Consider the following 122,130-nt stretch of genomic DNA (forward strand, 5'->3'; position numbering starts at 1 on the left):
AGTTTCATTCTTGTCTTTCTGCTGCCCTGTCCCCCATTTCTCTGCTCAGACAAGCCTACCACACTGGGCTGGCCATGAGAGGCTTCTGGAAGAGTACGTCCAAGCCTTATGAATGTGTTTCTTTGTGCTGGGCAGGACCAGGATCGGGTTTTTGATATGCTTTCTCTCTACCCTCAGCCCAGGAGGCAGAACAGGCCTCCCTGTCCACAAGTTGGCTTTGACGCAACATGAACAACACAGGGCAGCGTGCTGAGTGACCACTGTGCAGCGGCGAGCCTCATCAGAGGGAGTTTGCTCAAGACGTGAGGTGTGAGGATGAACCAGGGCTTACGTCACATCACAGCTTCAAAGCCTCAGCCTATTCTCAGAGTACCCTTCGGCGGCCTTCACGCCCCCAGGGGACCTCTCTGGCCATTACATTCCTGCCAGCTGCTGTCATCTTGCTGCCTTCCCTCTCCTGCTTCCCTCCTTTTGCTCCTCCATCCTGTGGACTGCAACAGAAACCCCTGAATCTTCTCTTCCCGTTATAATAACAATTGGTTTGTTCCCAGTTTTGATAGGCCAGTTGGGGGCGTGGTGTTGGATGCCCCCAGGCTGTGCTGTGCTTTGCTTAGTCACTCAGTCATGGCCGACTCTGCGACCTCATGAACTGTCGCCCACCAAGCTCCTCTGTTCATGGGGATTCTCCAGGCAAAAATACTAGAGTGGGTTGCCATGCCCTCCTCCAGGGGATCTTCCCAATCCAGGGATTGAACCCACCTCTCTTGCATTGCAGGCAGATTCTTTACTGTCTGAGTCACCAGAGAAGCCCATGAATACCGGAGTGGGTAGCCTATCCCTTCTCCAGGGGATCTTGCTGACCCAGGAATAGAACCAGGGTCTCCTGCACTGCAGGCGGATTCTTTACCAGCTGAGCTATAGGGAAGCCCGGATGCCCCATAATCTCCATTGATTCCCACAAATCATCCCAAATAGACAAGGTCACCCTCAAAAAAATCTTAGGGATATTTTGTGCTTTATAAACACAGTCTTAAAATAAGCCCCTTGCCTCCCCTAAGCCTCTCTTTGCCAACCTTCTGCTCTTAAGTTTGTCCACCCGAGCTCATCAAAGGGCTCAGTAGGGCAAAGGGTCTTCCACTGAAAAGTATTTCCTTCCATGAAAGGCTGCTGGGAATATAAAAGGCACATTTCCCCATGTTACTTGTGTATTTTAATTACTCTTCACCATAACTGCTGTTTGAGAAGTATGGGTTCGATTTTGCAGAAGAGGAACCTGGCGGACTGGAAGGCCTGTCTGGCCTGACAGCAGCAGGCTCAGGGCTGTCAGATGTCTTTCTTCTCTGCACCCCCCACGCCAGGTAGGTCCCTGCTGCTGGACTCAGTGTGGCCCCACCCCCACATCCAGGACACAGAGGCTCCCTCTGCCCCTGCACAGGTGACCACAGCCGCCTGGTGACACCCCAAACAGAGGCCTGAGGCGGTCCTTGGTGTCATTCTCCATGTTATTTCCCAGGCTCTGCCCTCCAGGCACGGGGGAGATGGCACTTCCTGCCTCCTTGTGATCAAGTGGGGTCATCTGTCTAGCCCTGGTCAATGAGGTACATGCAAGCAGAAGCAATTGCCAGGTGAAGACGCTCTTCCTCCATTGTGGCTTCTGCTAGCCTTTGAGGTGGTGGCTGCTCTGTCGCCTGGGCCCTGGGGGAGGTGACCAGAGAGCCCCACCGGCTTTCGATGGACGTGTCAGTGCCACTAAGACTTGAATGGTTTGTTATGCAGCACATGTGACCTCTCCTCCCTTGACTAGTACATTTCTCCATAAAGCAGAACCATGGTGGAGCTGAGAAATGGGGTGGAGGATTTCAGTCTCTGGAGACCTGTCTTGTGTTCTTTCATGAGATGGTTCATCAGGTGTGGCCACGGAGCAGGCAGAGGAGAGGCTCAGGGAAACAAAGGTTCTATGCATGCACAAGTCTAGAGGCAGGAAACATACGTGCCATGCGTGGCAAAAACACAGGGTGGTCAGGAGGGGGAGGGGAGAATGCTTAAGTCACAGCCTTTATTGGGGTTTCTAAGAAAAAGGCAAGGTAGGCCAAGGTGAACAGTTTGGGAAGGACTGGTGCCAATAATTTCAGTGGGCTCTGGGCTATAGGGGAATTTCCAGTTGCCTAATACCTGGCCCTGGGGTGATTAGGCAGAGGGATTTCGCCTATCAGATAGATATCTGGCTCTGGATGTATGATGTCAAATGGCCAGGCTGGATACCTGTGGTGTCTTGGGCCCAGCGGGGACCGACTGAAGCTGAGTTGGCCCTTTGCTGGATCTTAGCACATCTTGACATGAGGGGCAGAGACTCCTTGTTGTCTACCCAGTACGCATGCTCCCCTTTTCCTTTGTAACAGAACTCCAATATTATCTTGTAATGTGCCCAGCCTTGCATGCAACTGTGTGGCCATGTGATTAAATCCTTGCTACCTAAGTACCTAAGTAAGTTGAAGTCTGTCTGGACTTCTTGGTGGGCTTCCTATAGGGGGTCACTCAGCTGGAGGTCCTTCTGCCCTCTCCTTCCTGCTGTCGCAGCTGCAGCCCCATCCGCTGTTCTGAGTGGTGCAAGTGGTACACAGTGAGTGTGAAAATTGCAAAGACTGGGAAGATGTTTCAATATCTACTGAAGATCATAACACCTCCTATAAAAATCCACTGCCTGGGAAGATGGGCCACAATTCCCATGTGTTTTGTACTCGGCTAGCAAAGCCCTACTGTAAGGGGCTGGAAGAGATATCTCTGGGTGGGCTGAAAAGACTGGGGACATTTTTCCGGCCCTGGAGGAGAAGCAATTGTTTAGCTAAGCAACTCAAGCAATTGGAGAAGTGGGGCTTTGAACCTACATTCTAGGGCTCTCTTTGCCTTCCTTCTCCTCCTCAAGTTGCACTAGGGCCCATGCACCTCTACCCACAGCCTTCCCCAGAATCTGGCTCTCTGCCAGGCAAAGGCAGGGAAAAGGGGTGTTCCCAACTGGCTCTCCAAGCTCTCTTAGAAGGGAAGCCTGGCTTCCCCAGGAAATGGAGCAGAGAATTAGTAAGAGAAGACCAGTGCAGGGAGACCCCAGACCTCTCATGGCTGCTCTCTGAGCCAGACAGATCCCTCCACTGACTTGGGTTCCCACCTATAAGATGGGATAATAATACCCTGCCTGCCTCCCTCCCAGGAATGTTGAGGGACCGTCCTGCAGAGCTCAGAGGCATGCAGAAGGCAGGGGAATTACAAGTGTGCAATCTGGAGGTGTGGGGTTGTTCCCCTCACAGGAAGCAAAAAGCAGTGACCTACGTCCTGGTGGTGGTCACCAGCCCTGGCTCAGGTCTGATGGACCCAGATCAACAGCGCTCATGCCTCCTGTGATCCTGGACCTGAGCTTTCTCATCAGTAAACTGGCCTTATTTCTGTAGACAAGGGTGGAAGCTGACAGATGTGAGCCATCTGGCGCAGCACCTGGTTCATGGCAGCCCTCAGAACTGGTTGGGTCTTCGACCACCCACCCCTGGTCTTAGTGGACATGTGCATTCTTACCGGATGCCCTGTTTTCAAGCCGCCTTTGTGTCTGGTGAATGCCCCACCTAATGACACTAATGAGGGTGAAGGACAGGGAAGCCTGGCGTGCTGCATGCAGCCCACAGGGACGCAAAGAGTTGGACATGACTGAGCAACTGAACAACGATACTTCCAACAGAGCACCCTTAATTTACCAGATGCTTTCCAGTGAGGGCTGGGCACACAACTAAGGCTCCCCCAGTCACGTGCCCCCAGTGCAAAACTTTGGAGGATCCATGACCCAAGGAGACAGGGGCACACAGACCCACTTTGGCTGTGCCTACATCCAGTGTCTGGAGTCACCAGGTACAGAGGTTCTGCAGGGACTGGCCAGGTCTGGGAGTCAATGAGACGGGTTGCCATGTCAGTGTCTGGTGATTAGGGGCTGAGAGGTGATCTGGGGCATAAGACTTCCACGCTGGACTCTCTGACTGACTTAGAGGTGGTGGGCTCCCCAGTAACCTTTAGTAAGTTCCTTTCTTGCTTAAGTAACCTACAGCCAGTTTCTGTTGATGGGCGATCACAAACCCTGGCTGACTCCCCTCCTCAAGCCCAAATGCCGACACTTCCCCTACCCCCAAGTTGCCTGTGTGTGTTTAGATGCTCCTCCTGTGCCTCTGGTCAAGAAGCTTGGCTGCTGTGACCAACTTTCATCAGCAAATTACCAAGTTAGACCCAGGGCCAGGCTAATGAGGGTGGCACAGCTGCCATAACCTGCAAGCGGAAAAGCAGACAGATTCTAGGTTCAAATCCCAGTTCCACGGCTTACCATGTGTGATCATGGGCCCTTATCATACCTGTCTGAGTCTCAGTTTACTTCTCACAACACCCCAGTGGTCATGTTTTAGGGGTTTCAAGGAGGTAAGGGATGGAAAGCCCCTTGTCCCATGCTTAGCACACTGTAGGCACTGGATCTGAGAAGAAACTGGGTAGGGAAGGAGCAAGACATTAGCTCTCATGTTATAGACTGTGTCCCGGTCACCTGGAGAGGTGAGTCAAAGGCAGAGTAGGGTGCAGCAAGCCTGGTTGTGCCCTGAGATCTGTCTTTTTAACAAGTGTTCTCTACCCAGAGGTCTCTGTTGCAGGTGGCTGGGGTCAGTGCCTTTGGAGAAATACAGGATTCAAGGGGAAGATTAGAGGAAGCGAGGGTCCAGATGGCAGGGCCGCCACAGTAGTGGGCCATCTGGGGACCTCAGCTTCCCACTTGCTGGAAGCTTATCCTGGGAGAAGCTCCAACCTGGATGGATGGTCCAGAAAGGATGCAAGTAATTTGTTTATTTGATCTCTGATCACATTTAAAACAGTAATGGATACACTTTTTCTCACCTAGATAAAACAAAAATTCAATAACGTGGATATTATAATAATTCAAATTTAGCTGGCTCTTCCCATGGGCCCCGTGTCATTTCATACTTTGTGCTAATAAATACGAAGTGAAATCATTCTCACAGGTAAGGAAACTGTGGCTCAGAGAGGTGGAGTGACCTGCCCAAGCTCACGTGGCCTACGCATAGAGATTTTAGCCCAGGCAGGCTGGGATTCCACAGCCATACAACATGCTGTGCCCCCTTTAGGATATCACTTCCCGGTATTTTCTGAGGGGGTGATATTGTAAGAGGTCTCTGGCAGGGGCCTGTGCTTCCAAGCAAGGGGCTCAGTAGAACTAAATGGGGTGAAGCATGAGGGAATCAGCCCTCTGGCTCTCAGCTCCCACCTGAGAAAGCCATGACTCAGCTATGTGGGGATGGGGAAGACTTCCGGAGCCCTGATGGTTCCATTCAGTTCACAGTCATGGCCTGTTCACACCCTTGGGCTGTGTGGCCTTAGGCAAAGTGCTCCACCCTCCCCATCTGGGGGCTGCTGGGAACAATGTGAGACTGGGCTCTACCCCATGCTCAGCAGAGCGTCCCACATGCAGATGGAGCACTTCCTGTTATCATTTAGCGGTGCTGATGCAGCTGTGGTGACGTAACCCGGGTTTTCTACACCATCCCGGCTCTAGGCAGAGGGTAGAAGTGTGCAGTAGGCACTTCTCTCTGCCCAGCAGACATTCCCCCTTCTTCCAGGAAAAACACCCCTGTTTTCACTTGAACCAGTTGACTTTTGTTTCAGTAACTTGTAGCTGGACTCCTTCCAAGAGGAAGTTGGAAACACGTTTATGGAGTGTCAGCTATGTCCTAAGCACTGCATATGATTCATTTAATTCTCACGACAAGCTGGTAAAGCAGGTACCACTACTCCATTTTTAGACGTGGAGACTGAAGCTCAGAGAGGTTTAGTAACTTGTGCAACGTCATAGATCTGAGACAGAGATCTGATGCCCCAGCCCAGCCCATCTTTTAAATGAGTTAGTCATTACATTTATATCTGTGACTGACTTTTCTAGGAGGGCATTCATTCACTCAGTAGATACTTACTGAGAACCTATTATATGCCAGGTAGGGTGTTGGCCCTATGGATGAGAATCCCACAGACAAGTCCCTGCTCTCAAGGAGTGCCTATTCCAGATAGCACAGAGGTTTCATCTCACAGGCCAAATCCAGGTGGTATTAGCTACCTGCCACATTATTCTGGGAGAATTCTGAGCTCCCTCTGGGCTCAGCAGAAAGGGGTGTTAATGGCTGATTACTCAGGTCTGTGAAGGGTGCTGTTACAGAGATTCTGAGTGTGTGGTGCATATTGGATACCAATGGTTTAGATTTTTGAAGGTGATTATGCAAGTATAACAAAGCAGAAACATATCCTGGTTGGAGCAGGGTTCCAGTTTTCATTTTGAAAATAGCCACTGTAGATCTAATAACTAGGCCCTACCCTCAAGGAACTTAGGCTCTAATTGGTGGCTAGCCACCCTGGTGGCTCAGATGGTAAAGAATCCACCTGCAATGTGGGAGACCTGGGTTCAATCCCTAGGTTGGGAAGATCCCCTGGAGGAGGGCATGGCAACCCACTCCAGTATTCTTTCTGGAGGATTCCCATGGACAGAAGAGGCTGGCGGGCTACTGCCCATGGGGTCACAAAGAGTCAGACATGACTGAGCGACCAAGCGTGCACATGCTTAAAATATAAAAAAATTTAAAAAGGACACATGAACAATACAAGATGATTACTATCAAAGAACAGAACGGAACAGCACAATCTGATCCAGAGCTCAGAAGTGAGACAGGCCACACAGATGGGAGTGATCATGGAGGCTTCCTGGAAGAGGAGCTTGGAGTGGGGGCGGGGGGAAGGCATTCCAGGAGAAACAGCAGCAAAGGCAGAGGTAGGGAAGCTTGAGGTGGGAGTGGAGAGGATTTTGGCCTGGCTGAGGTAGGAGTGCTGGGGCAACAAGGTTGAAATGGTAATGATGATGAGATGGGCCATGGAGTCTCAATGTCAGGCCTGGGAATTGAGTCCTGATCCTGACCCTCCCTTTCTCCCCTCAGTTGTTGTTCAGTCACTCAGTCATGTCCGACTCTTTGTGACCCCATGGACTGCAGCACGCGAGGCTTGCCTGTCCTTCACCATCTCTCGGAGTTTACTCAAAGTCATGTCCATTGAGTTGGTGATGCCATCCAACCATCTCATCCTCTGACATCTCCTTCTCCTGCCTTCAATCTTTCCCAGCATCAGGGTCTTTTTCAATGAGTTGGCTCTTCGAATCAGGTGTCCAAAGTATTGGAGCTTCAGCTTCGGCATCAGTCCCTCTAATGAACATAGGAAGGACTATATACAGTAGGGAATCACTGAAGACTTTGAGCAAGGGCATGCTACAGAAAATTATCAATACTTCTTGGGGCCTGCAATAGGGGAGAAGTCAGAGCTGGAGGTGGCTAAAACACCAGGGCACGGAGGGAGTGCCCTGCATGTAGGTGGGGGTGAGGGGACATAGATCTTGTCCCAGATCAGTGTGGACAGACATGTTGTGTGACCACAGGCAAGTTCCTCACCCTTCTGGGCTGGTTTCTTCCTCCATCTTCTTGAAAAGCCTGCCCCTCCCCGAGTTTTTTTTTTTTTTGCAGTGCTGTGGGTTCTTAGTTTTGCACTAAGGATCGAATCCCTGCCTGCTGCAGTGGAAGTGTGGAGTTTTAACCACTGGACCACCAGGGAAGTCACGAAAAAGCCCCTTTTAGACCCTGACTGAGTGAACTGAGATATGTGTGGGGTGAGGGCAGGGGATGTCACGCGGTTCAGTTAGGGTCTCTATTTGTTCCTTTTCTTCAGACTTGAAGACCTGACCTAAGGTGGGTCCGTCACCCATGGTCTCCCACATGCTTCAGGCCCATATGGCTCAGCCCTTGGGTGTGTCCACACCTCAGCTTCAAGTGCATTTGCCTCACAGAAGGAAAAACAGGACCTTGGAGCCACTCTGCAGCTGTGTCACTCAAGAGAGGGACTTTGCTCTCACTCTGCTTTGCAGGGGTGGCAGGAGCCACTGTGAAGCACCCGTGGTGGAGTCTTATGCTCGGAATCCTTGCTGTTGTTCCTGTTTCCTGCTCTGGTTGGTCTTCAGTGTGGGGCTCTTGGCTGTAGCCCCTGAGGCTGGCAGTGTCTCCCCCATGGGCTGAACACCTTCTGGGCCCCAGCCAGGATCTGACGCCCCAGTCCCCCTCTGGCCAGGTTCCTCACAGGGACTGTGACATGGGCCTTCCCGGCCTGCTGAGCTATGCTGACATTCACCCTGCCCTGGGCGGCTGCCCTGCGTCATGCCTCCCAGGACTGCCCAGCATATGGCGGCTGGCCCTCCCCAGGCACCAGGTGACAGCCACCTCTGTACCACCCAACCCACCAGGACCTCAGCTACATTCTTCCCTCTTTCTGTTTATTTTACATGATGATTTGGGGGGATGGTCAAATATATTAAATTTTTTCAAATTTAAAAGGCACAAAAAGTGTGCTATTACAAAAAAATCCCCTCCCACCTCAATATTGAGCCCCTTAGTTCTCCTTCCTGGAGATAACCCATCTAAACTCCTTTTTAAAACAATTAACCTTAATTTGATCCCCCCTTACAAAAATGGTAAACCTTCAAAGCAAAAACTAACTTCAAAAGAAAACCCCACCACCTTGAAACAGACACACAAATACTAATCAAAGCCTATCCCCACAATCCCACCATCCGAATTTCCAGGGTTTTAGGATATGCCCACCCAGACAGTTTTCCGTGCATATTCACTTTTTAAAAAAATGGAAACAAAACACAAGATGGCTGTCATAATATTGATTTTTTTTCAATATGTTGCCAGAACATTCCTCATGGCTTAAAAAAAAAAAAGAGACCATATTTTATATTTTATTTATGAATATATATTAAAATTATCAGTTATATATTTATATAATTAAATTATATAAGTATATACTATTTATTATGCTAAAACCCGGGATACATTTGAGAGGATTACCGAATTTTTTGGCTTTGTTTTTAGTTCTTTAAGAATTTTGTCTCTTCTGAGCTTGCACAGTTTGTGGTTGTAGGTCCACAGTAAATTAAAGCTGTTTTGATTCATAAGAGAACAAACCCATGGTTACCAGAAGGGAAGAATTCGGGGAGCAGTCAGCCTGGGAGCCCCAGGATTGACATGCACACACTGCTACCTTTAAAATGGATAACCCACAAGTACCCACTGGACAGCACAGGGAACTCTGCTCACTGCCACGTGGCCTGGATAGGAGAGGAGATGGAAGGAGACTAGACGTATGTGTATGTACAGCTGAGTCGCTCTGCTGTGTACCCAAAGCCATTACAACATTGTCAATCAGCTATATTCCAATACAAAATAAAAAGTTAAAAAAATAAAAGCCTTACAAAATATAAAAAGAAAAAAGAAAGCTCATTTCATCATTCATATACATGCACCATAAGATTTGGCCACTGATTTAGATGTAGGAAGTATAAAAGAAGTAGAGATCTTGGATGTGTCTTAAGTTTTCTCATTTTGTGTTACTAGATCACAATGTTACTGATCACATTTACTAAAATAGGCAATGAAAAATGGAAGCAGTAATTTTGATGAGAAAAAAATTTAAGTTATAAAACATATGTCAAACTCCTCTAACTAAAACAATACGAATAAGAAAAACACACCTAACCCTTGTGTTTTTTCTTAATCACATCTTTTTAGAACTTTGCATTTATCTTTGTGTAGTGATGTGGTATAGCAACCAAGAATATAGACTCTGTATTACAGGATGTAATACAAGATGACTCATTGCTTCTTTAAATGACATTGATGGCTTTCTGATCTTCCAAAGACACCTTATTTAACTGACCCTGATGATGGGCATTTGGAGATTTCTAGATTTCCCTATTATAAGAAACACAGTGATGGGCCCTGAAACCTCACCCTACTTATTTTCTTACGACAAATCCCTAGAAAAGGAATTGCTAGGTCACAAGGTATGGCCATTTTAAAAACCCATCAAACTGCCTTCATGCTTAAAGGAGTAGGTGTCCTATCCAAGTCTGATTTCCTCAAAGTCAAGAAGTCTGGTTCATACCCCTCCCCACAGGAGCTGTGAGCCCCTAGCTCCATTTCTACATCCAGACTAAGGCCAAAGCCCTCCTCTGAACCTGGTGACCTCGGGCAGGTTGACCCAGCCGCAGGGACTTACCTGGGCCCATCCCAGGCCTGGGTGAGTCAGCTGACCAGGGAGCAGGAACCCAGCTGGGACAAGGGCCACCACCTTCCAGGGAGGGGACCAGAGTCTGTCAGCAGTAGCTGAAGAAGGACGAGCAGCAGCACCTGACTACAGGTAAGAGCTGGGTGCAGGGCCCCTCGGTGGGGGGCGGGGGGGAAGAGGACACAGATGAGGGACACCTGCTCTCACCTGTCTTCTTTCCCTGTTTCAACCCTTCTGGGACTTCCAGGCCTTTTCCTCTCAAGGTGCTTCTCTCTGGCAGTGAAATGTGAACTGGGGTTTCCTCTTCTGAGCCCAGCCCTGGGCCAGGTTCAAGGGTAGGTGATCTTTACCCAGACATCACTAGGGCTCCATCCAGGCTCCTTCTGACTGCCTGGGACAGTGATCACAGGAACGGGACCCACACTTTTTTCCTTGAAATGGGCCCCTGGAAAACTAAAGGGCAATCTCTGCAAGGAACTGAATGCAGGCTTCAGTTTCTGTTACTTACTTCTCTGCCTGAAGCTGTTTCCATCAACAAGCTCTCTACCAAGGAAGGAGAACCTGCTGGGGGACTGGGCCAGTGCAAGAACTGGTTTCTTCCTGTGAGGACTCCCACACAGTTGGGGAAACTGAATGAGGTCATGGATATAAGGAACATGCCTCCACACAGCTAGCCTCAGAAAATGGTGCTTAAGACGGGGCTGCTATGTGCTGGGCAGGCACTGCACTGGCTGTCGTACGTACGGTGGTCCAAACTACTAACAACTGTACCACCATCACCTCTAGTCTGGGCTCTCTGTTCACTCGTGCCCCCTCTTCTGTCTTCCAAATGAAAGTCAGACCGTCATTCTGCTGCTCAAAATTCTCCAGTGGCTGGCTCCCATCTCACAAGAGTCTATGCCAAGTCCTCAGCATGACCCACAGGCCGTAAAGGATCTAGTCTCTCTCACTACCTAAGCTTCTGTCCTACTACTTCCCCTCTGAACAACTGACTTCAGTCTCATTGGTCAGACATTCCCTAAACAGAATAGGCACTCTCACCTTAGGGTCACTGCAGTGGCTGTGTCCTAAGCCTCACTGCTTTTCCTTCCCCATTTAGGCCACTTGTGGCCCCCACCCCCAGCAGTGAGCCTCTTCTGGACTTCCAGGCTCTATCCTCCACTCCCTACCACTTCCCTAACCACCTAACTACCTAACACTGCAGATGCACTTATTTATCCAGCTAGTGAAGGAAAGTTACAAGGCTCAAAATAGCTTGGAGTTAAAACTCCCCTCCAGGTCCTCCCCACCATTCTACGCAAAACAAAGAACTCTCTCACCTGAAGAAAAAAAATGGACTTTAAGGTTGATTACGCCCAGCTCCCAGCCAGTCCCAGCCTCTGGCTGATCTCCAGAATTCCTTGCCCCAGCCATTTAAGAGAGAACTACTCCGAACAACCTTGGAGAAGAACAGGTCCCCTTAAGACAGTAGCTTTCCACATGTATGCCTATATATACTTACTCTTTTCTTGGGTTAGTGCAGCAGCTCACTAATCTAACTGCTGCCCCTTCTCGCCTCATTGAAGGTGATCTGTTCCTGTAAAGTGCCAGTCTCGTTCTTTTTCCAAACCTCACCTTCTCTAAGTCCCTTACCCTACAGCTAGGAGGGGACATTCAAAGGCAGGTTTTTCATTTGTTCCCTGCATTATTACCGGTACTTAGAACAGTACTGGGACTTAGGTGCTAAGTGAATGTACTGAATGAACAACAGCTAACGATTACTGCATGCCCTTTATTGTGGTGGTACTTTCTGTACACATCTCTTCTCAAGAATCTTTTAATCTCCACAACAACTCTGTGATGCAAATATTGTTATTCATATTACAAAGGAAGAAATGACATGCAAAAGGGACTTGGCAATCCTTGCTCTCCAGCCAGAGCATGTCAGTCTGAACCCATCCTGCCTGCCTCCAAGGTCCTTGCTCTTGTTCTGCCTCTCCTGCGCCTGGGTTCAGAAGCATCCACACTCTTTGAAAGAAGTTCACAGTTTTTCTCCAGCTGTCAGTACAGCCTGAGAGAGGGAGGGGGGTATAAACTGGTGGCCTAGCAACAGCCTCTTCTTTTCCAACTCACCACATCCCTGGGCTAATTTGGCCTTCCAGGAGCTATTCCTCTGACACTCTAACCCACGCTTCCCTCCCGCACACTGTCTTCTAAAGGATGGATGAGTTGTCCACAGGAACAAGTGGGCGTCCCGTGGTGTCAGCTCTTTGGAACAAAGTGTTCTCATTTCAAAGCCCAAAGATGGGGGCTGGCGACCCCTTTTCAGCCCTGCTGGTCTCTGAGAACCTGATTGCTGCTCGGTTGTGGGAGTTGCTATCACTCAGAATACCACAAAGTACAGAAGCTCAGGGATGGAAATCGTGGAAAATGCAGTGGGAGAGGAACATTTCTCTGGGTGAGCTAGGTTAGATGGGTTCTTTCCTTTCACAGGAGCCAATTAATTGTGGGAAATCACCAGCATCATATTGAGCAAACTCTTCCATTGTCATTGCAGGAGCCAGCCTTTTCATCTACCTCATCAGGGCACTGTTTTATCTCCCTTTCTAGGCCCAGGGTTTTTCTTCAAAGGTCTTTTTGGAACTTTTTGTCTTCCCCTTGGGTCTGCTTTTCCATTTCAAGAAACAGTAACTGGACCCCTGCTGTGTGCCAGGGAGTGGGCACAGCACTAGGGCTTCAGAAATGAGTAACATTCCCCACCAGAGAGGAAGACAGGCAAACTAATACAAAGTAGTGGAAATGCAACTCAGGAAATGCAGACCTTGCTCACAGTAGGTGCTTAAAAAACAGTAGTGGAATGAATGATGAGATTAGTAGTGGAATGAATATGAGATTCTGTGGTTTAGAAAAGGGAGACTTACTTACCTGTGTTTGGTTTGGGGGATTTTGGGGTAAAATGAGTTCACTAGATGAACAAAGTCGTGGGGGTGGGGGAAGTGTGAATGGCATTCAAGACAGCAGGAACAGCACTTGTAAAAGCACAGAGGCATGAACTAGCAGGGTGAGTTTAGTATCAACACAAGTCTGGAATGAATGAAATGCAGGGTAAGTGCACAAGAGTGAGGTTATCAGGAGATAGTGGAGAAGGTACCTGGAGTCAGGTTAGGGAGATCTGAATATCAAGTTGAAGTCGGAGATTTTACTCTGAGGGCAGAAAATGGGTAAGGCTGGAGGGCAGGAGCCAAGGCTAACTCCCAGGTTTCTGGCTCAGCATGGGGTATATTTGGTGGGGGTCATTGTAGAGGGGCATCAAAGCTGGGAAAAATGAGTTTCAACCAGTGGGAGTTAGTAAAGATCTGGAAGGCGACTGGACTCGGGTCTGGGCCTCCCATCTCTGGAGTAACATACTCCACTCTCCTCCTCTGGAACCTCCATTCTTCACAGTCCAGTCTGTGTTCCCTGGCTTCCTCCGAGAGGCCTTCCCCCTTGCCCCAGGCTTTTATTCTGCACCCCACAGACCCAACTGCCCGAATCTCTAATAACGAGCAGTGGGTCGTTTTGCTGTGGGAATTGATCTGCCAGGCCAAGCCCAAGCCCAAGCCCCTCACCCCGAGCGGCGGGCCCTCAGTCATTCTCGGGTGGGATCCCAGGGTGAATCTTCCTGGGGCGGAGCACCAGGACGGGAAGTCAGGGCGGGACAAGAAACTTGGGAAGGTGACGTCTCAATGGGTGGGAAATACCCGGGGATCCAGAGTGCTTCCGAAATCTAAGGGAGAGAGGGAGCTTCCTCTTCCTAAAGAGCAACAGGCAGCCCGGAGCGCAGGCGTGTCAACTTTGCCCTCCTCCCTCCCACAGCTGTCTCAGAACGGAATCCTATCGGTCAGGGGAGGGTTTAGCCGCACCCTCTCTCCTTCGGGAAGCCGTTAATGGACTAAGGCTCAGGGGCGTGAGGAGGTGTAGGGACACCTTCCCATTGAAAGAGCAATTTCATCCGCGTAGCTTCCACACCGGTAAAGAGGCGACGAGGAGCCCGATCGAGCCTTTCCATCCATTATTCTGCTGCTCTACCTGATTTTTTTTGTGTGTGTGGATGTGGGTGCCAGCCACGAGCGCCTGGAAAAAGCAAGAGGGCGGGGGGAACTCTAGAATCCCACACGACCAACAACCAACCAAGGAAGCTGCCATTTTCCACCCACAATCGCGGGGCACCCTGGGAACGGCGCGTAGCCGCACGCAGCCCCGGATGGGTGAGACGCATGCCCTCTAGGCGCCGCAGCGCGCCCTAGCGGCCTGGCGGGAGTCTTGGCCGTAACCCATAGTAACCAGGGGAGGTCGCTTCCCTTGTTCCCAGCAGAGTTCATAGCTACAGGAGGTTCAGAGTGGGAGTCTTTTGGAGATCTTTGATCAGCGATCGTTGGACAGATTAGGAAACAGGGCTGGTGTGAAGAACAGGCCCTAGGGACCTGTGGTGCTTTCTCCAGTCCCCCTGTTCACGGAGTTGTGTGCTTGGCTGCTTCCAAAAAGTGGGAAATTGAGGCTGAGGGAGGGGGTAGGTTTGTCCAGAGCGGTTATTCATCCTCATCTGTTTAGGAGGCATTACTGTGAACAAAGCTAGTGAAGGTGATGGAATTCCAGCTGAGCTATTTCAAATCCTAAACGGTGATGCTGTTAAAGTGCTGCAATAGATATGCCAGCCAATGTGGAAAAACTCAACAATGGCCACAGGACTGGAAAAGGTTAGTTTTCACTTCAATCCCAAAGAGGGGCAATAAAAAGAATGTTCACAGTACTGCACAATTGCACTCATTTCACATGCTAGCAAGGTAATGCTCAAAATCCTTCAAGCTAGGCTTCAACAGTATGTAAACTGAGAATTTCCAGATGCAGAAGCTGGATTAAGAAAAGGCAGAGGAATTAAAAAGCAGAGACATCACTTTGCCAACAAAGGTCCATATAATCAAAGCTATGGTTTTTCCAGTAGTCATGTACAGATGTGAGAGTTGGACCATAAAGAAGGCTGAGCACTGAAGAACTGACACTTTCGAACTGTGGTGCTGGAGAAGACTCTTGAGATTCTCTTGGACAGCCAGGAGATCAAACGAGTCAATCCTAAAGGAAATCAGTCCTGAATATTCTTTGGAAGGATTGATGCTGAAGCTGAATACTTTGGCCACCTGATGTGAAGAGCTGACTCATTGGAAAAGACTCTGATGCTGGGAAAGACTGGGGGCAGGAGGAGAAGGGGACGACAGAGGATGAGATGGTTGGATGACATCATCGACTCAATGGACATGAGTTTGAGCAAACTCTTGGAGATAGTGAAGGACAGGGACGCCTGGTATGCTGCAGTCTGTGCTGTCGCTTCGGTCATTTCCAACTCTTTGCGACCCTATGGACTGTAGCCTGCCAGGCTCCTCTGTTCATGGGCTTTCCCAGGCAAGAATACTGGAGTGGGTTGCTCTTTCTTTCTTCAGTGGGTCTACCTGACCCAGGGATCGAACCCATGTCTCTCATGCCTCCTGCATTGGCAAGCAGATTCTTTACCACTAGCGCCACCTGGGAAGCCCTATGCTACAGCCCATGGAGTTACAAAGAGTCGGATGTGACTGAGCAACTGAACAGCAACAAGTGAAAAAAAAATAGCAAAAAGCGACATGATGCCCTGTCTGCACTGTAAAGGAGAAATGAGGGCAACAAAAGTAATTTATAATAAAAGAATATGCACTTCACTGTGTAAAACCTCAGATTGGGTTATACCGGATCATGCTTGTACCTAATTTAAAATGAGAAAGTTTGGATTTGTGTGCTCAGATGCTCAGTTGTGTCCTACTCTCTGGGACCCCTTGGACTGTAGCCTGCCAGGCTCCTCTGTCCATGGGATTCCCCCAGCAAGAATACTGGAGTGGGTTGCCATTTCCTCCTCCAGGAGATCTTCCTGACCCAGGGATCCAACCAGGATCTTCTGCTTGTAGGCAGTCTCCTGCATTGGCAGGCGGATTCTTTGCCACTAGGGCCACCTTGGATTTAATAGTATTCAACTGAATTTTGCCAGAGTTTATATTTGGCATCTCGAGTCAAAGCATAAATGTATTTGTATACAGGCGTGGAGTGAGTGTGACAGCTACAAATGCAGACACACACGAGTGTGTTCTGGTGACCTACTCATGTCGTGGAGAATTGACAATGATTTTCCAAAATGGTGAACAAAACCAAGAATAACTTCCTCATATAAGCTAGTGTATGCATTTCTGGATGATATATTGTATATTAAAACCAGGGCAAGTTTCATTGTATTTGTGTGTAAAACAGGGTTTTGTTTTTTGTTTTGCCTCCATGAAGGTTTGGTGGGATATTGGAAAGTTGTGCAGGACGGTTTGTTGTGATGAGCTGTTCTGTGCATTACAAAAGGTCCTGGCCACTACTCCCTGCTTCCCAAATGCTAGTAGTGTCCCCTCAGTCTTGTGACATCCAAGAATACCCACACAAATTTCCAGTCTGTTCCTTGGAAAACCACATATCTATTCAGTCAAATAGCAATTTTTGTCGGCATCTGTGTGCTGGGTGCTGTTTCGGTGGAGAGGTGTAGGGTGATGAACAAGACAGAGTCCCTGGCGTTCTGAGTTGGAGTGCAGAATGAGGGGATACCCAGATAGTAATCGTATAATATGATAAATAACTTGACAGTAGGAGCGGTACCAGTCAGTTTGGGAACACAAGAAGACCCAGCCAACCAGCCAGGGGTCCCATGGCCTGAAAAAGCCAAGCAGAGAAATCGCATTTGAGCTGAGTCTTGAAGAATGCTATGCAGAGAAGGGTGGTGTGCCAAGCAGAGGGAGCTGCATAACAAACAGGTCCAAGGTCGCTGGCACACAATGGGCACTCAAATAGTGTGAATGAGTAGATGGATAATCGAATGAGATATGCATATTTCCTGGCAGAGAGCCATTCCCCACTATATCATGAACTGCTAAAAGGCAGGGAAACACCTGCCTCTTGATTCCACCCAGATTCCAAACCTTGGTTGAGACCCAGAGAAGGTGGCAGTGGTGAAAGTGTCCCAGACCTAGAGGACGGGTTGTGTGATCCCAGCCTGGAAAGGATCTCCAGGAAATGGATCTCAGATTCTGTTCTCCCAGACGGCAGCTGCTACAGGTATAAAAGCTCTGCTACTTCAGTGTTTGAAAAAGCAGGGCAAGGATGCCTCTTATTTTCACATCTGTAGCTCATGTGTGATCCAGGGTGTGTTTTTGATGAGTGGTACCTTCTGAGGACTGTCCCAAGATCCAAGTCTCCTGAAGTGTGTGCACAGAAGGGAAGACCACAGGCAAAGGGGCCTCTCCCCCCAGCTGGCTTAAAGCAGGTCAAAGACAGTCTCCCTCTCCCCATTGGACTATCCCTGTCTTCTTAAGATGGTCATTTCTTCCCCAAAGACCAGGCGAGGGCAACAATCTGGAACTGCCTGCCCCCAGGAACCAAGCAGGCAGTGTGAGCCCGCTGGATGGGTGCTTTGGGAAACAAGAGGTGTGTGCAGCCTCTTCTAAGGGCAGCTGTGACTCTGGCCTGGCTAAGTGTCACTTATGTATGATTCCTGCTCTTGTATTGCCAAATATTTTGATTTTTTTTCCATATAAGATAGAAGTGGAGAATTTTTTGTATTTCCAGATTTTAAAATGTTGACACCAATTCAAATGAAAACCAAAAAAACAAGCCTGTGAAAGGCAAACAAAACCTGTTTTGGGACCTCACATCCTGGTTTCCATCCTAAGAAGGTGCACGTTCATGGGACATTAGCACTTTACTTTACAAGGAGAAACGTGGAAGCCCAGGCAGAATGCATTGCTTCTGGAAATAATTGAGTTGATGTCCATGCTAGGGGCTCCACAGTAAATTAGAAGGTCCAGTTCCTGCCCATTTAGAACTCCCAATAGGCAGATCAAGAGACAGCTACAGGAGCAGTGAATGATCAGCAGAGTAAGAACATGAGTTGGGTGAGGAGGGGGGTGTGGGGGCAGGGGGAACGCAAATCCAGGCAATTTTCCTGAAAGAAGAGCCCTCTGATATGGAACCTAAAAATAATTGGAAGTTAGCCAGGTGGGGAGCAGAGGAGGTAGAAAGGTATCCCAGATAGAGGGCATAATAATACATTCAAAGGCCTGGGGACATGAGAAAATTCAATTAATTCAAGGATCTAAAAGTAGCTCATTGTGGCTGGAGCTGAGGGTGGGGGTTGGGAGAAACACATGTGGAAAGAAAGAAAGCGGGAGAATTAGGCAGGGGGTGCAAGCAAATGTCTATTGGGACTCAGGGCCAATGAGTAAATCGGTCTGGATGTAAGAGACAACAGAGGCTGAGGGCGTCTGGGGCACCCGGGAGTCGGCTATGACTCAGATGTAGCCCCTCAGCGGTGGTCCAGGGTTGCTAGAGTGTCCTGTTTTTCAGGAGCAGTGTGAAGCTAGATTATTAAATGCAGTATCTAGAGTTCTAGACATGTAGGCCGCTAATTTTAAATGTGTAAAGTCCTTGGCAAGGTCAAACAACACCTGTTTGCATTTGGCCTGTGAGCCACTGGTTCCAATCTCTGGAGGAATCGTAAAGGGCATGTGGACTGGATTCTGAAAGTGGGGGAGCCACTGGGCGGGGGGTGGGCTTTAAGCAGGGCCATGGCGTTCCAGGCTCACACAGAAAGGACCTTTTGGCTGGAGAACAGCAGTCGAGTTGACTCATTGGAGATGTTGTGGTTCCTGCAGAAGAGCGGGTAGATGGAGGAGGACAGTGTGGGGATTAGGGATAGGATGTGGGGGTGATGGGGTGTGATGGCAAACTAGAAGGGATGGCGTGTGTACAGGGTTGCTAGGGAGGCTTAAAGTTGATATATGTCAAGGCAGCAGGTGCAGAGGAAAGACAAGAAAGAGTGATGGAGAAGATGACCTTGATCCCTTGGGATCACTCAGGGGAGATGCCCAGAGATTCTGGACCTGGTCCAAGAATGTGGGCCCAGTGGAGTGAATAGGGCCCCCTTGGGTGCCAAGGAACTGCAGTTCAGGTGGGAAGGCAGACTGAAGACAACTTAAGAGTCCAGGACCAGAGGCTGGTCCAAAGTCTCTGCTGAGGGCAGGGCCCTGGGTGGGAGCAGTGGTGACCTCACTGTCTGAGGAGCCAGGACGGGATGGTGGCGTAGGGGCTTCCAGGTGGCGAGGACCGGCCCAGCAAAGGCCGGGAGATGTGATGGAGCCAGTGTGTTAGTGGGTAAATGGAGAAGAATCCAGAAAGACAAACTGTTCCTTGCTCACATTTCATCTAGGGAGGAAATAAAGCTTTTCTGTGGGTAATTTCTTTGAATTTCTTTGGGTACCTTGCTCCAAGTTCCTTCTGGTTCTCCTCCAGACAGGTAGGAAGGTTTTTAGTAAATGTTTATGGTCCCCCATCATTTCTTTCCCGCTCTGAACAATACTCTGTTGAGCGTATAAACTCTGTTACAGTTTGTGTGCATGTTTTTAAGAGTTTCCATTGGTCTTACTTCATCATGGTCAAGATCAAGAGTCACCAGTGAGGCCAGAAATGGCAGTAAGGGCTCAAATGCCCAGAGATGGAGAGGGGTGTCGGGCGGGGGTGGGGGGGGAAGGGGAGAAATTCTAAAGTGCCTGCTGCCTTTCTGTTGTAATATGAAGTCTCCACCCACTTGACACTGGGCTGAACCCCGAGTGGTTGTGGGAAGGTGCTACACAAACCCCTAATGCTGGGCGGGTATACAGCAGGTGCTCACTGTTCACCAACTGGATCGGGTTTAGGTCTTGAGTGATAAGATCTTGTAAGGCTGTCTGACCTTTGATACATGGCAGGGAAGGATATGACCCCCCAGTCCTGCTTTGCCTGGTCAGCATGTCCTGGGTGACCCCTGGGCCTAGGTTCTAAAGCCCAGAGTCGGCTGAACATGATGGGATGGGATTTTGCAGGAGTGGAGAACATGGGCTTGAGAACCAAACAGACTCTGGCTCAATCCCAGCTCCCTCCACCATCTCTAAAATGGGGATAATAACACCTATTATATAACTGTTATAATATATATTATATATTATTACACAATATATAATAATAGAATATATTATATAACAACATATAATATTATAATATAATGTTATATATAATATACAATATGTATTATATATAATAATGTAATAGTATAATAATAATGATAATATCCTTTCTGACATCTTTCTCATCCTGAGAGTGGTGAATGGCATGTCTATGCCTCCTCTAACCCCTCAGCACCCTTCTCTGTGCCCTGCAGGGTGTTCCAAAGAGCAGCTATGGCCACCCTGTACCCATCTCTGGAGGACCTGAAGGTGGACCGGGCCATGCAGGTAAACTTCCCGGCTATTAGCTTGGGTCCTCTGACGGGGCCTTCGGGATTACCCCAGGATGGCTAAGGGAGGCTTGTCTTGGATCAAGGTTGGAGGCCCCTGGGAGTTCCCTACTGGCCCCAAGGCACGCCCGTCCCCAGTGCAGGGCCTGATGGGCAGAGCAGGAGTTCAGAGGCCAAGGCAGTGGGATCACAGCAGGTGGAGGAGACGAGCAGCCGCAGACAGGCCTGTGTCTGGTGCTCGCTTGGTCCCAGTGCTTCCTCCCTCGGGGTTCGTGCAGACCCCATGCTCTGGGGCAAGCTTCCAGGGTAAACCCTGTGGCCGTGGTGTTTGGCCTGAGTAGCCCCCAGAAGCCCTTTCCTCCTTCCATCCTACATGAGGTCTTAGTGGGTTTTGAGAACTGGGGGCTTTTTGACTGACAATTACTTTGGCCGCCGCAGGTAGTAAATGAGTTGTGACATTCGGTGGGTTGCAGGCTCCTGGGAGAACCTCCCTCCTGAGGCATGGAGGCATGTGAAGCCACATTTATTGAAGAGTTGGATACCCACTCAGGCCACAATCATACCTATTGCCCGGACGCCCAGCCTCAGGGAGCCCCAAGCTCCAAGGGCTCTGGGGTTGTTACCACAGCTGACCGGCACTCCCCTTCCATCCACAGGCCCAGGCCAGAGCCCTACCCAGGATGCCTGCCCTGCCAGGATGGGGAAAAGGGGACTCCCAGCCTCCAGGTGAGTGATGGGGATGGGGTGCTTCCTGTCGAGGGTGACTTCTGCTGGCCATTTCCGAGAGCCTGCCTCTTGCCTGCCACCGAGCCATGGGCACTGTGTACATTTGTCCCCTCTACTTTGAGGGGGGACACTGGAAAGCTGTGACCTTGTGAGGGCCCCGACAGCCCTGACTTAGGGCCACCAAGGAAGGCTGTGCAAAGAGACCAGGATGTATGCGGTGGCTCTGGAGCTGCTCTGGCCATCTGGACTCTGGTCCTGCAGTAGCAAGCTTGAGCTCAGGCCCAGCTCCTCTTTTGCTCACCGTGCAGTTTCCCAGAGCTGCCTTTGGGTCTGCTGGTGCCAAATAAAGTCAACTGAGCTGAACACCAAAGTGATCCGTGAGGGACTCTGTGTCCCAGGCTGCTCCTGGGGTGAGCAGACCGCCTGAGGGGAGGACCCACATTGCCAGCAAGTGTTCCCAGGGCTGCAGAGCCATCTCAAGAATCTACTGCATTCTTGGGAGTAAACAGCATCACGGGCCCTTTTGTTTCTTAATGAAGATGAGGGACCACTTGGGAGCCAGGCAGGTGTGGCTAAGCTCATGGCCAGAGTAACATCTTTCTTTTCTCCCCCTTCCCTTCCCATCAGTTTTGTACCCTAACCTGGCAGAGTTGGAAAACTATATGGGTCTTTCCCTCTCCAGCCGAGAAGTCCAGCAGAGCCTGCCTCAGACTGCAGAAGGTGCCAGTGTAGGTATTTGTCTCTTGCCTGATGCGGGCCCTCCTTCCTTGGTCTTGCCATTTAAACAGACTTGAATCTCCTCTCTCTCTAGCATCCCTGAGGCTCTGTGTCTTGATGACACGTTTCATTTTGAACCTTCATGAGAAGTGCTGTGGGGTTTCATGGTTTCCTGCAGGCCTTGGGGCTAGAGGGCCACTACCTGCCCTTTGACCTCTGACCTGCTGGCCTGATCCAGCTGGATGAGAAGGGAAGACATTAAACCTGGCCTGAGCCCGGGTGCTTCTAGTGAGGGGCTGCCTGTGACTTGGGAGCAGCTGCATCGTAAGGCAGAGCCTGTGAGGAGGAGCTTGTCAGCCCCTAGTCCCCAAATGAAATAATAATGCTTAATTTTTGTTCTCTATGGCTTCAGGGAGGAAAAAAAATCGTAACATAGAAATATTAACTCCTGAAAATGTATTCACTTAATCAGTCCCAAACTGTCTCCCCATCAGCTTCAACATCCCTGGTTGGTCCATTGCAGTGGTCCAGTGCAAATTGATTGCAAAGTGCAAATACAAATCTTGAAAAGGCTGCAGGATTTCACGAGATTGATAGAAGTGATGATGAGAGCTGCCACACCGACAAATGAGGATTTCACAGGAGAAATCAACAAGGATGAGGACATGTGGGATTCTCAGCAAAGCTGGAGACACCCTGGGGTGTTTCTCCAAAATGACTCCCTTGACAGTCACGTAGGGAACCACACACAGGAAGCAAAGTAGGTCACGTTGTCCAATTTTAATCCATTGATTGATCTCTCTTTGGTCAATACCCCAGACAACCTAAATTTGATTTTAAAAAAATATGAGGGAGGGGGGTTCAGGATGGGGAACACATGTAAACCCATGGCTGATTCATGTCAATGGCAAAAACTACTACAATATTGTAAAGTAATTAGCCCCCAACTAAATAAATAAATTTATTAAAAAAAAAAAAGTCATGGGAATGAAAAAAAATAAATAAATAAAAATAAAATAAAATAAAGTCCTGACCTCTAGTGGCAAAATAAAAAAATAAAAAAATAAAAAAATATGACAAATAATGCACTTTCATAATTAAAGTTTTTAATTATTTTTAGTTTAAGTTTTTCTTTTTAAGTAATTGGAGATTCAGTCAGGAAGTTGCCAAAGCAGAGAAGTCCTTTGTACTCTTCACCCAGTTTTCCCAATGGTTCCATTTTATGAAACTATACTATAACGACAAAGCCAGGCATTTTACCTTGGTACAACGTGTGTCTAAGGTTCTGTGTCCTTTTATCACCTGCAGCCACCAGCACAATCAAGATGTAGAACTGCATCATCACCGCAAAAGTCTCTCTCGTGCTGCCCCTTTATAATCATGCCCAGCCTCCCCATCAGCATCCTCAGCCCCTTGGCAATCACTAGCATGTTTTTGTCCCTATAATTTTATCATTTCAGAAGGTTACATAAGTGAAATCACATAGTGTGTGACCTTTTCAGATGAGCTCTTTCCACTCAGCATTGTGCCCTGGAGATCCTTCCAGGCTGTTGCCTGTTTCGACAGTTCATTCTTTTTTATTGCAGGATTGCGTTCCATGGTGTGGCTATAGCTCAATTTGTTTAACCTCTTGAGGGACATTTTGGTTGTTTCCAGTTTTTGTCTATTATAGACTAAGATATTATGGATGCTTGTGTACAGATTTTTGTACAGACATAAGTTTTCATTTCTCTGGGATAAATGCCCAGGAGTGCAATTCCTGGGTAGTGTAATACATGTATGGCTAATTTTTTTAGAAAGAAACTGCCAAACGATTTTCAGAGCGGCTGTATTATATTTTATTTTCCTGCCAACAATGCATGAGTGTTTTGTTGGCACATCTTTGCCAGCATTTGATATTATCACTATTTTAAATTTTACTCATGATAGGTGTGTAGTGATGTCTTATCATGGTTTTCATTTGCACTATCCTAATGGCTGGTGATGTTGAACATCTTTTCATGTGCTTATTTACCAGCTGTATATTCTTTCTTATAAAATGTTTCTTCATATATTTTGCTCATTTTCTAAATGGATTAATTTTTTAAAGTCAACTTTTGAGACCTTATTCTAAAGTCCTTTGTCATTTGATTTGTAAATATTTTCTCCCACTGTGTAACTTCTCCTTTCTTTGTATTTATTGCAGAACAAAAAGTTTTCAATTTTGATGAGGTCCAATTTATTGATTTTTTCTTTGTGCCTTGATATGCCTTGGTATCCTAAGAAACTTCACTGAGCTCTAGGTTCTGAAAAATTTTCCCTTTTACTTCTAAAACTCTTATAGTTTTATGTTTAAATTTATGATTGAACTTGAGTTAATCTTTGCATAAGGCATGAGTCACGATTCATATTTTGCCTATGGATGTTCGGTTGTTCCCATGCCATTTGTTGAAAAGATTCTTCTGTCTCCACTAAATTGTTCTCACACCTCTGTTAAGAAACAGTTGCCCCTACTTGTGTGAGGCTATTCCTGGATATTCTCTCCTCTGCTCCAAAGGTCTGTCTCTCCCCAATACCACACTATCTTGATTACTGTAGCTATATAGAAAGTCTGGAAATTTGGTAGAGTGATTTCTCCTGTTTTTTTCTCTCTGTCAGAATAGTTTTAGCTATTCTAGTTCCTTTGTGTTTTCATGTAAAGTTTAGATTAACCTTGCCTCTATCTATAAAACGTAGAGACTGTGATAGGAAATGCGTTAAATATGTATATCAATTTGCAGACAGTTGACAGCTTCACCTAGTTTTTCTGATCCATCAATACAAATTATCTCTGTATTTATTTAGACCTTTGATCAGGCTTCCCTGATAGCTCAGTTGGTAAAGAATCTGCCTGCAATGCAGGAGACCCCGGTTTGATTCCTGGGTTGGGAAGATCTGCTGGAGAAGGGATAGGCTACCTACTCCAGTATTCTTGGGCTTCCCTTGTGGCTCAGTTGGTAAGGAATCTGCCTGCAATGTGGGAGACCTGGGATCAATCCCTGAGTTGGGAAGATCCTCTGGAGAAGGGAAAGGCTACCCTCTCCAGTATTCTGGCCTAGAGAATTAGGTCCATGGGGTCTCAAGGAGCCGGACATGGCTGGCTGAGCGACTTTCACTTTCACTTTCAAACTCACAATACATTAAAAACAACAGCAATGAGTACTCAAAATTTCTCTTTTTAATAACTTCACTATTTTCTACTGATATCTATCCTACTGAAGTTATTTCAGTTTATTTTATCTAAAGGTATAAATATCATATGATGATGTGATGAGAATTTGCAAAGAGTCGAACACGACTGAGAGACTTTCATGTCACTTCACTTCACTTCTTTGATCTCTTTTATCAGTGTTTTGTCATTTCCATCATACAATTCCTGTATATGTTTTATTAGATCCACACCTAAGTATTTCTCTTTTTTTTTGAGCGATTGTAAGTGGTATTGTATTTTTAATTTCAGTTTCCACATATTCATTGTCAGTATATAGAAGTACAATTGATTTTTTTTGTATGCATTGGTCTTGTGTTCTATGACATTGTTGAACTCACTTATGAGTTCTAAGAGTTTATTTGTAGATTCTTTGGAATTTTCTAGTAAAGCATCATCTCATCTGAAAATAGGGACCATTTTATGTTTTCTTTTCCAATCTATATGTCTTTTATTTCCTTTCCTTGCCTAATTGATCTGGCTAGTTCTTGCATTACTGTATTTAACAGTAGTGGTGGGATTGGACATCTTGCCTTGTTCCAGATCTTTTGTGGGTGGGGGAAGTATTCACTCATCTTGATACTTTTGCCATAATTTTTTTCAAGGCAGAAATCAGTTTGAGCTCCTTTACCCCCCTCATTGTTCACTATTTTCTGTTAATCTTTTTATTTTTAAGCGGATTTTAAAGGGTTCTTCTGACACCAAGTTGTCTTGGAAAATGAGGACCCTTTTCCTATAATACACACCTGTCCTCCCGTCTCTATTTTCCTGGCTGTGTTTTTTGGGGGTGTGGACTTTGACGCCCCCTAGTGGCTTCATGGCGCCATGTGTCCTCTCGCCCGCAGGAGGGAAGTGTGTGGTCTGCGGTGGGCTGCGGCTCAGGGTCCATCCTGTTCTCTTTACCCAATCCCTGCTCCCACGCCTGGACCCTTGAGGCACGAGGCCCCACGGCGCTGGCTGACCTCTGCTCCCCTGTGGTCTGCAGGCAGCGGTCTCGGGCCCCTCGCCGGGCCAGGTGGCGGCGCCGGTGTCCGGAAACAGCCTGGGCGCGCTGCGTGCCGAGATCAAGCCCGGGGTGCGCGAGATCCACCTATGCAAGGACGAGCGTGGCAAGACGGGGCTGCGGCTGCAGGCCATTGACAAGGTGGGGCTGGGGTCGGGCGGAAGGGGAGGAGAGGGGCCCCGCGGAAAGCAGAGGGAGAGCTCGCCCGCGGCCCGAGCTGCCGGCGCTCCCCCGCGTGCCTCCGGGGTTCTGGCCACATCGCCCACCAGAGGGAGGTGGTGGACCACAGTCAGGAAGGTGCTGCGCGGGGCGGGAGCCAAGCCCACCTGAGCTCTAGACAGGCTCGTCCTGTTCAGCCCCTCCCATAAGCCACTAGGGCTTGCTCTGGGTTGTGCCAGGGACCTTCCACTTGCCCCTCCTGGGACTTCACACCTCCTTGCTCTCCACTCACAGGGATCTGGCTTCCAGGAGGCTTTCTGCAGACAGCAGAAGGCGAGGGGTGTGGGGGTGTTGGCTCAGATGCCAGCGTGAGAGGCCTTGTAGTCTGGTGACTGGGGATGCAGCCCCTAGTTGGAATTCCTGAAAGTGTGAAAGTGTTAGTTGCTCAGTCATGTACAACTCTTTGTGACCTCATGTGCTGTAGCCCGCCAGGCTCCTCTGTCTATGGAATTCTCTAGGCAAGAATACTGGAGTGGGAAGCCATGCCCTTCTCCAGGAGATCTTCCTAACCCAAGGATTGACCGAGTCTCCTGCATTGCAGGCAGATTCTTTATCATCTGAATTACTGGGAAAACTCCTGAATTCCTGACTCCGTTGCTTCCTACCTGTGTGGCCCCTTTCCTCACCAGGAAAATGGGGTGCCCTGTATATTGATTGCTATACAGAGCTGCAGTCCCAGGGCCCAGTAGGCTCTGAGAAGATCAGGAGGCAGACAGCAGCCCAGGAGGAGGCACCTGGGCTCAGGGTGGGCTAGGGGAACTGACTGTGGGGCTCGCCTCCTCCAGGGGCTCTTCGTGCAGCTGGTCCAGGCCAACACCCCCGCATCCTTGGTGGGGCTGCGCTTTGGGGACCAGATTCTGCAGATTGATGGACGCGACTGTGCTGGGTGGAGCACGGACAAAGCCCACCAGGTGGTGAAGAAGGCATCGGCCGAGAAGATTGTCATAGTCGTTCGGGACAGGTGAGCACCCGGGTCCCAGGAGCCTGTCTGTCTGCCCTTGGTTATGCCCCAGGCCCAGCTCACTGTCCCTCCCTGCCAGGCCATTCCAGCGGACCATCACCATGCACAAGGACAGCACAGGCCACGTCGGCTTCATCCTCAAGAAGGGGAAGATCATCTCTTTGGTCAAAGGGAGTTCTGCGGCCCGTAATGGGCTCCTCACCAACCACTATGTCTGTGAGGTGAATGGGCAAAACGTCATCGGGCTGAAGGTAAGCAAGGCGGAGCGTGGCTCCATCCCAGGACCTCAGGGACTGGGAGATTGAGAGGTGGTGGGAAGGTTCGTGTCTGTGTGTGGGCTGCTGCCCTCACCCCAGCTTTAGTTCCTCATCCTAAGGCTGCTACAGGGATTCAATGAGACAAAGGTACGAGAGCTCTGTGCAGAGTGCAGACACTAAGTGCTTAGTAAATACTCACTGGTGTTACTTACGCATGAAGGCCAGAGGTGTGACCACAGGTGGTGGTGGTGATGACGTGTGTAAGGAAACAGGTGTCCGGGGTGGGGGTAAGGGGCTCCTGGCTGCATGGACTACTCTGTGTGACATTTCTGTATCCTGGATCATGTTCAGTCATAGGAATATTTTAGAAAATGGCTCTTCAGAAGCTCATTTCTTACCTCTTTCCCCCTCACCCACCCCGAGGGTGTGTGTGTGGTGAGTTTTATCTTTAAATACAAGAAGGAGCAAATGGTCTAGGGCCAGTGCTGTGACGTAGACTGGGGGATGGGGTGGGCGCCTTCGGGGAATGGACCCCAGAGGAGGATGAGTCATATGGCTTCTGGTCCCTGGACAAGTGAGAGTGGTTTATCCTGATTGATGCCACCAGGACTGAGAGTGGTTCTTAATTCCAGTCGTGATTTAGAGTGAGGGTCCCCCCTCCTCCGGCATCCAGGGCTTTGGGGCTCGCAGGCAGGTGGAGGTGGCTTGGAGGGGTGCCACCTCCAGGTCACTCTTGTCACACATCTCCCCTGTGCTTGACGGTCTAGTCCCATCTAGCACATCTTCTCCCATTGATCCTGGCACAGCTAGGAAAACACACAGCCAAGTCGGAGATCTGGGTAAAGTAAAGGTCAGGGTCTCCGAGTAAGGGCCAGAGGCTCGTCTCGTGGCCTTTGCGTTCGTCTTTGAGCTGTTTGGCACACTCGACGTAGGCGGTTTTTGTGTCTTGTTCTCCCCACCATCTGAATGGCTTCTGCAGGCCTTTCTTTTTACTGGTCAACAAGATGTAAGAGGAAGAGGTAACCCACGGCCTCGGCTCAGGCTGACAGGAGCCCAGAGAAGAGGGTGGGTGGCTGTGCCTACTGTCCCCCCTTATCCCCTCACTGCAGCATGGTTCCCTTTCTGCTTTGGGGTAAGAATCCCAGTGTGACTGGGGCCTGGGAGACGGCATACACGTGTGCTTGGTGGGATCCCGGGGCTCTTTGGGGGAAGTTATGTCTGTGAGGCCGTTCGGTGTCAGGCCCACACAGGCCCTCGACGTGAGTCCATGTTACTGAGACAGCCTCAGATGGGAGGCCCACATTCTTGCTTGAGCTGGGGCCTGAGACCCTCACTCAAGGGGCAGCCTATTCCCTACCATCAGTGTCAGCAGTGGACTCCAGCAGGGCCACGCTGACCACTTCATAGAGGTGCCTCAGAGTCGCCCCTGGCCCCCAAGGTGACCACTCACTCACCTCTTCTCCAGGACAAAGAAGTCACGGAGATCCTGGCCACTGCTGGGAACGTCATCACCCTGACCATCATCCCCACCGTCATCTACGAGCACATGGTCAAAAAGTAAGGCTGCCCCTCTCCCGATGCCCCCCTCACCTCCCCACCTCCTGGCTGCCGGCTTCCTCTCGTCTTCTGCAGAGCCTCTGATCTCCTCCCCTCGCCTCTAGTAACTTGGGGTGAGGCAAGGGGGGCACAGGTTTTTTGGGGGAGGGGGAGAAGGTGCTGCCAGTTTTGGCGACTGTCCTTGTTGCTGTATCTAGGTTGTCCCCGACTCTGCTCCACCACACCATGGACCACTCCATCCCTGACGTCTGAGGCCACGGGACAGCCGCTCAGCCCTGTCACCCTCCTGCGGGAAAGGGAATGTCCGTGCCTGCGGAGGCTGCTGCCTGGGGGCGGGGCCGTCTCAAGGGGGCGTGTTCCGGGCGGGGCGACATGGCATCCTGTGGGCCTGTCATTTACACACACTGGCCTTGGAGCCTCAGCCTCTCAACTGGGCTAAGGCCGGGACAGGGCCCACAGGCAGCCATTCTCTGTGCTGATTTAAATGCTCGGCACGTCGGCAGGCCGGCTAAACACTTCTAAAGTTGCAGCTGGGTCCCTTTCAAATTTTTGCCTCTACCAGTAAAACAGTTCCATGTTTTGAGAACACATTTTTTTTTTTGGTAAGAATTGTTTCTTTTTCCTTTACTTGTTCTTTGTCACAAACTGTATGGAGTTATAACCCTTCACTGTCTATTGAATAAAGATTTGATTTTAAATAAAATCCCTTCCTCAAAAGTAATTGAAATTCCAGAGTCCTTGGTCCCATGATGCACCAGTGTTGGTTGTCTTTTAAGCAGTGGTGAGACCGAGCCTGTGAGAACATGACTTGCCACTGTCATATGCCTCCTGTCGGTGTGAAGCAGGGATGACTGGGTGGTGTGGGGACAGTGTGGGCTCTGGAAGGAGGCACTGGCTTTAGAGCACCCCCTGCTCAGTGTCTCCAGCTGGCTTCTGCATCTGTGGGTGTGAGAATCACTTCAGGGTTACTGGAGAGGGTGGAATGGGTGCACTCTCAGGGCCCAACGGGGCTGACACCCGAGGGGTGCCAAGTGACCCCCAGGAGGGGTCAGACGCATGGTAGAGCTGAGCCAGCTTGCAGCTCTGAGATTCCCTTCACCTCAGGGAAGATCTTTGCCCACTCAGCTCTTTCCAAGGTGTGCATTTTGACTCCCATGTGGGCGGGGACAGCGTGAGTCCCCTTCATCCCCCTCGCTGCCCCAAAAGACACAATATAAAGAAAACAGGCGATGGATCTGGTTGTGTTTCCATGCTTTAATCCAGAGCTGTTCTGCTGTAGGTACAACTCTGTCAGATCAAAAGGACAAAGGAGACAAAAGTGAAGACCCCTCCCCACCTCCCACCCCCTTCCTGTATCCCCTGAATTCTCTGTCAAGGGCATGGCTGAATATAACAGTGCATTATGACTTGTTTGTACTGACCTCTAGGTCACAGAGGGGTCATGAGTTCACTGGGCAGACGCCCCTCCGTAGGCCTCTACCCCAGAACCTTGTCACTTGCCCCCTGCGCCAGCCCCCCGCAAGGTGCTGCCAGGTACCCTGGTGCTACTGGCGACTGGGAACGGTGATCATTGAAAAGCTAAGTTATCCCCTTGGGAGATATTTGGAATCAACTTCACTTGAGGCCAGCTCTCTGAGCAGAGTACTGCCCCTGACTCTGATTCCTGCTTGAGCCTGGACCAGAGGAGTAGCAGGGCCAACTCTGGCCTGGACCCCACAACTGAGGGGAAGCCACTTCTTGCAGCGGGGCTCCAAGGGACCAGCAGTTCCAGAAGGTGATTCCTGAGAACAGTGTTGCTCAGGATCTAATCAGCTCCAGCCAGGGGCTGGGGAGAGGGGAGACCCCAGAGATTTCTGCTCTAGAAGCGGAGAGCAGGAGAGAAGGTCACAGCCCAACAGGAGGAGGTATTAAGCAGGAAGGAAAAGGGGAGCCTTGGAGGATGAGCACTCAGCGGGAGGCTCCAGGGCCCTGGCCTTGCCTCCAGCCCCACATTCTGGGCCCTGCAGTCTGGGCTTGGAGCCTGAGCCAGCCGGCCGCTGCCTCTCACCGCTGGAGCCGCCCAGGCAGCTCTGCCCCTTTTGCATAGATGCGGGATCCCGAACACACACACACACAGGCACGAGCTGGAGCCTGGCCGACACAGTCCCAGCGCCTGTCCCGGGCCTGGGCCGAAGAGTCACCTCCTCCACTGACAAGAGACAAAGGCTGTTGAAGGTCCCACCAGACCCCACGAAAGAGAGGACCTGGAGTGGGCTAGGGCCCCTCTGACCAGGCAGGCAGGTCTCAGGCCAGAGCAAGAATAGAGGGCAGCATCAGCTCCTCTCACCTTGTCCACAGACCTGAGTCCACACTCTTCACGAGGGGCTTGTTCAGAATCAGAGACAGAGTGGACCACGCCCCAGCCCTGACCACATCCATCAAATCACAAGACACAGTAGGAAGGCCACAGACAGCAAGACGCAGACAGGAGCAGAGGGGCTACGCAGCTCAGCTAGATTCCAGGGGTGAAAAATATATAGATTTTATGTTGTCAAATATAGTCATACCTTTATTTTCTTGGCAAAGCTTTTGACTATTTCTATGGAGACACTGCGCAGCTCCATGAGTACACGGCACAAGGCGGGGTCCACGGCCAGTCTTGGCTTGGCTTTGGATTGGGGTTGTCCACTGCCCCTCCACGTCATGACCCCAGGGTCCTGTGGGGCAGCCCAGCCCTGCCCCCAGAGTTCAGGTTTGGTTTGGCTGGGATCGGGGGGAGCTCCACAAAGGATGGCAGGTCTGAGGCCTGGAGTGAGGACGGGGGGGCTTCGGAGGCACAAAGCATGTGGCTGAGGGGCTCTCCCCCCACCTGGTGGCTAGGCTGGCTGCCCACCCCCAGGGCATGCAGGCATCCCCCACACCAGTGGAGGGCACAGAGAGGAAGGGCAGAGTCCACGAGTCAGGTGACAGCTGCTGAAACAGTGGGAGTGGGCAAGCACCCTTGACGGAACCAGAGTGCCCCCTAGGCCAGAAGGGTGAGTAAGACACAGGGTCCCACCAATGCTCCCCACCCCTGCTCCGATGTAGGGCGTAACTCTGAAGAGTGGGTGGGTTGAGCAGACAGGTATACGCCCTGAAGGGGAAGAGGAATAGGTTTACTCTGTAAAATAAGAATGTTAATAAAGTGTCAGCAGCTATGCTGGGTGACCCAGACGTGGTCCCAGGGAAGGAGGGGGGCCAGTGAACCTTCCCAGGTTAACTAGGTTTGGGCTGGGAGCCCTACTCCACTCCCACCTAGGAAACATGCCAGGGCACCCTGCTTTGGCCTGGACGGATGTCATGGCTTCAGCACCTCATCTTGCCATTCATCCTGCTGGATATTCCCCCAGAGGCAGACAGGTGTAAGATTTAGGAACCCTCATCCTAGAAAGCAAGCAGCCACCTCATAGGAGATCCTGGGATGCATGAGAACCAAGCCCCAAAATGAACATAGTGCAAAGCAGAAGTTGGTCCTAAGGTCCCTGGAGAAACTTGGGCAAGCTCCAGGGGATGGAGTCAAACCAGCTGGGGTTGCTGAGCCCAGCCCTGCCTCCCAGGCTGCAGGGCCTCGTCTCAGAGGCTGGAGGAACCCCCTTGAGCTGCCAGCCCCATCTCCTCCTTTTGTGCTAACAAAGTCTCCAGATGGGAGCTGGGGCTCAGGCCAGTCTGGCTCTCACAGAAGAATGACCTGACACCCTCAGAAATGCCAAGAGGAAAAGAGAGGTGGGGAAGGTCTGAGATGAACAGACAGACAGGGGACCCACACTGCCCTCTGCCACCTCTTGCCCATCACCATCTTTCCTCCAGGCTGTGGCCTGACTGTGCTCCCAAATCCCAGAGCAGTCTGAAGAGGCTGGAGCTCAGCACATGCCGAGTGGTTCCAGACCTGCTCCGAGTCCCAGTACCCTGCCTGTACTTTGGGTCACAGCTGCCTCCATCTGAGGAGATAACACTGGCCCAGAAGCCTGGGCTGAGGGCAAGGGGTGGCTTGGGAGACAAGGCCTGGGCTACGCAGGGAACTGGACAGGACCTGGGGGAGGGGGATAGGGAGGCCGGGCTGACAAGTCAAGGCCGGCTTCTCCAGATCATCACACGGGAGACTTCCTGAGCAGTGGCTGCCCTGTGTGGGGGGCCGGGTGGGCAGGGGGCTGGGGTGGGGGCCTCACCGCTTTCTCTCTCTGCAGTGTGTCTGATCAGCGGGCCTCCCGGCCGTCGGTCTCTTTTCCCTTCTCTCCTGTAGCAGTTTTCGGACACCTTCCCCCAACCCTCACTCCCAGCCTCTGACACGGTTATCATTCTAAAAAAGCCCCCTCCAAACCCCAAACTAAAGAAATAAGATGATGCCCCAGGGGAAGGTGTGAGAGGGAGGGCGGCACCCCTACAATCAGTAGTTGGGCCGTGGGAGCCTCTGCCCGGGCCCGCCCTCTTCAGAGCTGGGAGCTGCCTCCTGCGGTCGTGCCAGCGGCGCTCGGGCCCTGATGGCTCAGCGAGCGGCAGCTGATCCTGCGGATGGAGTGCAAGGCCACGGTGCAGCAGCCCCGCAGCAGGGAGCTGATGTTGTAAATGGGCTGGCCCTGGCGCCGCTGGGAGCGGCAGAGCCAGGCCACCGTGGGCACGGCGGGCACCACCACGGCCAGCAGATCCACGATATAGTGGCGGCTCCAGTAGCTCTTGGGCTCCTTCTCGGCCATGGCTGCCTCCTCCTCCTCTTCCACGGGGCATGCCACGCTCACCGATGGGCTGGGGTTTGGGTGGGCACCAGGGAGATGTGGGGTGGGCCCCCAGGTGATGGGCTCCGGGGCCTCGAGCTCGTCCCCCACCATCACCACCACTGCAGAGTTGGGGTCTCTGGGCCCTGGGGGGTGGGGATCCGGCTCCGAGCGCCTGTCCCCTGACTCGGGGACCATCCCGCAGACCTGCGCCTGGGTCACTTTCTCCAGGATGGTGTCCAGGTCAGGCTGGGATGGCACTAAGTCCGTTTGGATGGCGCGCTCCTGCATGCAGCTGGCCTGCACGCCAGCCTCCATGCCACACAGCAGCTTCTCATAGGTGTTGCTGGCAGGGAAGCGGGGCCCCAGGCTGAAGGAGCTGTGTAGAGACGAGGGCTCCTCAGGGCCGCAGTCCACCCCTGACGACAGCAGGCTGCTGGCCTCCAACGCCTCCGTCCGGCTCAGGGTGTCATCGTTGGCTGCGAAGCCGCTGTCGACCCCATCCTCGGCCGAGGTGCCAGGGTGGTCCCCAGGTGGGCGGTCGCCGCAGACAGCGGGGTCGCTCAGCTTGGTGTAGGTGGAGCTGCGGGTGAGAGAGCGGGCCGGGGAGCCGCCGGCCGACTCGGCCGTGCCATCCTCCTTGGCCAAGCCATTCTGGGCCACTTCCATGCTGTGCAGCAGCGTCTCCAGCTTCTTGTTCTGGATGTTGATGTCCACGAAGTACTTCTGCAGCCCCTTGTCCTTGTCGATCAGGTTGTTCTTGACAGTGTCAATGACCTGCTTGAGCTGCTTGATCTCCTTGCGGGCCTCCTTCAGGGCCAGCTGGGCCTCCACACGGTGGCACTCCTCCTCAATCCAGTCCTCCTGCATGCGCGACAGCTGCATCTTCAGGTCATCGATCTCTGTGTCCCTGCGAGCAGACGAGACACCTGCGCTCATCACCTGGCTGGTCACTCCACTAAGGACAGGCAAGGAGGGGGTTGTCCCCAATGACAAAAAGCACTAAAAACAGAGGAACAACTCGATGTCTCCTTCCTCATCCTCTTTATTCCACTGGGGAAGCAGTGGGGGTGGGAGAGGGGTGAGGGGTCAGGACAGAGGAGCCTCCTCCTCGGGGACAAGAAGCCACCATTGCATTCCTACCCCCTAGAGCCGAAATGTGGACGACTGTCCACATTGACATCCACTACCCAAAGAAGAGAGTCCATGATGAAGACCTCAGTTTAAAAATGCAATTGCTATAAAAACTTAATACATCCATTTAAAATTCTTAACATAAAACAAAAAAATGAAACATAAAATCTCTACTCTGCCCAGAGGGATGTGACCTCCTACAAAAGCCGGTGGTGGAAATTTTCAGTGGAGAGTTATTTGGCCAGAGACTGTGGGGAGAGGGTGACAAACCACTTTGTTTTTATGAGAGAAATTACCGCCGTGAATGTAGTTGATAATGTTACATCTTCCCTCCAGGGGAGGGGTGAGAAGTGGTGGATGAGTCCGAGGAGAGTGATGAGAACAGAGTGGCTGTCTTTTATCTGTGCTAGATGTGTCCTTCTTGTAAGTACTGTCGAGAGGAGAGCCCCAGAAGATTGCTGAAAAAGGCACAGAGCTACTCCCAATAGAAGAGGCAAGAGCAGGCAACATAGACTGTCAGAAGAGTCTTGGCCAGAAACTCTTAGGCTTTTAAAATCCCTGAGGCTTAGATGAATCTGGGGGGCAGTGCAGGGGAGGGAGGTGAAGCAGGAAATGATGCCATCTAGTCCATAGGTAAAGCGAGGGTGAAACTCATCAGGATGGGCCAAAAGCAGTAAGAAAGGAGGAAAATCTTTCATGGAACTGAACTCGACCTGCATGCAGCCACTCAGCCCAAACCCTCCATTCACATAAATAAAATCCAAATGGCAGGTCCATCACTTTGGGGTTTATAAGGCCAGCAGAGTGACCAACCCAGATCCAGCATTGTGCTCTTTTTAAAGGCAGATTAGAAATTCAGGAAATGGGCCCAGGAATCTCACTCCACAAAACACTGAAAGGCTTGGGCCTGGGGGGATGCACGGGCCACAAGATCAGCAATAGCATCAACTGGAAGGGGACAGAAGGGAAGGAAGGGCTGCCCGGCAGCGCACAGCTCGGCAACAGAGGTGGGGTGGCAGTGGGGACCTGGAGGGGCTCAGAGCCCCCACAGGTGTGGGGGAGACTGTCCACTCCTCCTGCCTCAGGGTGGAGGGCTCACTCTAGGATAACCCTGCTCACTGAAGCTGAGCCATGGGAGGAAGGGTGAGTTTGGAAGAAGGGACTGGGCGTGCTCAGCTGGGCTGGGCCCTCTCCTCCTCAGAGCTGGCAGGACTTCAGAGCTGTGGCTTCCCAGCCCTGTCTTGGTCTTAGGTGGGCCGCAGGATGTTATATTTGAACTGGGTCTTGAAGGACAAGTTTGCCAAGGAAGTGAGATGGGGGGAAAGGGCGTTTTGAAAGTGGGGATACAGTGTATGAAAGCACAGCGTGGAAAGCCATCTTTGAGGAGCAGGCAGGCTACTGCAGGAATGAGAGTATCACTGTTTGCAGCGTGTGTGGAGGGCAACATTATAGCAAGTAGAGAACAGCCACCGTTGCTGAATGAGTTATGGGTAGAGAGGCCGGAGAGCCGAGGTGCAGGCACGTCCACAGCAGGGCATCCTGCCTAAACCACACAGGGCAGGTGGCCTGCTCTGAGCCACAGGGCAGTCCTGGAAAAGCGGCAGGGAAATGGGCTGTCTGCTCCCTGAGGACATCAGTGCAAATGGCCAAGCAGATCCAGGGCATCACTGAGAAGAAAATGGGAAATAGAAATTCTGGCTCTGCAGACAAGGAGGTCCACAGAATGCCACCTGTGACCTCCTCAAGTTCCAAACCACCACAAATACAGACTGAATGGGCTACTTGGCAGAGCTTTGGTCAAGAAAGACGTGGTCTTACTTACTTATAATATATATATTATACACATTCGCAGAGGGAGAAAGATTAGTGGCTGCCAAGGATGAGGTTCTTGGGGAGAAATGGGGGCATGATTGCTACTTGGAACAGGGTTTCTTTCTGGAGTGACAAAAACATCCTAGAATTAGATACTCTTGATGGCTGCACCATTCTGTGAATATACTAAAAACCACTGAATTGTTTACTTTAGATAAGTGAATTGTATAGTATGTGAATTATATCTCAATAAAATTGTTATATTAAAAAAAGAAAAGATGAAGGAAGGCGTAGTCATGGTGCCCTGACCCCCAGGGCCCTGCACGGCACCTTGTCCAGCTCACAGTTAGCTGTGTATCTGAATCCACACAGTTTTGAGAAGATGGGTAGATGATGCAGAGGTCAGAAGGCAGCCCTGAAACTTCCATCATAACGATGAAGCCTCCAGCCTGGAAAGGTGAAGGCCAAGAGGATCAGGACTGGCCCTCAGGTCTGGAGAATGAGCTCAGACAGGCTCGCGGGGTCTCCTGGGAGACCCCTGGGCTGGGTGGGCGCTCAGAGAAAGGTTTCTTACAGTGGATGAGGAAGAAGGCACCTGGGCCCGAACGGTGGGTCAGCAGCCCCTGGTGATCCCCTGGGAGGAGGCCAAGGAGGGTTACAGGTTATTTCTCCCCACCAGGGGCAGGTCAGCCAAGAAGAATGCCCTGGTTTCCTACTCCCCAGGTAGAAAGGAGCCAGGGCATGAGAAGTGGCCAAAAGGGGCTGCCAGGCTCCGACCGAGAGAGCAATGCTTTGGAGTGAGAAGGGAGGTGGGGAGGCAGGGGAAACTGATTTCAGCCTGGCCCTAAGCAGCCACCTGAAGCTTCAAGGAGCAGCTGAGAGAGGGAAGGGACGGGTGGGGTTTTGCCGAGAGAGGAGCCCCCAGCCACTCCTTCCTCCCAGAGATGCTGCGGGCCCTGGCCTCCCGCTCACCGGTCCTGGAGCCGGTCCTGCGTGTCCTTCAGCCGGGCCTTCAGGTGCCGGATGCACACCTCCTTCTGCTGCAGGGGCGTCAAGTACTGCTCCGGGGTGGGGGGCTTGATGCCATGGTTGTCACTGCACAGCGTGTACTTCATGGAGCGCCTGCCAGGGGGCGCCCATCAGCGGGGAGGGAGGAAGGGGCCTTGCGATGCGCTGTGCCTCCAGGAGCCAGGGAGCCCCGCCTGCCCATCCTGGTGCCCCGCCCAGCCACCCTGGTGCCCCGCCCACTCACCCTGGTGCCCCACTCCCCATCCTGGTGCCCGGGCCCCCTTCCCCGCCTCCAGCGCCTTGCAGGCCAGGCCTCCCCCGTGCCCCTGTGGGCACGAGAACACCCGGACCTTCTGGAAGGTGGGTTTTATTAAGGTTCTTCTGAGGGAAGAGCATAGCGTCGAGGTGGGGAGGTCAGGGCTTCTCTAGCTCGGGGTAGGGAGCTACGTCACAGAGCATGTGGACAAGCCTGGTACCACCCAGGGCAATGCCATCTCTGTCAACGCAATCCCAGCGCTGCAGCCCAGGGCTCAGTCTCCCATCCCAGAGAATGAGGCTGAGGTAGGGAGAAGCCTCCATCTCTATGTAATTATCCCGGGGCCTGCCTGGTGGGGAAGGACTTATCTGTTGTATATGTGAGTGATTCGGTGTGGAAATCTAATAACTGTACCGCAAGAACCATATGAGCTGGCTCTGTGTCATGATCGTCACCATCGACTAAGCGCTCATTCTGTGTAAGGCAGGTACCGAAGTGGTAGCCTGTCCTTTCCCTGGCATAAGGTGGGTGATAGTTAGTATAAAATTAATAGTGTGTAAGTTTTCTTACTGTTCTACGACTGTGCTTTCAGAGGATCACATTACCCTATAGTATGCCTTTCTCTTGTAATTGGAGAAACTGCATATCAGCCTGTCATCACTGTAAGTGGTTTTTAGAAAAATGTAACGATGTTTCTCATACCATATTATGAATATGACTGTAATACTATATGCCATAAAATTTTTATAATGATTCATTCATTAGATAGGCTAGGCTACTGTGAAGCAATCGTATTGCTGCTTCTTTGTTATCAATGTGTATTGTTATCAATACATGCATCATTATACCTGTAAGTAAATATGAATTTCTTTTTCACATGATCTTTTCATTTTTGATGTCTAGTCTTAGTGATATATATAATCCCTACAGCGTTTTGTGTCATATGAGACAATATTGATGTACTGACAGATGATTCATCTTAGAAACAATGTAAATATACTGTGTCAATAAATACAGTGCTGTAAACATATTTTCTTGTGCTTATAATTTTCTTAACATTTTGTTTTCTCTAGTTTACTGTATTGTAAGCATATTGTTGATAGTACATATAACACACCAACTATGTGCCAATCAACTGATTATGTTATAAAGCCTTCTGCTCAACAGTAGGCAGTTATGTTTTGGGGGAGCCAAACATTATGTGTGGATTTTCAACTGCACAAAGGGTCAGTGCCCCAACCCCCTTGTTGGACCAGGGTCAACTATTCTAGGACACCAGCTCATGAACACATTCACACAAATGCAGGTGGATCCTTCCCATCTCATGCTCTAGAGGCACATGCGAGCCCACATGTGCTATGAGCATCAACCTGTCCATAGCTGTACCCTGAGGTGGAAGCAGGCTGGACACACACCACTCCCAGCAGCCACACTCCCCCGCATGGGGTGGTGTAGATGTGCGTGTGTGGTGAGCATACCCAGGTCCCACCAGTGTCAAGGAGGAGGAATTCCCACCCAGAGGAGGTAGGAGGGCCAAGGCTTTCACCCAGGGGTGGGGAGCACCCCAATCCCTCCAGCAGACCACAGCCTGGCCTCCTCAACTCACAGCTTCCTGCCTTCTCCCTGACAGAACTCCCATTTTGTTTGGGTGGCCCTGCACTGGGAACCACTAACCCTCCCTGCAGCCAGTCAGTCACACCTGGCATCCGCCAGCACAGTGTAGGCAGAATTTACTGGGGAATGTGTCTTGTCTCAGAAAATATGAGCCTGGAGTAGGGGGGAGGGAGGGTTGGCCTTCGGCCTTCTTCTTCCCTGAACATGGACCTGATGCCTGAAGGTGTCAGAGCCAGTTGTACACCAAGGATGGTGGAGGTGGGGTCCTCGACACTTTAGGGAGCTGCCCACCTCTGGCCCCTTGTTCTGAAAGCATCACCCCTAGTTTGTCTCAGCCACTGTCTTTGGTTACGTGCAGCTGGGTATGATCATATCCATCTTACAGATGAGAAACTGAGGCTCAGAGAGAAAAGGGACCTGCTCAAGGTCATACAGCCAGGGAGTGTGCTTGAGTTGGGGATGGTTAGAACTCCCACAGCCCCCAGCCCTCAAGGCTCTCAAGTTCCCCGCCGGCTGGGAGGCAGGAGGGAGGGGCCAGTTACCTGGGCGTGGGGCTGCTGTCACTGCCCTTGCAGGAGCCGGAGTTGCTGCTGCTACTGAGAGAAGAGGTGCCATAGGCATCCCGCACACTCACGGGTGGAGAGGTGCGCCTGGAGGCAGGGAGAAGAGGCAGGTGCTCGTTCTGGCTGGTGGGCAGCTGCGGGCACTGGGCGAACACCGCCAGGCCGCTGCGGCCCAAAGGGCCCCCACTTTGGGGTCACCGCCGGGGAGAGAAGCAGAGGGGAGGGTGGGGGGACAGAACAGACAGGGGTGACAGAACAGACAGTGCAAATCAAGATGGAAAACCAGGAGGAGGCAGGTCCTCCTGGCTCCCCAGGACAGAGGCGGAGGCTGAGCAGGGCTATGGGCCAAGGGTGGGGTCCAGCTACCTCTACCGAGGGTCCTCAACGTCCAGGGTCCCCTAAGCCCAAAGGGAAAGGGCCCTGCATGAACTGAGACGGAGGTGGAGAGGAATGGGCAGGTAGGCATAGGGGCAGGAGGAGGGGCATACGGGGAGGCCGGGTGAGCCCGGGTGGAAGGCTACATGCTGTCTTTGTGAGGATGGAACAACAATATTAATGATGGGAGGAATCCAATGGTTTAAGTCTTCAGAGAACTTTTCTATCCACGGTGTCATCTGAGCCCTTAAATAGTTCCTGAGGCAAGTGTCAGCAAGCCCATTTTAAAGATGGGAAAAGTGGGGGCAATGACTTGCTCCAAGACAAGTAGGTGGTGGAGTGGAGGCAGAGACCCCCTCCCCCCACTTTCAGAGGCCAAGGCTCCAGGCAAGGGGGAGACTCACCTGCGGGATCCACCAGAGGCCCGTCTACCGCCTGGCAGGGACATGGCCATGAGGCTGCGGGTCCGGGTGAGGGGCGGGATGGGCGGTGTCCCCGGGGCTGAGGAGAGAGGGCGGGTTGGGGGGGCCGTGGGGAGGGCCGGGTCTGGCCACGTCATCCTCTCGCTGGGGCCACTGCCCGGCATGGCTTCTCCTCTCACCCTTCAGCAGGACACCCGGGACCAGGTGGGGGGCTGGCAGGCCAGGCTCTGCCCAAGGTTGCCTCCACCAGTGAATTTAGCAGGCTCCCACCACCCAACTTAAAATCACGATTGTCAGAGCCTCAGGACGGCCAGAAATCATCAGTCCAGCCTCGTGTCCTCAGATGAGTGGATGGTGCCCCAGAAGAGCGAAGGCCTCCCCCCAGGTCACACTGACATTGGGGCAGGGCCTCCTGATTGGCTCAGCCCAGCACTGAGTCCGGCTGTGAGCCAGGGCCTGATTGGCTCAGCCCAGCACTGAGTCCGGCTGTGAGCCAGGGCCCCTGGACCCCTGACTCTCAGACCCCCACCCCTGTGCTGTTCAATCCACCCTCCTCCTTGGAGGGGACTGCAGGCTGGAGGACTCCTGGAGCATCACCAGGAAGCCCAGATTAGGCTGGGCTAGTCTCGACGTCACCTTCCCAGAGTGCCTGTTGGTGCGAGGCTCGGGGCTTCCCGTCTATAGGGGAGACAAGACAGACCAACACACCACCACACGTGTAGAAAGACATATGGATACACATGAACGTGAAAAGGTACCGCATCCCTGCCATTCCAAGGCGTGCCGCACAGGGCTCAGTGAACATGCTCAGGGGGCCTGTCCACAATGCAGGACATGCAGCCCTCGCCCGCCCCGTCCCCACTGCCCACATGCTACACACCTGTGCCCAACCATGCAAATGCACATGCTCATTTTGGGATGCATGAGGAACTCAGGGCACAGGCTCAAAGCAAATGAGGAAGGAGACAGATGGGGGAAGAAGACACCCCCCACCCTTTCAGAGCATCACTGTAGGCTGGACCCAGTAGGAAGTGACCATGCCTGCGGAGATCCATCCTCGGCCCTCTTGACAAGTGGGTAGGGAGACTCAGACCTGGGCTCCTGCCTGGGGATCCCTAGGGCCCTTTCCTGGGTAGGGGCTTGGGTTCCGAGGGCAGCTCTACAGAAGTTTAAGGGAGGGAGAGGCCCCATGCTGGGCTGGTGTTGGTTGTTGTGGGAGGAGGCCTGCGCTGGGCCGGGGCAGTGGGTGGGCCTGGACTTTTTGCAGCCAACATGCTAGTTCTTTGCCAGCTCCAGAGACCCTAGTCCCCTCCTTCCACACTCAGAGCAGGGACTAAGGACAGTCGCCTGGGTTACAGGACTTGGCCAAGGACACCGTGCACTGGACCTTCCTCCATGCTGGGAGAGAAGCGGTTGCCAAGCCCTACTCCACGCCAAGACCCCGTGCCAACCACATTACGTACATTACGCCATCGACTCCTCCCAACAACCCTATGAGGAAGTGCTATGATTAGTCCCTTTATAGATGAAGAATCCGGGAGGGAAGGGACTGCCTGAGTCCCTGCCCCAGGGTGGCAGGGCCAACACTTGAGCCAGGCCAACACCAGACGCTGAGGGGCTGGATCACGAAGCCCGGATCCCCTGCCTAGGGCACCACCCCTTCCCACGTCAGGGCCTCTGAGGATCCCAGCCGCCCTGGCCAGTGGCGAGGCTGCCTCCTGAGCAGACAAAGGTGCTGCTCAGGTGGCCTGTTTCCTGGCTGGGACACAGGCACGGTCTGTTCCCTGGAGGGCCTGGACACAGCCAGCATTGTCTGCCCAGAGGTGTCAGGTGCCAGGTACAGGAGCCGCCGGCACCCCATCTGTTATCTGAGCTGCTCGACCTGGCTTGGCAATGCATCCCACCCACCACGCCCCAACCACCCAGGCAGGGCCTCCTGGAACTGCAGGGCTGGCCCTCAGAGGAAGAACCGTGGGACAGGAGCTGGGGGGACAAGGGTGCTCTTCCATACTTGCCAGGAAGGGCACCAATGTCTTAACACCTCCTAGGCACAGGAGCGCCTCAACCAGGAGCATGGAGGAGGGGCTGATTGTCCTTACTCATGGTGTGCAAGGGCTTCAAGGATCACCTGTCTTTTTTTTTTTTTTTAATTGGAGGATAGTGGCTTTACAGTATTGGGTTGGTTTTTGCCATATAGCAAAGTGAATCAGCTATACGCACACATATATCCCCTCCCTTTTGAGCCTCCCTCCCACCCCCCTACTCCCCATTCTACCCCTCTAGGTTGTCACAGAACACGGAGCTGAGCTCCTTGTGCTATACAGCAGCTTCCCACTAGCTATCTTTCTTATGGGAGTGTATATATGTCAATGCTATGCTCCAATTCATCTCACCATTGATCATCTGTCATTTACTGAACTCTTCTGCCTGCTACTAGGTGACCATGCTGAGTGTTATTACGTGCCTTGGCCCATTATTCCAAATAAAAATCCTTTGAGGCAGGATCTGTTATCACATTTGGGTCCAAGGTCGCACAGCTGTATATCCAATAGACCCTGGCCTCTAGCCCCAGTCAGCCTGGCTTCACCGGCCATCCTCCCATCATCACTTCTGGCTTTTGGGAGGATGCTGAGCCTTTAGGAGGACCTTCAGCAGAGGCAGGACTCAGAGCTGAGGCCAGGCCTCACTCTTCTAGGCCAGCTCTGGTGAGTGTTGCTAATGAGCTCGCAAAGCCTGGGTGGAGCGCTGGGCTCCAGTCCTGGGAGGCAGGCACCAGGCCTGCTTTGCCTTGGAGCTGCGTGTGGCCTTGTACAATGAAGGCTTTGTCCCCATTCCTACCTTGCTTGGCAACCAATCCCACACCTCCCTCCTCTCTTGCTCCCTCTTCCTTCCTCTCTGGCCTGGGGAAGAGGGGGGGCAAGGGGATGGCATTTGTACCTGGATGGAGCTGACAGTCTCCTGGGAGGCCAAAGCCAGCCATTCATCTGGGACAGAGGTGGAAGTGGCATTTCCCCTGCTGGGATGAGACTTTGCAGGCTGGAGTCCCTCTGGGAGGGCAGAAGATACCCAGGCCCAAAGGGAGTCACCTCCCCAGGATCCAGCCCAGAAGTGTTGGTGAGCACCCGGTGCCCTCTCAGGTCCTCCCTCCCCTCTGAGCCCCAGAGAGGAGGTAAGTTGCCATGGCGTTTGTTGCCATGCCAACTGCTTGGCCTGGAGTCCCGCAGGCCTGTCCCCAGGTGGCCACTGGAATGGAAGATGGAAAGGAAACCCCTAAATGTGGGGAGCTGGGTTGACAGTCGCCTATCACCTCCACCCCAGGATAAGCCCAGCCCCATTTCCCCATCCTGCCCACACCTTGGCAACCCTGTTGGATCCACCCCTTTCATCAGTCCCTCACACACCCAACAATGGGAGCTTGGGAGATGGAAGGAGTCGGAAACAGTCTAAGAGATCTGGGCTCAAATCCCAGCTCTGTCACACTCTAGCTGCCTGCCTTGGGCAAGTCATGCCACTTCTCTGAGCCTCAGCTTCACCATCTGTAGGTATAACAGAAAGCTCCTCATATGGTTACTGTGAGGATGAGATGGGATAATTCATGCACGGGGCTTAGCCCAGTGCCCACCATACAATGAACACACAAAAATGGGAACTGCCAGGATTTGGGTAGTAGGTAACTGCAGTGCAATGTGAGCTTTGAAAGAGAAACATTCAAGGCATAATAGTGGCTTCAGGAAGGTCAGGGAAAGTGTCTTCAAAAGGAAATGTACACTGGGCCTTAAGGGGTTAACAGGAGTTCACCAGGCAGAGAAAGTGCATAGGAGGGATGGAGAAGCCTGGACAGAGGCAGTGAGTAGTTCAATAGAATAGCCTGGCTGCTTGGGGAAACTAGGGGGCCTAGTGGAGGCAGGAAAACAGTGGGAGTGAGGCTGCAGAAGGAGGTGGGGCCAGACCACACAGTGCCACAAAAGCCAGAATCTTGTCCTGTTGGCAACAGGGAGCCATGGAAGGGCCTTAAAATGGGGATGGACACGATCAGATTTGCATTTTAGAAAGCCCTGCACAGGGGACCGTTGTGGACCATAGCTGGAAAGGAAGAAGAATAGAGGCAGAGAGACCAATTAGGAGGTTATCAAAAAATTAGAAGGGCCTGGTTCAGGGCATGGGTTTCCCAGGTGGCACTAGTGGTAAAGAACTTGCCTGTCAACGCAGGAGACATAAGAGATGTGGGTTCAATTTCTGGGTTGGGAAGACCCCCGGAGGAGGGCATGGCAACCCACTCCTGTATTCTTGCCTGGAGAATCCAACGGACAGAGGAGTCTGGCGGGTTATAGTCCACAGGGTCGCAAATAGTAGGACACGATTCAGCGCGAATTAACACAGAGCAGCCCAGGAACAATGGAGAAAAGGGCATGGGGTCTCCTGGAAATTCATCAGAGGCCCCCAATTAAGTAAAACTTAGGGCATAACTCATTTTTTTTTTCTTTTTAGGTAAGAATTGGATTTATTTAGAGAGAAACACACTCCATAGACAGAGTGGGGGCCATCTCAGAAGGAGAGAACAGCCTAGGGCAAAACTCTTGACCATGGCATTCAAGGCCCTCTCATCTCTACCCTTTCCAACCAGCTCTCAGCTGCTTGCTGACCCACAAGGAAAGCCCTGTCTATTGCTCCCATGTCTTTGCAAAGGCTTTTTGCCCAGCTGACAACACTTGCCCTGCCTTATCCTCATGCATACATTGCACTTTGTGTTAGGGTCTGCCCTATAGGCCTTTCCTCCTGGGACTTCACTGGTCACTTACTCTCTTGACCAATTAGCATGCCATGGCTTAGGTTGAAACTCAGGGAACACTACCCTCTGAGGAACTTCATAAAAATAAACACAATCAACACACAACTGCTAGTAACACAATGGGTTAAACAGGCATAAATGATAGACCAAGCGGTTGGGTTAGATGGTCTCTAAGACAGTTCTGCATCCAATATTCTCTGATTCTAGGGCTGTGAATGAAATGATAGAGTTCTAATTGATGCTTTCTTCCCTTTCAATGACTAGAACCCCTGGGTTTCAGTTTCTCCATCTATAAAATGAGGAAGCTGCATTCTTCAAAGCGAGACATGATGGCATTTTACTCAATCAGCAAGACATGGGGGAGAAACCAGGCACTTGGGTTAATTTAATATGCTAGCTAAGTGAAAGTCCCTGTATGTACTATAAATTATCCTCCCCCCCCCAAAAGAATTAGCCATCAATAAAAGAAGAAAGCTATCCAAAAATCCAAGGGAACAGAACAATCTGTGTCTGATGACTCAAGCCTCTCACAGCTGTGGAAAGCAAAGCAACACAACCTACAGACCAGAACTTGGACAAAATCCTCCCTCTGCTAAGACTACACCAGAAGGCAGAACATTCCACCTCAAGCTGCAGAGAGCCTGGTGCTCCTAGAATGCTAATGCAGAGAGAAGTGGGAGGTGGAAGACGGGCCTGGGAGTGTTCCAGCGGCCCTCTCTGGATCTCCAGGTTAGTGCTCTGAGTGCTGCTCACAGCTGAGGGGTTTGGTAAACTTCCTCTGGCTTCACAACCTCATCACCCACTACGCTTCTCCACACTGTCAGCAAAAGCCAGGACCTTTCCTCCTGGACACGGAAAGGGAGGCAGTGGCAGCACGTCTCCAGCTTGCTCCTTGTTTCCTACACAGGCTGTCCACAGAGCTGGAGCCACAGATGGAGCCACTGGACTCCTTCTCACTGTGGCGACCCCAGCACAGCACAGGGCAGACCCACAACTTGGCCACACACTGCGAGGGCTCCCAAGGGAACCAGGATGGGAGTGAGGGCAGAGGCTTTGCTATGCTGGTAGTCTCCAGTGGTTACACTCAGATTCCAGAGCTTGGAGTGCATGAAGCCCAGTGGTCTTCAAATCACCCAGAGAACTTGCCCCTGGGACTGAAAAGGGCTGTGGGCTCGGGCCTCCTTCCCCATTTCACCTGGAGACGCTCCTCTTGTATCTGTTCTACCTATGGAAGGTCCAAAGTAAGACTACATTTTCAAAAGGGTTTTGCAGGTTAAACATCTATGCAATGCACATTTTCCACAATGAGATACTCCTTCATATCCACTAGGATGGCTATAATCAAAACACAGGCAATAATAAGCAGGGGTGAGGATGCAGAGGAATTGAAACCCTTGTGTGTTGCTGGTGGGAATGTAAAACAAAATGGTACAGCTGCTGTGCAAAACAGGCTGGCAGTTCTTCTAGAAGTAAAACATTGAATTACCAAATGATCTAGCAATTCCACTGGTGGGTATTTACCCCAAAGAATAGAAGATAGATGTTCAAATGAAAACTTACACAGGAATGTCCATAGCAGCACTGTTCACAACAGCCAGAAGGAGGAAATGACCCAAATCAAATGTCCATTGAAGGATGAATGGACAAAAAGTGTGGTTTATACATTTGGTGGCATATCATTTAACCAGAAAAAGGAATGAAGTATTAATATATGCAACAACATGGATGAACCTTGACAGTATTATGCTAAATGAAAGAAGCCAGACACCAAAAGCCACATACTGTGATTCCATTTGTATGAAGTGTCCAGAACATGCAGATCCATAGAGACAGAAAGCAGATTAGCGGTTGCCAAGGGCTAGGGGAAGGAGGAGTAGGGAATGACTGTTAGTGGGCATGGAATTGATGAAAATGTTTTAGAATTAGAAAGCAGTGACAGATATACAACTTTGTGACTATGCTAAAATCCTTTATATCGTACATTTAAAAGTGTGGATTTTATGGTATGTAGCTACATATCAATAAAAAATAAATATAATCTATATAATATTTATTTCAAATGAACTAGTGTAAAATGACAGGCATGGTCCAAGAATGGGCAGGGAATGGCCCAGGATGGCTCTGTAAGCAGAGACCGGACAGGGACCAGAAGCAGCCCTCCTGTTCTACCTGACTTCAGGCCGCCGGGCCCAGGGCAGCTGCTGCCCTGGTGCCCCTGAGAGCCTGGAGGAGACAGGCGACTAAGGCTGCCCCTTTTGAAGGTTTGGAATATCCCCAACTCCATCTGATTCTCACAAATTCCCTGTGGAGGGAGGCCAGGTGGAGACTGATCCATGGACACATGGGAAATCTGAAGCTGCAGAGCTTTTGAGATCACTCAAGGTCACATCTGGATGTCTAGGTCTCAAGCGCCTGCATTTCTACTGCATCATGAAGGTCTCATAGCACAAGCGATCTGGGACATGTATTGTTATGCTGCATGAAAAGCAAAATTCTACTTTCCTGGGAGATCCTAAAATACCGTGGTGGAGATGTGGGGTTACATCCCCAAGTCCTGTGCTCCTCATGCTTCCATTAAAGGAGGACATCACAGGTGGAGAAAAGGGAAGCCTCATACACTCTTGGTGGCAGTGTAAAATGAGGCAGCCTCTGAGGAAAACAGTGTGGAAGTTCCTTAAAAAACTGAAAATAGAACTACCATATGATCTAGCAATTCCACTCCTGGGTATATATCCAGAAAAACCAGTAACTTGAAAAAACATATGCACCCTAATGTTCAATAGCAGCATTATTTACAATAGCCAAGACATGAAAACAACACAAGTGCCCATCAACAGAAGATTAGATTAAGAAGGTGTGTATATATATATATATATACACATACACACAAAACAAATATTACTCAGCTGTAAAAAGAATGAAATATTGCCATTTGCAACAATGTAGATGGACCTAGAGAATGTTATGCTTAGTGAAATGTCAGACAGAGAAGGACAAATATGTGATATCACTGATATCTGCAATCTAAATAATAATACAAATGAATCTATATACAAAACAGAAATACATTCACAGATACAGAACACAAACTTGGAGTTACCAAAGGGCAGAGGGAAAGGGAAGTGACAAATTAGAGGTTGGTGTTAACAGACACAAACTACTGTATATAAAATAGATAAGTAATAAGGATATACTGAAAAGCAGCGATCCCCAACCTTTTTGGCACCAGAGACCAGTTTCGTGGAAGGCAATTTTCCCATGGACCAGTGCGAGGAGATGGTTTTTGGGATGATTCAAGCTCATTACATTTACTGTGCACTTTGTTTCTATTATGATTACATCAGCTCTGCCTCAGATTACCAGGCATTAGATCCTAGAGGTTGGGAACCCCTGCTGTCAAGCACAGGGAATCATACCCATTATCTTGTAATAACCTAGAATGGAATATAATTTGAAAAAAATACTGAATCATTAAGCTGTACACCTGAAACTAACACAATAGTATAAATCAACTATATTTCATTAAAAAGATGATAAAATAATACACTTTCTGAGACAAAAAAGTGGGACATCACAGCAACAGGAGGTTCGCAGAGCAAGAATGATTATTCAAAAAGAAATTCTTCATATGTCTTCTCCCTAACCAGCACATCTCTCCACGTCCCTCCAAGAATCAGCCGTGTGGGCAAAGGGGAAGCCCTCATGGCGAGGACCATTGTGTTCAACTCTTCCAACAGCTGTTGGCTGCACCCTCTTAGACCAAATGCTGTGTGAGCCCAGCACTGAGAGACCCTCAGCTCCCCGAGCCATATCACAGGGTCACTGTCAGTGACTTTGGACCCTCGACATGTCTGAATCTCAGCTGCCACATGCGTTCAGTGGGAGCCACCCTCCTGACCTTGCCTGTCTCTTTAAGATCCAACCAAGGCAATGAATGCAGCAATGGAGGAGGTGCTGACAAACAGAAGACAGACTATTTCTTGCCATTACTATGAATATCACTACCTTGAAGGGGATCTTCTCTCCTTTTTCAGAAGTATTATTCTTTGTTTTATGTCAAGTCCCAGCAGGCACGGGGGTGACTCTGAAATTACTGGCACCTCTGCCCGGCCGACTGCCCTGGGCTGGCTCTCCAGGGCAATGCCTGCCATGTCTCCTATATGGGGAGGGGCAGCAGGGGCAACACTGGTTTCCATCCCTCCACCATCCAGCGTGCCAGGGCTGGCCCTCTGCAGACAGCCACGGGGAGGCCTGGGGGACAGAGGGACCCTGGTGCAACCTCCAGCTGGGCAGATGCCTGGAAAGTGGCTCCTGGCAGATGGAGGCTCTCCAGTGACCTTGGACACAGCATATGCTTCCCTGGGCTTCCTGGCTGATAGAGCTGTCAAGCCATCACCTGGTTCCTTTCCCCGCTGCCTCCTCTGCCTGAGGTTCCAGCTCTAAAGCCTCACTGGATGGGGCCTCTGACTCTATGGATTCTCTCTCTTTTTTTTTTTTTCAGATCTCTGCCTTGGTTCTCAGGATCCTTGAGTCGGTGTCCACACCTCTCCTAAATTTACCCCAAGTACCTCCAGGGGCTAACACCCTCACAGAATTCTAGAATCTTGGGTAGACTTTGTCGCAACCCTTCGTTTTACAGAGAGACACTGAAACCCAGGAAGAGCATGTAATTTGTTTAAAGTTTCCCAGCAAGTGGGGGATAGAGTCTGGGCTGGGAGCTCAACTCCTGGCTCCAGTGACAAAGCTTCTGCACTGTGGCCTCCACCCCACACCCCCATTTGAACCCAGGCAGAAGCATCCTAAAAGATGATGCTGTGAAAGTGCTGCACTCAATATGCCAGCAAATTTGGAAAACTCAACAGTGGCCACAGGATTGGAAAAGGTCAGTTTTCATTCCAAACCCAAAGAAAGGCAATGGCAAATAATGCTCAAACTATTGCACAATTGAACTCATCTCACACGCTAGCAAAGTAATGCTCAAAATTCTCCAAGCCAGCCTTCAACAGTACATGAACCGTGAACTTCCAGATGTTCAAGCTGGATTTAGAAAAGGCTGAGGAACCAGAGATCAAATTGCCAACATCTGCTGGATCATCGAAAAAGGAAGAGAGTTCCAGAAAAACATCTACTTCTGCTTTATTAACTATGCCAAAGCCTTTGACTGTGTGGATCACAACAAACTGTGGAACATTCTTCAAGAGATAGGAATACCAGAGCACCTTACTTGCCTCCTGAGAAATCTGTATGCAGGTCAAGAAGCAACAGTTAGAACTGGACATGTAACAACAGTCTGGTTCAAAATTGGGAAAGGAGTATGTCAAGGCTGTATATTGTCACCCTGCTTATTTAACTTATATGCAGAGTACATCATGAGAAACGCTGGGCTGGATGAAGCACAAGCTGGAATCAAGACTGCCGGGAGAAATACCAATAACCTCAGATATGCAGATGACACCACCCTTATGGCAGAAAGTGAAGAAGAACTAAAGAGCCTCTTGATGAAAGTGAACGAGGAGAGTGAAAGAGTTGGCTTAAAACTCAACATTCAGAAAACTAAGATCATGGCCTCCGGTCCCATCACTTCATGGCAAATGGATGGGGAAACAATGGAAACAGTGAGAGGGTTTATTTTCTTGGGTTCCAAAATCACTGCAGATGGTGACTGCAGCCATGAAATTAAAGGATGCTTGCTCCTTGGAAGAAAAGCTATGACCAACCTAGACAGCATATGAAAAAGCAAAGATACTACTTTGCCAGCAAAGGTCCACCTTGTCAAAGCTATGGTTTTTGCAGTAGTCATGTATGGATGTGAGAGTTGGGCTATAAAGAAACCTGAGCACTGAAGAATTGATGCTTTTGAACTGTGGTGTTGGAGAAGACTCTTGAGAGTCCCTTGGACTGCAAGGAGATCAAACTAGTTAATCCTAAAGAAAATCAGTCCTGAATATTCATTGGAAGGACTGATGCTGAAGCTGAAACTCCAATACTTTGGCCATCTGATGCAAAGAAGTGACTCATTGGAAAAGACCTTGATGCTGGGAAAGAATGAAGGCAGGAGGAGAACGGGACAACAGAGGAGATGGTTGGAGAGCATCACTGACTCGATGGACATGAGTTTGAGCAAGCTCTGGGAGTTGGTGATGCACAAGGAAGCCTGGCATGCTGCAGTCCATGGGGTTGCAAGGAGTCGGACATGACTGAGTGACTGAACTGAGAAGTTTGATAAAATAAGAACAAAAGCTAGCTTTTTGAGTAAAGAAGTCATGGAAGGAAATCTGAGGGTAAGACAAATCTCACCAACTTTAAGGCAGCTCACAAATGACACAGTAAAAGATACACTGAAACTGAGGCCTGAGGAAGAAGGGAATACCCCAGCCTGACCACACAGGCAAACGTGGTGGCAATAATGAGGTTCAGGGTCCACTCTGAGCTTCCTGTCCACCAAAGCAAAAAGAGAAATTATGCCCAGTTTTCTTGTTCTTATAGTTATGGGAGAGTGGGAAGCAAGCTAGTTCTTCAGGATAAATAGAGCTCTCCCTAAAATGATTGCTAAAAGAAACATTATTCCATGGCATTTGCTGTAGGGATAGAGGACTGCCCATTGTGAACCTGAAACAAGGGTCATTTGCTGTAGGGATAGAGGACTGCCCGTTGTGAACCTGCAACAAGGGTCCCAAAGTAAACGAAAGACAGTCGTTCAGAGCTCACTCAAGTTGCCCTGTGTGTGCTATGCTCTGCTGACATGAGATTGAAAGACCAGTGGAACACAAGGACCAAAGGCTAAAAGGATATACAAATATGACCTGATCTGCCCGGGACCACAGCCCCTTTCCACGGAGATAGCCCCACCCAACCTGAGATGAGAGAGCTTCTGTCTTTCTGTGTATCCAAACCAGGGAACCACAGAAACTCACACTGTGTCTTGCATTCTTTCTCCCGCCCTCTCTCCTGGCATTTCATGACAACCTAGTCCAACAGCCACATTTTCTAAAACATAAAACCAACGACTTGCCAGAGGCCACAATGTGAGCTGCAGGGCCAGGGGACAGGAGACTGAAGATGGGTCAGCTGATTCCAATCACACCAACCACTCTGGGCATGCTGCTTCTGTTGGAAGCCAAGTCTCATCTATCTTCCGGAGGCTCCTGGGGGCTCTGCGTGGAGACTCAGGCCCAGTTCACCCGATGTCAATCCTACATCAGCATTCTTCACCTCTCCTCCCAGGCCCTCCTTCTTTCTCCAGCTGCCAGCTTCCCTGCCATCCTCGGCAGCTGACTCCTATCTAGCTGATTTCCAATGGCACATCCACTCTCAAGCTGAATTCTGTTGCCCTCACCAAGATCCAAGGCTTTTGACAGCACCCAACATAGCTCACACTTTCTGGAAGAGGGTAGGTAATTATAAACCCCGGTTTCCAAAAGACTTCCTACTCTGGAGAAGCTGTGTGTGTGTGTATGTGTGTGTGTGCATGTGTGTTAGCTGTCCGGCTCTTTTGCGATCCCATGGTCTGTAGCCCACCAGACTCCTCTGTCCTTGGAATTCTCCAGGCAAGAATACTGGGGTAGGTTTCCATTTCCTTCTCCAGGGATCTTCCCAATCCAGGGATGGAAGCCACATCTCTTATGTCTTCTGTATTGGCAGGCAGATTCTTTACCATCTGAGCCCCCTAGAATTCTTTTATCCAAATTGATGAATCCTTGGGATTCTTCAATAAGTATTGGCTTTCAAGTAGCCAATATCTTTTGACTCAAGTTGGAGCACAATTCTGGCTCTGTCTGAGCCACCAGGGAAGCCCCAGAGAAGCTGCTCTACCCCTTAATTTAGCTAAAGTGAGCATTTTAAAATGTTTTAAAGGGGAGATTCTATAAACATCTGCATCTGTATTAAAATCCCTTTGTCTCAGAATGAGTTTTTCCCCTTTGCTAAGAGACTAATTTAACAGAAAGACATGGCTTTGGGCTCAGATACTAAATAAGTCTAGATCTGAATTCCAAACTGAACCATCCACTATCTTCATGACAGTGAGAATCCCATTTTATTTCTCTAAGCATCAGTCTCCTTATCTGTAAAATGGAGCTAGTTACAGTTGTCGTGCACGAGTACAGTCATGATTAGCAATTATATGTGTGTAATTAGCTATTATATATGTGAAATGCCTAGCGAGGAAAGCACTCCATATGCAGTATTTATTTATTCACCTAACTAGTCTTATTCTTGGGCTTCCCTGTGGTCAAGTGGTTAAGAATCTGCTTTGCAATGCAGGGGACACATGTTCAACCCCTGATCCAGGAAGATACCACATGCCAGGGAGCCTAAGCCTGTGTGCCACAACTACTGAGCCGGTGCTCTAGACCCCACGAGGTGCAACTACTGAGCCCATGAGCCAGACTTACTAAAGCCTGTGCACCTAGAGCCTGTGCCCTGAACAAGAGAAGCCACTGCAGAGAGAAGTCCATGCACCACGACAAAGAGTAGCCCCCACTCTCGGCAACTAGAGAAAGCGCAGGTGCAGCAACAAAGATCCCCACAACCAAAAAATAAAATAAATAAATCTTAAGAAGTCTTATTCTTAATGTTATTCATATGTGTTACATTTTAACCCACCTTAAAATCTTCCTCTGAAATATTATCATATTTTCTTTGTTTATTCTTGTGTTTTGTTTTCCCCATAGTCCTTAGCCACAGCTCATATATTTACATATTTTGTTTATTGTCTCTAGCACACAAGCTCTGGGAAGGTAAGAATATTTGCCCATTTTGTTCTTAATTTAGTTCCCAGCACCTAGACCAGTGCCTGGCATCCTGCATGCCCTCAAATATTTTCTGAATGAATTAGTGGTTCTGCACTCACTTGGATTGATGTCACTACCCAGGTAAAAGCAGGCTTCTAAGCAAGTCAAAATGGGGCAGACAACAAAAAGTTTAGCAGTACATAGTTTGTTACTCTAGTCCTTTTCACACACAGTGTCCTATTTAGGTGGGCTTGTCTCTCCTGCTAGATTTGTAAGCCAGGGTTTTTAATTAATTTATTTTTTAACTGAAGGATAATTGCTTTGTAAGCCAGGGTTTTATCCATCTTCAAATCTTTAGTATCTAGCAGGGTTTTGAGTGCTAAATTCTTAAAACCTGTATCTTAAAGGAAAGCATGAAAGCAGCACAGTTTGAAAGCTGCCATTTAACCAGTCTCTTGCCAGGTACTGTCCTGCGTGCTCCACATTTATCCTGTCAATTCACCCTATATTGCGGGGTGTACTCTCTGTTTTACCACCAAGGAAGCTCAGGCTCCAGAAACCAGGGAACTTGTGTGAGGGCAGGTGGCAAGTAGGTGATAATGCTGAGAGTAGAACTCAAACCATTCCAGCTGCCCCTCCAAATTATTGGGCTGGCCAAAAAGTTCATTCAGGTCTTTCCAGAACATCTGCTATAAAAACCCGAACAACCTTTTTGGCCAATCTGATACATCTCCCCACTTAGAAAATCCAATTTGCCGTGTCAACAACCCCAAATCCTAATAGCATCCCCCAGAGAAAAGTGAAAGATACATTACAGTGGATCCTCACTGTTTGGGGAGACCATAGTTGTGAATTCACTTACTTGCTAAGCATTTATTTACAAGCCCTGTCAGTTGCCTGATGCCCACATTCCCAGCTCAGGTGGAACAAGGCAACCTTCTTATTTCTTTTCTTTCTTTCAAAATAAAACTTGATAAAAAATTATCCAGCTTCAAACTGGAGTCACCAGAAGTCACCACAAGTACACAGTTATTGAAAATATACATCACTTGGCTTGTTTTATTTCTTAAAAACAAATGTCTTTTTGTGGTCTATTTAGAGCCATGTTTTAACAGTTTTGTGTTTTTTTTTGCAGGGTGACTTTGCTATTTAAAATGTCCTGCAAGTATAGAGCTGAAGTGCTGTCCAGTGTTCTAAGCTCAGGAAGGCTGTTAGGTGCCTTACAGAGAAGATAAGTGTCGGATAAGCTTCACTGAGGTGTGAGTTACAGGGTTGCTGACACAAAGTCAATGTGAATGTATCAACAATGTATATTAAAGGCACTGTCTTAAAACAGAAACACAAATAAATAAAGCAAGGTTTTATTGATCAGTTGATGAAAACGTGACAAGGAACCTAACTCTGTTTTCCCTCGGGAGCAATGGTTTCGCACTAATTCAGGGTTCCCAGTTGGTTTATAGTGTTAGAACATGACTACTGCAAACAAGAATTGACTGTAAGCATAGATGCCAAGGACACAGATTTGCACAAAACAGGTCAAGTTGTATTCATGCGCACACTAGTACACACATATAACTATGCTCATCTGTGTGTGTGCAGTCCATGTACTCAACACTACCATCAGCACCGGCATAAACCGAGCATTCTGAGGGGCTGAGGAATGAAGGCAGGAACTCAGAGGGTAGAGCCAGACGCCCCTGGATTCAAATCCCAGCTCAGAGGGGAGCTGTGTGCCTGCAGGCCAGTCATCATCAGGGCCAGTTTCCTTATGTGCACATGAGGTTAATCACTATCACACAGTGAAGTGGGCCTGTGCATGTTAAGGTACCAAACACAAGCCACAGAGGGGACAGGGTTTGGAGCAAGCAACAGGACAGGGCCTCTTAAGGCCCTTGTTATCTACTCCAGTAGTCATGTACAGATGTGACAGCTGGTGCATAAAGAAGGCTGAGTGCTGAGGAATTGATGCTTTCAAACTGTGATGCTGGAGAAGACTCTTGAGAGTCGCTTGCCAGCAAGGAGATCAAACTAGTCAATCCTAAAGGAAATCAACCCTGAATATTCATTGGAAGGACTGATGCTGAAGCTGAAGCTCTGATACTTTGGCCACCTGATGTGACGAGCCAACTCATTGGAAAACACCCTGATGCTGGGAAAGGTTGAAGCCAAAAGGACAAAAGGGTGGCAGAGGATGAGATGGTTAGATAGCATCACCAATTCAGTGGACATGAATTTAAGCAAACTCCAGGAGATAGTGAAGGACAGGGGAGCCTGGCATGCTACAGTCCATGGAGTCACAAAGAGTTGAACACGACTTAGTGACTGAATGGCAACAATAACAATCTATACAGGGCATGTGTGAGGGCCCAGGAGTCAAACTTAGGGCCGCCTCCTTAGCACACTGGCCTCCTTGCTCTCACAGACCTGGGCTTCACTCTGCCCACTGTTACTTCTAGGAACACCTGAGGCTAGGAGTCCAGGAACCAGAGGCTTGAGAAATGGAATATTTCCTGTCGTATCAGTAAACAAGGGTGTCACAGTCATCAGCAATGGTAGGTAGCCTTCCAAGCCACTGAGCCCTAAGGAAACTCAGGAAGGTGGAGAATACCTGCCACCTAGCAGCCACCAGACTGCATCCACTCTCTACCGTGAGCCCTGAGGAACTCAAGGTGTGAAAACAGAATATTGGCCCCAGATAGCTGAAGTGCATATCAAAAGAATGATGACTTCAGCACAGCCAAAAATAAAGAAATAAAAAGATATATATATATGAACGATTTCAGTGAGCCCAGACTCTTGCATCTTCCCCAAAATAGAAAAGCACTAAATTCCTTAACTTGGGATATTCAACTTTCTTTAATTAACAATAATCTTTTGATGTTCAGACTGTCTGTCTCTTGTTGCAGAACTTCTGTATAATCTGGCTCCTTCCCTTGCCTCCTCAGAGCTGTTGTCTCAGGGTTACTTGAGATGCTGTCTCTTGGGCTTGAAGTCCTAAAAATTCCCACCAAATAAAACATAACTCTCAACTTTTAGGTTGTGAACACTTTCTAAGTTGACAGGGTCAAAGCCAGAGGGTGCTCAGAGGCAGGCAAGTCCAGAGGTCCCAAACTGGCAGCCCACAGGCTGTATCATGCCAGTAGACCAATTTGCTTTGGCCAGCATGTGTGTGTATTTTATTTTCAGTCAGCATTTATAACTTGAAAGATTTCATACTTAAAAAAACTAGAGATTTCTAGCCTGTCTTAACCCCAAAGATCCTGTGGTTCTGTGCCCGCATCACTGCAGGGCAGTGATGGACTGAGGCTGAAAAGTGGCTCCTTTTGGCCAATTCTCACCTGCACTCTTGCTCTTTACCTGGGTTTTTTTTTTTTATGGTTAGCTGTCTGGTGTTGGAGTTTGGAATCTCTAGTCTAGTCTGATCCCATTTTATAGGTAGAGGATCTGAGGTCGGGGGAAGAGGTGGCCCTTGCCCAAAGCCCCAGGATGAACTGGTGGAGCTGAGACTCGAACCCTTGCGGGGCATTGGACATACAGGGAACACAGAATGAGGGACTTGGGCCGAAAGGCAAATTCTGCTTAGGAGAAGTCTGCTGGGGCAGAAAGGTAAAGTAGAGACTAACAGCTCTGGCTGCAGTTAGCACAAAGTAATCTCCTCCCCACCTGCTGGCAAGCACTGCCTCCTGACTATATAAGCTAAACTACTCTTGGCTGTGTTGACACAAGGCTCTCAGGTGTCCCTCTTTCTGACTTTTCTCCAGAGCAAACAAATGTCTTCATAATCACAGGGGCCCTTGAGGAGGCGTGCAGAGCAGGGGCTTTTCCTAGGGCAGAATCCATCTGGAAAACTTAATTCTCAGCAGAGGACTGACGATGGGCTTTAGCTTCCTCATCTGCAACATGGAGTTTCCACTGGGAATTTTAATTAGATAATGCTTGTGAAGAGCCCTGGCACATACTACCCAATGAGCAATAATTCTCTTTCCTTATTTTATAAACCAAGACCCAGAGACATAACTCATCCCAAGAAGGTCACAAATTAGCTACAACTGGATAATTTTTAAATGTTAAATATAGCTCTATTTATGAATATTGTTACTACAGCTATAGGTCTTTGCTGGTGGCTCAGATGATAAAGAATCTGCCTGCAATGCAAGAGACTCTGGTTTGATCCCTGAGTCAAGAAGATCCCCAGAGAAGGGCATGGCAACCCACTCCAGTATTCTTGCCTGGAGAATTCCATGGACAGAGGAGCCTGGTTGGCTACAGTCCGTGCGGTTGCAAAGAGCTGGAGATGACTTAGCAACTAACACAATACAACTATAAAAGTAGCATACACCTTAAAAAAAAAACCCCTCCAGTTTTGCTACTCAAAGATAAACCACTGATTAATTTTATTGTTGCTCCTTCTAGTTTTTTCTAAGCATAAAAGAAAAACTGTATTGGTTGGGGGGGTGTTATTTTTACATAGTTATAGCCATAGTAGAGAAGCACCTTTGTATCTTTCAAAAATTTAACACAGTTTATGAATTGCCCATGATATGGCATTTTCTTTATAAAAGTATTTTATGGGCTGTATAATAGTCCATCTCATGGCTCCATCATGGTTACCCTTAGCATTCCCTTTTGCTGAACATTTAGACTTTTTCACTCTCAAAAAGGATGCCACAGTAGGCATCTTTATGCATAAATGTTTTTCTGTATTTAGAATTATTTCCTCAGGATGAATCCCCAGGAGAGATTTGTAGGGTTAAAAAGTATGAATATGCTGCCAACTTCTTTGCTAAAGGGTTGAGTTGCCAGTTGATTCTCCCCCCATAACATATGCACAGCAGCTGTGTTCCCCTCGATAAAACCACAGGCACTTAGTTTTGCCTCCTAAAAGGCAAGGAGTTCCAGTTCAAACACAAGAATTACCCAAGATAGTCTTTCTGCATCTCTTTGGCTAGTGACAAGTGTCCTCACCCCCATGTGGCAAAGAGGAAAACTGAGGCCTCCTGGAGAGCCTGAGCTCGAAAGTGGCCTACCTCCATGCCCCCTCAAGCTTTCTCCCTCTCCTACTCAGCCCTTCTTGTCTGTGTGGCAGCTCTGGCCAGGCCATTTTGGTCAATGTTTACCAAGTGTCTATGTGCACTGGGTTCTCCCCAGTGGTCCAAGTAATCAGAGTGTGTGTCAGGGAGGGGCTGGGCAGAGGATGGAAAGTCTCTGCAGAGCTCAGGAGCAGGTTTCTGCAGACAGATGCAGAGCTGTCTGTGGGGATCATTCCAGATTGAGCACAGGGGGCGGGAGTCAACACTCCAGAGGCCTGCGGGAGTAGGGCAGAAACAAGGGGCTGGGCACACCAGGTCAGACAGGGTAGGGCCCAAAGGGGAGCAGAGGGGAGACTGGGTGCTGTGGGAGCACCTTTTGAGGCTACAGTAAAAAGTTCTGAGCAGAGGAAGGACAAGGTCAGGTTTAGAGTATAGAAGGCAACCCTGTACCAGCTCTGCTGAGAATAGACTGGAAGAGATGAGGAGAGGCACCGGGAGACAGAAGATGGGAGAAAAGGAGAGGAAGTGAGAGAAGTAAAGATGGCTTTGAGAGAAATTTATGGAGAAGACAGGGCCTGGATGAGATGGGCGAACCAAGGAGAGGGCAGAACCGTGATGACGCCCAGGCCTCTGCGTAGGTGGGGATGATGGGCACTCATCACTGCCCATCCAATGTTCCTCTCCCCTCTTCCCTTAATAACAGAACCCTATTTTTGTTTAAGGGGAGCTATACACCCAGTTTAAAACCTACAAGTGTCCAGAGTGGCGGTGGCAGTTCTGGCCTGTGCACTGTGAGCAGTAACATCCTGGCTCGAGAGTCAGGCTAGCTGTCGTTTAGCCTGTGAGGGCCAAAGGAGAAGTGGGCATCACGCCTTCAGCGGCTCAGAGTCTCCCAGGTGCCAGGAACAGGATTGTATTCAGAATCAAGGCCTAGCGAACACCAGCTGAAGGAAGTCAGGCAGCCAGCCAGGTGATCAGGGCCTGAGAACCCCACACAGTCAATTCAGGCACCCGGGAATGGGCCCTGAGGGAGTGTCACCATCCATCTGTCCTGGGATACAGCCCAGCACAGGAGAGAGAACATGGAACTGGGAACCTGGACACTCAGCTCTGCCGCTGCTGACTCACAGACCTGAGGGCACCCCTCTCTTGAGCTGGTACCTCAGTGTCCCCATCTATAAATGGAAGAAACACCCCAATCTCATGGAGCTGTGTGACCACTTGGCTTCTGCCTTCCTTGTCAGCCTCGCCTCCCATCACACCTTCCCCACCATCTTCACTCTCACTGATTCATTCTGTGGATTCACCATGCTCTGACATGTGCAGCACCCTCCACCTAGAGTGCCCTTCCAAGCTTCTTCCACCTGCTTATCTTCCAAGTTGAATTCAAGCATAGATGCTTGTGTGTGGCTCCACAGAAGACAGAGTTCACAGCTCAGCCATGGTGGCCAAACTGTACCTCTGACTTTTGGCGCACTTGTTACACCAATAAGACATGGGCTGTTTACACACATCAGCTATGGATCACTATCTTCCATCTTTTGAGGGTTTCTAAGCCTACACAGACACACACAGACACAAACACACACACACACACACACAATGCAGCACATGTCTGCTGGAGAGCTGCAAAAGGACCCTGGCAGAAGAGATAAGTATGTTCCAATCCAGGCTCCACATGCCCAGAGCAAAGCAGAGAAATTTGCCCTGCACTGTTCTAGCCCGTGCATCTCAAACCTGGCCTTCCTTAATGAATTCATGGCGCCTCCTCCTCTGTCTCTCGAAGGACTTTTGTGGCAACAGGTGGTGCTGACACACTCCTTGTCCTTGGAGTTGGGATGGTCAGGGAGAGAGCTCTGCACCAGCCTCTCACCCACAGGAAGGCACAGCTGTGCCCATAGAACGGACAAGGTGAGGGAGGCGCAGAGAGGTAACCTGCCTCTCTGGGATCACAGGAATCAAAGACATCAAGACCTCCAGCCTGGGCCCTCTTCCTCTAGAGATCAGAGGTCTGTGTGGGCTCTGACCCCACACCCCATGGTCTCAGGGACTCAGGCCCCCTGTTTGCAAAACGAAGCTGTTGAAGTGTGTGAACTTGAAGTACTTCTAGGTCTGTCCTGTGATTCCACATGTTAGTAGAGAAGAATTGAATTCAGAGGCTAGAGTCTCCCAGGAAGCTAGTTTTTCTCTCTTACACACACATATACACACACACACACTGAGTCTGAAACTCCCACAGGGCCCTCTGGGGCAAGACAGAGATTGGGAGAAAGTAGTTGCAAAATATATATTTGACGAGGAACTTGTATCAAGAATGCATAAAGAACTCTTACAACTCAATAATAGTAAGACGGCCAAACAGTTAAATATTTAAAAGTCGGAAAAATTTTTGAACAAATAATTCACCTAAGAAGATATATGGATGGCAAATAAGCACACAAAAAGATGCTCAACATCATCAGTCATTGCTGCTGCTGCTGCTGCTAAGTCGCTTCAGTTGTGTTCGACTCTGTGCGACCCCATAGACAGCCGCCCACCAGGCTCTGCTGTCCCTGGGATTCTCCAGGCAAGAGCACTGGAGTGGGTTGCCATTTCCCTCCCCAATGCATGAAAGTGAAAAGTGAAAGTGAAGTCGCTCAGTCGTGTCCAACTCTTCGCGACCCCATGGACCGCAGCCTACCAGGCTCCTCCGTCCATGGCATTTTCCAGGCAAGAGTACTTGGAGTGGGTTGCCATTGCCTTCTCCGTCATCAGTCATTAGGAGAATGCAAATTAAAGCCATAAGGAGACTCCGCTATACACCTATTGGATGATTAATGATAAAAAGACTGATCACACCCAGTGATTTCAGAACGTGGAGAAACCAGAACTCTCATACACGCTGCTGGGAATGTAAAATGACACAACCACTTTGGAAACACTTGGACAATTATAACTTAAATATGTATTTACTAAGGGACCTAGCCATTCCACTTCACTCCTAGGTATTTACTCCAGAGAATAAGAAGGTATATCCACACAAAGACTTATATACAAATGTTCACAGTAGCTTTATTTGTAATAGCAAGAAACTAGAAAAAAACAAAATGTCTGTCAACAAATAAAGGGAAAAGCAAATCATGGTTTACCCTTACACACAATGGAGTACTACTCAGACGTAAAAAGGAATATGCTATTGATAAACGCAACAACTTGAATCTCTAAATAATCATGCCAGGTGAAAGAAGCCAGACCCTCTCCCCCAACCAAAAATAGTGTATGCTGTATGGTTCCATTGATATAAAGTTATAAAAAATGCGAAGTAATTGATAGTGACAGAAAGCAGATCAGCAGTTGCCTGGGGAGAGGAATGGAGCGGGAGGCATGAGAGGAAGGAATTAGTACAAAGGGACAAGAGCAAACTTTGGGGGTTGATGGATGTGTTAATTATCTTCATGGTGGTGATGGTTTCATGGGTCACATACCATGTCAAAAGTTACACTTCTAAGTAGGTATAGCTTGATGCATACATCAAGAGCTGGAAGGAGGGGAAAGGGCCAGAGAAAGAGAAGGCAGGGCAGCAGCAAGTAGGAGGGGTCTTTCTTGGAAGTCTGGCACATGAACAGACATGGACACAGATGCACAGACGTACATGCACTGAGTAGGAAACCACCACATGGCCTCTAGGGAAGTTCTAAGAGTCTCTTAACTCAAGAGATTCCATCTGCAAAAAACATCAAGGCTATTTGCCATTCGCTCATTACTTGTCCAGAGTACTTACTTCCTGTATGCTTGGCTTGCACTAGGCACTGAGGATTCAGAGACAAATCAAACACAGGCCTTGCTCTGGGCAGTTCATGCTATTGATCATGGTGTAGCCTTCCCAAAATTCAGCCTACACATTTAGCCTCATACCCTAAACATCCCAGCCAGGTTCCCTTCACAGAATGTATGGGAACTCTTCTTCTTAGACCTGACTTTGTTTCTAGCCTCGTCATCTCTTGGGAGAAAGCCTTCAATGAGCTCATAATGCCAGCAGATTTTTGTCTTTTATCTGTGCTAAGCAGACATCCAAGCCAAACCCCAACTGTTTCTCATAATTGACTAATGAGATCTGAGTCAAAGTCTTCACAGAATCACAGAACTTAAGGGCAGGAAAGAACGTGAAGATTTCAAAGCCCAACATCCAGTGATGCTGATTGAAGCATCATTTCTCTGAATAACATTCCTGTTCTGCAGTCACCTAGACTCAGTTTGAATACCTCCAGTGAGAGGGCGCTCACTACCAATTGAAGATGTATCAGATCTTTGGAAAACTAGAGAAGTTATAAAGTTCTTTCCTTCTAACTGGGTGGAAGGGTACTAGCATTTATTCAGCACCTATTGTGTGCTAAACCCTGTGCTGCAGGCTTTACACACATGGGATTTCTAATCTAGTTTAATTCTCTACCCAGCTTTGCTCCTATGAGGCTGGAATTATGACTATGAAGCCCAGTTTTACTACTGAGGAACCAAAACGGTCAGAGAAATCAAGTGACTTGCCCATAATCACAAAGTAAGTCCATGTTCAAGACCAAGGTGGCAGTCCAAGCTTGTCCAGCTCCAAAGTCCGTGCTCTCAGCTGACCACTCAGAGAGCAGAGTGAGCTATCTGATGCTGTCCAGGCTTGGATCCTGGGCCCCTTCACTGGAAGGCTGACCTCTGAGATTCCTTACAACGGCCATCTCCTGCTAGTCCTAACAACTCTGAGGCCCATCCTCTCCCAGGCATGGAGCCTACCCGCCCCCTATTTTTAGAAGGAAGCCACAAACCAGGGAGTTGGCTCAAGTAGTCCTACAGCTCCAGACCGGCCCCTGGGTACAGGGGGCTGCTCTCTGTAGCACAGGAAATGGGAGGGCATGGAGGGTCTGGTGTTCTTCATCCTCTGAGAGCACAGAGCTTGGCCTGGTGACTAGGAGCCTGGGCTCTGGGAAGGAGCTGACGAATAGGGACTCCTGAAAGATGGCACACAAACTGAGCCTTGAGACAGATGGGAACATGGGGAGATAGCAGTGGTGATGGGAAGAAAATTTCAGGATGAATTAAAGTAAAGGAGGTAGAAAGGAGGGGCCCGTGGAGGGAATACTGCTGACTGGGATAGAATTTGACCAAGGGCCCCTTATGGACATTTCTGAAGCAGCAAAACACCCTTCTTTAGCTCTTAGGCTGGCTCACTCCAATCAGCCCCAGGGCTGATAACCTTGCTCGGAAGAGACCAGCTAAGGGCTGAGGGGGGAGGAATGGATATGCACAGGCTCGAAGGAGCAGAAACAGGGAGAGAAAGAGAATGAAAAAGCAAAAGGAGTAAAAGGAATGGGGAGAAGTTGGGCTCAGGAATCGGATATTTGGTAGCTCAGTCACATATAAAAGACAAGTTGCTCCAATTTCATGTGACTCGATTTCCTCTTCTGTAATAATACTTTCCTCACAGAGCGGTAGGAGGATGGGCCATGTCACACACCCCTGTGCCTCTTATCATTTGCCGGGACAAGGGTTGGGACCCAGCAGGGAGAGAAGCAAGTGAGGCCACAGAGAGGAGGCGCATTTGTGGGGCCATCTGCCATGTGCCAGGCCCTTTTGGCGGATCATCCTCTCCTCTCAGGCACGAATGATCGATCCCTCTTTGGTAGATGAGAACATGGCCCAGGGGTGGGGGCTGGGAGGGAAGGGTGAGGGGTAAGACAATTTGTCCGCATTCCCAGGCTGACGAGCAGCAGAACTGGAGATGAGCCAGGCCTGACTCTGAAGCCAGAGCTCACCCTGAGCAGCAAGTAGCCCCTAGGAGGCCCAGGTCGGCTTCGGCTCTGTGCCCCAAATGAGAGGAAGGTGACCTTAATCAGCGCCCTAGGCTTCGCCTCACTGCAGAGGCCACGTTTGGCACACCTGTCTCCCAGGAGAGCTCAACGTCCAAAGTCTGCCACCTCTGAAAGGGAGGATGGGAGGAGGTGAGTGGTACAGTGAAGACAGGAGCAATGGCTGGGAGGGAAGAGGGGGACGTGGTGCCAAACCAGCCTCCTAATGAGGCTTTGGGAAAGACCCAGGATTCCCTGTGCCATTTCTACCATTTAAAAAAGCTCTGGAGAACAAGGGAGTACCCTTCGCTGAGAGGTACTAACCCTACAGCCCAGCTAGACTGGTGAGCTCACCACCCTAGGACGTTATCAGCTTACCCAATCCTCCTCCTCTCCCTTTTCCCAACCCTTCAGATTCTGCTCTAGCTCCTCCCGCTAGGAAGACTACCCAAATAGCCCCAGCCTATGGTTACTCTTTCTCTTGGGGACGCCAGTAGCACTCACTGCTTGCATCGCCTGTGACCAGTCCTATGCTAGAATTCCTGACCCTCTAGATTGCAAGACTATTGAGCATCACCTTTCCAAATCCCATCACATTGCAAGAATTCCTTCTAGAACATCAAGACCTATGTGAGCAGCCTAGAGATGAGGAACTAGCTCTCAAAACATACTGCTTCATTGCTAGATGGTTTTTCAATTTAGCATGTTCTTCCTTGAACTGAGCCTAAATTGTCCTCCCTGGCTGGCACCTGTAAGTGCTGATCTGGGAACTGCCCCTCAGGGCATGTGGAAGCCCAAGATCTCTCATGTGACTGAAATTTGAGTTTCTGCATACAACTATCTTCACACCCGATGACTACTATTCCGTCCCAGCGGTGTGGGAAGCCATGTCCAACATGCCTGGGTTGGGGTCCCAACCCCACCACTTTCTGGTTACACGAGTATGGCCAGTTCCTTCTTTCCACTGGCCTCAGCTTCCTCAATTATAAAAATGCCCCACCTCACCAGGTGGTACTGCCTCACCTGTCGAATGTGGTAGCTTTACTGCTTTATTCATTAACCACTTTTTTTTGAAGCAATAAGGCTTAGAAGAAAGAACATAGCTTTGATGCCAAAGGGACCAACATTTAGTATAGGCTCTGCTTCACAGTAACTCTGAACAAACTACCTCCCCTCTCTGAGCCCCAGTGTCCTCATCTATAAAATGAGGATAACATATGCTAAGTGGGACTGAGTTGTTTTGCGTCTTGTTTTTTCTAACAAGTGTCTTGGGCATTCTTGTGGATCTGCCCAGTTTTGCAAGGTTACTATAAAGCAGCTGTCCTTTTACTGAGCACCAGCATGTGGCAGGCACAGTAAGTGTTTCAGAGGAAGACTCCATTCAATCCCCATACCCACTCTCTAAAGCAGGTACTACAATCTAGCATCTAACACTCGGAAGGCACACAATCCAATGGCAGCTGTTATTAATATTTCTATGAGCCAGGCTCCATGTGTCATCCATATATCTTTATCAGCCTCAAAATCTCCCTGAGGGGAGGGACCGCATGTCAGTACCTGCTTTATAGACCGGACACTATACACACTGGCTGAATGAATGAATGGAAATATTTCTTTGCATTCCCCCATGGTGGCCCGGGTAAAGCCTGACCACAGTAGGTGCTTGATGAATATTTGATTAAGTGGAGCCACAAAAATGTAAACTGTCCTCAGTGGCTTTAGTCTGAATCCCAGAATGCCTTGAAAGCATGTCAGTGGTGTTCCTCCAGCTAATCAGGAGGTCCTCTCTGAGAACGCTCCAGGCTTCCTTCACAATCAGATCCTAGCTTTTCCTTGGGGGTGGCTGTGTGGCAGAGCTGTCAAAAAGAGACCACTTGCTGTCCAGACCTCATCATAAGCCAGGCAGAGGTGGTAGAACCAGCGTGGCTTCCAGAGAACAGGAATCGCCCCTCCTGCTGAGGATACCAGCACCTCTCCTCACACTTGCTTCTCAAGGGTAGCTTTTGTGCCAGCTTCACTGGCCATCAGTCAAGTTCCCTCTTCTGAGGCTGCTGACCAAGCTTCCAGAGACCCTGTGGTAGGGAGGCTGGCAGGTGCCATGGGGCTCAGAGAGGTTTGGAAGCCTCAGTCTCTAGAGACTCCTTCCTGACAGTGCTGCCAGAAACAAAGGGGCACAAATTGGGCCTTTGAAGCAGGCGGCCCAGAAGCAGAAGATCCAAGTGGCCAAAGCAATGTGTTCCCCTGTCCTGCAGAGAGGGAGGGCATCCCTGGTCCAGGTCTGCACTCTCAGCTTTGTTTCCCTTCTCTGTCCTCATCCTCAGCCAACAGCTATGAGCACTACATGTCTGGCATCTATCACTGTACATCAGGGAGCACAGACTGATGGCCTGACACAGACACACTTTAATGGGCATATTTTAAAAGGCTGCCTAGTTGGCCACATTAAAAAAAAAAAATCAAAAGATGTCACAAACATTCAGATTTCTGTCCTATTTTTTATTATTGTAATTATTTATTTTTTGGCCATGCAGCTTGTGGAATCTTAGTTCCCCAACCAGGTATTGAATCCATGCCCCCTGCTGTGGAAGCATGGAGTCCTAACCATTGGACAGCCAGCAAAATACCTGGATTTCTTTCTTATAAATGAGAAGATCCGATGACATGTGACCCACATTCTTGCATGGCAGCTGCCTCTTTCCAGCAAACACTCTCCAATTTGCTATCATCCCCCAAAGCCCAACATGGAGAACAGAGTTTGAGGTTCCTTCCTTTACATGTTTTATTATAGCCTATGGACCTCCTCTAGTGACCTTAGGAGGTAGGTAGATAGCATCATGTCCCCTTTTTACAGATGAGGAAGCAGAGGCTCTAGAGAAAAAATTACTTGGCCAGGATTCGAACCCAAGCGGCCTGATTTCAGAGCCAAACTCATGGACAGTGAGTGTGTGCAAAGTCACTTCAGGTATGTCTCACTCTGTGTGACCCTATGGATTGTAGCCTGCCATGCTCCTCTGTTCATGGGATTCTCCAGGCAAGAACACTAGAGGGGATCCTCCTCTGCCATGGGATCTTTCTGACCCAGGGATTGGACCTGTGTCTCTTAGGTCTCCTGCATTGGCAGGCGGGTTCTTTACTACTAGCACCACCTGGAAAGCCCCTTGGTCTGCTGCAAAATATGGACAATGCAGTGAGACTTTTTTTTAATATTTATTTTTATTTATTTGGCTGTACTGGGTCTTAGTTGTGCCATGTGAGATCCTGTTCCCTGACCAGAGATCAAACCCAGGCACCCTGCATTGGGAGTTTGGAGTCTTAATCACTGGACCACCAGGGAAATCACTGCAGTGAGTTTTTAAATAAAGCAAAATGCATTTGATTTGAAGGAATCATTTTTTTCCCTGATTTTATATAGCCTTCTTACTTTGGGGATAAAGGTATTGAAATGTTCTTTTTCTCTCTATATGACCATAATAGTAAATAGAGCAAGTATTATTTGTCCTTATTTGGCAGAGTAAAAAGTTGGCCAACCTAGGATAGATTCTCAAATGTACTGATCTTTGAAATCTGTCTGAGGACCATTGCTCTGCTATACACCCTTCCCGTCCAGAATGAAAGCATGTTTCTGCTACTCCTCGTGGTTCAAAAACCCCTCACCTCTCTCCGCATCTCATCCTATCTTTGAAGAGGTAGCTTTTGAACTGAGCCTTTCCCAAACCTTCTCCCTCCAGCAAACCCCCAGAGCATGTTTCATACCTCTAGTTATATTTATCTCATTTTTCCTCAGGTTACAGTTATCTGTATCCTGTCCACTTTTGTACCTCTTAAAGTGGTTCTAGAACAGAAGAAAGTGTTGCTGAATTGTTAACCAGTCAGTGCTCGAAGAGATCACCACCTCTGCCTATCATTTTGCAGGTGTGGAAAAGCAAAGAGCCTTGCCTCAGGCCACCCAGGGAGCCCTGGCAGAGCTGAGGTCAGTCTCCTGGCCCCTTGGCGCTTGCTCTTTTCACTATACCAGGCTGCTTCCCAGATGTTCCCTTTTGGTTGGCTCAGCACCTCAATTTAGAGGTGCTAGCATATGATAAACACTTCATAAATACCTGTTCATCAAGCAGTACAAAGCAGCCTGGGGACACAGGCCTCGTCTCTCTAAGGGCCCTTAGCTTTACATCATCTGCATCAAACCTCTACTCGGTGTGAGCTGCCCATCAAATGAAGAAATGGCCCCTTAGGTCCCTAGTGACCTAGATGTAGAAAGATACCCATATGGCTCAGAAATGCAATCCCCATAAGGCCAGAGTTCTGATCCCAGCCTTGCTGAGTAATCTTGGGTAAATGCCTTCATTTCTCCTGGTGTCAGGTGCTCCAAACAGGTGGGATAATGACATGAGGAAGAAGTCCCCAAGCCTACTGGATGGTTATAGGCACTAGACAGGCCTTCCAAGAGGAGCCTCAGAGTCCTGCTTCTAGACACCTCTGATGACAGGGAAGGTTCCAGTCCTCTGAGACAAATGGATGGTTCCTTTGGAACTGAGCCACAGAGTGAGTTGGGATGGTCCCTCAGATTGTGGCCACTTTTGGGGTTGCTGCAGTGCAGAGTCAAAAACTCCTTGGAAATGTCTTAATCTGGGTAGAACATTTATTATTATTACTATTATACACAAATTTAACGTATAAAATGGCATCATCTCTCTAAAATCTTCCTGACCCACAGAGTAGGAGAGGCCATCCCTTTCTCCCTGTCCCGTTATATGCACATCAGTGTTATCACAGCTCCTAGATGGTCCAACCATATCCACAGGCTTAGCTATTTGTCTCCCTCTATTAGCTGTGAGTTTCTTGAAATTAGGGATTGCCTCTTACTCTTTTCTGTATCCTATGTGCTTGGTCTAGGGCCTGATAAATAAATAATAAACAAAGGCTGATCCATGTTTAGCTAGACAAGGAAACCCCTCTACTCCTGTTCTGGGACAAGGCAGCATTTAGGCCCTTTAGAGTCATAGAGGCATCCAGTGCATCTGGGACATGCAGAGAGAAACTGGCTAACCCACAGTCAAGCTGTCAGTGAAAAGGCTCAGACTAAAAGCAGTTCTTTCAACTCTCAGCTAAACTGTCTCTGGTTCTACCACACATTAGCTGTGTAACTCTGGGTAAGATCCTTTGCTTCACTGTCCTGGCTTCCTCACTTGTAAAATGGGTAAGATTAAAGTCTAAGCCTACATAATAGGATTATCTGAAGAGTAGTGAACCTGTGTAAAACAGAGCACAGGACCTAGGAGGAGCTCAAAACATGTGCCTGTCATGACTGTCATTCATTCCCAGCCATTCTCCTTGATAAAGGGGCACCGGCCACCCATCAGCAAAGCTGAGCTCGCACTGCAAGGAAGACTTTACAGCACTGACTTACACACTTGTCAACCCAGCAAGTTTCCCTGCAACAATCCCTTTGGGGAAATGCCTCCCCTTCTCCAAAGCCCTAGGCACAGTTACAAGTGTACACACACCTCACAGCGACAAGAAGCGGAGGTAGCGAAACCTTTGCAAGAGCTCACTCTTTGGACTCAGATAGACCAGGTGTCAGATAACAGTTCTGCCACTTTGAGCTCTGTAGCCTTAGGAAAGTCACTCTCTCTAAGCCTCAGACTCCTCTACTTTCACATCAGTATAATCTGTTGCAAGGATTACCTGAAATAGGTAATGGTGTGCTATTCCATAAATGATACTCAGAGTAATAATAGTTGTCTTATTTTTATTTAACAAAATCCACTTGACAAAATGTCAGAACAGAAGGAAGCTTTGGGATCATGTCTTCTCATTCTATACTTGGGGAACTAGAGGTCCTGAGAGGAGGTATGATTGGCCCAAGGTCACTCAATGTGGTGGTAGTAGAACAAGACCTGGAACCTGGGTCTCCTGATTTTTTGCTACATGTCCATTTTGACTTGTTTGAGTCTCCTTATCTGCTCCTTCCCCGAAATACAAGAAGAGGCTGGAATCACTCTTTTCCCAATTCTCTTCCCTTTATGCTCATCTTTCACCAACCAGAACCACCTGTTTGTCAACATCATCACTCCCCAAGGCACATCTAGTTCCTTCAAGCCTGACTCAGGGAGAAGGTAAAACAACTGTTGGCCACTGGCAATAGCAATAGTAAGAGCAATAATAATAATAACCAACAATTGGCACAGTACTATACTTAACAATGCTTTTCCTTACACTGTCAACACACTCCCGCAGTTTCTCTCTAACCTAGTTGGCTTAGGGACATAATTTCCTCAAACTTATTTGATTCAACACTTACTGAGGACCTGCTTTATGCCTAGCCATGGGCTAGAGGTTGAAGACATAGAGAGAAAAAAGTCCAGGCCTCTGCTGGGAGGAGCTCACAAACTAATGGGGATGTAGTGGAGTTGGGGAAATAATATCTTATGGCCCAAATGGTGCAGCAGCAAAATGCCCTGCACTGCCCTTACGGGGAGACTTCTTTATCATACTGTCAAGAGGCAGAATGTCTCTGTGGAATAAACTGCAACAAGAAAGGGTGAATGTAAGGCTGAACAGGACAGCAGGAGGGAAGATAAAGAATAAGAAATGCAGACACCAAAATCTTGACCTTCTTATCTCATGGAGATTCTAGCGAGACTCCTAGAGCACAAGGGAGCAGAAGTAGGATCCAGGTGAAAACAGGAAGACTTGGTCCCTGCCTCCCTGTCAGCACATAAGATTTTGATGCTTCTGTTCCCTAAGGGACTCTGCTCTTTGAGGCCAATATTTTCCAAACCCAGTGCTGGGCTACATGTGCCTCCTTGGGACCATCATTTGCTGGAATGATGTCAGCACTCTTGCAGTGGAAATGTTTGTACCTCCTGCTTGCTTCCTAGGCTCCTCGGCCTGGCAGCCCAGCCCACTCCAGCACTCATTATCCCCTGGCAGGCAACCATCTACAAGGATGTGGATGAGACTGGTGGGGTGGAGAGGGGCAGTGAGAAAGCACAGGACTAAGAGGAGCTACCCCTCTCCTCTTCCTCCAGTCTACCTTCCAAGTCCCACATCCCTGAGAACCTACTATGTGCCAGGCAGGCAGTATTTCCAATGCTTTCATATAGATCTCATTCAGTCTTCACATCAACCCTCTGAGAAATTCCCAGATTTACAGATGAGGAAATTGAAGCTTGGGGGAGGGAAGTAACTTGACAAAGGCCATTCCAGTGATGGCACAGAGATGCCAGTACAGGACTGTCTGACTCTCCAGTTCTACAAGGCCCACCCACACAGTCAATGCTTCCCTTGAGAAGTACCGAGTTTAAAGAGATCAACTGAGGAAATTCCAATTATTTCATAGACCCACGTTTAAATTCTAGGTTGCTTTAATAGAGATGTCCCCCTGACATGTAAGAGCTGCTTGAATGGCATATTAAAATTGTACAGACCATCTAATCCAACTCCTGCATTTAACAGAGGAGCAGACAGACACCCACGCCTAAAGAATTTTAAGATGGCTACTTGGGGCCTCTAAGCAGGCTAAGGGACGTTGAGAACCCCAATCTCTACCTTCCCTCTCCCACCCTGCCTGCAGAGATCACCTTCTTTGGGGAAGCAACTCCAGCCCATCCCACCTCCAGATGGAAAGAGAAGGCAGAGAAAACAGGCCTCTCCTCAGACTGCAGGGTTGAGGGAGGGAATGTGGGACTCCCCAGGCTAGTAGGTGTTCCAACAGCCCAGCTCCCGGCTGAGGAGCGGAAGGAGAAATTATCACATCTCGAAGAAGCTCCAGGGAGACTGAGGCTCAGAGCTCCTATTCTAGGGGTCAGGGGCATTTTTTTCCAGATCTACCGCAGGGCCTTGATTCTTCTCAGGGGGGCAATAAGGGAAGGAAGCAGTCATTGGCACTTGACCTTGGGCTGGGTTTGAGGTTCCATCCTCCCCCCACCCTCAGGTACCCTTGCTCCTCCTCCAAGAAGGAAAGTGGCTTAAATGTTTGCCAAACGCTGAAACAGGAAGACAAATAGAAACGGGGTGGTCCCTAAAATCCCCTAAAATCGCCCACTTCGGGCATCTTCTCTGCTACCACCAGCATCCTCTAACTGGTGAATTTCAAGGTGGTGGCCGTGGTGGGGCGCTTAGAAGGATGTAGGGGAATGAAGGGAGGGTAAGAATGAGTCACTGTTAACCCCTCCCCGGCTGGCGCCCTCTGAGGGATTCTACCGCAGCGAGAGGCCCCCTCCCGCATCCCGCAGCGGTGTAGCACACGCGGACCCCCTCCCGGCTCCGCCGAGGCCTCCTCACCTGAGTCCACTCGCCCTCCGCAGCCCCGCCGGCGGCTCTCACCGCTCCGGCCCGGCTTGGCGCAGCGCCTCTGCAGTCGCTGCTGCAGCTGCCTGGCCCAGATCAGCAACCTGCGGCGGTGGGGAAAACAGACAGACAGGGGCGGGTGAGCGTGGGCGGGGACCCGGGGCGGTCGGGTCCCCCGGCCGCTGACAGCTGGGCCGCCGCAGCCCGAAAAGCCTGGAGGGCTGGCTGACCGCTGGGCGCTCCGGCCGCTCCCCCGAGCCTCCCCTTCCCCCACCCGCACTTGGCACTTTGGGCCGCGGCGGCACCGCTGGGGCGGTGGTCCCCGGAGGTCCCTGTCATCACCTGCGGAGGCTTCCATGGCTTCGGCTGCCCTGCCCAGGCCGCCGAACTGCTCTCCGGAGCCCCTGCTGGAGGCGGCTAGCTGGGTGCTCGCAGGGGCTGGGGCTGCCGGGAGGGAGGGAGGGACAGGGAGGGTGAGGTGGATGCAGGGGACCAGCCAGTCGGCGGCTCGCCGGCAGCTGCGTAAGCGCCCCGTCTTCACTTTCCTTCTTAAAGAGATAGTTAGCATCTTGCTCCAAGAGATCTCGGGAGCAGCGATGCCAGCATGCAGCGAATAGGGGTGGCCTCTCCCACTTCCACACCGGCCTGTACTTAGAGCCGGTGGTGGGACCTGGCCAGGGCATGTTGGCTCACTGACAGGTCGTGTGACCCTGGGCGAGTCCTGTCACCTCTCTGGGCCTCAGTTTTCTCATCTGTGACATGGGATGTTGATACCAAACTCACTTCTTGTCACATGGTGGTCTTAAATAGTCATTTGATCCTAATTCCTTGAAGAATATTTTCACTCAAGTACCTCTGAGTATTTAATGCAAACAGTACTCAGACTACTTAGAAAAATGATAGTAAGAATCTTAAATATCTGTAAACAAAAAATGGTTTTCTTTGAGGTATTAAGATGGTGAATCATCAGAAAGATGGAAAGATAAAAACAATCACAACCTAAAATAAGTGTTCATTATACACCTTTCCCCTCTGTGTCTGTCTTCCATCTACTGTCACAGGGAAGAAGAGAAAAAACCAGTGGGAAAAGTCCAGAAAACTGGACTCTGCCTAGCCCTTCCACGTCTAGTCCTGTAACTTTAGATAAAATAACTCACTCTCTGGGCCTGGATTCTTATCTGCTCTATGTGTGGGAAGCTGGGTGCAATGGGAAGGTGCTTCCTCCTTCGGAACTAGCCCTAACTATCTGATCAGTAACTCCTTTACTTAAACCATCCCTCAGTTCTTCCAGTTGTTGTTTAGTTGCTAAATTGTGTCCAACTCTTTTCTGATTCCACGGACTATAGCCCACCAGGATCCTCTGTCCATAGGATTTTCCAGGCAAGAATACTGGTGCAGGTTGCCATTTCCTTCTTCAGAGGATCTTCCTGACCCAGGGATCAGACCCATCTCCTACATTGGCAGGTGGATTCTTTACCACTGAGTCACCAGGGAAGCCAGACCTTTCTTGACCACCCTAAATAAAATAGTGACTCCCTCCTCCTTCACTTCTTCTGCCCTAGTTTTGCTGTATTTCACCACCATATTAAATTTTTACTATTTGTAGTCTTTCATTATTACCCCCACTAGAATGTACACTCCATGAAGGTAGGGACTTTGTTTTATCTCCTGCCATATTCCCATTGCTTAGATGATGCCTGACACATATCACATGCTCAATAAATATTGACTAGGTAAATGAAAGAGTAAGCACGCATTGTGCCAAGCCCTAGTTTCTATAGAACATGAGGTCAGATGCTATCCAAGTCTCTAAGATTCCTAAGTCCTTCAGTCTCTGTCTACAGAAGAACTGTACAAAAAAGATCTTCAAGACCCAGTTAATCACGATGGTGTGATCACTGACCCAGAGCCAGACATCCTGGAATGTGAAGTCAAGAGGGCCTTAGGAAGCATCACTACAAACAAAGCTAGTGGAGGTGATGGAATTCCAGTTGAGCTATTTCAAATCCTCAAAGGTGATGCTGTGAAAGTGCTGTACTCAATATGTCAGCAAATTTGGAAAACTCAGCAGTGGCCACAGGACTGGAAAAGATCAGTTTTCATTCCAATCCCAAAGAAAGGAAATGCCAAAGAGTGCTCAAACTACCGCACAATTGCACTCACCTCACATGCTAGTAAAGTAATGCTCAAAATTCTCTGAGCTAGGCTTCAGCAATACGTGAACCATGAACTTTCAGATGTTCAAGCTGGTTTTAGAAAAGGCAGAGGAACCAGAGATCAAATTGCCAACATCTGCTGTATCATCGAAAAAGCAAGAGAGTTCCAGAAAAACATCTATTTCTGCTTTATTGACTATGCCAAAGCCTTTGACTGTGTGGATCACAATCAACTGTGGAAAATTCTGAAAGAGATGGGCATACCGGACCACCTGACCTGCCTCTTGAAAAACCTGTATGCAGGTCAGGAAGCAACAGTTAGAACTGGACACAGAACAACAGACTGGTTCCAAATAGGAAAAGGAGTACGTCAAGGCTGTATATTGTCACCCTGCTTATTTAACTTATATGCAGAGTACATCATGAGAAATGCTGGGCTGGAGGAAACACAAGCTGGAATCAAGATTGCTGGGAGAAATATCAATAACCTCAGATATGCAGATGACACCACCCTTATGGTAGAAGGTGAAGAGGAACTAAAGAGCCTCTTGATGAAAGTGAAAGAGGAGAGTGAAAAAGTTGGCTTAAAGCTCAACATACAGAAAACTAAGATCATGGCACCTGGTCCCATCACTTCATGGCAAATAGATGGGGAGACAGTGGAAATAGTGGCTGACTTTATTTTTTTGGGCTCCAAAATCACTGCAGATGGTGATTGCAGCCATGAAATTAAAAGACGCTTACTCCTTGGAAGGAAGGTTATGACCAACCTAGACAGCATATTAAAAAGCAGAGACATTACTTTGCTGACAAAGGTCCATCTAGTCAAGGCTATGGTTTTTCCAGTGGTCACGTATGGATGTGAGAGCTGGATTATAAAGAAAGCTGAGTGCCAAAGAAATGATGCTTTTGAACTGTGGTGTTGGAAAAGACTCTTGAGAGTCCCTTGGACTGCAAGGAGATCCAACCAGTTCATCCTAAAGGAGATCAGTTCTGGGTGTTCATTGGAATGACTGATGTTGAAGCTGAAACTCCAATACAATGCGAAGAGCTGACTCATTTGAAAAGACCCTGATGCTGGGAAAGATTGAAGGCAGGAGGAGAAGGGGACGACAGAGGATGAGATGGTTGGATGGCATCACCAACTCAATGGACATCAGTTTGGGTGGGCTCCAGGAGTTGGTGTTGGACAGGGAGGCCTGGCATGCTGCAGCTCATGGGGTTGCAGAGAGTCGGACATGACTGAGTGACTGAACTGAACTGAACTCTTGGCAAGGCTGAACTTGGTACCCTTCACCCTAAGCTGACTTTTCCAGAGACGTATTTGTAAAGTGAATTCTCTGACCTCATATCATGACTCTGTAATACTGGCTTGGTAAGAAATAGTTAATATTTACAATCTACAATTATAATATTTACAGTATACTATATATAATAGGAAATAATTGTTTTAAGTGAACTATTACTTTTCAGAGTTAAATCTTCTTTGTAGCTCTGATTTGTGGTAAATCCATTCTGTAACAATACATATACTTTTGCAAAAAATGCCTATAAATTTTTTGGCATTGGTTATATTTTCCCCTCATTCATTTAAACTGAATTCTTCTATCAGATGGCCATATTATGTTATGCTTCGTGGAAAAATATGACAGAGCAATTGTAGTAGGAATAGGAAATTGTAGTGAAAAAGCCATGTGAATTAAGGCCTGCTGTCTAAAAAACAAAAACCTAATACTAAATTAGCAAGTTAATTGATGAAATGTTTTATCTTCTCTAAAGCCCACCTAAGTTATATAAGTGAGTTACTTACACTTAAAGCAAAACCAAAGGAAGCCGTGCAATTATTGTTTGTTTATCAGGCGATAATTTCTGAAATCCTCATTTAAAAACATTTTTTGTCTGTCCTCATGTTTTTTTCCTTGATACTTAGAAGACTACATTTCCCAGAAATATCCACAAGGAACATCACCCCCCAAAAGAGAGAGGATCTCTATCCACGTTACTGTCATCTGGGATGGTGTTAGCTAGCAAAGACTCCTCAGCAACATAAAGCATGTGATTGAGAAGAAGATAGCCAATGTTTAGTTACAATAGAAATTGTAAGCAATGAGGATTTTAAACACAAAATGAATTACTCAAAAGAAACTAGTAGTTTTGCTTTTGTTTTGTACAAATTGAGAAATACTTAAATTTGTTTATTTTCAAAAGCATTTCTGGTTCCAGCTCTGGGTAAGTGCATTCCTCCCACTGAATGCCACAATGAACCTGAAGAAAACGCATGTAACAGCTACTCGAGGACTCTGAAAATACTAGCAGGCAAAATGGGGTAGAAGGATAGAATTTGACATACCTCTGACTAGTGAATTTACCAATTTTGCTTCCTCTGGTATCCCCCAGTCTGGTCTCAAGGTAGCCCCAAATCTGGAATTGGGGAATCAACATAGAGAAAATGCCTAGTTCTGACTTGAGGGTTAGGAAAAGAGACCCCTAATGTTCAAGGTGAGTGAGGGAAATAATTTTTCTTTTATTTTATAATTTTTTCCTCATTATCTCATGACCCAGTCCTAGGGAATCCTGCAGTGGTGTCTGTGACATCTGGGACCCATAGGTCTCTAAAACTCTGAGGGAGGAAAAACTTCTCCAATCAGAGTGGCTGTGGGCCTGAGAGTGTGAGCCTCTGCTGGTATTTGGTTTTGTCTCTTTCTGTTCCTCCTACCATTTGGGTCCAGATGCAGGTGCAATTGTGGGAAGAAGGCAGGAAAACAGACTGGAGTAAATAAAGCTACAATCTCCAGCCTTCTGGTGAACCCCAAAGAGGATGAACTAAATCATTATAAGGATAATAATAAAAAAAATAATATTTCTGGTTACTACTGAAAACTAAGAATAAAGAAAAATCTTGCAAGCAATCAGAGAAAAATGACGTGTTATTTACACAGGAATAATGATTTGAATCACTGCTGATGGTGACTGCAGCCATGAAATTAAAAGACGCTTACTCCTTGGAAGGAAGGTTATGGCCAACCTAGATAGCATGTTTAAAAGCAGAGACATTACTTTGCCAACAGAAGTCCGTCTAGTCAAGGCTATGGTTTTTCCAGTGGTCATGTATGGATGTGAGAGTTGGACAGTGAAGAAAGCTGTGCGCCGAAGAATTAATGCTTTTGAACTGTGGTGTTGGAGAAGACTCTTGAGAGTCCCTTGGACTGCAAGGAGATCCAATCAATCCATCCTAAAAGAGATCAATCCTGGGTGTTCATTGGAAGGTCTGATGTTGAAGCTGAAGCTCCAATACTTTGGCCACCTCATGCGAAGGGTTGACTCATTGGAAAAGACCCTAATGCTGGGTAGGATTGGGGGCAGGAGGAGAAGGGGACGACAGAGGATGAGATGGTTGGATGGCATCACCGACTCGATGAACATGGGTTTGGGTAGACTCCGGGAGTTGGTGATGGACAGAGAGGCCTGGCGTGCTGCAATTCATGGGGTCGCAGAGAGTCGGACACGACTGAGTGACTGAACTGAACTGAATGATTTGAATAACTGAATTTCTCAACTGAAACCAAGAAGAGCAGGAGAAAAATGGAACAAGAATTTTATATTGCTGAGAGAAAAGAGCAGTCAACCAGGATTCTATACACAGCAAAAATATCCATAGGAATAAAAGTAAAATAAAGACATTCTAAGATAAAAGTAAGATAAGAAAATTTATTTTCAGCAGACCTGCTCTGAAAGAACTGTGAAAGAAAATTCTTCAAACAGAAGGGAAATTATATTAGAAGGAAGTTAGAACATCAGGAAGGAAAGGACAATCAGAATGATAAATATTTGGGTAAATTTAATAGACTGTTCTCCTCTTGAATCCTTTAAAATATGTTTGACAGTTGAAAGCAAAAATCATAACACTGTCTAGTGGATTTTCAATGTAGATAGATGTAATATATAAAACAATTATGATTACAGTATAAAGTAGGAAGTCTAAAGGAACTTAAATGATATAAAGTTTCTACACTTCACTCGAGGTGGTAAAATATTGATTCTAAGTAGTGTGAAAATTTAAGAATTTAATTTTTAATCCTTAGAGTTACCATTTAAAAATATCTACAACAAAAGATATAGTAAAAAAAAAAAGAAATCAAACAGATAAATTATAATGGAATTCTAAAAACAAAGTTCAGATATTCCAAAAGAAGGCAAGAAAGGAGGGAACAGAAGTGAGAAATAGAAGAAACAAATAATAAACAAATAATAAGATGGTTGATCTAAATCCCAACATGTCAATATTTACATTAAATGTATAAACACATCAACTAAACAGAAATTATCAGAATGGACTTAAATATGACTTAATTAGATGCTTTCCACAAGAAATTCACTTTTAAGAATAATATAGGTAGGCTAAAAGTAAAATATGGGGAAAGGTACACTGTAATACTAACAAAAGGAGAGCTGGAATGACTTAATATAAGAAAATGTAGACTTCAAAGAAAATAAAATTACCAGAGACAAAGGACTCATTATACAAAAATAAAAGGGTTACTTCACCAGAAAGATATAATAATTGTAAATAATTGTAGAAGAGCTTCAAAAGACATGAAGCAAAACCTGTCAGAACTGCATGGAGAAATAGATACACCATTATAGCTGCAGACACAAACACTCCTTTTTCTATAATCAGTAGAACTAGTAGACAGAATGGAGAAGGCAATGGCACCCCACTCCAGTACTCTTGCCTGGAAAATCCCATGGACGGAGGAGCCTGGTAGGCTACAGTCCATGGGGTCGCTAAGAGTCGGACACGACTGAGCGACTTCACTTTCACTTTTCCCTTTCATGCACTGGAGAAAGAAATGGCAGCCCACTCCAGTATTCTTGCCTGGAGAATCCCAGGGACGGGGGAGCCCGGTGGGCTGCCGTCTATGGGGTCGCACAGAGTCGGACACGACTGAAGCGACTTAGCAGCAGCAGCAGCAGTAGACAGAAAATGAGCTAGGATACGGAAGAACTGGAAAGCACTATTACAACTAGGTTCAATTAACATCTATAGAACACTCCACCTATCAACTACAGAACATATTGTTTTCAAGACAGACCCTATACTAGATCATAAAACAAACGTTAATAAATTTAAAAGAATCAAAATCATTTAAAGTATGTTCTCAGACCATAATGAATAGAATAATTACATAAAGGTAACAGGAAATTCTCCCTTGAAAATTAAACAACATACTTCTAAATAATCCACAGGTTAAAGAGGGAGTTTCAAGGGAAATTAGAAAATATTTTCAACTGAACAAAACTGAAAATACAACTTATCGAAATTAGTGCAATGCAACTTAAAGCAGTGCTTGGATGGAAACAAATAGCATTAAATGTTTAAAGAAGGAAGGTCCCAAATCAATTAAGCTTCCACCTTAATAAAACTAAAAATAAGAGAAAAATAAACTCAAAGCAAGCTTCAGGAAGGAAATAATAAATATCACAGTGGAAATCAATGAAATTGAAAAAAGAAAAGCAAAGGAGAAAGTCAATGAAACCAAAAGCTTTGAAAAGACCAATAAACTTGATATGCCCCTAATATGACTGAAAAGAAAAAAGAAGACAGAAACTAACAATATCTAGAATGAAAGAGGGGTTATTACTATGGACCCTGCAGACATTAAAAGAATAATCAGGGAACACTCCAAAAAACTGTACACAATTTAGATGAAATGGAACAATTCTTTGGAAACCACAAACCAGTAAAACTCACCCAAAATGAAATAGACAACTGCATAGCCTTACAATTATGTAAAAAATTGAATTCATAGTTTAAAACATTCCAAAATATAAATCTCCAGATCCAGATGGTTTCATGGGTTAATTCTACCAAACACTTAAAGAAGAAATAGTATAAATTCTACATAGTCTTTTCACAGAAAAATAAAATAAAATAGGAAGAAACAATTTCCAAGTAATTTTTATGAGGTCAGTACCATCCTGATCCCAAGATCAGAAAAAGACAGTACAAGAAAAGACAAATACAGACAGACCAATACCCCTCATGAACACAGATGCAAATGTCCTAAACAAAATGCTAGGAAATCCATATGGAAAGATGCTTAACATCATTAGTTATTAGGAAAATGGAAATCAAAACCATGAGATATTATTTAAAACTCACGAGGATAGCTGTAATCACAAAAAGGGGCAATAACAAGCGCTGGTGAGAATATAGAGAAACTGGAACTCATACGTTGTTGGTAGAAATGTGAAAAGGCACAGATACTTTGTAAAACAGTTTGATAATTCCTTTAACGCTGCTGCTGCTGCTGCTAAGTCGCTTCAGTCGAGTCCGACTCTGTACGACCCCATCGACAGCAGCCCACCAGGCTCCTCTGTCCCTGGGATTCTCCAGGCAAGAATACTGGAGTGGGTTGCCATTTCCTTCTCCAAATTCCTTTAATAGTTAAACATAAAATTATCATTTGACTCGGAAATTCTACTCCTACATATATATCCAAGAAAGATGAAAACATGTATACACAAAAACTTTTAACTTACAAACTGTTCACAGCAACATTATTCATAATAGTAAAAAATGGAAACAACAACAACAACAAAACGGAAACAAGCCACGTCTACCAACTGATGAATGCATAAACAAAACGCATATCCATATAATGGAATATTAATTTAGCCATTAAAAGGAATGAAGTACAGATACATTCTACAACATAGATAAACATTATGCTAAATGAAAAAGGCCATATATTATATGAGTAACAAAAAGTGGATTAGTTGTTGCCAGGAACTGAGGGGAAGGAGGGATGAGGAGTCATTGCTTATGAGTATGGGGTTGCTTTTTGAATGATGAAACTGTTCTAAAATTAGATAATGGTATTGGTTCCATAATACTGTGAATATACAAAAATTCAATACCCACTTATGATAAAAACAAACAAACACCTCTCAGCAAATTAGGAATAAAAAGGAATATCCTCAACCTGAAAAAAATTACTGACACGTGCCCACACCCACCACTACCCCACCCTTACCCACACAACATACAAAACAAACTATATCTAACCTCATACTTAATAGTGAATGTGCAAGAAGGAATGAGTTTCTTCTTGCACTGGGAACAGATTAGAAAGAAGGAAATGAAATTGTCCCTCTTTGCGGTCATGATAGTCTGTAAAAAATCCCAAGGAATCTACAAAAACCAAATTTCTAGAAGTAATTTGTGAGTTTAGCAAGGTCACAGGGTATAAAATTAACCTGCAAAAGTCAACTATATTAATGACAAAATTATAATGATGGAAAACAGGCTAAAGCTCTTCAGGGGCTAGGGAGGAAAGGAAGGAAGGAAGTGGCAGTAGCTACAAAAAAGTAACACAGGTGATTCCTGTGAAGGAACTGTTCTATCTCTTGACTGTGATGGTGGTCACATGAAGCCACCTATGTAATACAATTGCATAGAACTAAACACACACATGGCACCCCACTCCAGTACTCTTGCCTGGAAAATCCCATGGACGGAGGAGCCTGGTAGGCTGCAGTCCATGGGATCGCTAAGAGTCAGACAGGACTGAGCGACTTCACTTCCACTTTTCACTTTCATGCATTGGAGAAGGAAATGGCAACCCACTCCAGTGTTCTTGCCTGGAAAATCCCAGGGACGGAGGAGCCTGGTGGGCTGCCATCTATGGGGTCACACAGAGTCGGACACGACTGAAGTGACTTAGCAGTAGCAGTAGCAGTAAACACACACAAACAAATGAGTGCATATAAAACTGGTGAAATATGAATAAGGTGAGTAGACTGTATCAATGTCAGTTTCCCTGATACTGTACTATAAATATGTAGGATGTTACCATTGGGGAAACTGGGTGAAGGGTATACAGGATCCGTATTGTTTTTCACAAGTTCATGTGAACCTACAGTTATCTCAAAATAAAAAAGTAAACAAAAAGTCAACTGGAACTCACATACATTGCTAATAGGAATGCATAAAGGTACATCTGTAAAATAATTTGTTAATTTCTTATAAATTTAAACATGCACTGGCCATATGACCCAGGCCTAGATATTTACCCTAGAGAATTAGAAACTTATATTCACACAAATGGAGAAGGCAATGGCACCCCACTCCAGTACTCTTGCCTGGGAAACCCCATGGACGGAGGAGCCTGGTAGGCTGCAGCCCATGGGGTCGCGAAGAGTCGGCCACGACTGAGCGACTTCACTTTCACTTTCCACTTTCATGCACTGGAGGAGGAAATGGCAACCTACTCCAGTGTTCTTGCCTGGAGAATCCCAGGGACGGAGGAGCCTGGTGGGCTGCCGTCTATGGGGTCGCACAGAGTCGGACACGACTGACGCGACTTAGCAGTAGCAGCAGCAGCAGCATTCACACAAAAACTGTACACAGATATAAGCAGCAGCTCTATTTTTAATTGTTAAACAATTTAAATGTCTTTCAGGGAGTAAATGGATACATAAACTGTGGTATATCCAGACAACAGAATACTACTTAACAATACATAGGATTGAACCCCTGATACATGCTACAATTTGTACTAATCTCAAAGATAGAATGCAAGAAGTCAGTCTGAAAAAAGGTTACTCACTATATAATTCCATTTGTATGACATTCTTAAAAAGATAAAACTATAGTCATGTAGAAGAGTAGTTACAAGGAGTTAGAATGGGGGAAGGGTGTGACTACAAAGGGTTAGTACAAGGGATTTTTTTTGGTACCCTGGTTCTGATGGTGATCACAGGAATCTATACCTGTAAAATTCATAGAAGTGTGCACTAAAATAAAAAAGTCAATCTTTCGTGTGTTAATTAAAAATTAACAGAAATTTTTAAAAAGGCAATTTTGACATCTAAACCTTATAGTTAACACAAAGGGGCCATTTAGAATTTAGTCTGTAGCATAATTCCAGATACAATAGTATGGAGCTCACAGAGCATTACATGAAAATTTCTTAACTCAAACTTCAACTAAGAAAAAAGAAAAACTTCGGTTTTAATGTCAAAAATGCTCAGTATACACCATATAAAGAACATTTATTTTAGTTACCTTTACTTGAATTATAGCTGAAAACAACATGCTGAATAAGCATCCGTTAATTTTTTCTAACATTAGTTTTGCTGATACATAAATGATAGCCATAATAATCATTAATAGTAAATAAACAGGTTTCATGACCTATAATTAGACTAAAGCCATAGTATATTAGACTCAGATAATTTGAGACTAAGAAAAATTTTACAACTTTTTGATTAAGATATTAGATTAAAAGCCAGGGCATTATATCAAATCAAGAGTGATATGCATTATAATCAAATAAGTTATTGTCTATGGAGAAATAATAAAGTTAATTATTAATTACTAATATTTATTAATAATTAATAATTATTAAATTATAAAATTTAAGTAAATAATCCACTTTATAAAAATCCTTGAAGGCACAAAGTATTTTTAAAATGTATCCTAAAGCAACATTCAAGTCAAGGAAATGGTAACTGATATGCATTCAAGTCAACTAAGTTAAAAATATTACTTAGCTACAATTATTTCTGGAAGCATATAGGTTTCTAATTATGCTTATGATTATTCTGAACTTATGAACACGAAATATGAGCTCAACCTATCTATCTATGAAATATGAGCTCAACCTATCTATGAAATGGACAGACCTTCAGCTGCTTCCAGACGGCTTCTGCATTAAACTGAACAATCTGTACAGAAATTCCAGTGATGACAAATCTGCATGTTCTGGATTTCCTTCACATTTTATGGAACATTGGTCCCACTGTAGCTATAATATCTGCATAGGGAGCACTCTGGCTCAGCTCAATAGCCTGCTGTTTTTTTAGGACAAGAAAGCTATAAAATTTGGCAGCAGTTTGTTTTCGGTCACTATTTCTGCAGAGCTTCATCAGACTAAAGTACTGCATTCCCATCTTGTTGGATTCCTGGGAAAACAATTATAAAAGAGGAAAGGGAAACAAGATCATTAGAAACAAAGCAGACTGTGGATGTATAATGAACAACAAATATTGGTATTTTTGATAAGTGACTGAAATTCTTAAATGGAGAAATGCAAATGATTCATTAGGAAACATAAAAAAACATAGGTCATTGAGCACAGCTTGGTTCATTGAGAAAACACACGCAAAAGAACTCTAAAGTGTTATACAAATTTCTAATGTGTCATACAAATGTTAGGTCTATTGATGTTAACATAAATGGCTCCTGGGGAAAGTGCAATTAATTGAGACTTGAAGGCAGAAAAAAGTCCACAGGATCTTGGGAATCTTCAAAAACAATGATTGTCATCCCATCAGGCTTGTTTTATAGGTACTGCAGGGTGGGGTTAACTAAACAACTCTAGTGGTAAATGTAATGGCAGAGGAATATGACTAAATAAACATCTCCCAGTTTCTTTGCACAGATTAAAAAGACATTGGTTCACTACAGGACACCTGTGAATCTATTTGAAAAACTGAGGTACAATAAAGTATTTAATTAGACTGCACTTGGAATCAGATTTCTAGAGTAGGAGTATTGTGTTTTAGTTAGAAATACTATGGTGAATACTGGCCAGTATCCCTGTGAATGTTGTACTAATTTGGTAGCCGTGAAACATTTTTTTTAAAAAGACCATATACAAGAGTCTTTTTTTTTTTTTTTTTTTGCCAGTCCATAACATTTAACTGGTGGCTCAGATGGTAAAGAATCTGCCTGTAATGCATGAGACACAGGTTCAATCCCTGGCTCGGGAAGATCCCCTGGAGAAGGGAATGACTCTACCCACTCCAGTATTCTTGCCTGGAGAATTTAATGGAGAGAGGAGCCTGGTGGGCTACAGTCTATGGGGTTACAAAGAATCGGACACAACTGAGCAACCAACACTAACTTTTAACAAATTGACAAGTTAAATATTTTATCATACTTTAATCTCAACCAAAGGAGTAGCACAGTGTCAGCAACCATTGAGATGGCATGCCAAGCCTTCATTTAGTCCCTCTCTGGAGGAGACAAGTTGTGGATTGGGTGGTTTTCCCCAGGGAGAGAGCAGGGACAGCCTTGTACATTTCAAAAATCCTTTTGAAAAACACCCTGAGAGGATTATTCTGTTTCCTTCAGGAGTTCCTCTAAAACGAAGGTAAAGTAATAAAGGAAGAAGAGAAATACAAAGTGTAAGACTTATCAGACCTAGAGAAAGCTGAAACTTAATGCCAGCAGAGAGGAGAGCCAGCAAAAGGCAAGACAATTTGAGATACAGAACCTAGACCCTGCTTATGGAAAGTATTTTAGGAACTTACTTGGAGAACAAGAATTTTTGAGGAATGTAGTAACCTCTAGACCGAGATTAGTGAACTGCAATATCCAGTGGATTTTCAGCCTCTAGCTAGCCCTGCTCACTTCTGATTGGCCAGACCCAATGACCCAAATTGGCATATGCCAATTCCTTAATCAATCTTGTTCCTTCTGTTTCTCATGACTAATAGGGATTTTACACAATTCACTAGTTTTTGTATGCCAATCAAAAAACTCACTAGTTTGTTTGAAGACTCACTGAAGTCTGAAGTCAGGGGAGATTCTGTTAGCAACCAAGGACCTCTCAGTTCACTCCCGAATGGGTTTTTCCTCCAGCTGCAACCCAAAGCTTCACATCTGTCTTCCTCTCCCTATAGAGTTTATTTGTGCCAATAAATGTGTAAATGTATATAGACAGAATTTTACTTTCCCTCTAGGTTCTCTAATTGTTTAATATATTTTACAGTGTCTACTATATCACATTGTTAAAGCCATTCATCTATTTATTTTTGCATTTCAAAAGTCTGGACATAAAGCCAGCATATACTTATGCTCAGTATTTAATTGTGAAATTTGAATGCAAGTACAATAAAACATGAAAGCTGTGGGAAAAAAGAGCATTTCCAGCAGTGAAAACCTCCCCATGAGAACATGCTTCTTGCAAAGGATCTCCTTCATCCTTCTCCAAAAGAGGAGAAGAGGAAAAATGAGAAGAAGCATATGGTCCAGAGCCCCAATTCCTACTCTATGGATGTGAAATGCCCAGGATACATAAAATCACCACCGGCTCTAGCCGTGCACAAACACTAGTAGTTTTGTGTGTTGGCTGCTTCTTGTTCTTGCCACCCTACAGGAATAAAAGCAAGGCTTACTGAAGGATGCTGCTTCAGACAGAAGTAGCACCAAAGAATCCAAAATCAAGATGAGTGGGAAACCATACCAGCAAACACATTTGAATAAAACAGAAACAAAACCCCTAAATAAAACAAAACCTAGGAAAAGCTCAGTGATTATAGGCAGCAGTATGTCATAAGCTGGAATGAAGTGTGAAATTAAAAACATGACAATTCCTTAAAAGGCTGCTGCTGCTGCTGCTGCTAAGTCGCTTCAGTTGTGTCTGACTCTATGCGACCCCATAGACGGCAGCCCACCAGGCTCCGCCATCCCTGGGATTCTCCAGGCAAGAATACTGGAGTGGGTTGCCATTCCCTTCTCCAGTGCATGAAAGGGAAAAGTGGAAGTGAAGTCACTCAGTCGTGTCCAACTCTTAACGACCCCATGGACTGTAGCCTACCAGGCTCCTCGGTCCATGGGATTTTCCAGGCAAGAGTACCGGAGTGGGGTGCCATTGCCTTCTCCGCCTTAAAAGGCTACTTGGAAACAATTAGACCCTCAGGTTTACTCCACCACTTCACAGAACCAGGAGACCATTAGTCCCAAACCCTAGGAGGAGGCAGAAAGTTGTCTTTCTGGAGATACCAACCATGAGGTTTTCGACTTGGGATATGAGGCACTGTGGATAGTGGAGGAGAAATGTTACAAACTAGGGGATTAAGGGAAATTCTAATGTCTAAACAGTGAGACTGCCAGCTTCTCCCTTACTCCCTTTTGATTCCTCAACCATAGACGTCATGCTTATATCTTCTAGACAGTAGATCTGACCATGCAAAAATAGACCATTCCAAGGAAAAAAATTCTATAGATAACGACATCTGTGTGCATATGTATTGGCGGGGGTGGGGACACCCAAAATTATCTCACTATGAAGACAAGTCTATAACCCCCACCGATGTTTATATAACCTCCAATCAGCTTTTTGGTGCCTCATTCTTAAATAAAAACCAAAGATCTATTAAACATTTGGATAAAATTTCTAATATCTAAGAGAATCACTAAGGAAACAGACAATGCGGGCAGTAGAAGAAAGCTATAACCTCTGAAAATTAAGAGAAGATACATCCACAAAAAATGATTAAGATGCTATTGAGAGAAAACAGATCAGTGGTTGCTGGGGGCTGGGGGAGGGGGACCAGTGGGGGAGGTGAGACAAGGGATTATCAAGAGACACAAGGAAACTTCTGGAGGTTATAGATATGTTCACTATCTTGACTGTGGTGAGAATTTCCATTGGTATGCATATATATCAAAATTTATCCAACTGTATATTTTTAAATAGGTATGGTTTATTGTTATGTTAATCAAACTTCAATAAAACAATTAAATATAAATAAATAGATTGTGAAAGTCACTCAGTAGTGTCCGACTCTTTGTGACTCCATGACTATACAGTCCATGGAATTCTCCAAGCCAGAATACTGGAGTGGGTAGCTGTTCAGATGCTATAAAATAAAATAATTAATAATTAATAAAATATTAATAAAAACAAAATAATTAATAACTGAGAAAAAACTCCTGGAAAATAAAAAAATCAATAAAGATGAGGATAAAGCTGAAGAGCTCTTCTAGAGAGCAATAAAGGAGAACTATGGATGGAGGTTCGTGACATTGTATAGGGGTCAGGGATCAAGACCATCCCCAAGAAAAAGAAAGGCAAAAAAGTAAAATGGTTGTCTGAGGAGGCCTTACAAATAGCTGTGAAAAGAAGAGAAGCAAAAGTCAAAGGAGAAAAGGAAAGATATACCCATTTAAATACAGAGTTCCAAAGAACAGCAAGGAGAGATAAGAAAGCTTGCTCAGTAATCAATGCAAAGAAATAGAGGAAAACAATAGAATGGGAAAGACTGGAGATCTCTTCAAGAAAATTAGAGACACCAGGGAACATTTCATGCCAAGATGGGCTCTAAAGGACAGAAATGGTATGGACCTAACAGAAGCAGAAGATATTAAGAAGAGGTGGCAAGAATACACAGAAGGACTATACAAAAAAGATCTTCCTGACCCAGATAATCACGATGGTGTGATCATTCACCTAGAGCCAGACATTCTGGAATGCAAAGTCAAGCGGGTCTTAGGAAGCATCACTACGAACAAAGCTAGTGGAGGTGATGGAATTCCGGCTGAGCTATTTCAAATTCTAAAAGATGATGCTATGAAAGTGCTGCACTCAATATGTTAGCAAATTTGGAAAACTCAGCAGTGGCCACAGGACTGGAAAAAGATCAGTTTTCATTCCAATCCCAAAGAAAGGCAATGCCAAAGAATGCTCAAACTACCGCACAACTGCACTCATTTCACACGCTAGCAAAGTAATGCTCAAAATTCTCCAAGCCAGGCTTCAACAGTGTGTGAACCGTGAACTTCCAGACGTTTAAGCTGGATTTAGAAAAGGCAGAGGAACCAGAGTTCAAATTGCCAACATCCGTTGGATCATCAAAAAAGCAAGAAAGTTCCAGAAAAACATCTACTTCTGCTTTACTGGCTATGCCAAAGTCTTTGACTGTGTGGATCACAACAAACTGAAAAATTCTTCAAGAGATGGGAATACCAGACCACCTGACCTGCCTCCTGAGAAATCTGTATGCAGGTCTGGAAGCAACAGTTAGAACTGAACATGGAACAACAGACTGGTTCCAAATCAGGAAAGGAGTATGTCAAGGCTGTATATTGTCACTCTGCTTATTTAACTTATATGTAGAGTACATCACGAGAAACGCTGGGCTGGAGGAAACACAAGCTGGAATCAAGATTGCTGGGAGAAATATCAATAACCTCAGATATGCAGACGACACCACCCTTATGGCAGAAAGTGAAGAAGAACTAAAGAGCCTCTTGATGAAAGTGAAAGGAGAGAGTGAAAGAGTTGGCTTAAAACTCAACATTCAGAAAACTAAGATCATGGCCTCCGGTCCCATCACTTCATGGCAAATAGATGGGGAAACAATGGAAACAGTGAGAGGGTTTATTTTCTTGGGTTCCAAAATCACTGCAGATGGTGCCTGCAGCCATGAAATTAAAAGATGCTTGCTCCTTGGAAGAAAAGTTATGACCAACCTAGACAGCATATTAAAAAGCAGAGACATTACTTTGCCAACAAAGGTCCATCTAGTCAAAGCTATGGTTTTTCCAGTAGTCATGTATCGATGTGAGAGCTGGACTGTAAAGAAAGCTGAGCACCGAAGAACTGATGCTTTTGAATTGTGGTGTTGGAGAAGACTCTTGAGAGTCCCTTGGAGTGCAAGGAGATCCAACCAGTCCATCCTAAAGGAAATCAGTCCTGAATATTCATTGGAAGGATTGATGTTGAAGCTGAAACTCCAATACTTTGGCCACCTGATGCGAAGACCTGACTCATTTGAAAAGACCCTGGTGCTGGGAAAGATTGAAGGCAGGAGAAGGGGAGGACAGAGGATGAGATGGGTGGATGGCATCACCAACTTAATGGACATGAGTTTGGGTGGGCTCCGGGAGTTAGTGTTGGACAGGGAGGCCTGGCGTGCTGCAGTCCATGTGGTCTCAAACAGTCAGACACAACTGAGTGACTGAACTGACTGAAAAAAAGAATAAAAAGACAGCACCAAGATAGGGGGAAAAAGATTTTTTAAAAAGTAAACGTGCAATTCAGAAGATCCAACATCTGACCCACAGGCAGTCCAACAAGGAGGAAATTCAAGAAAAAAAAAATCCAGTTCAAGGACATGAACTCTCAGAATAAAGAGTCTACTACATGCTTAGCACAATAAATGAAAACGACCTATAGCAGAGCACATCATAATGAAATTTCAAGGCTCTAGGGATAAAGAAAAGATCTAAAAGCTTCCAGAGAGAAAATAAAGGTCACCTACAAAGGACCACCAACCAAGCAGCATCTGACTTTTCAGTAACAATACAGATGCCTAGAAAAGTTACAAGGTTACAAAAGTTACATCTAAGAGGTATTATTTTCAAACTATGTTCAGATACATCCAATAAAGTTTATGGTAAAATAAAGACATTTCAGACTTGTATGTAGGGTCTCTATCACTTATGCACTCTTTATCTCAAGAAATTATGAGAGCATATTGACCATCAAAAAAAAAAAAGTCAAGACAAAGATCAAAGCACCAAGTAACAGAGGAACATAGGAAAGAGACAAAGGAATTCCCATGTTATGGTAAAAGAATGTCCCAAGACAAAAACTGTGGAGTAACTAGTCCAAATTAGAACAAAAGGAAGATGAACTCCTGGAAGGATATCTTCAAGAGAAAAAAAGGAACTGATGAATCAACTGATGTAGTTGATCATACTAAAAGCTGTTTTATTTTACTGTCAGATAGTTTAGAAAAAGAATTAAGGATGGGTATATAAAAACTAAGGAAATGGGGAAAATGAGGTCATGATTAACTAAAAAAAAAACCCATAAAGTTGACAAGAAATGTGATTATGCTATGAAGGTTCAATTTAAACCAATTTTTACGTAGTGGTGGCAATTGATGGTTGTCTCTTAATATCTATTCTGTTCTTCTTCCATAGCAATAGAATTATTAGCTGGGTCCATGGTTACCAGATAAGGACTACATTTCCCAGCTAGATGTAGTGAAGTTATTAAGTGCTGGTCAATTAAATGTGAAATGTGATGCATATAATTTCTGGGATGTACCCTTAAAGGAAACTTTGCTGCTGATTGGAATGCAGACATGGTGGATAGTTAGCTATTTGGGATCCTGAGAACAAAGAAAATGAGATAAAGGGCACCTGGCCTTTGACAGCTTTGTGAGCATAGTTGCATTACCAGTTAGTACTTTATCGAGAGAGAAATAAACTTATTTTTTTTTAAGCCACTGACATTTTGGTTCTCTGTGACAATCAAATCTGCATCATGATGATTACAATTGTAACACTATAATGATTGAATACTGTGCTGAAGATAGACTGGGGCTGGGGAGATATAACTAAGCTAAATTTTCATTTTCTGTTGAAAGAAGTCAACAGATAAAATGTAACGCTGAAATATTAGGAAAGAGCAGTAAGAACTTGTAATTATAAGTATAGATATAAATCTAAAAGAAATAGTTCAGCTTCCTCTGGTAAGCAGAACTTAGGGATAAGAAGAGGGTAGGACAAAAGACTTCTGTGTTTCCCTTTCAGCATTACAGAATAGTACTACTGAACTTTCAAAATTATATGCATGGATGGGGCTTCCCTAATGGCTCAGTGGTAAAGAATTTGCCGGCAGTGGTTTGATTCCTGGGTCAAGAAGATCCCCTAGAGGAGGAAATGGCAACCTACTCCAATATTCGTACCTGGAAACAAATCCTATGGACAGAGGAGCCTGGCAGGCTACAGTCCATGGGGTTGCAAAGAGTCGGACACGACTGGGTGACTAAGCTTGAATTATTTTGATAAAAATATGTTAAATTTTGAAATTATCTGCTTCATTCTTAAACTGTTATAAATTTAGTTACATATTGAGAATTAGTTGACAGCCTGCTAAACACAAGAATGAGACATAGCATAGATGTCTAGGGACATGCATATGGGTAAGAATTGATTAGAGCATATGGGCACCAAAAACAAACTCATATTTAGCCCTGGGTATACAGCTTACAAAAAATTTCACTATAGAGTAATTTGGCCTCAAAAAGAACACAGTGAAAATGGTTTCATTTTTATTAATATCTAGAGGATTGAACTCAACTTTTTATTTATTTTTAAAACTAAAAACAGTGTTGATAAACCCTACCAAGTCTTACCTGCAAACTATGTAACATCTGAAGTATTCTTGGATTCCATCTTTCTGCCTCAATATTTTGTTCATCCCCCCATGACTCCTGTTTGAATAATTGATAAAATATTTCCTTTAATCAAAATTTATTAAATGTTTACTATCTGCTAACCATAATGTAGAAATAAACACAAGACACACAACCGTAACATGAGGTCCTGCCAAATAAGGAGGTTATCATCTGCAGTTGAGACAACAAGACTAACAAACAGATACAGCTCAGTTTTTATAGGCTGATATCTACACTCCCAGGCTATCTTCTGACAAGGGGCTCCAGAGTAGGAGATTCTGCATCTGTAGTGGTGATGCGTCCCAGGCATTGTGCCCTTACTTTTAAAGGTAAAGATGACCACTTTTCGATAGGACTGTCCTAGCTCTGGTCAATCTGAACTCAGATGACAGGAGTAAACATAACGCTAGAGAAGAACTGCATTGTAAAGATCTTTATTTGAATTTACCTGGTGATATAAAGGTTCTAACAATAACTGATATTTAGTGAGTTGTGTCCAATTGGGTTAGGAACCTTTCAAATTTCAAGGGTGCCTTGTCCAAAAAAGATCAACACACTGCCTTTCATGTTATGGAATAGATCCAACTTTTCAATCTTCTTTTCAGTTTTTAGTCACTTGCGGAAACACCATAATATTTAAAAATTGTGAACTTGAAATCCCTTCACAGGAACTCACTAAGTTTCCTTACCAACTAACAACTTATAAACTGAGAACAGAACTGAGCATAGGAAAGGTGCTGATAATTCTGATAAAAAAGCATGCCTACAAAGGGTTTGGGGTGTGGGGGTGGGCAAGTGGCACAGATCTGATCTATTAATACTTTATAATTTTTCCTATGTTATCTCTGTTATCATGCAACCTAACAGCTTCTGTGTTACCCTTATCAAAGCTCCACTGTTTGTCAAGCTTTCATGTATACCTCTGGAGCCCAGATACTTCCTAACAGTGCTTTCAATTTCATCGACTCCAAGATGACTTCAGAAAGCTTCAGAATATCCTATATGATATTTTAAATCATCTAAGGCTAAAGGGACTGCCAAGTCCCCATTCCTGCCAGCTGCACTGGCCTCCTCGTTCTGCCTATATAGCACCTTTTCTTACATTCCAAAGAGACTGATCTGAAAATATGGTCAATATTATTCTGAAGAGTTTTCTAAATTCTTCTAGGTAAAATTTATGTTTATTCCTTACTGGTTGATTCTGGGATAAATTAGTTCACCCAATTACTAATGTTTTATTTTATTGTTAAATACACAAAAGCTATTTTTCAAATGTGAAAAGTAATGGCCCAACTACTTGTTAAAGACTCATGAGACTGCAGCTTCACCTATATTGCACAACTAAACTAACCATGAAAAGCCTCAGAAAAAATAGCCTGTGCACTTTGCTGAAGCCTGTCTACTTGATCTATCTGGATTCCCTACAGCTGAGTCCATTGTGTTGAAAGCCTAGTTGATTATTAAAACAGTTGAACTTGTGCTGTGTTGTGGTTTTCTTGACCATATGTGAAAATAGCCTGTGTCTAGAAGAAAAGAGAAAGGTGAAAGTGAGTCAGCTCTCTTCTGGCTCAGCTGTTTGGACGCTTCAGGTAAAAATTTCAGGTATTTATTCTGTCCTAGATTATCCAGAGAATTCAGTCATATGAAAAAAACCAATTTAATAGTCTTGGAACTCATTATAAAGATAATTTATCTAAAAACAAACTAACATTAGGCATTAGTAGGTGCTTCAATATTATTTACTACGAAACTTTTTGTCAAAATTTATTACAATCTTAAAAATGCCTTCAGCACTGTAGAACGGGGATTATAGAAAGGAGACAGTAATCTCTGTGGAGTCACGTGAGTCAGATATTAGCTCAGGCTTTGCTACTGACTTGTGGCCCTCTGTGCAGACCATTCCCTTTGAACCTTTTATTCCTTTACCCGAAGTTTATGCTTTAACCTTCAATTCCATTCTTATTTTATTTCCACAAATGATGAAGAGATAAGAAATACAGTCAGAAATGGGAAATGGTCAGTAAAGACCATTCCCTTTTTCTGTTCGCTAGAAGTCAGAACATTTTTTCATTTGAAAAATGAAATTTCAAATGTCTTAAGGCATACCCTTGATAATAGCTCTGCTTCTTTAGAGATGTTTTAAGAATAACTTAAAAAAATGACTCTCAACATTTTAACCAGGACTACATTTGATAGGCATAAAAATCTCATACCTTTAAAAACATTACTTGAAATTTCAAAATAAATCAAAGAAAGAATAAAAGATCAAAGCAATTTTACATATGCTCTGTCAAGCTAATCATACACATCTTTGTTAAGATCACAAATTTAAACAGTAATTTTAGAAAGTAACATGACAGCTAAAAATAATTTTGGGGTAAATAAGGTGTTAACTATTTAGGAACAAAGTTTTAAAGAACATTCTCAAGACTATACATCTATTTACCAGTTCCACTGGACAATTTTCAATCTCCTGTGCCAAGACGGCATTTGTTAAAGATGATTCCTCAGCAGTTGAAGATATCATTTCAACAATATCCTGCTAAAGCAAATTAGAGAAATATAGGTAAGTCATCACAGTAGTAGTAGTCATCACAGGAACAATCTCATTTTGTTAAACAATTTAATCACATGGATGCTCATTTCTAAAACTAATTTAAAATACGATCTGCATTCTCAAAATATCATTTCTGAAATATCCCAGACTTAAATATTCCTGTTTTCTTTATGCCTCCCACACATGAAGAACTTGCATGTTCTGCCCTCCTTGCTTTTTTCCTCCTATATCTTATTCCTATATTCTATATTCAATCTTATATTCTTATTCCTCCTATATCTTTTTCCCTCCTATTTCTGTCACTACCACAGACCTCATATCAAAAGTCTCTGCTGCTGTGCATCTGAGACTATTTCTTTTGAAGCAGTCTGTCTTTGCCCTAGTCCCCTACCTTTACTTTCATGCCAGAACCAGGTGGCAGAGGAAGAACTGTAAGCAGAGGGAACGAGAATGGGAGAAGTGATATTAATATCCCTTCCTAGGGCTATGACAGGATTTTTGTCACTGCTGCTGGAGCTGCCAATGGCAAGAGGGAAGAAAAACTGTGTACGCTGGAAGGGAAGTGGAAGAAGAAGAGAAATTCTCCATTCCCCATTGCTCCTTTCTCATCGCTATAGAAGCTGTTGGCCCCCTTTTCATCTTCAACCTGTCTCCAAGCTTCATTCGCCAGCTGTCATCTATGATTGTGACTAAGTTAGAAGCTTCCTACAATACAGCTTACTTGACTTTTCACTTTAACTTTAAAAAATTTGTATAACGGATTGCATTTGATTCTTTAATATACATGTTCGCGGAGCCCTATCATGTTTTCCCTTTCAATTTCTGTGAATATTCCACATTTTAGACAGTTTCAATTATGCAATTAATTTACAAAAAACTGTTTGAATTTTTGAAAGATTTGACAGTTAATCAGAATCAACATTTTTCTGTGTATTCAAATTAACTGTGATCCCATTCCTGACTATATTTCTTATCTGTTCACCATTTCTGAAAGTAGAATAAGAATGGAATTGAAGGTTAAAGCATAAATTCAGGTAAAGGAAGAAAGAATGTTCAAACTATTGCACAACTGCACTCATCTCACATGCTAGCAAAGTAATGCTCAAAATTCTCCAAGCCAGGCTTCAACAGTATGTGAACCGTGAACTTCCAGATATTCAAACTGGATTTAGAAATGGCAGAGGAACTAGAGATCAAATTGCCAACATCCACTGGATCATAGCAAAAGCAAGAAAATATCAGAAAAACATCTACTTCTGCTTTATTGACTACGCCAAAGCCTTTGACTGTGTAGATCACAACAAACTGTGGAAAATTCTTCAAGAGATGGGAATACCAGACCATCTTACCTGCCTCCTGAAAAATTTGTATGCAGGTCAAGAAGCAACAGTTAAAACTGGACATGAAACAACAGACTGGTTCCAAATAGGCAAAGGAGTACATCAAGGCTGTATTTAACTTCTGCTTATTTAACTTCTATACATCATGCAAAATGCTGGGCTGGAAGAAGCACAAGCTGGAATCAAGATTGCTGGGAGAAATATCAATAACCTCACATACGCAGGTGACACCACCCTTATGGCAGAAAGTGAAGAAGAACTAAAGAGAGTCTCGATGAAAGTGAAAGGAGAGAGTGAAAAAGCTCACTTAAAACTCAACATTCAAAAAATGAAGATCATGGTATCCAATCCCATCACTTCATGGCAAATAGATGGGGAAACAATGGAAACAGTGACAGACTTTATTTTCTTGGGCTCCACAATACTGCAGATGGTGACTGCAGCCATGAAATTAAAGGACGCTTGCTCCTTGGAAGAAAAGCTATGACCAACCTAGACAGCATACTAACAAGCAGAGACATTACTCTGCCAACAAAGGTCCATCTAGTTAAAGCTATGGTTTTTCCAGTAGTCACATATAGATGTGAGAGTTGGACTATAAAGAAAGCTGAGCACTGAAGAATTGATGGTTTTGAACAGTGATGTTGGAGAAAACTCTTGAGAGTCCCTTGGACTGCAAGGAGATCCAACCAGTCCATCCTAAAGGAAATCAGTCCCGAATATTCATTGGAAGGACTGATGCTGAAGCTGAAACTCCAATACTTTGGCCACCTGATGTAAAGAATTGACTTGGAAAAGACCCTGGTGCTGGGAAAGATTGAAGGCAGGAGGAGAAGGGGATGACGGAGGATGAGACGGTTGGTTGGCATCACTGAGTCAATGGACATGAGTTTGAGCAAACTCTGGGAGTTGGTGATGGACGGGGAATCCTGGTATGCTGCAGTCTGTGGGGTCGCAAAGAGCTGGACATGACTGAGTGACTGAACTGAACAGAAAGTGACATTGGGAAAATATTGGAAAGCACAGCGTTTCCAACTATATTTTTAATAACTATGTTTTTCCAATAGAAATTAAAAATAATTTTATTGGTAATGGATCTTTAGATATTCTTTCAGATTCAAGACTGGGCTTCCTGGTAGCTCAGCTGGTTAAGAATCCGCCTGCAATGCAGGAGACCCTGGTTCGATTCTTGGGTCAGGAAAATCCCATGGAGAAGGGATAGACTACCCATTCCAGTCTTCTTGGGCTTCCTGATGGCTCAGCTGGTAAAGAATCTGCCTGCAATGTGGGAGATCTGGGTTCTATCCCTGGTTGGGAAGATCCCCTGGAGAAGGGAATGGCTACCCACTCTAGTATTCTGACCTGGAGAATTCCATGGACTATATAGTCCATGGGGTTGCAAAGAGTTGGACACGACTGAGCGACTTTCACTTTCACTTCAGATTCAAGGCCAAGGTAATTGGTGGATCTAACACATATTATTCATAGAGGTAGGAAGGGTGAATTTATGAATAGAAGGAAAACATGGGCATATTTATTTTTAATAGGTGTATTGGCTAGAGTTTTTAAGGATTCCTTGATATATTGAATGTGAGGCCTCAGCATATGACCAGGTTCAGGTATAATAATTTATTCAGTGTACCATGCAAAAATACTATTTCAGTATGAAACTATTTATCTTGTGATTTACTATAATACCTTAAACTTCTAGAAAAACTGTTTTGGATAAAAATTACATATTACCCTGCAGTACTGCTGCATACTAAAGAAGATATAGAATAACATAAGATGAAATATAAACTATAAATGTAAGAAGATATACCAGAGTCTCAATTTTCTTTCACTGTATATGTCAGGAAGATAATATTTTTATGATTCTCTTTGCTTAACTTACATCAGAGTTAATGTATTTATTGGTAGCCTCATAAGAACTACATTTTGATCCATCAGTCACTTCCTTCCAGGTTTTAGGTTGACTTAACTCTTGCAGGAAATTTGGCTCTTCCATCATGGAGGTCTCTGAATTGTTAAGGAAGTAAAAAAGATTTCACCAAAGTATCTTTCAAACTTAAAACTGGAATATGGTTTTTACAAAAGAAAAGTTTTGACAGACAACTTAGCATCCACGAATTTAAGGATGCACAATCTTTCTTACAGCACCCCAAGTCTCACATATTTATTTTCCCTTTCCCCTCATTGGCCTCTTTATCACCTCTACTGCCATGTTCCACCAACTATCTCCTCCACACTCGCTCTCACACATTCAACTCTCAAGACAACATGGATAGTTCAAGCCCATCTTGGTATATTGTTCAGCAGATTTTAATGCCTTCAGGAAGCAGGAGTTCACTCACCACAATAATAAGTTGGTTTTATTATTCTTTTATAATAGTCACAATAATGATTATTAATATTTCATGTCTTTTCTGGGGGATAGAAATATCTATGTCTCAGGTTAACTGTATTGTTTAAATACTACTCTTATCAAGTGATTTCTCATGTTAGTTGTCTTAAAGTGATATATTATCCTACTAGACATAAAAATTTTCTTTATCAAAGGCTAGTGAGTACTGCCTTTGAGGGTAGGGGAGGTGGGAAAGAGTGAGATTAAGAATAGCCCACATAGTATATATACTTCATCTTTTTAAGGTGGTTTGTTGGACAAAAATTAATCTGCACCTAGAAAAATGCAATGCTGATTTAACAATTTCTTTTAAGTTCAAGTATTCTTCTAAGAGCATTTACATTTGGGAATATGCAATTAGATCCCATCTTTATTTTGAAATGTAAAATCGAATTTTTGTTTCTACAACATTCCCTTCAACACCAACAGAATTAGGATGTCTCACCTACTATGTTTTTGCTTCCCATTTCTTCCCTTACCGACTCCTTCTGTATCAATTTTCTTCCAAGTTTAAAGCCAGAGGACACAAAGCATTTTGTAAACAACTGTAAAAATATACACTTTTTCTCATTTTTTGTACAAGTAAAGCAATTTAACAAAATACAAGCACATATGCTAAAAAGTAAAAACTATAATTCATGTACACACATCGAGCAAATTAATTCAAAAGTAAGGGGGTATTTTTTCACGGGTTTAAATTTTGTTGCATATATGAATATAAATATGTATTTATTTATCACCAAACATTGCACCCGTGTAAAAGTATAGAAACTGTTACCATTTTCAGTTCAGCATGAGTCAAATCCTGGGCAGCAGTTGACAGAAGTGTATCTGCTCCTCCCTTTTGCTTCCACATCATCAATCTTTGGGTAGGAGGTGCAAGTTCCAAAACCATGAGTGTGTCCATAAAGGAAGTAAGCTGTCTATGCATAATTTTGCTACTGATCTCCTTGACTGGATCTATGAGCAATTTCCTGTTTTTGCCTTTTCTTTTTTCAGCAATATCTAAATATAAGAAATATGTACAAATGCGATAGGTTGTACAGCTCTGTAAAATGATATTCTAGGCACTGCATATCTAAGAAATGTCTAACACAATACACCCTACAGAGTTGCCTTGGTAAAAAAAATCCCCTTCTTTCTACTGAAAATTATCCTTTTAAGGTTTTTGCACAGCTAGTGTGTCTCAGCAGCCAAGGGTTAACACATTTTGTAAACTGCTCAGGAAGCAGTTGACCTACTAAGTGGACAACTGAAAACTGTGGAGCAGGGAGCACATTGAGAGGGAGGTCACTCAGTTTTGAAGCTCCTTAAAATATCTAACTAACAGGATAACTTTAAAAAAAATTACCGATAGATTAAATATTTATTTATTTATTTTTCAGGATAACTTTTTGAAACATTAATTTGTATCTGTCCAGTGCATTTTCCCCTCTCCCACTGAAATTCATATGTAAATTCCAAGTAGATAGCTAGGGTCTTGGGATTTGCTCCTTTAACTAATTTTGCCAAGTAAAAAGTAGAAGTCAAGCTTTTCCTTAGTAAAGATGCAACAGTTGGGAGATGGTTAGATTTCTTGGAAAGGGTCGAATTCTGAGATCAGATGGAGCCAGAAGGAACCTGCTTGCTGATATGTCTCAGTAAAATCCTAGGAATATGACAAGATTCCAAAGAGGCTGGCTGTGTGATGACCACAGAGACTATGCAGGCTGGGACACTGGGTATCACAAGGTGGTGGGGCTGATGACCAGAGGTTCCCTTCCACCTACTGTACCCCTCCCCCAAACTTGATACTACATGGTTCAGGGCAGATAGGGGAGCTATGCAGACTGAATTTCTTGTCAACAAGGTGGGATAAAGGCTCAGAATTGAATTCTGTAAAGAAAAAGTTGAATGCTTTATTCTTTGCATGCCTGAATTTATAAACTGAAATTCATATCAAAGATAATACTTAAAACTAGGATATGCTTAAAAGATCTAGGGATATATTTGATTCATATCCAGTGCCTCTGTTTGGATCCTTTTACTCTGTCTTATTTTAAATATAAAAACATTAATTTGCATGTTTATCTTCCCAATCAGATTTTAAGCTTTTTAAAAGCAGGAACTATGTTGTCTTCATTTCTGTGCTCGATAACTACTGGAACTGAACTCAGTTTTAAATTTTCCAGTTTCCCAAACTGGATAGATGGTTTGACCAGGAGTGGATATAATAAAAGTATCACCTCAAACTTTCTTCACATTCTTCCCTTATTGTATTATAAATGTTATTACTAGATTGACTACCTCCTACAACATTTTAAGAATTATCAAAATATCTCAGGGTAAATAAGATAGCAGGGCCTCAAAGCTAAAAATAAAAACATGAATGATTCTGACCTGAAGTATCAATTGGGTCAAGGGTAAATTCTTCCTCTTCTTTTGATACTGTAGTTTCATCCATTTTTTCATTTTCAGGTGAACATACACACTCTGGACTATCTGGTTCTACTCATCAACATTGTCATAAAAGGATTTATTAAAAAAATAATGATTATGTTGCAAACTAGAAGACTATATGAAAATTAAAGTGAAAGATTAACTGTAGATTTATATTGCTAACTGGAGCCACAAATGAACTTTTAGAATCATGTATTTAATAGAGTTGAAGAGGTTCAGAGATTATATAGTCTGGGACCCACAGTGTCCAGGTGGGTCAAATATTAATCACCCACTTTTGCTCCTGTGACATCGAAGGCTAGGCTACAGTCATGGCAGAAGTAAAAACAGTGGTAGGAACCACAATAAATGACTGACATAAATTTGACAATATGTCTGCTAAATATTGTATTCTGTTAATGATTAGTTGACCCATAAAGAATCATACATAACTAAATTTTTATTGCCCACCTCTTTTTATATTTTAAATTTATACTACTGTGTTAGAATGCAAATGCAACATCCAAAAGCGAAAAATAAAAATGGGGCTAATCATTTTTTTACTTCTTAAGAAAAATCAGACCACAAAGACTTCAAATCATCTGAAGTACTTTCACAATCAATTTCAGGTAGAAGATATCTGCATATTTGTGATTTCTATAAAACCGTATGTAGACCATCAAGCCATGTTAATATTAATGTGGTATTAATGCTAATAATAACAATGTTAATGTCAAACATTAATGATGTTTTGACTATGTAACATATTATTTTAATGATTCAAAAGCAGGATATTTTGCCATAGTATTTAAATATGCTCTCATAACAAATAAACCCAATCCTGATTAAACACCCATCATTGTACTTTTCTCAAAACTTAATTTTCTATGCTCTAAGTCATGCTAAGAGTTTGAGGGACAACTCTCTTTAATATCTTTCACTAAACTATACTGCTACTTAAATCTAGAAGTTTTGAGGCTTAATTTGAATTTTTTTGTGTGTGTGTGTGCAATAGAGTTTATTAAAGTATAAAAGGGATAGAGAAAGCTTCTGACATAGGCATCAGAAGGGGGCAGAAAGAGTACCCCTAATGTGAATATTAATATCTATCCACTTTCTACACAAAAGAAAATTCCTACATACCCACTACAGTATTAGGAGGCTCAGGAAGCAGGGAAATTTCTGTATTTAAATGCATTTCTTCTAACAGGATATTCTGATCATCTTGCAGTAGATTGTCTTGAAAACAAAATAAACACTTTTCTTATACAGAGCTGACCCTGTCATTTGTTCACTAAACACTTGATAGCTTAGTATGCAACGAGTTGTCAAGGGATATAAAAAAGAGTGAACCCTACTTAATTAGATTTGATTGGTTATATGGACTACCATGGGGCTTCCCTGGTGGCTCAAATGGTAAAGAACCCACCTGCCAATACAGGAGATGTGGGTTTGATCCCTGGTTGGGAAGCTCCTTGGAGAAGGAAATGTTAACCAACTCCAGTATTCTTGCCCGGGAAATCCCATGTACAGAGGAGCCTGGTGGGCTATAGTCCATGGGGTCACAAAAGAGTCGGACACGACTGAGCGACTAAACAACAACCTAGACTACCACATTTCATGCAGTAGGACATAAAATTTTATATATTTAATTTCCTTTACTTTATTAAACATGTATTTTTAAGTGTTTAATGTCAGAAAATATTTACTAAACTACCAAGATAGTAGCCTTGTTACAAAGCCATGGTTAGATTTCAAATCAAGAAATAAAAGTTCTCAAACTCCTTTAGTAGAGATCTAAGGTAGAGCCACTATTTTTCATAGTTTTCAAATTTCAGTAAGTTTGTCATAACCAGCCTTTTATTGTAAATTAGATAATTAAAGAAAGATTTGATATATAAAGGTCAATATCATTATAATTAGGTACATTTAGACTTCCCCGTTTTGTCTATCCTATTTCTATGATTACTTTACAGTAATATCATAATAAAATAATAATATAAAATGCTAGACAGATCCTTTAGAATAGCCATCCCACAATGTTTGCTAAAGAAAACAATGTTTCTAGTGTATGATGTAGTATATTTTGTGAGGAGTACACTAACCTCACTTCTTCCTCTCTAGAAACTAGAAATTTATAAAAAGAAAAACAAGAACCTATATGATAAATGTATTTCACAACCTATAAATGTGACAAAGGTGGCTAATTACTTAGATCTAGCCTAAATGTTTAAATATACTATAGAAAACTTACATAAAAAATATTTTAATCTATATGACACAGAAGCATATCTAAAATTTCTGTTTGTTGGAATAAATCTTCCAGTTTGTTATAGTAATTTGACTGAAACAAATATCCAGTTTCTATATGACCAGAGAGCATACCAATCATTTCTCCTGCACCTCCTTCATCTCCAAATCCATCTCCACTGCCACAGAACAGAGATTTTTCTCCAATGGGGCTTCCAGAACTATGTTCAAGTAAAAGTCCACTAGAACTCAGCAATATGTTGTCATCAAATAAGCTATGTCTTCTGAGAATTTCAGGTTCCTCCCCTAAATAAATACATATCATTAATACTGAGTTAGTCACAGAAACACAAAATTTTAGGGTTAGAAACTAGAATTTAGATATCATCGTGTATAGCTCCTCTCATTTTATAGATGAGAAAAATGAGATTTAAAAATTTACTTGAATTATTCAAAGACAAACAGATGGCCAGTTGGCATACAAAAAGATTCTCAACATCACTAATTATTAGAGAAATGAAAATCAAAGCCACAATGAGGTACCACCTCACATTGTCAGAATGGCTGTCATTAAAAAGTCTACAAATACTTTCATATGTAAAATGGATAGCTAGTGAGAAGGTGTTGTACAACACAGGGAGTCCAGCCTGGCACTCTGTGATGACCTACAGGAGTGAGATGGGGGGTGGGGGAGAGGGAGGCTCAAGATGGAGGGGATATTTGTATATTTTGCCTGATTTGTGTTGTTGTACGGGGACTTCCCTGGTGGCTCAGATGGTAAAGACTCTGCCTGCAATGCAGGAGACCTGGGTTTGATCTCTGGGTCGGAAAGATCCCCTGGAGAAGGGAAAGTCTACCCACTCCAGTATTCTGGCCTGGAGAATTCCATGGACTGTATAGTCCATGGGGTAGCAAAGAGTCGGACATGATTGAGTGACTTTCACTTCACTTCACATTACCACCAACCCTTGCAGCCCTGGTGTCCTCATCTATAAGCAGGTGTTTAGTAGCCTGAGACTCTGAGCTCAGATAATCAGACTTTCATTTCCAGCGGCCCTACCTTGGACAAGTGCTTCAACAACCATATCAACTTCCTAGAGGTGCTGTGGGGATGAAAGCAGACAGTTATTGTGGAGGTTCAGGGCAGTGCCCACACACTGTCAGCACCATTCTAAAAGGCTCCCTGGGACTTCCCTGGTGGTCCAGTGGCTAGGACTCCGCAGGCACAATGCAAGGGGCCTGGCTGGGCCATCCCTGATTGGGGAACTAAATTCTGCATGCTGCAACTAAGACCCAGAGCAGCCAAATAAATATTTACGAAATGCTCCTTGGAACCCTGGTTCAGCCACTTACTAACACCATGACCTTGAGGAAAATCACTTAAACATCACTGTGCATAAAAATCTGTGCTTAGAGATTTGACAAACTCTTGGGAAGAATTTTCTGCCTCCTGCTGGTTGTGGATGCATTTTTCCTGCAAAAAGTTGTTAAGATGCTTGAAGAAGTGGTGGTCGGTTGGTGAGAGGTCAGGTGAATATGGTAGATGAGGCAAAACTTAATAAAGTTTTTGTTCAACTTTTGAAGTGTTGGTTGTGAGATATGCGGTGGGCATTGTTGTGGAGAATAACTGGGCCCTTTCTGTTGACCAATGCTGGCTGTACGTGTTGAAGTTTTTGGTGCATCTTGTCTTTTTACTGAGCATACTTCTCAGATGTAATGGTTTCACCAGGATACAGAAAGCTGTGGCAGCAGGCCACCAAACAGTGACCATGACCTTTTTATGGTGCAAGTTTGACTTTGGGAAGTGCTTTGGAGCTTCTTCTTGGTCCAACCACTGAGCTAGTCATTGCCGGTTGTCACATAAAATCCACTTTTCATCACATGTCACAATCTGATCGAGAAATGGTTCCTTGTTGCACCGACTAAGAGAAGATGACACTTCAAAATGATGAGTTTTTTGATTTTCAGTCAGCTCATGAGGTACCAAGTTCATGAAGTATCCACTTACTGAGGTTTTCACCTTTCCAATTTGCTCCAAATGCCGAATGACCATAGAACAGTCAACATTGAGTTCTTTGGCAACTTTTCACATAGTTGTATGGGGATCAGCTTCAACGAATCTCTCCTTTGTTGTTGTTCAGTTGCTTAGTTGTGTCCAACTCTTTGTGACCCCATGTACTGCAGCACGGCCAGCCTTCCCTGTCCTTCATTATCTCCCAGAGTTTGCTCAAACTCATGTCCATTGAGTCAATGAAGCCATCCAACCATCTCATCCTTTGTTGCCCCCTTCTTCTCCTTCCCTCAATCTTTCCCAGCATCAGGGTCTTTTCCAATGAGTCGGCTCTTTGTATCAAGCAGCCAAAGTATTGGAGCTTCAGCTTCAGCATCCTCTCAATTGGTCATTGTCAACTTCCAATGGCCAGCTTCTATGCTCCCCATCTTCACCTCATCTCGTCTCCTCTGCAAAACTTCTTAAACCCTCACTGCACTGTACATTCATTAGCAGTTCCTAGGCCAAACATGTTGTTGATGTTGTGAGTTGTCTCCACCGATTTACAACCCATTTTGAACTCAAATAAGAAAATTGCTCTGATTTGCTTTTTCTGTCTAACATCATTTTTCTAGTCTAAAATAAATATAAAATAAACATCAACTAATAAGTCATTAGCAAAAAAAAAAAACCACAAAGCAAGAAATTAGCATTAAAATGATGTATAACATAACCACATTTATTTAAGAATGTATTCCAATGTCAAACAGCAAAGTTCAACAGGTCAAAACTGCAATTACTTTCACACCAACCTAATACTCAGCCATTAAAAAAGAACAAAATAATGCCATTTGCAGCAACATGAATGCAACTAGAGATTATCATACTAAGTGAAGTAAGTCAGAAAAAGAAAGATATATGCCATATGATATCACTTGTATGTGGAATCTAAAATATGGCTCAAATGAACCTACCTACAACACAAAAATAGACTCATAGACATAGAGATCAGACTTGTTGGTTGCCAAGGAAAGAGAGAAGGAGAGGGACTGACTGCAAATTTGGGCTTGGTAGATGCAAACTGTTACATTTAGAATGGATAAACAACAAAGTCCTACTGTATAGGACAGGGAACTACATCCAATCTCCTGGGGTTAAACCATAATGGAAAAGAATATTAAAAAAAAAAAAAAGGTATATATGCGTAAGGGCTTCCCAGGTGGCTCAGTAGTAAAGAATCCACCTGCAATGCACGAGATGTAGTTTGATCCCTGGGTTAGGAAGATCCCCTGGAGAAGGAAATGGCAACCCACTCCAGCATTCTTGCCTGAGAAATCACACGGACAGAGGAGCCTGGCAGGCTACAGTCCATGTTGGGTGGCAAAAGAGTCAGACACGACTTAGCAACTAAACAACAAAAGTGTATATGTATAAAACTGAGTCACTTTGCTATACAGCAGAGATTGGCACAACACTGTAAATCAACTATACTTCAATTAAAAAGAAAAAAAGAAAAACTTATTTGAATTATTCAAGTAAATTCATTCTGCTAATCAGTAAAGACCAGATTTCTAGTCTAATGCTTTTCCCAATACAATGAGGAAAAACTGCCAAAATACTAGGATTGAGTTTTTAGTGGTGGTACAGTTTAACAACTTCCCAGAAAATTATTATTGTCAGTAGAATTATTTATTCTACCTTAGGTGGGTCGTATTCTGCTTGATCAAGTATTATTTCAAGGACATTGGAGCTTCAGTTGCTTGAGTTGTTAGTCCAAAATGAGGGTTTGCAAAATAAGGAGTATGTTTGCCTTCTATATACTGGAAAAGTAGGTAGAATATTAAAGAATGGGCTTACAACATTGTTTAGTATTTATTGAATGACTAGGTATTAGGCAATATGCTAGGGGCTGGAGGGAGAAGGCAATGGCACCCCACTCCAGTACTCTTGCCTGGAAAATCCCATGGACAGAGGAGCCTGGTAGGCTGCAGTCCATGGGGTCACTAAGAGTCGGACACGACTGAGTGACTTCACTTTCACTTTTCCCTTTCATGCACTGGAGAAGGAAATGGCAAACTGGTCAGCTGGGACTTCCCTGGTGGTCCAGTGGTTAAGAATTTTCCTGCCAATGCATGGGTTCAATCCCTGGTACAGGAAGATCCCACATGCTTTGGAGCAGCTAAGCCAAGCACCACATCACTGAAGCCTGCACTCCCTAGAGCCCATGCTCCACAACAGGAGAAGCCCATTCACCTCAACGAAGAGTAGCCCCTGCTTGCTGTAACTAGAGAAAGCCTGCACGGCAACGAAGACCGAGTGCAGCCAAAAATAAATAAATGAGTAAGTTTGTGTACATGTCTTTGCCACCCCGTGAACCTGCAGCCCTCCAGGTTCCTTTGTCCATGGGATTTTCATGACAAGAATACTGGAGGGGGTTGCCGTGCCCTCCTCCTGGGGATCTTCCCAACCCAGGGAACAAACCTGATTCTCCTGTGTCTCCTGCATTGCAGCTGGATTCTTTACCACTGAGCCACTGGGGAAGCCCAAATAAGTAAATAAATCTTAAAAAAGAACACCTGGTAAGCTAACATAAACTGAGTGCTTATTATGTGCATTATATTATGTAGTAGAGGATAGATACTATTACAGTCCTCATTGTACAGACAAGGAAACATCCACAGAAAGGTTTTATAACTTGCCCACAGCCATACCCTAATAAGTGATAGAGCCAGGATCTGAATCCAGCAAAGATAGTCTTCGTATAAGTATTAGAATTCTGCCAAAATGGAGACTTATGACAGAAAACTCCCAAGACACTGACAGCAGCAGATAAAATGAACTCCCAGCTTCAAACAGACCTGCTTCCAGATTGGCTGTCAGTACATGCATATACTTTCCCTTTCTTGGGTTTGAGTCTCTTGGTCCAGAAGTCTGAACCTCAGAGATGAGAGTCTAGCAGTCTGAAATCCTAGAGGTTAGAGGTTGGTCCTCTCTTCCCTTCATCTAACAACCCACGTTAATGCTAATTGATAAAGAAAATCATGAAGTATCACTGGAAGACCTACATCTCTTCTAGAAAGAAAGAGCTAAAAAAGGCAATCTTCACTGCACTGGACTAAAGATTCGCTCAACAGAAGAGATTAACTTTTCCAAAGAACTAAAAATATTGTTCTCATCTTCCAGGTACACCTTGATAGCCTCCAAAAGAAAAATTGGTCTTGGTCAATACAACAATAACATTTATAAACAGCACCATATTCTGAGCACTGAGCATCATGAGAACATGAGATTACACCAAAAAATTAAGGAAACAGTCTTGGTTTCACTCTTATTTTATAATCCAGGATAGGATGAAATAATATTAAACATTTCTTAGAGGACCTTAGGTTTGAGCTAGTGTTTGAAGGAGAGAAAAGTTCCTTATGGTAGAAAGTACTAAAGGAGAGAATAAGGGAAGTAACTCTGTGATGCTGCTAGTAATATCCCAATTTTACGAATAGGGCAGTAAGGCTCAGATGAGTTAGGTGATCTGCCCAATATCGCACAGCAAATCAACAGAGGAAACTCAGATTCAAACCCAAGTCTGTCAGTCTACTCTGAACATATTCTTCCCACCTTCTTGAACTGTAGAGGAAGACAGAACTGAGAACAATTAAATTGTATTGGGTGACTGGTAAGACATGTGCTTGACTGGAGCAAAAAGTCTGTATTAAGGTAAAACAAAGTTAATAGAATAAAGATGATGATAAACTGGTAGAGTGCCTTCAGGATAGGCAGAAATGTCTATCAGTTAGTTATAGGGACCCAAGGCACTTAAGAGGAATGTGATGTGATAAAAAAAAAAAGGAATTTAAGGACAATTGCTCTTGCAGAGATGTATAAAATGTGGGAAGAGACTGAGAGACATGTCCAACTTTCTAAAAAAAAATTGACACTGGAATGAAGCTTATAGAAAGCATAGTTAAAAGTGATCCTAAAGTTTCAAGGCTGAAGAGCATTTACAGGGAAATGTACACAGAGTGTCCTGGGCAGTAAGAACCATGATTAACTCTACCAATGTGTTAGATTTCAAGATTTGGGGTAACAGCCAGTAAGACATGTGTTCTACTCAAAGTAGGGTCTGTGGAAGTGATGATCCACAACAGAGTAAATATACAAATTAGAGGTAAATGTTTACAAAGTTTTAACATAACATCATAGAGTGATTTTATACATGTTGGATCTAATAACAAAAACATGAGGTTTATATGTTGATTTAAAATTTTTTAATTTTTCTAGTAATTCATTTTTATTATATTTTACAAATGTATCACTCCATGACAGATCAGAAATTGACAAAGTATAAAGTTGGTCCTTCACCATAGCTCATTTGAGAAACACAGCTATAGATCATAAGAGTTATGGAAGAAGAGTCAGGATGAAAAGGTGAGGTTACAATGTAGTTCAAGCATTACTACCCTGACCACCCTCCTCCATCTAAGACAGGTTTAGGCCATCCTTCTCCTATGCTCACTGCTTTGTGCATTAAGAAAATCAAAGATGAATATGACACAGATCTTACCCTCATGGAGTTTTCAGAATAATACAGACCAATACAGTAAATGTCATGATACAAGTCAGAGAGTGGTAAATGCCACAGAAAAAAACAAATACTATATAGTTAAATTACACTATATAATTCAATTCAAAAATCCATTAAATAGTTTCTATTTCCCAATCAATGCATATTTAGTGTGTATTTCCTCCTCATTCCCAAGCTATTTTAAAATCTTGTTATTGATAGCATATTTAAAAGAAATATATTTTAAAGACTCTGTATGCAGCACAGACTCTGTATATATTTTAAAGCTTTGTGTACATGTTAACTATAACAACTGTTTATTTGTATGACTCTCTCCCAGCCTGAAGTTCCTTGAAGGCAAGAAATGCTTCTTTAAACTCTGTATTTCTCAGCCTGTGACAGTATCTGACATATAGTAGATATTCAATAAATGGTTGTACACTGAGAAGGGAAATATAGGCTAAGACTGAGTCTTGGCATTTGACACCTATTGTAGAAAAAGGCAAAGATAAACTCATTGCAGGGATTAAATTTATATATCAAAAATTCATTCTACAGATATTTCTACTGGCATAGAAGTAACTATGATATTGTTTTATTTATACAACAAAAATGAAAATATAACTGATTATGACTTGTATGAGTTTTGTATAGCAGAGTTTTATTAAAGTGAAAAGGGACAGAGAAACCTTCTGACATAGACATCAGAAGAGGGCTGAGAATGCCCCACTCACTAGTCTTCAGCAAGGGAATTATATACTTTTTAATTAGTTATTTAATTAGTTATTTAATTTCTCAAATATTCTCACCAAAGCTTCCAGCATGGAAAAGTAGGTCATTGCCATAATCTTCTCTAAGTGTGATTTCTTCTGGTCTGCTTTGGTTCTGAATAGAGTATTCTGAAACATCAACAGCACTATGGAGAAATACAAGATTGAGGGAAACATGTGAACAGAACACAGTGATTTTGCAGTATACTGAAAACCAAACAAAATCCTTTAAAAAAACAGGTTTATTACAAAAACAAAGGAGAATTTGCTCCATAGTACTACTTATAAACATTGGTTTATTATACATGCATATCATCTTCAAGTTGTCAAATCCAACCAGCAATTCTCAATCCTTATTTTACTCACCATAATCAACAGCATTTGAAATAGATGTTCACTCCCTTCCTCATGGAACACGTTCTCCTCTTGACCTCTACAATAACTACTGACCTCTGCCACACTACTGTATCTTGATTTTCTTTCTGCCTCATTGGTTGCTCCTTTTCCATCTCCTTTATTAGTTCTTCTTCATCTCCCAGACTATTAACTATTAGGAATGACTCAATATTCAGTCCTCAGATTGCTCTCTTCCCTTCACTTTCTCTCCTTCCTTCCCCTCTCTTTAAAATCTACACTTACTCCTTTAGCGATCTCTTACGACTTATGGTTAAAGTTCCATCCACATATTGAGAGAGTCAATTCCTAGGCAGGTTGATAAGAAGTCCTGGTTCCCTGAGGTGGAGAAAGGTGTCTGAGGTTCTCATGGAGGAGATAAGGGAGAAGATAAGGAGGAGGAAAGGATAAACTTTTTTTCTCTACATTCCTTAGTCTTAGTCACATAAAATGTTTCTTTCTTTAAACTGATGATTACACAACAAACAACTCAGTTTAAACTCTGTGCTAGGGATTATATGACAACAGTGTATCCTGCTTGAGGACAGTTTCTCCTTCCTGAAAACCTTCTGACTAATCCTGATATCTTAAAATGTAAATTATGGAAGTGGGTCTAGTAGGATCTCTCTAAGTGTAAATTGTGGGAGTGGGTCTGGTAAAATTTTCACAAACTTGAGACATTCTTTTGATTTATTGTAATAACTAATTAAAAAGTATATAATTCCCTTGCTGAAGACAAGTGAGTGGGGCATTCTCAGCCCTCTTCTGATGTCTATGTCAGAAGATTTCTCTGTCTCTTTTCACTTTAATAAAACTCTGCTATACAAAACTCTTGAGTGATCAAGCCTGGTCCCTGGTCCCGGAAGTTAAATCTTCTTCTTTGGCGATCACAAATCTGACACTGTTCGTAAGCTATCAATACTTACAACTCTCAAATTTATATATCCCATCAAATTTATATATCCCATCAAACATTTTTCCTGAATTTCAGACCCATATATTCAACTACCTACCTGCTCCCTTGGATGTGTAACAGTCATCTCAAAACTTATGTCCAAAACCTAATTTACTTTCCTTTACCTTGCCCCTTTAAGCTTGCCATTCTCTAGTTATCCTAATTGTATTAAACTGGTAACTCCATTCTCATACCACAAATCATACAATCAACCTCACTTCTCTCTTTCTCTTAAAGCCATATCCAATCCTTAGCAAACACCATCTGGGTAAAATGAAGACTAAAAACTGATCACAGAGACTGCCATCTCTCATCTGATTTCTTACTGCAATAATTTTTTCACAGGCTCTCTGCTTCCTCCCTTTCCCCCTTATAGTAAGTAGCCAGAGGGAAGCATGTTGAAGTCAAGTCAGATCCAGTCACTTAACCTGTTCAAAACCCTCCTGTGCTCCCCATCTGAGTAAAAGAAAAGTCCTTATTATAGCCTACAACACCCTCTGTCATCTGCATCCCAGCTACTTCTCTGACCTCATATCCTACCACTTGGGCCTTTCATTTACTCCACTCCAGACTCACTTGCCTCCTTGCTGTTCTTTGAACAGATCCAACACTCTCTGCCTTAGAGTTTTTTCATTTGATTTACGTGGAACTTTCTTCCCCACATTACTGAATAATTTGTTCCTTCATTTCTTTCAGGTTTCTGTTCAGACCTTATCAGCAAAGACTTTCTTGACCTTTCTGGTACTTTATTTTCTATTTCTCTCCATCATGTTGATCATCTCCTAGTATATTGTGTATTTACTTGTTTGTTTTATTATCTGTCTCTCCCCAACTAAAACATAAGATTCATGTAACCAGGAACAGTGTTTTATTCATTGTTACCTCCTCAGTGCCTATAACAGTGCTTGGCATATGGAAGGCACTCAACAAATATTGAATGAATGACTGTACTGTCAATATTGCAAACTATATTCAGCAAACATAATGATACATTTTTGGTGTTCTACTTTGAAATTTCACATTAAATTTAAGTCGTTGTCAACTACATGGGTAATTCAGCTATTAACTATGTTCTATTTGTGTTTGTGAAATCTGAAAATGTAAACAATAAATTACAAGGAAAATCAAATTGAAGGAAAAGAAATAAAATAATTTACTTCATAGTCTGAGTGTCAAAATCATGAAATTCTTCTGGCAATGTGATAGCACTGTATGCCGCTTCAAAACTCTCCTTTGGAAGGTCAACCAATCCTGAAAAAGATTGAAAAAAAAAACACCCCACATTCAATAAACTAAATCTCTACTTTCTCTCACTGGACTGTTTAGTCTCTTAACTCGTTTCCCTGTATCTGCTCCTACCCCTCTTCGGTCCATTCTCTACAAAACGGCCAGAGTGATATATTAAATATGCAATTAGGTCAGATCACCCTCAAACTTAAAATGACTCAGTGACTTCCCTAGTGCACTTAAATAAAATTTAAATTTCTAACCAGGGCCCTGCACCCCTACAAAACCTACAGTCATCATCTAACAACACTTTGTCTTACTCACTCTACTCCAAATGTACTGGTCTTTTTGCTCTTTGAATGAGTCAAGCACTTTACTACCTCAAGACCTTTGTTCTCGTAGTTCCCTCTGTCCAGAATGCTATTCCTTTAGGGATGTCTTATATGGCTGGATACTTCTCATTCTTCAAATCTAAGCTTAAATTCTATCCACTCAGAAAGGCTTTTCCCAACTTGCGTAACTAAAATACATGTCTGTTATTTTCTGTGGTAGTATTCTTTTCATATTCCTTCATAGCACAATCTATACTTATTATAATAATTTTAAAAATATCTTTTTCATTATCTGATTTCCTCACTAGGCCAAAAGGGACTTTGTCTTGCTTGTCTTTGTACACCAGAGCCTAACATAGTGTTTCACACAAAGTATGAGCTCAATAAATATTTATGGAATATATAAGTGAACCACATTTGATATGATTATAACTCTATCTAGAGATTCTATAATTATTTTAAATAAAGAAAAAAAACCTTGTCAATCTTGATTCACCAATACTAATTGAGGGAACACTATTTACATGGTACTGAGACAAGTACTATAAGTGATTCAGAAAATAAATATCACAAAGATATTGCCTTTAAGGAGCTTGCAGACTGGCGTGAGAGGCAAGGTCTGTACCTAAATAAATATAATACAAGGTGGAAAATGACGAAAGTCGTAAAATTAAAATTAAATTAAAAATTGAAGACATTCTATTTATGACACATGTAAATCTCAAGCACTTTGGAATGCCTAGAGATTTTCTATAGTATTTCATAAATAGTGTGCTACTTTAGAGTCTTCAGAATTCTGAAAACAATGACAGTTATTGATACCTTAGGTTCTGTCAATACATTATTTCTAATTTATCTCATAAAGGCAAAAACAGATATGGCAAACAAAGAAACCCATTAAAACTGAATATCAGAGTTTCTTATACAACTGTGGTAGCTTTAAATATATTTCTTATGTAAACATGCAAGAACATTTCAAGTTTTTGAAAGTATAACCTCTTGCCGCAAACACAGTAAAAGAGCAAGGAAAATAATATAATTTGTTCTTAATCATGGAAACTAAGTTTTGGTCAAAAGGAAGTTTTCCATTCATTATACCCACCCTGGAATTATAGAGTATCAACAATTAAAAGAGCCCACCCAAACTAAAAATGCAAAAGGGAAAAAAAACAAGTGAGACAAATCAATATCGCACTTATACCTGGGCGAAATGTCATCTTCATTTTAAGGAAGGCTTCACTGCAATCTGCCAAAAGATATTTTGCCTTCCTACTATAGATTCGAACAACTCCCAAAAGAAGGTGTCCTGAAGTTCGCAGTGCAATTTTCACCTTTCAATATTTTTAAAGTATTAGAATATTAAAAATTAGATTTATAAACTCTGTTCTTTGAAAATTATAAAATCATAAGAATTTATTCTCTTTAAAAAGCAGATATTTTGTATTCTTATTTAAAGTAAATCACTTAACTTTTACCTCACCTTGTAAAATGATTAATTTTTTATCAGTGAAGATAATCTAATGTGGCATTTAAATGAAATATGCTACTGTTGATTTTATGAAAACAACATAAACTTTGCAGTCAGGCAGACTTGGGTTCAAGCCTTGGCTCAGTTGCTGAGGCTAAAGTCATTTAACCTTCATGAACTTCAATTTATTAATAACGACTACAATTTATTATATACTTGTTTTGTACCAGGAATTGTCCTAAGAGCTTTTCATACATTAATTTATTTAATTTTGACAACAACCTCTATTTACAGAAGAAAAAACTGAGACTCAAACGTGATAAACAACATGGCTAAGTAACAAAACTATTAAGCAATGGAGCAGAAATTAAATTTGACCAACTCAGAAGTTCATGCTCTTAAATACCACATTCACTGAGGCTAAAAGAAGCCTGTCTCATAGGGTTACTGTGAAGATTAAGTAAACTAAAAAAATTAAAGTCTAGCCCAGTGCCTGGCACATGGTAAGTTTTCAACATATAATTGAATACATAATATATTATATACTGAATATTATTGAATATTATATATTGAATATATTGAATATATAATACATAATTCATCCTTCTCTTAAGAAAAATACCTAACCTATACAAATATTAAAATAATATTTTAATGTAAATTCTAGTAACTTGTAACTGTTTTATAATGAATATAGTACTTTGTTTAACGAAGTTTTCACATATATTTTTATTTATACTCAATCCCCCTTTCCTTCTACTCTCCCTATTCATTCACTCATTATTTTTCTAAGAAATATTCACTTGGTACCTACTATGTATATAATATTTTGTTAGCGAATAAGAAACAATCATAGAATAGTTATAAAGCATGGCCTTTATCCTTCAGGATCCAATCTATTTATGATAAACATATTAAAAAGTTAATTACCAACAGAAACTAACATATGTTTATTTTCAGGCAATAAATGCTTAGGAATTAAAAAAAAAAGAAGACCATTTGAGTAGTAAAACTTCCTAGGAAATACACTGCATGGTATAATGTCTTTTAATTCCTTTCCTCTCCATAAGCCAAAGTAAATATATCCTATAATTTTAATCAATAACATACCTTAGGAGAAAGAATTTTTTCAATAGTTATCTCTAGATTACATTCAAATACATGGGCCTTTGTGAGTTTCTTCTCCCAGTGAGCTGCAAGCCAGATTTTGGCCAATGGCCCTCGCTTACTCATAAGCACATGTGTGTAGAACATGTTGCCTGTATTCCTTAGTAATATTTAATGAACTAGAGAGAATATGAAAATATATTTAAATTTGAATACAAAACACTTTTGGTGCTATTTTACAGTAAGCAAAACCGTTTCTCATTAATTCTATAACAGATTAACTTCCAATACATTACTCAATTCAAATTACTTTCTTGTAAAAAGAAACTGCTTTAAAATACAAAACTATAAACTACTGACAGAACTCTATTAAAACTGTGAATAGCACCTGGTTTAAATGTATTCTGATCACTGAGCACTTCTTACCCTTTACATATACTATATAAAGGATTTGAATTCTAAGAGCTTGGCAGGCTACAGTCCATAGGGTCACAGAGTCGAACAGGAATGAAGCAGCTTAGCAGCAGCAGCATAGTCAAATAACCGGCTTCCCAGGTGGCACTGGTGATAAAGAACCTGCCTGCAAAGCAGGAGGCATAAGAGATGCAGGTTCAATCCCTGGGTCGGGAAGATACCCTGGAGGAGGGCATGGCAGTCCAGTATTCTTGCCTGGAGAATCCCATAGACAGAGGAGCCTAGCAGGCTATAGTCCATAGGGTCACAAAGAGTCGGACAAGCAACTTAGCACACACATATGGTCAAATAAATAGAGAAGGAAGACTGGGAAAAAAAAAAAATACAAACCAGGAAATGGAAATAGGGGGAAAGCAACAGAATAGCAAAAGGTGGAAAAAACTAAGAAAAGCAAACACAGGCAACCACTTTTCTAAAACTTGAGTTTGGGAAGTGTTGGATCATTGATTTATATCCAGGTATTGAATGCCTTTGTTTTCTTTAAGATACTATGGTCTATTCAATGATGTATTAATTTATGAAGTTAAAATAATGGAAATCCAAAGGACTATCAAGTAGAAAAATTAAGAAAACAAGAGACTATAGAAAAAGAATCAGAAGAGAAGAACAAAAAAGAATTGGATTTAAATGTTTTGAAATAAGAATGGTAAAAGAAAACCTTCACTTAAAGATAAAAAATGTATGCACATTTCTACAAACTGTACTATTCTCAGTAACATCATGCTGCTGCTGCTGCTGCTAAGTCGCTTCAGTCGTGTCCGACTCTGTGCGACCCCATAGACGGCAGCTCACCAGGCTCCACCATCCCTAGGATTCTCCAGGCAAGAATACCGGAGTGGGTTGCCATTTCCTTCTCTAGTGCATGAAAGGGAAAAGTGAAAGTGAAGTCGCTCAGTCGTGTCCGACTCTTAGCGAACATCATAAGGCTCCATTATTAGAAATGGAATGTCACGACACCTTGATTGACTTATAAAGAATCAAGTTATTGCTTACATATAATCTTAACCTACCACTGGAGAAGCATCTTTTTGCTTCTTTCTTACTTAAAGTTCCAATAAAAGGGAAAACTGAACCAAAATAAATACAAAAACAAAATCAGCCACAGAATTAAAAACTTAGGTGATCAATGCCATTTCCACCGCAAGAATCAAATCATTGGACCCAAAATAAATGTGGTTATGCAATCTACCAAACCACATTTCTCAATGGGCGGGCTAAAGATTTTAACGTGTATGGCCTTTGTCTGCCTTGGCTCCACTGTCTTCCTTTTTAATCTGTGTGTTCGGTATCTTGGAATAAATTCCAGTTTGTCCTTTTCAATTGCTCCCAGGTGTATGATTATTAGTAAACTTTAAGAAAAAAAATAAACCGGTGGTTTAGTATTCGTGAGACATTGATTTTCTCGAGCCTCCAATCCCCATCCCCCACAAAATCCCGCCTCCTCCCCAAATCCCTCACAAAAGTCCCAATGTTCTAAGAGTTATTTGTAGGTTGAATTGAGTTCATGCAACCTATAGCTAGGGAAAGAAAAGTGTTAGTCACTCAGTCGTGTGCGACTCTTTACGACCCCATGGACTGTAGCCCGCCAGGCTCCTCTGCCCACGGAATTTTCCAGGCAAGAATACCGGCATGGGTTGCCATTTCCTTCTCCAGGGGATCTTCCCGACACAGGGATCGAACCCGGGTCTCCCGCATTGCAGGCAGATTCTTCAGTCTCAGCGACCAGGGAAGCCCAACGTAATGCTAAGGATAGTATTAATACATGGTAGTAGAAGCCAGGGAGTGGGCTTAATTCGTGGGAAGGGATCCCTCGTGAGGAGTGAGGGCGGTGTGCGAAGGGGAGCTTTAGGGCAGGATGAAGGGGCAGAAAGGGGACGCTCGGGGGAGGTGGGGGGAGAGTCACAGGGGTACTCCTTCCGGGGAGCGAGAAGGAGGGAGGGGAGAGGAATGGAAGGAATGGAAGGCGCTGGGGTTGGATGGGGGGTAGGGATGTGAGGAGAAGACAACAAGCATCAAAGACACGGACGTCTAGGGATTCCTCCACACACGATTCCTCAGAGTTGAAGGCCCGAGGCTCAGGGGCAGACACTGAAGCTGAGGGGTGACCGCAAGCGCCCGTTTCCTCTCCTCAGAGGGTCCCTCAGGGCTCGCGCCAGTGAGAAGCCTGGCAAGGCCACTTGTAGGGATGAAGGTGGTCGTGGCCCCCGTGACCCAGCCGCCTCCAGTCCCCGGATCCCACCCAGCGCCCTACTTCCAGCGCCGAGTCTGAGGCGAGACGAGCCGAAGCAAAGGCTGGAGGCGGAGTCGCCCGTCTTCGAGGTGGGTCCTAGACGCTCAGCTCCCAAGGCTTCAAGGGAGGGCGCGGCAGAGCGGCAGGTGGGGCGGGGCAGCGGGTTGGGGCGGGACAAGGGGCGGGGCCACTGAGTGACAGGGCCCCAAACTGGGGCGGGGAGAGGGGAGGGGCATCTGGGAACCGGGCGGGGCAGTGGGCAGGAGCAGGCCTGGGGGCGGGGCGGCAGGAGTGGGCAGGGATAATGGTCTGGAGGCGGGGAGTGGATGCGGCAAAGGGCTGGGTAGGGGAGGGAACCCGAGACCGGGGCGGGGATGGAGAGGCAGGGCGTGCAGTTTTCCACCTGGGGCTTGCTCGTGGAGTTCACCGTTCAGGGACCTGGTCCCTACAGAATAATTGTGTTAGGCGGTAATGTCTAGCCCCTCTTCCTGGCCTCTGAACGTCACTAGAATGGAGTCTTCCACATATGAGCGAGGGGCTCCCTGGAGAAGTTATTTAATCTCTTTAACTTAAGTTTCTCTCATCTGTAAATTGGAAATGATAATGAAAGTACCTGTGCCATGGGATATTGTAAGAGATGAGTGAGATGAAGCATGTAAAGAGCCTAACAATCATAAATGCTCAGTAATATTCAGTTCAGTCGCTCAGTAGTGTCCGACTCTTTGCGACCCCATGGACTGCAGCACGCCAGGCCTCCCTGTCCATCACCAGCTCTCGGAGTTTACTCAAACTGCTGTCCATTGAGTCGATGATGCCATCCAACCATCTCATCCTCTGTCCTCCCCTTCTCCTCCTGCCTTCAACCTTTCCCAGCATCAGGATCTTTTCCAACGAGTGTCAGTTCTTCGCATCAGGTGGCCAAAATATTGGAGTTTCAGCTTCAGCCTCAGTCCTTCCAATGAATATTTAGGACTGATTTCCTTTAGGATGGACTGGTTGGATCTCCTTGCAGTCCAAGGGACTCTCAAGAGTCTACTCCAACACCACAGGTGAAAGCATCAATTCTTCGGCGCTCAGCTTTCTTTATAGTCTGTCGTGTCCGGCTCTACAAGCAGGGGTTCCGAAAGTGTGATGCAGAGGGAGAATGAGAAACAAGACACAAGAGTTCAGTGAAAGGCGAGGATCAGGGGACCAACACCGCTCCAAGGTGAAGGTGCTGAAACTGAATCCATGCCAGCTTTATTATACTCTCAGCTGTGAAGGAAGGAATGTGCAAGGGCTAAGCAATAACTCATGTGGCCTTCAGGGCCAAAGAACACAGTGGTCATTAACCTTTGGGTATACCCATTTGAATGCAGAGTTCCAAAGAATAGCAAGGAGAGATAAGAAAGCCTTCCTCAGTGATCAGTGAAAAGTAGAGGAAAACAATAGAATGGGAAAGACGAGAGATCTTTTCAAGCAAATTAGAGATACCAAGGGGATATTTCATGCAAAGATGGGCTCAATAAAGGACAGAAATGGTAGGGACCTAACAGAAGCAGAAGATATTAAGAAGAGGTGGCAAGAATATACAGAAGAATTGTACAAAAAAGTTCTTCACGACCCAGACAATCACGATGGTGTGATCACTGACCTAGAGCCAGACATCCTAGAATGTGAAGTCAAGTGGCCTTTAGGAAGCATCACTACGAACAAAGCTAGTGGAGGTGATGGAATTCCAGTTGAGCTATTTCAAATCCTGAAAGATGACGCTGTA

At 45.2% G+C, this 122,130-nt stretch overlaps 3 protein-coding genes and 1 long non-coding RNA gene across 28 annotated transcripts in view; 2 read left to right on the top strand and 2 right to left on the bottom strand.

The window, feature by feature from the left end:
- The window catches only part of LOC145533377 (uncharacterized), a 3,885-nt gene extending 1,397 nt beyond the window's left edge, over positions 1-2,488 (top strand). Inside the window, exons 2-3 of the long non-coding RNA XR_014074034.1 lie at positions 178-1,598; positions 1,705-2,488. This is a non-coding gene — a long non-coding RNA (uncharacterized LOC145533377). The remainder of the gene's footprint in view (positions 1-177; positions 1,599-1,704) is intronic.
- An 11,828-nt stretch (positions 2,489-14,316) lies between these two features.
- Positions 14,317-29,896, top strand: SDCBP2 (syndecan binding protein 2). Of its 3 annotated transcripts, none has more exons than XM_081560607.1 (10): positions 14,355-14,411; positions 14,755-14,900; positions 20,453-20,525; positions 21,184-21,253; positions 21,881-21,981; positions 26,182-26,340; positions 27,204-27,379; positions 27,459-27,630; positions 29,102-29,193; positions 29,391-29,896. In XM_081560607.1, the coding sequence occupies exons 2-10, from the start codon at positions 14,827-14,829 to the stop codon at positions 29,443-29,445; spliced, it is 972 nt and encodes a 323-aa protein (XP_081416733.1). In that variant the 5' UTR covers positions 14,355-14,411; positions 14,755-14,826; the 3' UTR covers positions 29,446-29,896. The 3 variants fall into 3 exon arrangements, with proteins under 3 accessions (XP_081416734.1, XP_081416733.1, XP_081416732.1); XM_081560606.1 differs by lacking the exon at positions 14,755-14,900 and adding an exon at positions 17,172-17,316 and having other exon boundaries at positions 14,361-14,411; positions 21,881-21,985; positions 26,186-26,340; XM_081560608.1 differs by lacking the exon at positions 14,755-14,900 and having other exon boundaries at positions 14,317-14,411; positions 21,881-21,985; positions 26,186-26,340.
- Positions 29,897-31,713: 1,817 nt separating this feature from the next.
- SNPH (syntaphilin) lies at positions 31,714-74,194 on the bottom strand. Of its 20 annotated transcripts, XR_014074031.1 has the most exons (8): positions 44,042-44,257; positions 41,087-41,183; positions 40,287-40,394; positions 37,839-37,988; positions 37,197-37,315; positions 33,378-34,830; positions 32,467-32,595; positions 31,714-32,332 (listed from the first exon to the last, which is right to left on the bottom strand). XR_014074031.1 is itself a non-coding variant. In XM_081560603.1 (6 exons), the coding sequence occupies exons 3-6, from the start codon at positions 41,134-41,136 to the stop codon at positions 33,639-33,641; spliced, it is 1,500 nt and encodes a 499-aa protein (XP_081416729.1). In that variant the 5' UTR covers positions 41,137-41,183; positions 73,749-73,858; positions 74,097-74,194; the 3' UTR covers positions 31,714-33,638. The 20 variants fall into 20 exon arrangements, 8 of the variants coding, with proteins under 8 accessions (XP_081416729.1, XP_081416731.1, XP_081416727.1 ...); XR_014074029.1 differs by lacking the exon at positions 37,197-37,315 and having other exon boundaries at positions 31,714-32,305; positions 32,525-32,595; XR_014074028.1 differs by lacking the exon at positions 37,197-37,315 and having other exon boundaries at positions 31,714-32,305.
- Positions 74,195-85,607: 11,413 nt separating this feature from the next.
- On the bottom strand, positions 85,608-120,543 carry RAD21L1 (RAD21 cohesin complex component like 1). 4 transcript variants are annotated; one of them, XM_081560612.1, is made up of 14 exons: positions 120,396-120,543; positions 117,674-117,849; positions 116,297-116,426; positions 114,694-114,787; positions 112,228-112,334; positions 105,003-105,173; positions 103,761-103,856; positions 102,579-102,686; positions 100,978-101,204; positions 100,645-100,744; positions 99,690-99,814; positions 96,345-96,440; positions 93,857-93,934; positions 85,608-85,879 (listed from the first exon to the last, which is right to left on the bottom strand). In XM_081560612.1, exons 2-14 carry the CDS (start codon positions 117,815-117,817, stop codon positions 85,691-85,693), a joined length of 1,665 nt encoding a protein of 554 aa, XP_081416738.1. In that variant the 5' UTR covers positions 117,818-117,849; positions 120,396-120,543; the 3' UTR covers positions 85,608-85,690. The 4 variants fall into 4 exon arrangements, with proteins under 4 accessions (XP_081416738.1, XP_081416739.1, XP_081416741.1 ...); XM_081560613.1 differs by having other exon boundaries at positions 102,579-102,689; XM_081560615.1 differs by having other exon boundaries at positions 96,345-96,437; positions 120,396-120,503.
- Positions 120,544-122,130: the final 1,587 nt, after the last annotated feature.

The sequence above is a fragment of the Giraffa tippelskirchi genome, chromosome 13, assembly GCF_054371585.1.
Source record: "Giraffa tippelskirchi isolate mGirTip1 chromosome 13, T2T-mGirTip1v1.2.pri, whole genome shotgun sequence".
Lineage (NCBI taxonomy): Eukaryota > Metazoa > Chordata > Mammalia > Artiodactyla > Giraffidae > Giraffa > Giraffa tippelskirchi.

Excerpts from the sequence above, each read along its gene's own strand:
- RAD21L1 (XM_081560613.1), bottom strand. The coding sequence starts at position 117,817 with ATGTTCTACACACATGTGCTTATGAGTAAGCGAGGGCCATTGGCCAAA. Across the intron at positions 112,335-114,693 it reads TTTGACACTCAGACTATGAA|TGCTGTTGATGTTTCAGAAT; the intron begins GTAAATTATTTT and ends ATTTCTCCATAG. Across the intron at positions 93,935-96,344 it reads AAAATTGTCCAGTGGAACTG|GAGTCATGGGGGGATGAACA; the intron begins GTAAATAGATGT and ends TTATTCAAACAG.
- SDCBP2 (XM_081560606.1), top strand. Across the intron at positions 20,526-21,183 it reads AGGTGGACCGGGCCATGCAG|GCCCAGGCCAGAGCCCTACC; the intron begins GTAAACTTCCCG and ends TTCCATCCACAG. Across the intron at positions 27,380-27,458 it reads GTCATAGTCGTTCGGGACAG|GCCATTCCAGCGGACCATCA; the intron begins GTGAGCACCCGG and ends CCTCCCTGCCAG.
- SNPH (XM_081560597.1), bottom strand. The coding sequence starts at position 41,268 with ATGCCGGGCAGTGGCCCCAGCGAGAGGATGACGTGGCCAGACCCGGCC. Across the intron at positions 40,494-41,086 it reads GCCTCTGGTGGATCCCGCAG|TGGGGGCCCTTTGGGCCGCA; the intron begins GTGAGTCTCCCC and ends GTGACCCCAAAG. Across the intron at positions 34,831-37,838 it reads CAGGACCGGCTCCAGGACCG|GGACACAGAGATCGATGACC; the intron begins GTGAGCGGGAGG and ends GTCTGCTCGCAG.